This window comes from Equus przewalskii, chromosome 16 (assembly GCF_037783145.1).
Source record: "Equus przewalskii isolate Varuska chromosome 16, EquPr2, whole genome shotgun sequence".
Lineage (NCBI taxonomy): Eukaryota > Metazoa > Chordata > Mammalia > Perissodactyla > Equidae > Equus > Equus przewalskii.
The window spans coordinates 49,139,500-49,283,678 of record NC_091846.1 but is presented as its reverse complement, the minus strand read 5'-3'; the positions used below and the strand labels follow the sequence as shown (position 1 = coordinate 49,283,678).

At 37.6% G+C, this 144,179-nt stretch overlaps 1 long non-coding RNA gene across 3 annotated transcripts; it reads right to left on the bottom strand.

Annotated features, from left to right (window-relative positions):
- Positions 1-59,742: 59,742 nt before the first annotated feature.
- Positions 59,743-113,042, bottom strand: LOC139076482 (uncharacterized). 3 transcript variants are annotated; one of them, XR_011528132.1, is made up of 3 exons: positions 112,874-113,042; positions 112,398-112,477; positions 59,743-62,359 (listed from the first exon to the last, which is right to left on the bottom strand). It is a non-coding gene; the product is annotated as an uncharacterized lncRNA (long non-coding RNA). The 3 variants fall into 3 exon arrangements; XR_011528133.1 differs by having other exon boundaries at positions 112,878-113,041; XR_011528134.1 differs by lacking the exon at positions 112,874-113,042 and adding an exon at positions 112,694-112,824.
- Positions 113,043-144,179: the final 31,137 nt, after the last annotated feature.

Sequence of the window (144,179 nt, the reverse complement as noted above, 5' to 3'; positions counted from 1 at the left end):
CCACATAATCTTTAGAATTTCTAATTTTGTATGTTGTACACATATTACCTGTTAAAAGGAATATTTTAAAAGAACAAATCTGTATCTATAAAATTCCTCTGAAAATTGTATAAGATTTTAAGCCAGCTTACACTCATCTTCTCCATTTCCCACACATCCCAGGGTTTGTTGAAAGTATCTGGAGTTTTAGCTCTAGAATGTTTTGTTGTTGGTGTTGGTGCCGTTGGGTCGATTCCAACTCCCAGAGACCCTGGGTACAGCAGATGGATCCTGCCCCATCTTTCCGTGCCCTCCTCTTACCTTCCCGCACTATATCAGACAATGTTCCACTGCTTTGAAACCTTCATAAGGTTTTCATGGCCAATTTTTTTAGAAGTGGGTGACCAGGTCCTTCTTCCTAGTCTGTCTTAGTCTGGAAGCTCCACTGAAACCTGTCCACCATGGGTGACCCTGCTGGTATTTAAAATATTGGTAGCATAGCTTTCAGCATCATAACAACACACAGCCTACACAGTATGACAACCGTCAGATGGGCAGTGTGGTTCCTTGACCAGGAAACAAACCCAGGCCTTGGCAGTGAGAACCAAATCTTAACCTCTAGACCATCACTAGAATATTAACTTTAAATTGAAACATTTAGAACATTATGCTTCATATTAGCAAAGTCTATACATTTAAATTTTGTAAAATGCTAAGTTTATAACCAAGAAGAGCATATCTATGGAACGTATTAATTCTGGTTTTACCCCTGACTGCAGTGGCCACCATCATATGTGAGAGCAGTTCTGTTTGAACATAAGTATATGGGGAGCATATTGATGAAAATAATAATAATAATCATGTTTTCACATATTGAGGTATATGGGGAAGCTATTCTGGTTTAAATTTGATTTGGCCTAAAACTTGTTTTCCCCAGAGTAGCCTGACTTGTGGCCTACCAAACACACATTGTACACCTGCTTCGAACACTTCTCAAAAGAAAAGAATGCATTCTTTAAAGATGGGGATGTAATGTCTCCCTCTGTCTGATGCTGATACCAGTACTTCTTTGAAGATAAGTTTTTCTTCCCAGAGAACTAAGGTCAAGTTGACCTGCTATGTATGTACTAAGCTGCAACGAAACATCTCCTTGAGACTTTGGGGAAAAAAAATTGTATTCCTGTCATGCTTGATGTATGTTCTTTGTTATGAAATGGTATATAACCATGCTGTCAACCAGGCTTCCCTGGAATGCTTTCCTCCCTGTGGAAGAGAGTGCTTCAAGACTAGTCCTTAGCTCAATAAATATCACCCTATTCTTATCTATACATTGGTTATTGATTATTTGCGTTGACAATATGATTTAGAATCATTATAGAGGTAGGTTTGGGGAGGTAAAGTTTAAGGAAATATAGTTTAAAGAAAGCCTTGGTAAACTTGCCAGAGTATTAATCATTACTTCTCAGTCTACAAAGGCTGGATTTGAGAGAAAGCTACAGGATAACCATATCAAGTCCTGCCAGTATATATGACATAATATTACTTTACTACCCTTTCTGCCTGTGCCCCTTCCAGAAGACTCTTGATTTCCTGTTTTCCTCCCCATTTCATGAGGTATCTCCACAATGCAGCCCATATCATCTGCCATGGTAGAATGCAAAAAAGAACACAATAGTTTTTAGCTTCCCCCATCAAGAGATGGAGTCTGCTTCCACTTCCCTTATGTCTGGGCTGCCTTGTGCTTTCTTTGACTGATAGTATTGGGCTGCAGTGATGTTATGCAAATTTGTACCCTACACTTCAAGGGGCCTTCCTCTCCTGCTGGTAATGATACCCTGTGAACTACATGACCAAGCTCAGGCTGGCCTTCTGGATGATGAGAGAGATGTGCCCTATGAGCCTTCACTGTCCCAGAATACAGTCGGTGAAAACTCAGAAGGAGAGCCATCTAGTTGAGCAGCAGCTGAACGCAAACACATGGTGAGTCTAGCCATACGTGTAGAACCACTCAGCTGTACCTGGCCCAAACTCCAGACCCCCAAGAATCATGATCTAATTAAACGGCTGTTGTTTTAAACCACCAGGTTTTAGGTCGGTTTATTATGCAGCAATAGTACATTATTCTCCTGGAATAGCCACCTCGCTGGTTTCTCGCCCCCAATGTCAGTAACTAATATCACCCTGACAAACAATCTTTCTCAATACTTTTCAGAGATACACATATTTTAATTCCTAAACTTGAGTTTTGATACTATTTCTTTTTTCAAAGAATTCTTCCTTTCACTCGAATTTCCAGACCCTACACACAAGTTCATCTCCCCTAATTCTCTGCTCCCTTCTGCTCTGTCATTTCCTTTCTACCAACTCGTCCTTCCTTATCGCCAAGATTCACCTTGTCTAGAGGGTCCCTTTAGACTAACCGCCTTGCTCATCAGTCACTTCTCTTCAGTTAGTGATCTAATATGCAGATTACTAAACTACCTTGGAGCTGTTCACATGTCGTGTTGTAATCGTTTTCCAGACCAGGTTTAATGTAACACTGGGCATGGAGGAACAGTAACTGACCTTTGAGATATTAACAATTCCTCAGAAAAAAATAGTTAATTTGATCAAATACATCTGGGATATATTGGGGTAAGCAATAACAAACTGTTTTGGGTTTTGTTTGTCTATTTTTAACATCTTAAATCCTTTTCTTCATAACATTATATGAATTGTTAACAACCAAGGAGATATAACTGGTCCCAAACTAACCATGGAACTGTTGACACTCTACTGGACAGATTTTAAGAACTGTTATCTTAATATTACCTTAAGCTTAAATACATAAAAAAACAGCTGTTAAACAAAACCTGTAGTCCTTAATGGCCTGTGTAAGAAAAACAAGAAAGAGAATTGATTAGTGATATGGAAATTAAAGAAGCTTTTTAATTTTTCTTAAAATTCAGTACTGTAAATTTCTAAACTATGAGAATTCCTTTAGATGTTAGATTATTCATATTTTATGCTTGTGCATATTTTTATAATATTTGCCTTTGTGACTGAAATAGATATCTTAAATATCAGTTAATCTTTGATTAAGTCATCTCAATAACTCACATATTTATTAGAATAAATGTATAAACGTAAACATAGTTTTGTAAAACCTTAATTATATGTGTGACAGACTGAAACAGAGCTGCCCAGTCGTGTGTCACAGCTTTCTCATTTGACACGAATTGGTTATAGGTATACCACCATATTGATCGCTCAGGCTTTCAGAGGGCCTCACAGCCAGGGTTCCAGGCCAGTGCCCTCTGCTCACGTCAGCACTTTATCTATTTACTCAATGTGCTGTACAAAAGTATCATCTTCTACATGTGCTATGAGAAAAACTTTTTGGAAGCACTATTTCTCAAACTTCTGTGTGCACAAGACTCATCTGGGAAACTTAATAAAACACAGACTCTGAGGCCCCATTCGCTGAGTTTCTGATTCAGTCAGTGTGCGGTGGGACCAAGCATCTATATTAGTAATAAGCACCTCAGATATTTCTGAGGCAGATGGCACGAGAACCTCCTTTTGAAAAAACACTGGTAGATCAGTAGTCAGTATCTTAACAGGAGAAAGGGAAACATTTTTTTTTTCCTTAGCAACTTCTTTGCTCTCATCCTATAAATATGGGAGCATCCTAGGGGTTCCTTTTTGGACTTCTCTCTTACTCTCCTGGTGATCTCTTCTAGTGTCAGGGTTTTAAACACCACCCACATGCGGATGACCCTAAAGTTTCTATCTCTAGTCTGGACCTCTGCAGTGAACTCTGAACTTGGTTATTTTATTTACTGCTTGTCATTTCCATTTGAATTTATAACAAGGAGCTCAAATTTGACATGTCCAAAGCTGAATTCTTTTATCCTTACATCTTCTCCTCCTCCAGTAGTTCCTTCTTTACTTAACAGCATCTCCATTCTACATTCTCAGTTGTTCTGGCCAAAAGTCTTAGTGTCATTCTCAGCATTATTCTTCTGTCTTCCCACCCACCTCCAAACCAACAGTATATCCCCCCAGCTCTACTTTCTAAATATTTCCAAAATCATTTCCAGTAATCATTTCGTCTTCTCTATTGCTACTCTCTAATCTAACCCACCATGCTTTCTCACCTAGACAATTGCAATCGCCTCTTATCGATTCTCCCTCCTTCCACACCTGCTGTACTTGCAATCTATTCTCTACATGGCACCCAAGGTGAGACCTACAGACTGAATGTTTGTATCCCCCCAAATTCGCATGTTGAAGCCTAATGCTTAGTGTAATGGTATTTGGTGATGGGGCCTTTGGGAGGTGACTAGGTCTTTGCATGAGATTAGTATGTTTGTAAAAGAGCCCCCAGAGAGCTCCCTTTCCCCTGTCAGTCATGTGAGGACACAGCGAAAAGAGCTGTCTGTGAGTCAGGACACTGAATCTGCTAGCACCTTGATCCTGGATTTCTCAGCCTCCAGAATCGTGAGAAACAAATTTCTGTTTGTTCAGAAACCACCCAGTCTACGGTATCTTTGCTATAGCAGCCGAATGGACTGAGACAGTGAGTCTCCTACAGTGTAAGTTAGATCATATTAGTCCTCCACTCAAACCTTCCAAGGCTGCCATCTCACTCAGAGTGTAACCCACTGATGGGTCCTCTTCATCAGCCTACCGGGCCTTCTATATTTCTCTCTATCCTTGTCTCCACCATTCTCCCCCTCACTCGCCTCTCTCCAGCCACTTTGTCTCCTTTATTGTCTATTTAATAGGCCAAGCAGGAACCCACCTGAGAAACTTCGCACTTGCTCTTTCCTCTGCATGACTTCATCCTCATTTCCTTCAAATCTCTGGCCAACTGCCACCTTCTCAGAAGGAGCCTTCTCTGACCACACCCCTAACACTCTTTAGGCCCCTAATCTATTTTTGGTCACAGCTATTCATCACTTGACATATTAATTTTTTTCTTGTCTGTCTCTCTTCAAAGTAACTCCATGATATTTAGGAAATCCATCCATATTATTCATTGCCACATTCCCCAGGATATAGAACTGTGCTTAGTTCAGAGTATAAACTCAGTGTTTCAATTAATAAGTGCATATACGATAATATGTAAAATATATGGTCAGTGAATATTATAGTGTCATTAATTCACTTATTGAAATATACTATTAGAAAGAACCCCTCTCACACACATATCAAGGGTGACGGATGTAGATTGAACAAATACTAAGGTAAATGAATAGCTGTTAACACTTGATTTCTGGGCATTTAATTAGCAATAAGAAGAACTACTAAATATTGGCCATGGTTTACACAGAGCTTTCCACTGTACCATCAGATCCTCACAACCATACAGACGGCTATGATTAATACCCTTTTTTATAGATGAGAAAATGTTGCCAGAGGGTTAACATTACTCACCTTTGCTCAAACAGAAATTATGGGGCAGAGGAATAGCAGCAGAGATTTATTGTGCTTTCAGGATGTGTCTGGCTCTGCATAAGTGCTTTTCAGGCATCGGGTCAAGAATCCCATAAGAACCCTCTGAGGAAACTTGCGTTCCGAGTTGTGGATGGAAACAAACATAGATTAAGTTACAGAGTGAGCTAAGTTAGGATTCAAAAGTCGGCTGTCTAACCCTCGAACACAGACTCATCACCTGTTACTCTACAGCTTCCCCCAGGCCTGGGGCACCCTCTGCTCTGCTCTCTGGTGTTTTTGCTATCACCGTTACTGATAACTTCTGGGAGACTAGACTGCGTTCTGTCGGACACGTTCAAAATGCTCATTGAGTAGGATATGGAGATATTCTACTCCACATTAGGCAGGCAAAAGATGATACAGCATTGTCAGATGTTCTTAAGTAAAATATTAAAAATATTAAATCATTCAACATTTAAGGTTATTGCCCTAAAATAGAGTTTTCAAATAGGTATAAAGGTCAAGACTCCATGAAACTGTTATATATTTAAACATTAGATGTGACAATTATTGTTGCTGTGAATACGTTATAAAAAAACTTACCTTTGGCACTCATACTTTCTTTTCTTTGTATTTGACAACAGCACTGAGCAGTTTAGTCTTATTCTGAACGATCCCATCAGATATTGAATAATTTGCTTAGATCTGTAAACTGAACTATTCCAAAGCCACGTGGTAATAAATCGTGCATGATTATAGTCTGATCATATAAATACTATCACTTCTTGAACGTGGGCATGTATTTGTTCTTTTGCACTGTTGAAAAGTTGGTGGGAGGATTGGACTTGCTGTACTATACTAATGAGATTTTCTGGACTGCAATTACTCCCTAGCTGAGTTTTGCTTTTTTAAAGGTGATAAATTACTAACCATATGCTGTGTGACTCAAGTTGTTAGGTGAAGAGGGTGAGATTGATGAGCCCAGATGGGCCTTTGCAATGAAGACAGAAACCCGAGATGGTTCAAATTTGAATTAGGTCTGCTAATAAGATGTGTGTAAGGAAGAGGTAGATAGAAGAAATATCTAAATTTCTCATAAGTCGCCATTTATTCACCAGTATCTGCTGTGCACCTCTGTGTGCTAGGCCATGTGATGTATTAGAAATGAGGAGTCCAATGATGTTTACCACTTCTGGTCCTCAAGGAACTTACAGTCTAACTGTACTCAAGGCTTTCTAAACATTGGTGCTTGCCTCAGTGAAGTTTTAATCAACTCTATGATGGTGAACACAATGTTGTCCCTGGCCCTTTTTATCTTGGACTAGGCATCCATAGTTGCATGGGTGGGAAGGGGGCAGGGATCAAAACATTCTTAGAACAGACTCTCCGTCAGTTCTCGAATCTGTTTGCTCAATGACATAGCTGAAATAGTTAAAGGTTCAGCTAAATTACCAGTTAAAGTGGTTTTTCCTGCCGTTCACAGGTCATTTTCTAACTATCTCATCTTAACCAATTATGAAAACCATTGACAAAGACCAGAAGGAAAAAACATACGGAGATCCAAAATCCTTGAAGAAACGCTATGGCAGAAGCCCGGGAAGCAGGTGTGGAGAGGGCATGATTAAACTGTAGTAACATTAACTTTGCATTAAACAGAAGCTTGGTTTGTTATTCTGATTCTTAAAACCTGTCTCTCTGAAAACATAGTTTAGCGTTAGTTTGGAAGTCTCATCAAAATAAAGAGTCATTTTAAAAAAAAGTCTAAACCGCTAAAGAAGGATGGTATGTGAAGTACAGAGATTTAAAAACGGGAACGTTTGAGAATTTAGACATTGCCTGTGAATAAAAAATATTTTTAGTAATGGCAATTGTGGAGTTTTTCTATATTTCAGGATGAATGCTAATACTAATTCATAAATTTTTTTTTCTATGTATGAGCAAACTGCAGTAGTAAAAGAAACGGCTGCTTCTGTCAAATAGGTCAATTTTTAAAAAGTAGCTCAACAGTTACAAAACATTCATCATCCATTATTTGGCGGACAGGGGATTGGTAAATAAAATGAAAAATCTCTCGTATTGTTTTTGTCTTTGTAAATGATTTTCAATCTCCCTGATTCATAAGGGTCAACTCTTCTGCCTTTTCCTCTGGTCTCCCTCCAAAGCGGAGTAGCAGGCATTATCTCCTGCCTCAAGGTTAACATAAAAGCCATCAGAAATCAGCACTTTGCATCCAGAAACATCCTTTCCTATTTAAGTTTACGTAGAAGAAAATAATTAAATAATTAAAATGATAATAACGATGATGATGACGATGAAGACGATGACCAATAGGAATTAAGTAAGCGTTAGGTGCCAGATTGTGCTAAGTGCTTTATAAACAAGCAGTTAATTAGTCTCTTATTATCCCAGTTTCTCAAATAATAAAATCAACACTACAAGAAGTAAAGGAACTTTCCCAGGGCCCCATAGCTAATAAATGACGGAGCAAGTAGGTCAATCAAGATGACTGTGGCCCCAGTGTTGAAACCTGTCCTGCTCCTGCAGTCTATCTCCCACCCTGTTCTACATCCCATACCACTTTGCCTCTCTAGAGATCTTGAAATAGGGTTATCCCTCTGGTTTCTGAGCACTCAATATTTCCCTCTCTATGGGCTTTCTCCTGTTCACACGCATACATGTGCTTTAGGCAGAAGAGATGGGAGGAATGATGTCGTGGAAATGAATATAGTATGTCTATGACAACCAGTCTTACTGGAATACATACTGTGACAATATGTCTTATTTAATCCTCCTAACAGGCAGTGATGTCAACTTACGATGCTCTTTCCCATGAGACTGAAAAACTGAATATATTCTGTTGGGTCAGAATAGATGGGGGTGTCAGGATTCCAACCCAGTTTTCTCTAATCCTAAACCCATGCTCTTTTCATACAATAAAAATTTACCTAAAATTTGTGGTATTTGAATATTTTTTACTGGGATATTGGAAATTGTTGTTGGAAAATTCCGCGTATGTGTTCATAGGTTCCTGAACAAACTGGGATCTGAAGGGAAAGGATCTCTATCACTTTACAGGCTGTCCTCAATGAAAGTATCCATTATGTTCATATCTTGATAGTCAGTATCTCTCTCTTCCACTCTGCACGTCCCTTGAAGGACCAACATAAGCCGTTGCTCTTTCCCTTGCCTGAAGAGTTTGATATCCTATCGTTTGTTTATGAATAGATTTCTTTTTTGGAGTTCTTGGTGCATTTGGAACTTAATTCTCATCTCATCTTAAATTCTGCCAGCTTGTAAGATACCTTTACAACAACCATGCAAGTAATCAATCTCTTTTGCTTTCAATCAATACAGTATAATTAATTTGGCTGGTCGGCAATGGACAATGTTTCTTCCTAAATTTGCAGTATGTGAAATACCACTCAGAAGCAAAAATGAAGAATTGTCTCTATCAGTGTGATCAGCTCCTTGATTGCCATATTATAAGGTAAATACACTGCAAGAAGCTGGGGAGGGAATATTTGGGTTGCAAACCCTAAATACTGCTTTTAGTTTTAAAGGGCAAAAAAAAATATTTCTCATATATCTACTTCTGGCAAAAAAAAAAAATGAAATGATAACTCCTCTGTTGGTTTGAAGAAAAGCTTGATCCAGTGGTATCTTGGACAAACATCTTGATTTCCCAATGCTTTGAACCTGATAAAAGCAATTATTTGATCTAATCGCTTGTTTGTATGTCTCTAAAATATTCAAACTGAATGCCACCATGATATTGAGCAACAGTCAAGGCCCTTGGAGGTCTTCACTAGTCTTGCATGTGAGATCTTAAAGAGACTACGCATTCAAAAGAGGCCTTTACAACTTTTTCTCAAACATACATACTAGTAAATATTTATTATATTACTGAACCATGGTTACTAAAAGCTGTAAATGCTTGCAGGTGTAACTCAGTAATTAGTGCACCCAACATGCACCAATCTCCAAAGCTGAATCAGGTTTATGATCAGTTCCATCATTTCCCTTCATCAGACATCCCAATAGGAGATTTCCCAAGAAGAGATTTCCAAAGGTTTGGAGTAACACCAAAGTACTTTTTCCAAATGGCAGCTTTTAAAAAAAGAAAGCAAGAGAAAATATCTTCTTGCTGGTATTGGAAACATTTAAGTTTTATTATGGTTTGGATGTCATAATTCAGTTAGAAATATCCAGGGGACATAAATAGGTCAATAGCACTGTGGTGGTATTTATATTCATTTGGAAATTTTAAAAACATCACCAGTTCATTAAAAAGGGGGAAGAAGGAAAAGTAAACAAAGTCACTGCATGCTGTTCTGAGTAACCAGGCAAACATTATTTCAGTCTCCTTTGTCTCATTTTGCTTTTCACTTTCTGGATCTCTTAGCAACCATCATTTTCATGCCCAGAAACAAAGGTAAAATATTTTGTTAAGAAGTATTTGGGGTCGTTGCTAGTTTGTTTTTCTTTAAATAAAGCCATGTTTATTCCAGTTAGAATAATGGGAGGAAAACAAGCTTACGTAGCCTCCTTCCTGGGATGGTAATGAAAACGATCTTCAAAATATAATTGGAAGCATGGCTGTGAAAGCATAATCTTCTAGATATGGTTGGAACACAGGACTCCCTAGACCTAATTACTGCTAAATTGGCAAAAGAAGCTGGAGATGCTTTGGATAGTGCTTCGCCCTGTGCTTCTGAAATGCTACAGATCAATGTAATTTTATTAGTTCTGGGTGTTTAGAGCTACACGTATCCCAAGTTGTTTCTCAGCATCATAAATAAAATCTCTAAAACTGCATTATCGACAACAGACAAGGATAGAAAGTCATAGTGTTAAAGAGAAAAGCAGATTTGCCACTAACTCAAGTGGCCTCTGAAGTCAGATGAACCAGGTTCCTAACTGCAGTTTTGCCACCTATCAGCTGCGTATCCTCGGGCAAGTTATTTAATAGGTCTGTTTGTTATTCAAGAAAATCAAGCTAATAGTGACTACCTCATGGAACTATTATGAAGAATATGTCTTTTTAAATTGCATAGAAGAGTTTACCTTAGTTCTTGATACTTAGCAGATGCTTAATAATTTTTTATTGTTTTATATTTTCTGTAACCATCACTGAATATTCCTAAGCTCCAGCCTTACGTGAACAGGAGTTAGTCACGTCCTTATCGACCCACCATAACGAACTCCCAGAGTTTTTCCTTGTTCTTCATGACTCATGCAGCCCCATAAGTTGTAAGTTCAAAATCAAATTTATCATATTTCCTCCTAAACTTGTTCCTCCTTCCCTATTCCTCTTAACTCCTAACGGTGTGTTTCTGCCATGGTCTCCAGCCCCTAGAATCTTCCTCTAGCCCACCGTTCTCTGCCTAATTCCTCACAGTCACCCAGCCACCCAATGTAGTTAAGCATATTTCTAAAATATATTTCCCATTCATCCTCTCCTAACTGTCACTGCTACTCGCCACTTTTTGCGTTTTGTCACCTTGTGCCAGGAATAACCACCTGCCTGGTTTTACAGTCAGCAGGCATTTTCTTCTTTAAATCTTCCACTGTTACTAGATCATCCTTCCTAGACAAACGTTTGGATTGTATCACTCATCTTCTCTAAATCTTTCCACATCTTCCCACTGCCTGTCTACTGAATCAGATACAACCCACACCCCCCCCCCCCCCAGTCTGGCATATCACACAGCAACAAGCACATTTTCTTTCCTGGCTTATATTCCATCACTCCCCTACAGAATACTTAGAATACTCTTGCTTTACATCAAACTATTTCATTGGGAATCAAGTCTGCAAGTCTGTCTTTAACCCCCTGCTTTCGTGTCTTTCCTTAAGCTGTTCCTCTACCTAGGACGCTCTCCCTCCCAAGCAAAAATTAAGTCCATGTTTCAATATCATCTCATTCATGAGATCTTTTTAATCCTGCCTTAAAATTTATCTTTTAATTTTCAAATATCATAAATGTATCTATCACTATCAGTGATGCGTTATTTAATACATCAGTACAATGCTTTGCCGCTTACAGGTATGCTTGTATATTACTTATAAAATGATACCTACTCTGTTCTGTGTTGTTTATTTCCGTACTAATTGGTATTCCTACTGATAATGGCATTGCCCTACAAAGAATTTTTTCTCTCTTTACATTATTGAAGTTCTATGAGAAGAAAAGAGTTTATCTCCTTACTCAGAGAGCTAGTTACAAATTAGAGAAAATTATAAAAGCAAAAGACACAGATTGTCAGCATTCGTTCAACAAGTTTTAAACATATACACACACATACTTATTCTAGGATCTGTTCTGTGCTGGATGCTAGTTGTATGAGAAAGGTACAAAAGAAATAGTTATACAAATAATAACTTATTTTAGCTGTGATGAATGCCACTAATGGAAATGAGTGTAATGACACCATGGCAACAACAGTGATAGAAGCAAGATTAGACCAGAGAGAAAGTGTTTTAGACGAGAGAAAAAGACAGTGAAGTTTTGTACAGAAAAGGGAAATTGCCAAAGAAAGTAATATTTACACAATAAAATGTTTTGAAATACCTGCAAAAATATAGATGGATATAAGGCATGATACAAAAAGAGGACTTAAGAATAATTCTAAGATTCTATGTCCACAGACAGAGGAATGGATAACAAAATGTGGTACATACATAAAAGAGATCATTCATCCTAAAACAGGAAGGAAATCCTGTCATATGCTACAACATGGGTGAACCTTGAGGATATTGTTACATTAAATGTCAGTCACAAAAAGGCAAATACTGTAAAATTCCACTTATGTGAGGTCCTAAGGTAGTCAAATTCATAGAAATGAAAAGTAGAATGTGGTTACCAGGGCCTGGGGGGAAGCTGAGAAAGGGTTTAACGGGTCTAGAGTTTTGCATTTGCAAGATGAAAAAGTCCTGAAGATATTTTTCACAATGATGCAAATGTACTCCATGCTGCCCAACTGTACTGTAAGCTGTACAGGTGTCCACCTTATGGTTAAGAGGGTAAACTTTGTTATGTTTCTTTACCACACAAAAAAAATTCTTACTTTGGCCCATAAGGTCCAGTGCTACCTATGTGGTATCCCTTCTTACAAGTGGATAACACACTGCCGACGTTATTATTCTCCAAATAACAGTTAGTACACTCCCGCCTCGGAGCCTGTGCCCTGGCTGTTCTGCTCTTCCCAGTTTATTTGAATTCATTGTTCCCTACTTCAAGTCCTAGTCACATGCGATCTCCTCAGAGGGTCCTCTTCTGATCCCCTAGTACGCAATCTAAATCATTTTCTACCCCCTTTCTCAGGTTGATTTTTCTTTGTGGCATTTACCACCACCTGACATGTTGATTTATTTGTGTTTTGTTTTCCCCATTAAAATGTAGATGTCATTACAATAAGGGCTTTGTCTTTTTTATTGATTACTCATTGATTTAGACCCAAGTTTGGTAGCAGTGCCTGGTATATGATAGACATTTATTTAATATTTGCTAAATAAATAAGTAAATGACAGATAAATCATTTCAACACTAAGAACAGAGATGATAATTGAGCCTTATGATTTGAAATGCTGCTCATAATTATTGTGAATGTCCTGCAATCCACTTACACCCCTGTCATAAGCTACTGGTGTTCGCATACTACTGTGAGACTCGTCACCATATCATGTGGTACCCATCTAGCTTTGCCAACAAAAATAACCTTAAAATTGGTTGCCAAAAAAACAAAAATGGCCTGATGTATAGATCATTGATTATGCCCCCTATGAGAAGTGATTTCAAGTAACCCTATCCTCTTCTTCACAACCTCCCTCACCCGTTCCGATCCCTATTAAAACATCCTGCAAAGGGACCGATCCTTTAATTCTAAAATTGAAAACAAGATTTAACCTTGAGAAAGTTATGGACCTTAACTCACATTCACAAGAAGGAGTATAAAACATCGTGTTTGAAGACAGGTTTTGATGGAAATATCAGACTTGACCTTAACGTTTTGTATATGATAAGAAAGACATTATTTATTTGGGGAACAAAAGGCAAGTTGGGATTTTTGATTTGTTTATTTCACAATTTCTAATTATTTCTCTTACATGGAAATCTACCCTAAAAGCTTAACTTGCTCTTAATATTCTTCATGATTTAAAAATTGAAATTAGCAGGGCCAGCCCGGTGGCACAGTGGTTAAGTGCGCATCCTCCACTTTGGTGGCCCAGGGTTCATAGGTTCAGATCCCAGGCATAGACCGGCACACTGCTCATCAAGCCATGCTGTGGCAGCATCCCACATACAAAAAAGAGAAGAAGATTGACATGGATGTTAGCCCAGGAACGATCTTCCTCAAGCAAAAAGAGAAAAGACTGGCAATAGATTTTAGCTCAGGGCCAATCTTCCTCACCCCCCTCAGAGGTTGATATTAGCCTATGCATTATAATAATATTTTAAATGCAAGGGCAGATATAATTCTAAACTGAATGATTCTGGACATATCTTGCAGGAATAAATGTTTGCTTTTGCTTTTGGACTTAAGTAGTTTCAATTTACTTTGCAAACCTCTTTCATGTTTCCAGTTCTTAGCTCTAGACATAATACCCTCCACAGATGGTGGATGTCATTTGATCCTGGCCCTTTCTAGCAAATTCGCATATGTCAGCAAATGAGCCTAAAACAACTCCAGGTTTCAAATGCAAAACATTTGTAAATTGCACTGATTCATAATCAGGACAACATAATAAACTACAATCTAGTCATTCTCAGTGGGCCTTATTCAGCAGAAAAAAGCTGTAGAATGGAAGCCAAGAGAGGATGTTGAGCTTGGCTCTCCCAGTACTAGACTTTTGGAAATTCAATTACTCGCCTGTGGAAAGTACTGGAATGATAGCCCTGGGGAATAAAATCCCTCATCATTTCAGAACACAGAATAAAAGGCCAGACTTGCCTGTTACCACCAAGGCCCACCAAGAAATTTAATTCCCATCAACTTCCATTTTCCAACTTGAATTAAACACTTTCATAGTCAACAGGCTATCAATTACCAGTCCATTGCCCCTACCCCAGCTTAGTTTAGTTATTGATTTAATATCAATTACCATTAATATTTTAGCATCAATCAATGTGAATTATTGTGGTATAGGAGGGTTGCATATAAAGGCAGAACATTTCTATTGTTATGGTTATTTTTAAGTACAAGATTATTTCTTCTTATATCCTGAGAGAAGTGAGGGAGCCCAAAGTCATATAACCCAGAACCAGGATGGCACTTTAAAGGAGTTAATATAACTCAGGTCTCAACAGAGGTCTTGTTAAAAAAAAGTCTCTGATAAGAAAAGAGAAGGAATAATGAAGAAGATTGGTATAAATAATTCTGAGACACATTTACACGGAAACCATGTACATGTAACACATCAAATAAAATAAAGTATTTAGGAAAAGTAAAGTTCCTGAAGCCTTTGTCATTGGCTGTAGCGTTTTTATATTTTCAAAGAATAACTCTCTGCTGTTTTCCTTCTGGAGAAGCAAATGGGTCAACCAGGTCTGACATTTGTGCCCTTTTGAGAATTTAATTAGATAAGAACCAAGCTATAAAAACAAAAAAGAAGAACCAACCACCTATCAAACCTATCTGGCTAATTTGAACCACACAGAGTTAGAAGATCTCAGATTGATGTTTCAAAGCCTGAATAACGCCAAAAATTGTTACCATCATAAATGGTCTTCAAACAAAGGACATAAAGCTGTGAGTGACCATCTTTCCACAAAAGGAGCTTTGCAATTTTATAAACCCCAAATTCCCAAGGCTCAATCTCAGGACTTTACATAATGACTGTAAAAAATCAAAATATCTCTCTATTTTGGTGCCATCCAGCACCCAGCAACTCCGAGTTATCCTCCACACCATGTCTCAGTCGCTGGATGATTTTTATTCTCCTCGAAGTAAGTGCACATGTATTGCCGCTGCAAACATTAAACTCGGAGCATTTCCATCAAAAAACTTTCCTTGAGTTCTAAAAGAGAGTTCCCCCTGAAAATTTTATAAATAAGAGGTTGACATGTAAAAGACTTAGGAAATTAATTTATTCAGTGTAAACATATAAATCTTTATTTTTGTCTTATTTCTTCCTATCCACACCATGGAAAAGTGTTTCTCTTTTTTTACTTGAAATACATTCAAAATTATTCAAATATAACAATAATATGTTTATTATTTAAGGTACAGGTTTTCTAATCACTGCCCAAGACAAAGGGCCACAGGTGAAATAAAGAGTCTAAATAATGTCAGCTTAAATTGATGAAGTTTGGGAATTTGCTTTGTGATATTCTAATCATTTTGTATTTTAGATGATTTATTTATACGCAGTATTATTCTGGAATGATTTGAGGCAGGCTAAAAAGAGGCAGGCAATCCAGAAAGACAAATTTTTATTAAAAAGTAAGAGAAACATGACAAGGGACAAATAAGAGCAGACAAATAAAATGAACTCCAGAGCGATAGCCACAAATAACACAGGCAGTGAAAGCCTAGCCACTCATGGGAGATGGGCCAGGACATTGATCTGCGTCCAGTGCTTTCTAGCAAGTAATAGGAAATGAAAACATAGAATCACAGTACCCATAAGTTAAAAGCAAACCAGCTGATTAAGGCGAGCACAAATATTCCTTATAATGAGACAGGAGAGAAATTACTCTGTGTCCTTATAGAGAAATGCTGTGAGATTTATTTAACAAACACCCTTCTTACCATCCTTCAAATAAACATAGTGATATGTGTAATTGTACTGCCTCTATATAATGCATCTTTATGTAAGCCAATGACGTTACAACAAAGCACAGTTCAGGAAAAACCAGTTCACCCAGGGACCGTATATTGCCATCCACATAGAGTTCTCTCTGAGAGTCTGGCTGAATTCAGGGGTGGACTTTATTGCAAAGGGAATGCACAGGCAATAAGTACAGTTTTCATGGCATTTTTTTCTTCTTAGAACTTAACACATATTACAGTAGTCCCCCCTTATCTACAGTTTTGCTTTCCACAATTTGAGTTACCCACAGTCAACCACGGTCCAAAAGTATTAAATGGAAAATCCCAGAAGTAAACTACTCATAAGTTTTATATTGCATGCCATGCTGAGTAGCACGATGAATTCTTGCGCCATCCTGCTTCCTCCTGCCTAGGACTTGAATCACCCCTTCCTCCAGCATGTCCACTCTGTGCAGCATATCCACCCATTAGTCACTTAGTGGCCATCTCAGTTATCAGACCAACTGTTGTGGTATCACAGTGCTTGTGTTCAAGTAACCCTTATTTTACCTGCTGATGGCCCCAAAGTGCAAGAGTAGTGATGCTGGCAATTCGGATATGCCAAAGAGAAGGCACAGAGCAGCACTTCCTTTAAATGAAAAGGTGTAAGTTCTTGACTTAATAAAGAAAGAAAAAATATATATATGTGGAGGTTGCTACAATCTATGTCAGGGAAATTGTGAAGAAGGAAAACGAAAGTCATGCTAGTTTTGCTGTCACACTTCAAATATCTACGTACAGGAAAAAGCACAGTATAGAGAGGGTTCGGTACTATCTGCAGTTCTGGCATCCAGTGGCAGTCTTGGAGCATATCCCCCCCAGATAAGGGGGGGCTGCTGTATAACTGAGCCTTTCATCTCATTCTAGGCCATAAGCTTCGTGAGAACAATAATAACATTGTATCCCCAGGTCCCAGCAAAGCATCTGACACACAATAGACATATGAACAATGTTCAATATTGAATGAATGCATGATTTTCAGGAATTTCCACAAATATCCTTCCTCTCACTCAAGCATTTTGGGATTTTCTTCCTGACAAGCACCTGGAGGGCAGGCAATGCATATGATAGATCACTGTGGAGGTACATGATTAAAGCAATCAGTTGGACTCACTTGAACTTCTTTCCAGTCATGCTAGTGATGGTAAGTACATTGCCTGAAATTAGATAATGCTAGACTTATATAGTAACAAGTGATTATCTTTCATTAAAACTGTAGACTACTAAACCAGCACAAGTATGGTTATTAAACTTAATCACTGTGGGGAACTTTGGGAGCAGGTATAAGGATGCATTTCAGAGTTATCCAACTCAATGGGAGAGGGAACTGGGATGTTTACACACCAACAGCTTCCATCAGTGACTGGTTGAGAGCTCCTCCCAGAGGGATGTTAGTTCCTTGGCATTTCTGGCCTGGCCTTCTTGAGGGTGGAGCAGAATCTGGGAGCCAGAGAAAGTTCTCTGAATTGGTAAGGCCTATGGGAATAGAGATGAGGTACTCCAGCATCAGCGACAATAACAGATGCTTAGGGAGACACGATGTACACTTAAAGAAGAAAAGTTAGGTAGAATTTGGCAACTTCCTCAAATAATATTCTACCGTTAGACTTTTCCAAGCATCAGGAAGAAACTTGGAAAGGAGGAGAGAAAGAAAGAACTACGCATTTTATTTATTCATTCACTTATGTATTTATACATTCATTCATTCATTCATTCGTCCATTTACTTTTGCCCTCCTCCCTGCCTTTGAGGGATCACACAGCGCAGATTCAATCTTAATAAGCTTGAAGCTCCCAAGCAGAAGACTTTTCTGTCACCTGCTTAACACTTTGATTTTACCCATTTGCCATTTAATTTCCATATTATTATTTGTATTAAAACACCTTCACTCTCTCCTGTGGGAAGTTTTCAGTGCTTTACTCTAGCATCTGTAGCTGAGAACAAGATACACAACTTGCTTTGAAGCACAAATATGTGTTTCTTGCATCTGAAAATAGCCTCAATCAAATAAGGTCACAATCATGGTTACTAAGCAGCCTGCAAAAGCAAGGACATCCAACTTTCCAGCTTATGGTCAGGGAAGTTACATGTGAAAAACAAAATATGTTTCACTGTTAAGCAAACATTCCTCATTGGGAGTGAGTCAACAAAACTGTGGGTGGGTTATCTGCACACACAACTAGCAAAATTTGAGCTACAGAATATTAAAGCTGAAAGCCAAGTCAATAACGTGAAACATAAGAAAAAATAATGGAAATTAAGGTCTTGAAAAGCTGTTTCTAAATTTAGCAAGTCTGATCTAGATACAAATCCTAGTTACAGTGGGTGTGGTGGTGAAAAGCTGGTTAGCTCTCAGAGATTCCAAAATGACACACAGAGAGGCAATTTTATCAGTTAGGATTAGGTTTGGCTGTAACAGAAACAAATATTAAGACTCAAGGGAAATAAGAGATTCTTTTTCTCTCTTATTTCAGCTAGGTCCAGAAATGGGCAGGGTAGGCGAGTATGGCAGCTCCATGCTGTCATCGGGGATCCTGATGTCTATTTTTCTACTTCAGTGTTCTAACATATGTCTATTATCTCCAAGGTGTTCTCATGTTTCAAAATGACTGCGGGAGCTCCATCCATCACTTGGCCATTGCAGGCCACATGCAAGACAAAAGATAGAGAAAAAATACCTCCTTCTCAAATAATTTAAATCCAGCAACAGCCTTCCTAGGGTTTCAGACACTTCTGTGTGTTTCCAATATGGTCAGCATTACTTGTGACATGGCCACAGCTAGCTACAAGGGAATCTGGAGATGTCTCTTTTTCTTTGTTTGTTTAATGCCAGATGGCAATGACCAGGACTGTACTGTAACCAAGATTTATATGTATACCAGATTTGCTTAACTTAGAAACAGCTTTTTAGAACCTTAACTTCCATTAATTTCTTTCTTATTTTCCACTTTATATTTCAAGTTAGTAACTTGGCTTTTGGCTTTAATAGTCTGTTAATATTCAAAGTTCTGTTATTATAGTAGAAGGGGAAAGCAATTATTGCTCTAGGCAGTTAGAAGTTACTGCTTCTGAAGCCAAATGGAAGTAAAATCACCAAAAAGAGAGGGCTTGTGTGTGGCCTTATCTTAGGAATAGGCAGAGAAAAAGAGAATGGGCTGGAGAGTATCATTCCTTAAAAATTTTGACCAACCAACAGACAAAGAGTCATTCTCCTTCACCCATCCTCCTGACAACAGAACATGCACCCAGTTCGGTGCTGTGTTTTGATAGCCAGTGTCTGTGGTGGGTTGACTCTAAGCCAAGATCTTTGCTAACCGGTAAATGTACCCCTTGAACCAACCATGCGACAGGGGTACTACTTTCTCCATTTTACACATGAGGAAGGAAGTAAAGTGCCAAGGATGCAGAACTTGAAAGTGGTAAAACTAGGATTTAAGACAAACATTTAGATCCTAGAGGCTCACTCTTCACCACCATGCTATATATTGTTTCCTTTTTTTATATCTTTAACAGAGCCAGGATTAGGGTGGAGTGAGTGGGACATATGCCCTGGGCACAAAATTCAAGGGGCTGTCAAAAAATTCAATAGTCAAAAGGAACAATATTTTGATGAAATATTTTTTTAAAATAAATATAAATGCAAAAATCCATGATGAATAAGTATCAAATTTTTAAATAAAGATATAAATGTTTGAGGCAGGAAAATGTCCTATGACTTTGACTCTATGACATCTGACAAGAGAAAGATTGATCCCATTTTTTGAAATTTGCACATCACCTAGACTAGGGTTTCTCAATAGTGCCACTATCGACATTTTGGGCTGGAAAATTTTCATAGGGGAGCTGTCCCGTGCATTGTAGGATGTGTAACAACACCCCTGGATTCTATTCATTGGCTGCCAATAGCACTTTCTCCAGTTGTGACACCCAAAAATGTCTCCAGATATTGCCAAATGTCCCATGGGGACAAAATCACCCCAGTTGACAACCACTGACCTAGATGCATCTGATTTATTTTTGAATTGTTAAAAATAATTTCAAGTCTCTAAAACTGCACAATGTTTCCATAACACATTCATCCCAGAAATGTCGTTAATGACTTTATTAGAGATCGATTTGTTTTGTACAAACACACTAAGCCTACGTGATGAATTCATTGCAATTTTAAAACTCCTCTGTAACTTGATTATTTTCTATTTGAAGAAGAGAAGAGAGCTCAGGAGAACTGAATCTGAATTTTTCATAACATTATTATTCCAACATTAGATAGAAATTAACTTTTATATCTCTCTTACCTCAAACATCTTTGTAATTGATAGCTAAGATCCCAAGCCCTCATTAAATAAACAAACAAATCAAACATACAGAAGGAAGGAGGAGGAGGGGGAGGGAGAGAAGGAGGAGGAGAAGGGGGAGGAGGAAGGGCCTGAAGAGCCCACGATAACGCACAGGTGCACGTGATTCTTTCTGCTACTGCAATGGAAAGAATCTGTTTGGAGCCTTACTGACCTTGCTTTGAATCCTGACTCTTCTTCTTAACTACGTGATGTTGGCTAAGTTACTAACTTCTCTGTAAAATGTGCTCAGTAATTCAAACCTATATGGGTTCCACGGAGAATGAGATAAAAGCATCTAGAACATTCTAGATACAGATAGACAATACATAGTAGTTTCCATTATCCTTTCCTGTTTATGTTCTGATGACTTCTTTCCTTATTGGGTTCATAACAAATTTTCATATGTTCCTGAAGTCTAGGAATGTGATGCAGGACAACATACTTTCTATGCAAAATTTCAATGCAACAAAATAATGTAGGTGCCCATGAAGTTGGTCTAATTTCTAGATTGCAAGGTTTTCTATTTAATGATGTTCTTTTTTAAGATAAAATATAATGTACTTAAAATTATGCTGTTTCCATGAATCAAGAAACTTCATAAGGATGGCTAAAACATCAAGCAATTGAAATACTGCTATCTCTCCACAGAATTCAATGTCCTGTTAAATCATCTGTCAAACTCCCTCCAGTGAACTCAAATTATTTACAAACATTGAATTTTTAAAAATACATTTATCCAAGAAAGCCATAAATAACAAGTTCAATTTCCTTGAATAGTCAATGCATTTAATGAATCTGCAAAGTGTAGACAAGCTACTTCACTTAGGTTTATTCTGCACAAGAGAAAGAGTCCATAAAATGCAACAGCAGAAAACTACTCCCCCAGCACAATCAGAGAAATTTTATTATTGCAAATCAGAAAGAACACTGTTCTAGAAACTTAGATAAGTAATGCATGGCCCAATAATAAAGGAGAGGTATCATACACTGTCTGCTACAGGTTGGACAACCACGGAAGCCAACTCTAAGATGGAGGTTAGCACAGAGGAAGATTATCAGGGAATGCCCCTGAGATCAGCATCTGCAGAAGGGAAGAGAAGGGAAGGAAGCAGAATTAGTCAGAGGAAGGTGTTGGGCTATGATGCAGTCACAAGGAAGGCCTTAGCCAACCATATGGGGAGCTTTGAATCAAGGATGACCCTCCATGGTTTTTAAGAATTTGGGTGATGAGGCTGAGCCTTTGCATCTCCTCCTCAAGGGGGCAAGACTTTGGGGAAGGTGGCTCTTCTCAACTGAGGAAATTCTAAAGAAGGCTAATAACCATGAGCTGGGTGCTGGCAGCACACCCAGCAGCTGGAACAATATGTCCTTCATTTCTTAAGGAGGTTCTGGGTGGCACATCACAGCATCTACTACTGCTGTATTATTTTTACCTTATATTTTTGTCTGAGCCACTTTTTAAAAGAAACACCATATGAAAGCCCTTAAAAACCATCATTAATATCCTCATGAAAGAAATTATAAAATAAGCTGTTTGAAAAACAAAGCTACAAGCATAGAATTATATTTTTTGAAGGTGTCAATAACTCTGGCTATTGCCCAGCCAAACATTTAACAGATGGAGAGACTGAGGTATCAGGAGGTAAAGGGTCTTGTCCTGGGTCAAAGTGTGGCTTAGTGTAGACTCAGGTCTCTACGCTCCACCGTTCTTTATCCTATAAAATCCTGTACGTAGTGCTTCCCTCTTGCTCCACAATGAATCTATTTCCTAGCAATCCTAGATTTAAATGATCTATAAAAGGTGGGGGAAAATAACAAACATAGTTACAAAACCTATAAATACTTGAAGTATAGAATGGCCATATTTTCATGATCAAACCCTAACAAATTCCCCACCTTTCCAAGAATACTGTGGTTCCATCCACTCCTTCCTTCATCTTCCTCAATGAAGAAGGATGTGTGGTATGGAGGAAATGGGAAGTTATCACTCTTAATTGCCCTGAGGTGTCAGAGTCAAGAAAACTGCTGGAACCACACTTATAAGTTCTTGTGCATTCCCCCAACCTCAGGAAATCCACTGTGTGGTCATGCTGGAACTGTATCTATCTGGATTGCTAGACATGAAAGAAAAAATGAAGCTGGTCACACTTGTTCCCTGTGGATGTAAACCCCCTATAATTTCTACTGCAGGAGTTATTTCCTGGTATTGCTTAAATGGATTACTCAGGACACCTAAGGCTCTCTGCCAAAGAATACATTATAGGACATCTTATCCCAGCCTAAGTAGTCAATCTAGTTCTACCTTTACATCTCGTTTCAGTCTCTGAAATCAAAACACTCAACAAAACAAAAACACTCAAGAAAAGAAAAAGAACCCAAAAATTGAAATCAGTTACAGATCTCCCTGAAAGTATGAAACGTGATCAATAGCTTATTCACCATTGGATTCCATAAGAGTCTCAGGATGAACGAGGGGAGAAGGTAGAATGTTCATGGACTTGCCTTCTTGCTGTATGGATGGTGTCCTGTCAGCCACATTGAACTCACCAGCCCACATCTCCACTGTTGAATCAAGTAACAATGCATATTGATAACCAGAAGGTAAGTAATACTGCTGACCTTGACAATCCTGGACAACGCAATAGTCCCCAGGCTGTTCCGGAAATATGCATGCTGTCAGTGATGTTGGGCCTGTTGGTGGCCACTACAGATGACACAGACTAGCCAAGTAGGAGACAGTACCCACCCATACCAGAAAGCCTGACTAGTTACAACATAGAGAACAGGTGGGGAAGATAAGTGAAGTGTGAGTCTCTAATTTCCATTTTTTCCCTAGAAACTTGAGTGCCACAGGCCTGTGGCAATGTTTACCCTTTTAAAAATTTGTCATGCATATATTCTGAATCATTTTGCCCAAGAAAACTTAAATGAGGTGTGAAAAATGCGAGTTAAAAGTACTACCCTAGCCAAAACTCATTTAGAAAGGAGACCCGTGGTTAATTGTAAGGCAGGAGTCAGCCTACCTAAATGGATAGGTCAATTGGACTTTTGAAACTGAATGACGAGGAAATTTTTAGGCTGCCATCCTAGGTCAAAGACCAATAGGCAAGATGCCCAAGCAGGGTGCTGAGCTTGGCAGATTGTGCACACAGACATTGCTTAAATTTTAGCTCCACAAATTCAGTCACTTCTACTAATTTAATTACAAGGTCTTCCTTGGCAGGTGGTAGTTTTACACACACTCACCATTATTCAGTACATTTCATAAATTCTATTTCTATTTAGTGGGGCTTGTTTCTGGAGGTAAGAGAGACGTTAGAGTCAATTGCATCTATTTCTGACACTGCTTACCCCCAGAGACTCTTTCCACAAGCCAGACTCAAGTGGGCCCCAAACACTTGAGTTTCATCACATCGGTTCAGCAGATATGCTAGCTAATTAAATTTTAAAACAAGGGTGAAGAAGGTGAGTCTCAAAACTGATCTCTAATATCCCCCAGCCAGCTCTCTGGCAGCTATATTAGGAGAAGATTTAGTCAATTTATCCTCCTACAGGCCTTAAATTCAACCTGTTTGATATAATCGAAGCATGAGTGGAAGGAGATGAGCATTTTAATACTGACATCTAGATTCCCATGAAGCCTAAGATTCACTCTAAGTCCTAACATGTCACCTCTGATTTGAGGCAGCCTGTCACTGTGAAAATACTACCAGAATATTAAAATCCTGACTTCTCTGCAATAGTGCACCAGAAAATACTCATGTCAACTTCACTGCTTCATAAAACTAAAATACGAACATTAGGATGCTTTTAGAATTGTAAAATAAGTACAATCTAGATTCTAGATTCTGGATTTTATTCCCAATTCTGTCCCCAAACTCTCATATGACCTGGAAAACTCGGTTTTTATCTGTAAATGAGGAAGCAGGATCATATGATAACCAGGACTCCTTGCCTTTACCATTCAACAATTCTACATTTATGTCTATAAATGTAACAGCTATAAGACAAGACTAAATCTTGTATCTTGCTGATATCAGCTTTTTAATCTATGTTCTTCCCTCTTACCTGGTTGCCACCGCTGAAGTCCAAGTCTCCATCATCTCTTGGTTGAACTAATGAAAGAAATTTCTAACTGCTCTGAGCATGTTTATGATTCTATCCATACCTTGCCTTCAACTCCCGAATGGTCCTTTTACCTGCAGTGGAATTCCATTGTTCTGAGGTTTGAAGCTCAAAAACCCTCATGTAACCTGAAAGACTCAGTATCATCTGGATTCTATCCGGGATTTATGTCTCATTTTTCACCACATTCGTATCTAGCACTTCATTTAAATATATTCATCATCTTTGTCACTTTTGGGCCTTCCCACATATACCACCAGACCTCCTCGTTAATATACTAAATCTAAGTCCCAACTCTTCCTTCACTTATCACCTTAAACGTGATGCTATATGGGGGGCTTTCCTAATCCACCTCAATCAGTTCTCTCTGATATACTCTGTCTCAGTATCCTATATTTTGCTTTATAGTATTCATCCAAATACTAATGTAGTATATATAAGCAGGATTATTTGTCTCATAAATGTCTCCTTTTAAAGACTGCTTATTTTGATTGCAGAGAGAAAGACTCCAGGAACCCCTGGATTTAGTAAAATTGACCCAGGTTTCATATGGAGAAAATCTGGAAGAAATTTTCAGCAAGACATTAAATCTGCTTTTTCACAGTGAGCAAACTTAGATGTTAAAAGCCTCTGTGGCTTCAAGATTTTATACAGAAGCATTTGGAGACTCTAAATTAATTAAAATTAAAAAGTAAAAATAAAAATAAATTTAAAAAATAGACTGCTTGTTTTGATAACTTCTGTGTACCCTGGGTCTGGCACAATGTCTAGCACAAAGGAAGTGCTTGAAATTGTGAAGGTTGAAATATCTCTAATAAAATGTCTAACTACCTGGTGTAATCCAATCCTGGTAGCCTCTTTCTTATCCCTCTTACTTTTCAATTTTTATATAATGGCCATGGGTTAAATAAAAACACACAAGATGTTACCAACCATGTAATACAATTTCAATTGTAGACTAAGCTAGAGCTGTTTACACTTGAAAAATGCCCTATTCCAAATAGTCTCAATTTATATTACTCAGCTTATCCACAAGAGCGGTGTCTGCTACACAGCCTTTGCTAAGTATCTCTGCTTAATTAGCACCTACACGTGATACGGCTTCTGTCAACTACTACTGAAAAGCAGGAAACAGAAATACAATTTCTGTCAATCAAACTTATTCATATGGATCACTAATAACTAGTCTTGAAAGAGTCCCTATGAAATTATGCCTCAGTATAAGAAAAGGCAAGATATACTTCTGAAATAAAAAATACAGAAATGAAGCAATAGTAGAGGTTTGTATAGAGATCTACAAAAGATCATTATGGATTTACAAAAGCGAATTTCTTTGTGCATATCAAATATTGCAAAGCAAACTGTGTCCTCTTTGAATCTAAAATAAACTTTAAAAATTATGGTATATATTTTAATTTATTTCCAATTCAAATTTATCATAAGATTTTTCAATCTATAGTAAAGAGGCTTCTTCACACCAGGACTTACTCATCTGTAGGATCTGAAAGGATAACTGCAGTTTATCACTATCATTTCAGGATTTGAGGTGGAAGCAAGAAGAAGTAAAAAAAAAAATTCAATTCTAATTCTAGTCCTCCTCTTCCTTCTTTTTCTTCTTCTTCACCTTATCTCCCATAGGAAAGAAAAATAGGATAAATTGGGTTAAGGGGATGAACAGTGGAAAGAGAAAAGGAGGCAGAGAGAGTACAGAATAGCTGTAGAAGAAGATATTTAGAAATCATGCTCATGTTTTCAGCAGGAATGCAATTCAGTTAAATACAAGCCAAAAATTGAGTTAAATACAAGCCAAAAATAACTGGAACACTACTCTTCCTTGTTCCATACTACCTAGACATTTCCATATATGGAAAGCTAAGGCAAGAACAGTAGATACTGAAATCGTGTCAAAGAGGACTAAATATAGTTTCTTTCAAGCACTTCCTTTGTTCTCTCTTCAGGCTCTCTGATATGGTCCTTTGTTCTATATGGCTGCTATTGAAACAAGAGATTCATGAACCGTAAGTAAATATACTTCATTAAAGCAGAGTATCTCCAAAACAAGACAAAGTGCAAAAACAGATCTGTTAAGTTGAATTGAATGAGAGGATAAATGAAGGAAGCATTCTGTGAAAACCTTCCATTCATGCACATCAAGTAAACAAAGTTTGTGGTAAGCAGAGCTTTTCTCTGGTAGTCCCAGATCACATATCCATTTATCATGCTTAAAATTAAAGTCTGTATTTCTGATTTTAAGTGGTACCTCATGATCAGTCCTCAACGCAGACTCTCCCAGTTTTTATTGAAAATACATACTTGCAGACAATGACAACATTAACATCAACACAAACATACATGCACACACACAAAAGCCACCTGTCAGGTAGGATTTTCATGCAAACGATCATCAGAATATGGAAGGAATTTCTACTGACAACAAGATCAATTTAAATCGATTGACATCTTTAAAGAGTGAATTATCTCTTTTACGCTTCCAGAAACATAATTCACTATCCATGTAAAAGTAAATATATCCTGCATTCTTCATTCACTCAAGACCCATGCTAATCAAAACACTGGTCAGCTGTGCTGCTACTATTCTTGCTGTTTTTAAGATTTCAGCATTTTGAATCCCCACATCTATATCTCCTATCAATACTTCCCATCAATAATTGCGTTCAGGTAAGGAATTCTGGCAGATGAACCTCTGTGAAGTCAAGTGCTACAGATGAAAGTAGAGGAAAGGAGACAAGAGAGTTTAAGATTAAGCTTTTCCATGTGCACCATGTACTCGTAGTGACAGAGAATCAGACCTTGAGGATAGGAGAAGCTCTCCTATAGATACAGTGATCTCCACTGTGAGGGAAAACACACATGTCCAAACAAACCACTTCACAGTGGGACCTGGCTTGGAAGCGAGCACACCATTTTATCTGACGGTTTAATGTGACCACCTTCTAAGTAAATAGGGAGTGGAACCAAAAACAATCTATGGTTTCTATTTATAATACCAAATCTGGGTAGAATTATACTTATTTAAGGATATAGCGTGAGACAGAGAGAATAAAATAAAGCCTGTAAAAAGATTCATGCAATAAAAAGGAAAAGAAAACCCATCCTTTAAAATCAGAATCAATGAACTACATTATTGAGGAAAAACAGGTTCAAATTAATAATGACATTATTTAGAAGAAAAAAGCTGTAGAGTTAGACATCTACATCAGAAAGCAAGAAGACATGAGGACTTCAATGCAATATGAATAGCAAGTTATATGGAGATAACAAGCTGAAATGAAAATATGTGATTTAAAAGGAGAACAGTAAGATAGGGAAGAGGCAAAAAGGAAACTAATAATACAATATTAAATTTAAATTTGCAATGGCATCAAGGAAAATTAAATACATAAAAGAGAGGAATAACTTGGAAAGCTATTACTAAAAGCAAATAAAAAGGGCAGACAAAGAAAAAGCTGAAAAAGATCATGGTTCTAAGGAGGGTTGAGAAGAGTGAGGAACATGGACATTTGGAGTAGGAGAAATATTAGAAGACATGGCTGAAGAAAAAATACGTAAACTGGAAAAATTTAAGGAGATCTAAAACACAACCATAATGTTCCAGATGAAATAAGTAAAAAGAAATTATGCCTTACCAGGGTAAAAAAATTCATTAACAAAAAAAGCCTACAAACTCCAGGCAGACAGTTTCCTTACAAAAACAAAACCTCAGACTTCTCCTCTGTCATAAAGAGGAAAGTGGAGACACAGCTATAATCCTTCAAGAAAATCAGTTGGGATAGAATAAATACTTGTGCGTTCAAATAATCTCCTATTAGTAAAAGCAACTGAAATGAATTCTTAAGTCCATAAAAACTCAGAAAATATCATCATAAACTTTTGTTTGAAACCAAAGATTTAATACCTACTCCAGACGACTTAGAGGTGAGACAAAAGTAAAAACTCAAAGATACAAGTAGTTTTAGAATTAAGAATTATTATTGTTATTACATTAAGAATAATAGCAGTTAACATTTATTGGGTGACCATTTTGTGCTCAATATTTGATGTGAATTATCTCATCTTTACAACTACTTCTGACATAAACACCATAATCTCTCCCTATTTATAGTGAGTACACTGAGGTTTAGAGGCATTAAACATTTTCCCCAAGATTGCTACAGCTTATAAATGTCCTGCTTGAATTTAAGCTCACAATGGAATCTTTCCTTAACTATGTTTGAACTGCAAGATCAAGCTTAGATTAATTAATTGTAGCCCGATGTCAAAACTTGGTTCATCTGTTTCTTTTCTATTTTTACTCCTTTGCTAGTCCCCAACAAAGTGTTTTCCTTGGTATGCAGTATATGTATAATTCAGGCAATGTCTATTGTCACATACAACCTCTTTAAACAGTAAAGAAGATACTGGTTTTTTTCCAGAATACTGGTCATGACTAACCTGTATATAGCACTTACCAAGTGATAGGCACTCTTCTAAGCAGTTCACACACATCAACTCATCTCTCTGCATTACACCAATGTGAACACGAAGCATAGAGAGAATAAATAACTTGCTCAAGGTCACTCAGCTTCCAAGTGGCAGGGCCTGGATTTGATTGTAAGCTCTATGTAATATTGTTTTCATTAAAAAGGATGGGGCAATAAGGGAATTTTTCTTCACAAAATCAGAATTGTGTAGAGAATTATTATTTTCATTTATTTCCCAGGAACTTGAGAAATTATTTTTCATATTTTTAAATCTCATGTTGAATAATTTGATTCCTTGTTTTTGTTAATCAAGGAAAACTAATAAATCAACCTAATCACAGAAATATCCTCTCTCAACAAGTCCCAATGTATATCTTCTTCCATCAAAAACATTTTCTGATAACTATTCTTCACAATCAGAATATAAAAGTTGACATCAATATGTACAGAAAAAAAGAAAATTAGAAAAAACATTAAAATGTTAAGAGGCTACATCTGTTCATAGAATTCTGAATATTTTCCTCTTTATCCTGCCCATGTTTTCCAAGTTTTATAGCTCCCCCCTTAAATTACTGTAAACATATGCATGTAATACATAAACACAGTTAAGTAAAAAATGATGCATGCAAATACTGAAAAGAAAGGTAGCAATGTTGAGTGTTTATTCCCGGAAGGCGAGATTATAGATGAACTTTCCTTTCACTATATTTTTTCTGAATTGTTCAAATTATTCATAACCAGAATGCCTTATTTTTGTGGTGGGCAATCATTTTTAATAAAAATAATTACAACATATGATCACAAAAATTTATGCACGGGGGGTCATTTTCAGTAGAACAGACTTCACACATGCTCACATTCAGAAACTGCTAAAGCTCTGGCGTGTGTCAAGGGCAGCCTGTGGGTTTGGTTCCACTTTGCTGTGGTTTACCCAGGCTATAAACGTTACTTAACTGTGTCAAACCTTCTAGTACACTAAACCACATTAGAAAATTCTCAAGGGTTTTCAAATCTCGAATGTGCCATATTTTAACTGAGGCCTATTTAAATAATCGTTCTTACAAATACTCTTAACTTTTTTTACAAAAGAAATAATTTATCACAGCATATACTGAATATTACCTATTTATTTATGCATTTAAACAGTAAAATTACCTAGAGTAAAGCAGTTGATGTAAAGTCTAAATTATTTACTCTGAGTAATTTACTCAATCTACAGTGACAGACAAATTTAGCTTTGTTTGAATTTTTTTTTTATTAATATTATGGTAGATTACAACCTTGTGAGATTTCAGTTGTACATTATTGTTAGTCATGATATGGGTACACCACTTCCCCCTTTGTGCCCTCCCCCCACCCCCCCTTTTTCCTGGTAACCACCGATCTGATCTCCTTGTCAATATGTTAACTTCCACCTATGAGTGGAGTCATATAGAGTTCGTCTTTCTCTGTCTGGCTTATTTCGCTTAACATAATACCCTCGAGGTCTATCCATGTTGCTGCGAGTGGGCCAATTTTGTCCTTTTTTATGGCTGAGTAGTATTCCATTGTGTATATATACCATATCTTCTTTATCCAATTATCAGTTTCTGGGCATTTAGGTTGGTTCCACGTCTTGGCTATTGTAAATAATGCTGCGATGAACATAGGGGTGCAAGGGACTCTTGGGATTTCTGATTTCAGGTTCTTAGGATAGATACCCAGTAATGGGACAGCTGGGTCATAGGGTATTTCTATTTTTAACTTTTTGAGAACTCTCCATACTGTTTTCCATAGTGGCTGTACCAGTTTGCATTCCCACCAACAGTGTATGAGGGTTCCTTTTTCCCCACAACCTCTCCAACATTTGTCGCTCTTGGTTTTGGATGTTTTTGCCAATCTAACGGGTGTAAGGTGATATCTTAGTGTAGTTTTGATTTGCATTTCCCTGATGATTAGCGATGATGAACATCTTTTCATGTGTGTATTGGTCATACTTATATCTTCTTTTGAGAAATGTCTGTTCATGTCCTCTGCCCATTTTTTGATCGGGTTGTTTGTTTTTTTGTTGTTAAGCTGTGGAAGTTCTTTGTATATTATGGAGATTAACCCTTTGTCGGATAGGTGGCTTGTAAATATTTTTTCCCAATTAGTGGGCTGTTTTTTTGTTTCAATCCTGTTTTCCCTTGCCTTAAAGAAGCTCTTTAGTCTGATGTAGTCCCATTTGTTTATTCTTTCTATTGTTTCCCTCAGCTGAGGAGTTATAGTGTCTGAAAAGATTCTTTTGAAACTGATGTCAAAGAGTGTACTGCCTATATTCTCTTCCAAAGGACTTATTGTCTCAGGCCTAATCTTTAGGTCTTTGATCCATTTTGAGTTTATTTTGGTGTGTAGTGAAAAAGAATGGTCAATTTTCAATCTTTTGCATGTGGCTGTCCAGTTTTCCCAGCACCATTTGTTGAAGAGACTTTCTTTTCTCCGATGCAGGCCCTCTGCTCCTTTGTCGAAGATTAGCTGTCCATAGATGTGTGTTTGCTTGAATTTTTAAGATTAAAATCATTTAACAAATATTGATTAGTGATTACCAGATATCAAGCACAGAACTAAGGAAAGAGAGACATCTTATTTGCCAGAATTTCATTGAGTGAAAAAAAAAATAGCCTCATTCTTCTTTCATATTAATGAATATGAATGAAGGAGTGCACATAAATATTCTAAACAATTCTAAATGCTAATATGCTGTTTATCGAGGAAATTCCTGAAAGAATTTTTAAATATTTTTGTTGAATAAAATATCAAACATACCTTTAATCATCCACTAGTAAACACTGGTTTTTCCTTCATTATCTTATCTCATGATCATCACTTATTAGTTCAGAAGTAATATCATTGGGGATGTTCTTCCATAACCCAGAATTTAGTGATCAGTTTGTCTTAAATAGAAATCTTGAGATGAAGAGTCATCTCAATTTGGTTTCAAAGACACTGCAAATCCAAGTATAATCATCATTAGTTCTCAAGAAATTGGCATGAGCTTGCCTTACATATTGAGTGATCTCACACATCACACAGAGTCTGTGGATACGGCAATCTACATAATTTCATTCTAACACAAAACAAGATAAAAGTTAATGCTTTGAGATTTTGAGACTAGAATATGCCCTGAATCTTAATGATGAATTTGGACTTTAGGGAGGAAAAGAAAGGCAGAGGAGAGAGAATAGGGAAAGAGGTAGTTGACTGGTGGCTGGAATAATAATATTTATTTGATGTGACTATTTATTTATTCATTTGTCCATTTAAAATAAATTAAGCATCTAGTATGTGTTAGGGACTGGGGATGCAAAGATAAGCAGGGCAGCCAGGCTTCCAGTCCCAATATATTTCAAAATCTCCTACCTAGCTGATATACAGATTACAAGCCCTAGTTCCTTATGCTGATTCTTTTTACCCAAAACTGGAAATTTCCAATTAAAAGTAGGGCACCTAGTTCTTTTGAGATGTCCTTAAAACCATGGCCCTTCAAAAGAATCCTTGCAAGCAAATTAAGGAAAGTTTGATTCCAGTTACTAACTAGGATGAAACTCTTTTTAAATAAGATTCTTCAAAAGAAGGAGAGATGGTGGGAGAAACTTTTGAAGGTAAGGGATAAATTTATGGCATTGATAGTGATAATGGTTTCATGGGTATATACTTTTCTCCAAACCTATCAAGTTTATGCATTAAATATCTATAGTTTTTTGTATGTCAATCATACCTCAATAAAGAAGTTAAAAAAGAAAGGAAGAAAGAAATAAAATTGTCTGGTGCTTGTTGTACAGTTCAAAGATTTCATAATGTATTAAAAATGTTTTTAAAAATTCACTGAAAGTAGTGGTTTCCTTACTTGTTCCGAGTTCTTCATCCAATTCATTCTCCCTATTGTCAGCACTAGACTTATCCTCAAAATTAGCATGTCTGATAAAATAGATCCCTTTTAGGACTGCTCAAAATCACCCACTACATTCAAATCCATCCGGTTTCTGTTTACCTTTGAACTTGTGCATCCTAAACATTCCATACATGTGTGCTACTTGCTTTCCCCCAATCAGACTCTGCTCTTGTCCACCTGCGGTCCTTGCTCAGCTGTTACCTTCTTCTGATGTCATCTCTTTCTGTATTTATCCATCAGTCTGTTGTTACCTTAGGGCCACCTTCTCCAAGAAATCTTCTCTGAGCCACTAAACAGAGCATTTTGTCATAATTCCCTGGGACATGACCAGGTCCTTCCTTCCCTTCCACAAAATCCTATTTTACTTAGAATAAACCCAAATTCCTTACCATGACTTACATGATTGAACTCTGTGGCAGAAACACAGTAAGGCGGTTGCCATGAGCATGCACTTGTCCAATCCTCTCCCTTTGAATGCAGTGGAAACGGTGACTTGCTTCTAACCAATAGAACCTGGCAAAGATAATAGGACGATCACCCCACAATTACATTACATTATGTAAGACTCCATCATAGCAAACTGGAGTGAGAGATGCTCTTGCTGGCCTTGAAGAAGTCAGGTGCCATGTTATAAGAGGGTCTATGTAAAAGCCATATGGCAAGGAACTTTGGGTGACATCTAGGAGCTGAGAGTGGCCCCTGGCAGCAATAAAATGGGGACCTCAGTCCCAGAAGCACAAGGAACTGAAATCTGCCAACACCCACATGAGCTGATCTCCAGAAGGAATACACTAGCCAACGTCATCAGTGCAGCCTTATAAGACTAAGACACTGAGCCAAGAACCCAGTTAACCTAGGGCATGGAGAGTGTGAATTAGATAACAAATGTATGTTGTTTCAAGCCACTAATTATGTGGTAATTTATTAAGCAGCAATAGAAAATGAATACAAGCCCTTATCTACATCTCTACAACTTTCTTGACCCTTTCCTCTTCCATCACCTTGTGTGGACACTTAGGCCCTCTTTCTGGTCCTCACTTCAGGAATTTTCCACATACAGATCCCTTCATTTGAAACACTTTGTCCCCACTCTTCCTGTGGCTGGCTCTAAGTCAATCTATGCCTTTTCATCTTGAATGACCTCTCATCAGCTTATCTGGTTAACCTGTCTCAAATTAAGATTCCCTCATCCCATCATGGTTTAGAATTAAATTTGTTTCTCTAATGACATTCATCACAATGTATTATAATTTAATTATGTATTTACTAACACACTTATTTCTAGATTTTCTAGATCCTCCACTAGAATATAAGATTGTTGAAAGAAAGCATAGTTATCTCATTATTGCATATCCAGCAGCTAGCCTGGCATACAGTGAATTCTCAATAAATATGTGCTAATTGGATGAGTAATGGGAGAGGTAAGATCGTGCAAATTCTTACAGGTAGTGGTGAAAAATTTGCATTTAATCTAGAGGCGGATATGATTTCATACAGTTTTTAGAACACCTGTTCTAGTGTTCTGTAGAGTTGATCATCGCCATAGTGGTGAGACATTTAAGATTGACTGCTTTGGAGATAGAATCAATGAGACATGATAATGGGTTAAATACAGAGAATGAAAGAATAAGAATTTATTTATGTATGAATGCAGGTAGTTAGGGAGATAGAGGATGCTGGAGAACAGCAGGGATGAACAGTGGAAAACACAATTCGCTGCAGTTGTGACTGTTTTTAAGTAGAGAAGTGGAGGAAGCAGATAAAAATAATCTTCCAGGTTTACAACTTGGGTCCCTGGATGGTTAAAAGTGCCATTCACTAAAATTCAGAGTATAGGAAGAGGAGGAGCTGTTGTCCTTCTGTTCTATACAGAGATATTTATGCATAATTCTTCTCAAGTATTTTGTGAGCTGTTGGAGAGTTATAATCATTAGCACCTAGAACAGTGCTTTGTAAACAATAAATATTAAACAAATGTTCTTTAATCTGAATTGTTCCATTAACTTGAGGTCTAATTTACCTTTAAAATTCTTAATATTTTGCATTATTTAAAAAGAAACATTTTATTAGAACTAGAAAAATTGCTTGTCAGGAAAGAAAATTCAGGAAGACAATAAGACAGAATAGTAAGTTTGGTCTAGTGCCAGGGTGCCTTGGATTGCAATGATGATATTTCTATGTCTCTTGCATTCCTCCTGCCCCAATCTTTAACTTGATTCTATTATTTGGTATTGATGTTTCTACATTTTTTCTCATTTTGTTAACGTTGGTGAAACATAAAGGCTATCAGGTAAAACTAGGATTTACAAGGACCATAATAGATGGAGATTGAAAGTAAAATGTTTCATAAATTACCTCGTGGATCTACATCTTCTCACAATGCAATCGAAATCAAGCCAAAATGGATGTGGAACAATTTTGACCTCTTTCTCAGAGACAGGCTGATTTAACTAAAATGGACAGCAGTCAGCTCCATGCTGACCTCTGATGATTACTATTCACAGTCAGTCACTAAAACCAACTGCAATACATTGATAACCTATGACATATGTATATATCCTACAATGTATATGTATGCATGCATTTGTGTATGTGTGTGGCATTTATATATATATATATATATATATATATAAATATCTGTGTGATATAAATATATATATATATCTCACAGGGGATAAATGAATAGACAGATAGCTATCCTACAATATGCAAAGAATGGTGTTGGTGAGATTTGTATGGCTTGTCAAGGAGTTTGGACCTTATCCTACAGACAAGGCAGAACTTGCAAAGTTTGTATAAAAGAGACTGACATGATCAAAATTACTTTTAGTAACTGGAAATAGAATGCAGAATATTTTAGATCACCTTATTTCTCAACCATTCTGCCAAGAACCAATGATGTGCAAAGATCAATTTTAAGACATCTTTTTAGTAAACATTTCATTTTAATTAATTACAGCAGAGTCAATGTTGTTCCCATGCTAATGACAACTTCCTGCTCTTGTGTTATGATGTTCTTTCACGGCATGACAAATGAAGGCCCAGGAATTGCACATGAAATCTGCAGGTGAATATATCTTTAAAACTGAGGGAAGAATGACATTAAGCAATTTGGGAGATATTGCATAGGTAGAATTGACAGAAATTGGTAAGGATAAAGTTTGAGGAAGGAGAAGCTGTCAAGGGTGACAACAAGATTTCCAGCTTGGAGAGACCAGGTAATTGGTGAACTCGTGAATTGAGATAGAGAGTAAATGATATTCTATTTGGGGGGCTGGGGTAAAGAAATGAGTTCAATTTTAGAAATAATGAATTGCCAATGTTTTACTACTAGAATACCAACACTATCTCACCTGGAATGTTTTCACTACTTGGCCCCTAAAAATAGCAGTGCATAAAAGTCCCAACATACTTGTATATTTGAGCAAAGAAGCTCCTCATAAAAAAGAAAAGAGTTAAGAACCATATATATTTCAATCCACTCAATTACTGTTTCTTGCGTAAAGGTCAAAGGATCAAAAATCCTTGACTATACCACTTAAGTTATATGTGTATAATGTGTGGACCTTACACTCAATATAATAACTAGACCCAAAGGGAGATTTCAGCTCAATAAAATCAGTGCACTACAGACATAGTGTAATAATCCATAGCTACCATCAGACTGTGATTAGCCTCAGGCTGAGCCCACAAATGTGAAACAAAGTCAAGAATTGTAAATATAAAAAATAAATCTTAGGTTCACATATGAGGTGATGGACTATAATTAGTTTTTGGGTGGTGAACATGATGTAATCTACACAGAATTCGAAATATATTACAATGTACATCTGAAAGATATATAATGTTCTAATCCAATGTTACTGCAATATAATAAAAAAGAAAACAAAAAAAAAAACAAGTAAATCTAAGAAAAGCAAATCCCAAATATCTCGCCTCAACTGTAAAATATTTCAGATGAAATGAGATATTTTCTTCTAGAGTGTCTCCCACAGTCCATATGCAAATAGATGACATTCTTGAAATACCTATTGAATTTATTTATGCATTATCCAGATAACTGATTATATTCATATTTATGCCGGGCATGTGAAATGGAAGTTATTAAAGCATTTTTCTGAGTATACGTCAAGTATAACACGTGTTGATGTGTCCTCGCTCCTGTCATACACACATCTATGATTCTACAGCTACATATGACAGCTGTAGAAAACTATATCACCTAAATAATAAACGCTAATACAGAAGGATTTCCTTTTCTTGGCCCAAAGTTTATAATAATTCAGTGTAAGGGATCTAATATGTTGAAAGAAACATTTTTTAGAAAGCTTGCTCAACATAATTTGTTACTCTTGGTACAGTCAGGGTTGGTTACTATAAATCAGTTGGCAAATGTTATCTTCTTGGTATTAAAATGTAAAAATTTGAAATGTAATGGCATATTATTTTCAACTGCCTGGTTACTATTTAAATACAGCAGGCAAGGAAACCATGAAAATAGACAAATCAAACTTAAATTAACAAAGTCTGACTAAATATTGCCTTTCTATTAAAATAAATGCTTCATTATTTTCAAATGAAATTTTTTGCCCTTAAATAAAACTATATGAAATTATTTATGATTATTTATCAGTGAGGGGATCTCCATTTTATAGGTCCCACTCTAAGGAACCTATAGTGAATGAAACATCACAGATAAAGTGAAGTTTATCTCAAGGTCACTTTCCCACTGGTAGACTGCTCAGTGCTGACAGCAGATCAGTGACTCATGAAACTGCTGTGCTGGTGTTCACTTGATACTCTAACGGTGATGCATCCACCTTGTTTTCCTGTTCAGTAATGCTGCTAATGTAGAGTGTGAAAATCCACTAATGAGATCCACCTGAAGAAATGATTAGTTCCCATAAAAATGTCTCATCATGCCATTAATGATACTGTGAAAGGTTTAATGGATCTCTGGAATCCTACCCTGTAAATAGCCAAATGCCACTCATTCACTGAGGGAAAGTAGGTGAAAGTCACTCTTTGACAAGGATGTACAAAAAATAGCCAACTCCTCTTAGATGGAAAATTCGTTTGACCTGAACTTCAACCAATACATAAATATTTCCTTTAACAGATATTTTTTTATTCTCATATTTTTCTCTGTTTTTGCCTAATGGTGTAAAACTTTCACTCTTTTAAATGTCAAATTATCATTTCTTATTCATACTTCTTAACAATAGAGCTCTCTAAGTATATTATTTAGAGTTATTTGCAGAGTAGAGCAAAACTGTATAGCTACTATTCTATTAAAAGTTTTATACAATGATATGTTTGCTTAAAACATTTTTGTTCTAAGTAAAGGGTACTGCATTATAACATGCTGCTAGAAGATTATTATGAAATGTCAAACATCTATTGGGGTCCATACTGCTTTTCATAATAGTATATATTTGTTGAACACCTACTGTGAGTATTGCACTGTATTGTATATTATAGCAGTGTCTAGTGTGGAGAGGACGAGTTTCTGACCTTGAGGAGCCTGTCTTCAATCTCCTGGCTGAATAATAGTAAAGACATATTCTTATTTTTATAAAAAAAGAAAATGGATAAATAAGATGCAAATGAATAGAAACAGTGGTTATGACAATGAAACAAATATTATGATGTTATGTATGTTTCCTGATACCTGAATACAAGAAAAAGTCATGTATCTTTATTTTCCTAAAATTAGTCAGAATTTAGTCTTTATTTTTCTAAATTAGAGTAAATCTAGATCAGCCTCTAGTAACCTGATTATTGGGAAATTCAGGAATACCTCTATACAAAGAAATGGATAATTTTAGAGGCAAATTCAGTTTACCAAAATTAACCTTGGTAAAGCTTGGAGGATTAAACAGAAACATTTTCATAGAAGAAATAATGTTGGAAATGAACTACTTCAGAAAAATAGTATCAGAGACAGATGTTTTCATCAAATAATTCTACCAAACACCTAGAGACCAGTTGGAACACAAATGATCAAAAACACTCAAATTCATTTTATGAAGGAAGAATAATATTGATACATAACCTAAAAAAGATAATAGACAACAAAGGAAACCGCAGACTAATATTAGCTATAAGTATTGCAAAAATTCAAAATAAAATATTAGTGAGTAGATTCCAACACCACCAACGCACCATATCTGTTATGAACTGAATGTTGTGTCCCCCTAATGTTCATATGTTAAAACCCTAATCCCCAAGGTGATGGTATTTGGAGATGGGGCCATTATGGATATAATTAAGGTTAAATGAGGTCATAACAATGGGCTGCTGATCCAATAGGATTAGTGTCCTTATAAGAAGAGACACCAGAGAGCTTTTTCACTCTTTTTCTAGATTTAGTAAACTTTCCAACACTTGAAAAGTTTTCTTTCTCTTTTTTTTTAGGTGGCCACGTCAACAAATATTCATGAAGGAGTTGATGTATGAATTAACACTTGAAGAACGTGTAGTGGAGGAGAAAAGCAGATTATTCCTGACGGAAGTAACACTATCAGAGAAGGTATAGGGTAGAGCCACTAACAAGAGGATATCTGTATGGAGCCAAAAATCTAGAGGAGCAGTGAAAGATGTTTGGGGGACAATTGGTAAGCACAGCCAAAGGAGACAAACTCATCTTTGTCAATGAAACTTCAGGTCACAGACCTCTAGTGTTTAGGGATCTCTGAAGTATCCAGAGGGTTCCCTCTAAAGAGAGATCAACTGATCTTAGAGCTAGCTCATGTAAGATAACATGAATTATCGTAGACCTCATAAATATAGCCAATGGTTTTCGCTAGCACTGTTTAACCTTCTGCATTAGCAGGGGCAATCTCATCCTTTGAATCCACTGCATTTGAGCCTGGGAGTCGTTGTTTCTTCCTTCCTTCGCAATATTCCATTAAGTTTGAGAATGCCATCCTTCCACATTCACTGTGACAGGTTCTCATTCCAGCCCTCTGCCCACACTGCACCTCGCTGGGCTGCTCTCTGGGGCAAATGCAGAACTACATGCTCAACAATGTAGATTCTAAAGCTGCCAAATGAAATTCTAAGCTCTGTGAGTATTATCGCGCACTTGAGCTTTTGCTGTTGTAGTAAATAGTTCAAGTATATGTGATAAATTGGACAACTTTGTCCCTGTTTCGTTAATTGATTTAATCCAGGGCCTTGTTTAGCAACTCATCCTGATAAAAGTGTGACCTTTTTTTATTGATGACCAATTCCTTGTAAATATTTGACTCTTTGTAAATAATATGAATATTATTATTTCACAATAATCATAATAGAGAAAAAAATCCTACATAAACTTCATTTATTTAGTCAGTCATTTATTCACTCAACTAATATCTTTTTGAGCACCAACTATGCACCAGGCAGTGTTCTAAATACTGTGGTAGAAAAACGAAGTCAGTGCCTTCATGGAGCTTATATTCCAGCAAAGGGAGAGAGAAAATTAGCAGAAATAATTAAATAAGACAATTTTGACTAGTGATAAATGCAAGGAAGAAAATGACAGAGTAATTCACTGGAGAAGGACTGGGTGAAAGGGGCTAATTTAGATTGAATGGTCCAAAAAGACCTCTCTGAGAGGGCGGTACTGAGCTCAGACTTGACAATTAGGAGTCAAATGTGTGGCTGAGAATTGCAAATGCAAAGGCCCTGAGGTGAGAGAAATTTTTGGTTTAAAATAGAACAGAATAAGGTCAGATACTTACGCAGGATCACATTATAGCGTTCCTTCTGGGTTCTGTGTTCCTGAATTTGGATGGCCAGCAAGGGTGTGGTATGCATATTTGGCTCAGATTATACTAATGTGTCGGGCAAACTTTAGAACTAATAAGCCCTGCAAAAGAATCATGAGGAATTCTCTTCAGGAGGATGTACGGATATTGTGCAAAATGTGTTATAGACATGAACAGACTCCGGGTTTTGCCCCAGTGAGCACTTTTGCATCCAATTAAGCCACCTGACAGCATTTGTCATTATGTAATCAGTCTGCACGCATTTAAAGCAGCAGAAGAAATGGTGCTTTCACTTGAAATTAGTGCTTATTTTAAGCTGAAGCTCAGCGCTAGAAAAGGCTCACTTTCTCTCTGTCACACAAAATTAAGGGAGACAGTGTTTACCAAGGTAAAAGGAAGTGGAGAGCTGGGTTTATCCAGGGAATTCAGTTAATGTAAAAATCCAATCTAGGTAATTTATCTGAATAGGGCAATTTCTCAAATTATATGTTTAATTGTCAATTCTTCACTTGTCTTTGCAGATACAACAAGCAGTTTGCAGTCATTTACAGTGGAAATCTTCTACAGTTCCTTCAGATTTTCAGTTTATGGATTAAAAAACGTTGGGGGAAATCTAAATAGATGTATACACATTTTGTCGAATAATGGACTGTTTAGAAACGTCTAAATGACAAGCTATATTTTTGGATTTGATTTTCACATCTCATAGCCTATACTTATAACTTCAGTGTCTTAATGACATAAAATAATGGTATAATGACTGAAAAGTTAGTTTCAAATGCAAACTGCTAGTTATTCCCATAATGGAGAGAAACTCTTGTTGGCATCGTAAAATGACAACACTATAATCTGAATGAATACTGAGTTTACATAACGTTTTGAAACTTTACTAAAGGAAATTGTTTTCATACCTCTTTAGATGAAATTTATTTCATATCAACTGTTGGATTTTTTTTCTTCCATTGGAACTCTAAGTCCTCAAATTGCTTAATAGTTTTCTCTTTTTTTTGTTTTAGGCATATTATTATTGAAATTTGGGTATAGAATTTAGAAATAGAGAAAATAGTAAAATGAAACTCTTCCTCAGTTCCCACAATAAACTATGCATAGCAAATCTTGTTTCATGTATATCCAAACACACAATCCATCCCACTCTCCCCTGGGTTACTTTGAAACAAATCCGAGGAATTATATAATTGCATCGATAAATTTAACATTTTTCTTAAATTCCTGAAGGTTGCACAGAGGGGCACTCCAGCAAGATGTGGGAATTTTCCCCGCTGAATTCCTTTTGGCTTTTCTCCCTTGGTGAACTAGGCTGGATGAGACTTGGATAAGAATAATTAGACTCTCAAATCCATTCTCCTTTCCCTTAAATATTAGTCCAAAATTTCTCCTGGGTCATCCTGGTCCCTTAGCCCTTCAGGAGTAAAAATACTTGTCAATCATAAGGCTCAGCTAGCCCCAGTTCTTAGCACCCCAAAAGGATGAGAGAAAAGAAAGAGAGAAAAATGGGACCCAATGGTCTCTTCCATACTTCAAAAATCACCAGGAGGGGCCGGCCCGGTGGTGTAGCCGTTAAGTTTGCACACCCAGCCTCAGCAGCCCGGGGTTTGCCAGTTCTGTTCCTGGGTGGGGACTCACGCACCACTTATCAAGCCATGCTGTGGCAGGTGTCCGACATATAAAGTAGAAGAAGATGGGCACAGATGTTAGCTCAGGGCCGATCTTCATCAGCAAAAAGAGGAGGATTGGCAGTAGATGTTAGCACAGGTCTAATCTTCCGCAAAAAACAAAAAATAACCAGGATTTGCTCCTTTTGTGTAGTTTAGCTTTATAATTTCTGTATTTCCCTAATCAAAGCTCCTCTAATCTCATCCAATCCTGTGAAACTAGAATTAGGAGAAGAGAATAGGCTGTCTTCCCCTTTGCGAGTGGTTATTGAGGCATGGGAAGATTATCATTTTACTTCTCAATCTTTTTGTTTCTCTGGGATCATTATTAATTTGTCCCCATTATATTTCTTTGATTCCGGTTAAGAGCATCCTTCTTGCAGACACTTTGATTAGCAAGAGGGGAATTTGGATGTAGGCAAGAAAAGAGAACGGTGAGGAGCCAACACCAGCTCACCAATCAGTAATCACCCGTGCATGTTTGAATTTTTCACCACCACTGAAAAGGTAAGGACAAGAGCTCGAGTTTTGAAATACAGAATGTAGTCATCAGCGTCTTATTTATCACTAATAAAAAGTATTTAAACCAAAACCAGATTTACTGGAATAATACCATCTATCGTTAGATTACCAAGAGGTGTAAGTACATCTATATAAAATCGATCGTCAGTCCTCTTTTCAATCTTGTGTTCTCCAGGAGCCATAAAACATGTCTGCCCAAATGGGACATAACCCTCTCAATGTAGGTTATATTAACCTTCAGGGCCCCTCTTAGCTCCAGCCCCTGGGTCTACCTGGTTCTTTTTTTTTTTTTTTTTTCACTTTGTTGTTGTTCCAGATTAGCTCTTTGACATAAGCAATAGCTATTTGATTTTTGTTCTACCACATAAATTACTCATAATTACTTTCTTGACTCCATCTGCCATTATACAGCAGTTTATAAGCATTTATACAGAGCTTTTCTCACTTTATAGGCTCAATTAGGAAGGCAAAGGAGTTAGTCTTTTCTTGTAAACAATGTGATATATTTATTTATGAAAAAAGAAAAAGTTGTGAGAAGCATATTAGGGTAACAGAGAGGGGTGCCCTCAAGAACTTGGAAACATATGAAATTAAGGTCACTCTAAAAAGTCACCGCAAAATGGGTAAGAACAGAGGAATGCGGTCATTTAAGAGAAATGTCAGCATCCGGGTGTGCCACAGCAGGCTGATCCCCACCTGAAGGCACCAACAGAACAAATAAGAAGTGTCTCTCTCACGCAGCGGGCAGTTGGGCAGCCTGAGACAAGTCAGCGAGGGAAGCATTGCCTGTGTGCCCCCCCACACTGGCCAAGGAGACTGCTCTCTCAGGACAATCTGGTCCACCAGGAGCAGAAATGGCATTCCTAACCCTGATGAGCAAACTGAATCTTTCAGAGGTTATATACACCTCAGGCATACTGCTATGTGTTACCAGAGCATAATTAAGAATCTAGGTCTGAATCCTTTTATCCCCCAGGTCTCTCTATCTAAATAGTTGCTCTCAACTTGTGGTCCCCAGATCTGCAGCGTCAACATCACCTGAGAACTGGTCAGAAATGCAGATTCTTCACCCTTATCCCAAATTACTGAATCAGAAACTCGGAGTGGGGTCCAGCGGGGCGTGTTTTAATAAATCCTCCAGGTGGTTCTGATGCACATCAAATTGGAGAACCCCTGTTCTAGGACCAAAGCATAGTGTCATACAAACAGTCAATATTGAAGATATGATTATTAAATAGTGTTCCAGGTGACGCTGCACTTTTTTGCATAATCTGCAGGAGGTTGAGATGGGGTAAAAACTGAATATGTCTTAACTATCCTTCTCGGGGTTTGATGGAGAAAATCTAATACAGTCTCACCTTGCAAATTCCTCTAGCATTACACATTGTGTTTTAATTAAAATCCTAGGATAAGTAATCAAAGTATATCCTAGCACAATGCTTCTGTGGAGGGGATGAAGTTTCACTGTTGATAAAGTGCTAAGTAGGTAATTTATTGCTAATAATTAAGTTAACTATAGTTAGGAGAACAGTGATGAGAATTGTTAATGCTTATGTATTAAGGGATTTAAATGTTTCTTTAAAAATTTTTTTCTAATTAATTGATGTGTGCTTAAATAACTCTTGATGCCACTCTTTTGAAAATGCAATTGCTCAGTAATGTTACATCTGCGTAGATTTCATCGCTTCCCATGCATTTTTTCCTACAACCTTCAAAATGACTTCTGTAGGTAGCTCGAGGACACAAAATGAGTTTCCCAAAGTCCCAGAGCTGATAGGTGGAAGACGTTGTGCTATACCAACACACACACAAATAATTTAGAGTTTTCCTTCCAAATTCCATATCATGCAGGTGCTCCAGATGCTCTTTTTTTTTTTTTTAAAGAAAACAGCCCAACATTCCTTGAGGTTTAACTGTCATCCAGGGATCTGGCTTTTCTGAGCTGGTCACTATGATTGTGTATGGTAGTGTCTTTGAGTTAAAACAATTCACAAAACCCACTGCTCTGCAAGAAATACGGGATTTGGCTTCAAATTTTGCAAATGGGTTCCTGTTAGCACTTTCTTTTGTGGGATTCCAAAGTCAGAGCTGCCTGCGTGGAAGCTAGTTTTTTATTTATAGTTACTTGAACTAACACAAATTCCAGACACTAAATATAGATGCAATGAGAATATGCAGACACAATTATTAACTTTCCCGTAATAATCTCGGTTATGACTGGTCACTGTGAACTTACCTCTCAACCAAATCTCTATTCCACTTTGCAGACTCAAAAAAATGTCTTCCCACCCGTTATTAATATTTTACTCCCAGTGTTATGTTCCTCTATCATCTCCAATTTCAGCGATATGAGTGTTTTGAAAAATCATTGCTGTGTTAGTTCTCAAGTGTTTTAAATTTTCTTGGATCATATTTCAGAAAACCAATATGATGATATCCAGTTATGGGTTTGCACTTGAATGCTCCAGACCACAGCTTTAGAAGCCTGTATCCACTGCACAATCACTACAAAATAACCCACAGTCACACATGAGGCCATGAAGTTTTGCTTTATTTCTTGTTTTCTTTTAGTGTCAACAATATTCCTCATTTTAATGAACATTTCAGCCTGCTGGAAGCCATGAGAAAAAAATTTATTCCAATGTGTATGTATAAATATACATATTCCTATGGCTTTTTTTCAAATAAATATCCAAAATATCTCCAGAGTTCCCAAAAATACTACTTGGGGCCGGAACATAAATAAAGTGATATTTTTATTTTATATATTGCAAAAGACGTGCAATGATGTGGCCAGCCTACAACTATAGATAAGTAAGAGTTCACTACTCCTTGATTTTGATAAACGTGACATGAATTTCTTTTTTAATTATATCCTTCTTAGGTTAATATTAGAATTAGTTGGCATTCCCTGTCACACACATAAACTGACAGCACAGAAAATATGTGAAGGAGCTTTCAGAGCACCTGGAAGAAGGCAAACTTAGATTCTAAGAATAGTTACGGGTAATCCAGTAAGAGTTGTGAAAATATAATATGGAGCAGTAAGAGGCTGAAGGGACTATGAACACTGCTGTTTCAGTTTATAGATCGCTGGCCTGAGGCTCATTAAACTAGATAACTTGCCCGAGGTGACAGATGACTCTAAAAATTTTTTTGTCATATATCGAAAAACCAGTGACTCCGACCTTGGAGAATTTATCTAGTTTAATATAATAATATAGTATAATATTGTGGGAAAGACTCAAATCTAGCATCCTTCATGCCCAGAAAAAAACAGGGCTCAAAATTTATTCATTATTTATCATATGCCATGAATTGTGTTCTACCATTATCTTATTTATGTTCTCAGTTTTGTCCTTTCAATTAACTTTTCTTTATTAATAAAAAATAACAACAACAATGGGAATGGCCTTTTGCTGAGCATCTGCTATGCACCAGGCTTTCTTTATACATATTGCAAATTTTTACTGATACACTACAAAGAGACGTATATGTTAATGAAATACGGTTAAGTATGACATACATCAAGTTAAAGAAGTCAGAAAGGAAACTGCCATAGTATGAAAAGATTATCAGTATAATAAAATCTATAAAAGAGTAGAACTAATGTAAGTCATTGGGTGAATTATAGTTATAGGACAAAATGTAAATGCTATAAACCTTGACCATTTAAAAATAGTAATATAATTCATATAAAGTATGAGAAAGATGGGAAAAAGCATGGAAGTGAGAGTATTGCTTCATATTTCAGAGAAAATAGAGTAAGTTGGATACTTCATATTTTAGATTTTAGAAGCAATAGATCCTAATTATATTGATAAATCAAGAAATAGAAACGTATGTGTATTATTTAAACTCACCTTTGTTATTCAAAGCTATGCACACTATTTAAAGCAGAGAAGAATACCGAGTGATGGATATGGTGGATAGGCTTGCTCAACATTTATATATTTTTAAAGGCCTCTCTATGATGCAGAGAACAGATAGCTAAAATCTACATTTCCCATTTCCGTGTGTTAGGGTTCCAGATGTGTTTTAGGATCTTCTAGACATGTGTATCACTGAGACTCGAACATGGAAGTGAGAAAGAGAGAGGTGGAGTACAAAGCATTCGTTTCTGATAGAGATCACAGTGGAAGCAGTGCAGCCCAGCAAAAAGCACTAGCCACACAGGAATTGCAGTTTTTCTGACTGTGAGAAACTGAGCGCCATGGCCATATCTTTCTGTTTCAATAGTTTGCCGTAGACATAACCTCAGGTTTCTCAACCACAATCACGGCTGAGCAGTGCAATCTTAGGAGAAAGGAACGCTGCCCAGAGGCTGCTCTTCCAGCCTTTCCAACAATTTCACAAACCATTGAAGTACCTAGTAGTAAATCCTCTTCTGCTTAAACTCCATAGAGTGGTTTCTGTTGCTTGCAATTGGATCCTAACTCTCTCTTCCTCTCTCTGCCACCTCTTTCTCTCTCTCGTACACAGACACACACACACATGCATGCATTCCATAGAGCAAAAGATAGGTGCAAATAAAAATATAAAATAAAATGATGGGTACTAGGATTAAGCACAGTAATTATAACAATATAGGCAAATGGATAAATTTACCTTGTATCACATTAAATTAAAAAATTAAAGAGCCAGCCCCATGGCTGAGTGGTTAAGTTCACATGCTCCACTTTGGTGGCCCAGGGTTTGCAGATTCAGATCCCGGGCATAGACCTAAGCACTGCTCATCAACCATACTGTGGCGGCATCCCACATAGGAGAAACAAAATGACTTATAACTAGGATATACAACCATGTACTGTGGCTTTGGAGAGAAAAAATAAAAAGAGGAAGATTGGCAACAGATAGTAGCTCAGAGCCAATCTTCCTCACCAAAAAAAAGCATGCCTTTAAATTAAAAACAAAAATAGAGAGAGAGAAAGAAATGCAATCACAACAAGGTAGCTCTTAAAAGATAAAGACATAACTTGAGAGATGCAAACAGAGAGGCCAGGAGTTGATAACAAACATATCGGACAAATTTAATTGCAAAACATAAATAAACTAGACAAATAGTGGCACTTGAAAATAAAAATTAAATACCACAATGAATCTTTAAGCATCAGATGACATAGAACCAAAATACAAGTACTAAAGATTGTTCTAAGTATAAGAAGAAATTCAGAAACAAAACTGTAACAAGAAACTTAATTTTGCCTCTCTCTAAATCAGGGGTCAGCAAACTTCTTTTGTAAAGGGCCAGACAGCAAATAGTTTTGGCTTTGAAGGCCACAATTTCTGTTGCACATATGCAATTCTGCCAGAGACATTATATAAATATACAGGTGTAGCTGTGTTCCCATCACACTGTATTTACAATAACAGGCTGCAGGTGGGTTTGCGACTGTCTGTAATTTGCCAGCTCCTGCACTAGGCCACAACTGATCAGCTATGCAAGCATACAGAAGATCTAAAAAATATAATAAAATTGAGCTAATTGATATAATTTGACCACAATTCCATATAAACAGAGAATACCCTTTCTTTCAAGTTCTATGGAACGTTCACAAAAATTTACAATGCAGAAGCAGTTGCTACCATTTCTCAAGTGCTTTCTAGGTGTTTGGCATCCAGAAATTCACATGCATCAATTTATACAATTTCATGAAGTAGGTACAATTATTTTTATGCCCATTTTACAGGTTAAAAAAACCTGTTAGGTTAAAAAAATAATATTCCTACATTATCTCCCACTCCCTCTGCTTGCTCTTTATATTCCACCCAAACAAATTTCAACATGTAGAAAGTTTCCTGTCTCCTGACATTTACCCTTACTGTTCACTCTGCCGAGAGTGACATTTCCACCATCTAATTTCCCACTTAGCCAAGATCCAGCCCAATGGCACCCCTTCTAAGAAACTTGACCTTATCTTTTTCGGACTAAATCAACCTCTGTCCTCCTTCTACACACTCCAAGGGTTTTGCTCTTCTCTGGTTGCAATTTTGTTGCCTACATTGTTAGTTATGTATGTGTGTTCCTTTTCCTTCTTTTTTCAGAAACCTTTAAATATGTGAACTTATTCTAATTTTTAAATCACTCATGTTATAACGGAAATACCACATGCAAAGTAAACATCCAGATATGAATTAAATTTATTGTGTGACTCTTCCCTTTTCATAATGAGTTAAGCGTAGTTTATCAACTTTTCTTTTATCAGATGAGCTTTTGTTTTAAAGATTGGCACCTGAGCTAACATCTGTTGCCAATCCTTTTTCTTCTTCTCCTTTTTCTTCTTCTTCTCCCCAAAGCCCTCCATATGTAGTTGTATATTCTAGTTATGAGTGCCTCTGGTTGTACTATGTGGGACGCTGCCTCAGCGTGGCCTGATGAGCAGTGCCATATCCACGCCCAGGATCCGAACCAGCGAAACCCCGGGCCACCAAAGCAGAGTGCATGAATTTAACCACTGTGCTAGTGGGCTGGCCCCTTCAGAGGATTATTTTAGGGACATTTTTAGGGTTTACTCAAAAGTAGGTAAGATCAATTCACCTGTATATCGATAGATCAATAGATACATACTCACACATATGAATATGATGTAATTATTATACATATAATGGATGATATATATACATGTGTATTATGTACATAGGTAACATAATTAATATTATGGCTAAGGATAATTCTATGGTTAAAGATAGTTTTTCCTCCAGCATGTTTGAACTTCTATTACAAGTATCACAATGCCCTTTGAAAGTCCCATGATTGTGTCTGTCATTTTTCACATTGGGGAGGGGAAATATGGTAGAAGAGGGACCCAGGAGCCACACATGACTCAGCTGAATTAAGTAGTACAGGAAACAGACATTCTTAGGTTGGGTTCCCTCTTGGGCAGAACTTTCTTTGCAAAGTTTTCCCATCGGAGAATCAAGTTGGAAACCTCAGAGCCATGATGATCACACTAATGAGTAAGTGCTGCTGTAGCATCTACAAACCGTAACTAATTCACCACATAGTTTCTCTCTGAGGCGGCCTTTCCCACAGATGTGAAAATCTCTCCAAACCATTTTAGCAGTCCTGTGTAATCAATACGTTATGTAACAGGTGTGCCTGCGAAATTTAATTTGAGGGAAGAGTAAGAATTCACTGAATTCAGTAGAATAGCTTATGACCGATTGAGAGATGTCTACAAAGCTGCCCCAAGTTTCATCAAGAGAAGCTGCCCTCACTGTTTTTTTCAAGATTAATAGGTAAATATAGTTCTTCTGTGATTAAAAAGAGTTAATTAAAATGTGTACTTATTGTTTATTGTTGGTAGTGGCAACTAGTGATTCTTGGCTTGCAGGCTGGCCATGCTGTAGCTCTCAGAACATTCATTTTCTTCTACCATCCCCCATCTGCACTAAACGGTAAGAAATCTTGTAAGAAGCACAAATTTAAAATTAAAAATAAGAACTGGAGAGAAAACTCACTATTCTCTATTCTCAAATTTGAAAATAAAACCTCTGGTAAATTGCAAGTTGTTCATACAGGTGTTCAAGAATCTCAGTGCTGCAAATGAACTCTAATGAGCGGGTCAGAAAAGGTTTACTTAAAATGAAGGGGTTTGGGTGAGTTGTTCTTTTTATCTCCTTTTTTCCTCAAGGCAGAGGGTAGCACTTCATAAACATTAGCTCATTAATCTTCACAACACCTCTATGACACAGGTTTGATGAAAGAAACCAATATCTCCCCTGACTTTATAGAGAAAGATGGAAATGAAGCATTTCTTTTCAACAAGGAAAACTGTCTTGACCACACTACAGCCCCAGAGGGAACTGGTATTTATAAAAACAAGAACAAAGAACTTGTATTTTCCTCTACGGAGTAATATCCCTGAGGTGGAGACAGATACAGCCTTTATCCTTAGTCCTGCAGCATACTGGCTAGAAAATGCCAAATAGGCAGTTTTAGAGAGAGGATTATGTTAAAAAATATTTTAGGAGAATTCAGTGAGAAGTTGTGAGTAGAACCCTGTGGATCCAGTAGGGACAAGGACATGATTCGTTTCTTTGTTCTTCTTCACAGAATAGCGAATGATGAAACAGGAAGGGATTGGGGGTCATCCCAGGATGACCGGAAGGTCACAGATTGCATTCTAACTCTGAGTGGTGGAATTCTGCTGTCCTGGAAGAGTGTGACGAGGACTCTAGGGCCACAACCAGCCTCAACAGGAACAGTAATGCTGCCATTGTAAACGGAGAGTGGAGTCAATACACGTAAGCTTCCCTTGCTTTTCCCAACCACTTCTTTTAAAGAAAGGTGAAGGAGCTCGCCCCAGGTCACACAGCTGGTAAAATCTGGGTCTTCTGGTTCCTAGTCTAGCATTCTTCCAAATCATCCACTTGAAAGTAAGAAATCTATATGTAAAAAATTAATGGCTTAACTATGTTTACAAACATACATCAATTGTGCATCCATAGAAGAGAATTTAATTAAGTACAGTTAGGGTCTGCTCTCTTTTACCATTTAGAATGACAGGAGGTGGGTAATAATAATAAGGATAGTAAATACAAATAACACTACCACCACTAAGAATAGCAGAGCAACTAATCATGGTGTTAATAACTGTCAACAACAATAAGCAACATTTACTAGGCATGTGTTTGCCTAGTAAACACATAGAATTCTATGTATTTTACACATATTACCACAATAAATAAGATGAATAAATAAAATACGTAGTATGTTGCATGGTGATAGAAGCTGAGCAGAAAAGTCAGGCAAGGACAGAGCAGTGCTTGTGTGTGTGTGTGTGTGTATGGTGTGTGTTGGGTGTTTTCAACTTAGAAAGGGTGGCTTGAGCAGGCCTATATTTATTATTCTGAAGTGAGAAAGTTTTGAGAGACTATTAAGGACAAGCTATTAACACTAAAAGGATGATTAAACCATATTCCTCCCCTCAAGGAAGTCACAGTCTTATAGAAAACCAGAGACACAACATCATAATCATAATCTGAGATGGAAAGTGCTAGATGGAACATGTATAATGTGCCGCTGGGAGCACACAGGACAGAGTATTTAACTGAGGGAGTGAAGATGAGAAAGAAAGTTGGAGGAAGGTTTTGAATTAAAAGATAGATTTTATCTCAGAACTGAGATATATACAAGGAAGCAGAAAGTCATTTCAGGCAGAAAGAAGAGCACATGGGCATGAAAAAGCTGGGTTTTCTGGAAACAGCAGGAAAGGCAACATGGCGAAACACTGGGTGATGGAGGGAGCGTGGAAGAGATGAGGCAGGAAAGGTAGGCTGGAGACGAATCATGAACCTTAATATTATCTAGGATTTTCTGAACACAATGATATTTACGTCAAAGTACATATCAATTCATTTAACTTTCTCAATATCCATATGAGTTTAGTATTGTAACTATCCCCCTTTTACAGATGAAGAAACTGAGGCACAGGGAGTTAAGTAACTTTCTCAGGCGTCTCTTTTAGGAAGGGGCAGGGCCTGGATTCAAGCTAAGGCTAGCTGGCTCCAGAACCCTAACTCTTAGCTTCACAGGCCATGCCGAATCCCTGTATGATCCTGCCATCATCCAGCCTCAAAGGAAGTGCAGTGTGGAAGAGAAGCTGGAATCCTAGCTCACACCATCAGCTTTTCCTTACCATATGGGAACCTTTGTGGTACTCAGTTGTACTATCTAAAAAGTAGGAAGATGCTACTAAGGCTCTTTCCATTCTAGCTTATAGGACTCCTATATCAAAAGTCTCACTCATTTTCGGCTTCCAAATAAAGAAATGCCTTTCTTCCATACTTATATTACTATGGCATGAGCTCTAAGTGGTCAAAGGATGAGAATTTGGCACACCCCCACCCCCCACCTGAAAGGTGCCCCACACGCTGCCCCGTGGCTCTCTGGGAGTTCCTGCTCTGCAGCCCTGCCTCAGTCTTCGGTCCCCTCAGGTGATCACAGATTGGCTGACCCTAGTGCTGCACTGTCCTTCACTGGAGACAGGCTCAAAGCCCACTCCTCATGGAGGGAGCCTTGCTTTCCTATTCCCTACAGCAAAGCAGAAGTCAGTCTGTGGCTTTTTAAGACACTTCACTGAAGGTTTGGAGATACGGAGAGTAGAACAGGCGGAGTAGCCTTCATTGGATCGCAGAGCCCATACCCAGTCCCTGAGCAGGCCTCTGGACCTTCAGTCCAGGTCAGAAACTCCCCACCCGACCGCACCACAAGGGCATCCATTCCCTCTCACCCTGCTTCCTGGGGGCATCTTTTCTTTGGAGCTTAAATATGTAATTTTTTATTCCTTTACTCAGGATAGTATTCTTGGAAGGAAGCTTCAGCTCAGCCTGCCATGTTTTGACAATCCCTGAGTACAGTAGTCCCCTCATATCCACAGGGGATATGCTGCAAGACCCCCAGTGGATGCCTGAAACTGCAGATACTACTGAACCCTATATAACATTATGTTTTTTCCTATACATACAAACCTACGAAAGAGTTTAATTTAGGAGCCAGCCTGGTGGCACAAGTGGTTAAGTGCTCTGCTTTGGTGGCCCTGGGGTTCATGGGTTCAGATCCCAGGTGCAGACCTACCTACCACTCATCAAACCTTGCTGTGGTGTCATCCCAGACACAAAATAGAAGATTGGCATAGATATTAGCTCAGTGACAATCTTCCTCACCAAAAAAAACAAAAAAAAGTTTAATTTATAAATTAGGCACAGTAAGGGATTAACAATAACTAATAATAAAATAGAACTATAACAATGTACTGTAATAACAGTTATGTGAATGCGGTCTCTCTCTCAAAATATCTTACTGTACTGTACTCACCCTTCTTTTTGTGATGATGTGAGATGATACAGTGCCTACGTGTTGAGATGCAGTGAGGTGAACGACGTAGGCATTGTGACCTAGCATGAAGCTACTATTGACCCTCTGACGATACATCAGAAGGAGGATCATCTGCTCCCAGGGGAGGTGACCTCAGGTAACTGAAATCATGGAAAGTGAAACTGCAGATAAGGGCAGACTACTGTATAGTTTTAAGTTCAACACCACATTCTAAATAATGTTTATTGCAGCTCAGGTGTTAGCAGCTTTATTTTTATTTCATTTGAAATTCTACTGTTTTCTACTTCATTTTAAATTCCATTGCATTTAATGCAATTCTTTTCACATGGATAAAGTTATTCAAAATCTATTGAAATACTTTTAAATTATGTTTAGCAATATTTTTCTTCCTTCCCTTACCCCCAGCCTTAGTTGCGAAAATGTTCCTGGTTTAAGATAATCAGAAATAATAGCATGAGAACTTAAGTGGTCTCGCCAAGTCAACCAGTCACAGTGACTCCAGCTCTTCTGTCCCACCCAGCCAGCTGTAAATTCATCACTGTGTGTCAGTGACATCTGGACCTTTCCACACAATGTCCAGGGAGCTGGTTTGTGGCACTGTCTTACTGGACCTTGACTGAATTCAAATGATCACCACAAATGGATCAGACAATGACTGTGAGCTTGGAATGTGCTTTTCAGATTGCTGCTTTGAGCTTGCTTGGAAATAAATGAGTCATGGGTTGAGAAAATGAATACGTAAGTGAAATGGGGATATTCTTTGACCTTGGTCTAAAAGCAGAAGTTTGTGAAAATTTGGACAGAGTTTTAGCAGAGGAAGAGTGACATAAAGGAAACAGTTCTGGTGCCAGCTTGTTGAACATTTCTCTGATTCATAACAAGGAAAAGCATCTGCTGTATTGTGCTCTCAGCCCTTTGTCAGTGTTCAGAAGACTCAAGCATCTGAGCTCTGTGCAATGCTGAGGGCAAGCAGACACTCAAAGCTAATATTTATTAAATAATTGCATTCAATGAATTCTCACTGAGGGTCTTTTATGTTCTAGACCCTGGGTGAGTTGCTGAGAAAACTATGGTAAGAGAAAGAGCCATGGTTCCCGCCCTCGTGGAGTTTGAGTCCAGTGTGAGAAACAGACATATACAAAACGACCATACAGATGTGTAACTTACCCAGGAGTAAATTCTCACAATTTGGTGCCTATCAGAGACAGGCATGATCCCATGTTCAGATCCAAAGAAGATTCTACAATTCTCAAGAGAAAATTTAAATTTAATTTTTAAATATTACATTCTGAGTATACAAATACAAATGAAGAAAAAGAGAAAGCCAGAGTCACACAAAGGGCATTCTATCTATTAAGTGGATGGGTTTTCAAAGCACATTTACAAAAGTTGAAAAGAGAAGTCCACACCCAAGAACAAACACACGGGAGTGTTATGATACTCAGAGCTCAGTCTGAGGAATGGTAAAACCCAGAATGAACTAAGTCTTGAAAAGAATGACAGAGAACTAGAAGGGCTTTATTTTAACTATGTTCTGGACAAGAATAAAAAAGGAATAGCTTCAGTGTTTGGAATAGATGGTCTAATGCTAACAGATGCTAAAGAGAAGACAAAACAATTGTTTCTAAGAGAAATATCTTCAAACTGGAAATGATAAACCAAATAAAATAGAGTGGAGAACAGAACAGTTAAATGGCAAGACTATCTAGATATTTTAGATGAATTTACATCAATAGGCCAATTTCATTTCAAACTTTATTTACTGGCAATAGTAAAGTAATCATGTCAAGTGTAAGAACATGAGCAAGTTCTATCCCCATTTTGAAAAGGAGGAAAGGAAATTTAAGGAAAAATAGCTAATTTCAAAATCAAGCAAAAGTCTATAATAGGTTATCAGTCATCAACCAGATGGGTTGTGTTACTAAGCAAAGAATATATTGGTAATTAGGGGTATAAATATACATCGGTTTAGGAGGAACAAATTATGTCAAAATAACCATATTATTTCTTTCACATAATTATGACACTGGTAAATCAAAGAAAGAGATTAGCCATCTTCCTGTTAAATACAGAGAGTAAAGAAAAAATAGGGGCGGGGGAGGAGGAAGAGAAGACGGAAAGGAGAGCGAAAGGAAGGGAGGAATAAAACCTATTATTTGTGGATCCAGAAGACAGAACTAACACTACTTAGTAGAAGTTACCATAAGGGGACACTTTGGATACGTAAATAGAAGGAAATTGCATTTAAGTTTTGACTCTTTACCAGGTGTTACACTAGATAATTATATAACATTTCAAACAGCCCCAGCAACTTTATGAAGTGGGCATTTTATCTCTCTTTTCCAGATGCACGATTTGAAGCCCTAAAAAATTGCCACACACGCCAATTTCACACACGCAGAAAGGGGCACAACCCAGATTAGCCTCTCGAGAAAAGAACCATGTCTCTCCAACTCCCAGGCCCCAGCACTTCACACTTCATTGCTGCGCCTCAGAGCGAGTGAGAGATGGCCCTCAGATCAACAGGATCTGGTCACCCGTTGGGTGTGATAGGCAAAGGAGAGAGAGGAGTCAAAATGACTCCCAGGTTTCTGGATTGATGATAAATCTAGTCATCCTTCACAACTAAAAAAAATATGTCACCATAATCATTTTGCAAAGCATGCATGTATCAAATCATCACATTGTATGCCTTAAACTTACATAGTTATATATTGATTATATCTCCATAAAGTTGAAAAAGCAAATGAGATGGTCATCAGTGGAGTGGTCGGCTCTCTCAGGAAAGGAAGTTAGTGGGAGTACTTTTGCCTGGACAGCCACCAGTCAGAAGAAACAAGGAGGGGCCTTAGGAATTGGGCAAGGAACTGAACTAAATAACATGAAAGAACTCATAATTATAAGATGTTACATTTCTATGATTCTGCTTTTATTAAGGTCTGTTAGCTTCCTTACTGTCATAACCCTTCTAGAATATTTACATTTTCTAAGATTATCTTGTGAACCAAAAGAAGTGATAACATTTCAGTAGAGATATTTTAGGAAAGAAAAATCTCACCATCAAATTACACCATGTAGGCAGCTACCTACATTGCCTTCGTTGAGAAATGCCTGTTTTGATTCCAGCTCTGCTGTGTTTCTCTGTGTGACTGATGGCAAATTGCTATATGTCTATTTACGTACCTTCCTCGTAAAGTTTGTACTGACTTCAGAAGGATAAACTAATAACTTAACTTGCAATTTAAAAAAGAAGACTTAGTGCACCACAGGTTTTTTAAACATTTCTCCCTACATATAGAATATTATTTAACATGTAAACCTATGCTATTTATTGCATGCTTAACTTATAAGTGAAGCTATAAGTTGCTGAGTGCTAGAACACAAAGAAATAAAATATCAGAATTTCCAAAAAGAAAAGAAAGAAAAAAGTCAATACAAGTTAAGCTGCCACTACTGAAGTGTCTTAAGAATCTGAACTTATTTTTTAACTGTGAACTATATTTATCACCTCTTTTTATTAAAGTAATAATTAATCTGCAAATGAAATGAACTCCACATATGTCTACTTTTTCAACTCAACTCATCGGCTTTCCCCTACCATACTAGTCAAGGAAGGGTGTTGATATCAGAGCAAGAAGGTATCAGTTTTATAATGGCACAAGGTGCAATGGGAAGTGAGGTTTTGGGGAATGATCCAGGAATGTGACCCACTTCTAAGGCACATCCATATGAAAATCTGAAGTCAAGATGGTGTGTGTGTCTGGAGGGGGGTGGAGGTTAAGGAGGGAGGCATTGGCCGTAAAATCAGAGCTAAGGCCAAAATAAAATCTATTCCAAATTTATTCCTAGGAAATCCACTAAATCACCCATGATATATAATGACACTTACACACTGTAAGTCTTAGACTCACTAAACTAGATTAGAAGAAGTGAAAGAAACATTCAGTAATTTGAACCAGACAAAAGCATTCTTGCTTGTCTTTACAATTTATTCAATTTGTTTTCATTTTAACCTCCAGTGATTTTAAATATGGTAATAGATTTGCTGGTTGTTGAAGGAATTAAACGTGACTGTAGTGTTACATCTTTCCTTGCATGGAAGTCTTAAGTTACTTGTGGTACTGCATCAATATGTCAAGACTAGCTCAGACACAGATGTATTGGAGAGTTGTGGGAGCTCTCAGGTGTATAGTCTTGAAGGAGCTAGCTAAGGATGGCTAAACCAGGGAAAATGAGAAGGTGTCTGAAAAAGGTGGATGGTAGATAAAATTGGTGGTGACAAAATTTGGTCACGATCTCTTTGAAGCAAGTAGGGAATCTTTTGGCAAAAATGTTTGTGAATCACAAAGCAGTTCCCTCTAGCAATAATCATACGATGCATCACTCTAGATATATTTGTTCTCCAATAATTATGTCACATCTATCAACTTCTCATCATAGACATTTATGAAAATAAGACTATAAAGTAATGGTAGTAGGTGGGTTAATTAAATGCCAAAATATGTGTAGTCCAAAAGAACATAATGATTTGATCAATCATGTACAAGTTTTTTTCTAATGTCACATTTCATTAGAGAACTACTTAGTTTTTAACCAAAAATATTATAATGGCTGATATAATCAATATTTGGTTCAGGTGTATTTTAGTTAAGAAGAAAATCAATCATCTTTCAAAGACTAAAGATATGGTATCAATTAGGATAGTCCAAAAATGTGTGAAGGCATTTGCAAAAGAGGAATCCCAAAAATGATCACTGGAATGGTGCCCCCAAGAATACTTTTACAGAGCCCGGCTTCCTACCTTAAGAAACAAATACATGATTTTATAAAAATTGTTATGATGTCAACTAGCAAACCTTCCAAAAGCTTTCTCAGATCAAACCACCGGTGAAGTACTTTCTCTCTCTAGTCCTGTGGCAGGATTTTGAAGGCTGGAAATGGTAGACTTCCAACTTCTAGCAGTGATTGGACTCAACGGCTGAGTCTGATCACCACCCTTGGCTGACTACAATGGCAGACAGAGAGGAATTCATTCTTTCCCCTTCAGTCCCCTGCTGCTCACGTCTCTACTCTGTTTCCACCATCCTCCAAAAGATCCTGTCCCACGTTCCATTATGTATGGGATTGCCTCCTTTTCAGAATTCCTACACCATTGTTTACACTGATCTGACTTTTACCTTATTCTGCTTTACATTAGAGGCAGATTTTAACTTTCTTTATACTTGATCATATGACCTAGAAAGCAAGATCGATGTCATCTAATAACCATAGCCATCATTTGTTGAGTGCTTGCTGTGTACTAGTTATGGTGCAGAGCAGATTACGTGAATTACCTCCTTTCATCCTCTTAACAAGCTGATAAGATGGTATCACTAGTATCCCCTTTCACATGCAGAAACTGACACTTGGTTAACTATCTTGTCCAAGTTTACATAGATGGTCAAGAGGAGCAGGAGTTGGAACCAGGACTTCTGTCTGGAATAAATGCACAAATGATAGAAAATTCCCCTCTCTCCTGATCTCACCTTAGGAAGAGACTGTGAATGTATAAGGTAATAAAATGTGATTACTGTACAAATCTACCTTTCTCTGCTTTTTATGAAGAATTTTGGCTAGAACAAGCTATACGATAATGGAACATATCCAGAGTCAAGGTTTTGTCTGAGACAAACAGACGCCTTCAATAGTTAAGCTTTGTATTTTAAAACAATATTTTATTTCCAATTTTTAGGTATTTTAAATAAATCTTTTAAGGCATTCAGTCTTTTTCACAGAGTGCTGCCGTGAAATATATAGTTCTTGGTTCATTTCTTTCCTCTCCGAAGATTTTCTAGACTTTTGGCAATTCTGAAATTCCGGCTTAGCTTTGCTCATGCTGGCCTGGTATTATTTTTCTTTCCAATTTGCAAGTGGCAGCTGTGTGATGGTGAGTGTGCATGCTGACATCCTCCATTCCTACTTCATAGCTCTTATTAGCACGCCAAAAGCTATCCATCATTCATACAGAGTGATCTCATTCCTCTGCCCTGCCCCCTCTACACATACTTAAAATTAATTGAGTGAGTTATTTTAAGATAACTGCAATCACGGACTTGGCGTTTATCAAAGTCCTAGATAAATCTTTTAAGATACAAATGACATAATCCTTATTACTGCTTAGACTTATCAAAAATCAAGTAAAAATACATTACAATATGCTGTATTCACTGCTTAGATCATTAGTCCATGTTTCTAATTACACTTTTATTCATATATTTTCTATTTGATGATTTAAAAAAGATTTTAAATTTAGGACTTGGCCATCATGTTAATGACACTTTCCACTGTAATATAGTGGCTATGACTATAGCCTTTTGTACTTTTGAACATAGGAGACCAGATCCTTGTCCTGCTCAACTACGATACTCTCTATTTTCATCTAAAATAGCATTTTGAGGGTTTGCATGACATAATGAAGCCAAAAGACCCAGGGCTTGGATGCTCCAGGACTCTTTCTTCATCCTTCATTTTTCCAGGTCTATACATCTCTCCCAGACTCGTGGCATTAATATCATTTGACTTCTGCTGGCCCTAGAATTTATATCCCTTGCCTGAGTTCAAGATTCACATATCCACCACCTACTGGATGCTCTGGTGTTGAAAGGACATCTCAAATTAAATATCAAAACAGAATTGATTTCCAACCTCTACTCCCCACTGTGAATCCTCTTCCCCCAGTCTGTTCTCTCATTTCAGCAAATAACATCCTTCAACATTGCTCAGGTCCAACCCCTAGAAATTATCCACAATTTCTCTTTTTCCTGCTACCCCTTGTTCAATTCCCCAGTAAATCCTATGGACACTACCTCTAATATATCCCTAACCCTGACCACTTCTTGTTTTTTCTGTTGCCAAACTTTGTTGCCTTGGACAGCTGTGACAGCCACATAACCATTCTTGCCACTCCCCCACAGAAAAAAAATGGAAAAAAGCCACAATGTCGTTAAACTGAAGCAAAGGGAACAACAAGCTCATTGCTATGGCTTAGGCCAGTGATTATCAAAGTGAGAAATGCTGTATTTAAAGGTCTGGACCGACAATGTCAGCATCTCCTGGGCACTGATTAGAAATGCAAGCTCCGGAGCCTACCCCAGATCTACCAAATAAGAAACGCTGAAGGTGGGAACCAGCAGTCTGAGTTTAACAGACATTGCTGGCCATTCTGATGCATGCTCCAGTTTGAGAACAGCCAGCTTAGGCTACAGCAGATGGATCCCACTACCATACCAGAACAATGCCACAGAGGAGGTGAGCACCCCAGAGGCCATGTTAGCCTCCCCACAGTGGCCTATGTACAGTGTAAAGAAGGACCTGACACAGAGCACCTGCCCAGCCCTAAGTCCTATGCAGTGCAGCTTAGATCTAGTACCCAGGCCACAGGGAGAGAGACCACAGAAAGGGGCGGTACCCTGCACTGGGGACAGAGTGAGCATCAGCTACCCACTGTCTGCACCATTAGCAGTTCCAAATGAGAAGGCAAACTGGCAGGTTGGAAGAGAGTCGAGTGGTGGAAACAGAAATGATGTGTAACTATCAGCTCACAGCTGTGAAGGAAATAGTTGGCAGGGTTGACAGCTGCCTCAGGAACAATTCCTGAGCCCCACAGGAACCCCACTAGAGACAAAATTGTGTTGGGCAGGGCAAGAATTTTACCAATTACTCTGGTTGAGGAGTAAAATTGTTTACCTAAGGAAATAGCTTTCAAATGTTTCCCAAATACCCCTGTGTATTCTAGCTCAAGCATCTGCAACCTTCTTCTCATTCTTCCTTTCCTATTTCTCTTTCCCCTCCACCCTCCTCTCTGTTTCTTTGCTCTTTTTCCTTCTCTCCTGACATTATAAAGTTGAATGTCAGGCAAAGAAATTAAATGTTTGGTATTAAATGATTCCATTTGGTGTTGCTAGGAGATGGTCCCAAAGCTTTCTTTCCTTGAAGGGTCTCAGGAGGTCTGACAACAGCATGACCAGCAGTTATCAGTGCTGTTTATAAAGCTGATCTGACAGCTCTGCTTATAAATCTGATCTGTTATCAGGATGAGATTCTTTCCTCCAAGCCAATGAAACAATTTATTGAAGATTTCTCTTCTATGACATCCTCAGCTGTTTTTATGGATGGAGGACACACCAAGAGTTGAAAGGGAAAGTTATTCTTGATATTTAAGGGATGGGGGAAACCTCATGAAACCACAAGGATCATTTCCTATAGGTTTAATGTGAGATTTAATCTACATTCCTTTTTTTTTTAACATGGTAAGAATATTTCAAGTTGCTTCTTTCAATAGACCTTCTATCCTAATGCTTGGTAGCATGGTCTGTTGCAATGGTCCAGAAGAAGCCTGCAGGTGCTCTCGAGGTTCCTCCACCCGACTCCACATATGAAGTAGTTATGCCCCAATTCTCTCACTTCCCCACTAGAATCTTCCCGGAAATGGGCCGAGTCTTGCTCATCTCTGAATCTTTAGCAGTTCCTGGCAAACAATAAATGGTCAATAAATATTTAAATTTAATTCAACTTAGAGGTAGTTTTTATAAATTTCAAAAGTGGTTGATTGCCTAGAGGCAGACTATTTGACTTTGCCACCATTTTGTAACTTCTACCCCAGACAGGTTGACATCCACCCTATTCAACAAACATGAAGCTCATTTTCACTTCCTGACTTTCCTTCGTATTTTACCCCTGTGAAAAAGATTGTGCAAGGCATTTTATAACTAATTTTCTAGTCAGCTATTTTACTTATAAAGTAGTTTTTCAAAGAATGACTTTATATATGTACTTAAATTTAAGGTAATCTATACAATTTTTTTTACCATTTGAATTTGTTACAACGAAATCAGTAAGATCATAGAAGGAGGTAAGTTTTCACATTGGCTATATTTTATTAAAATTAAACCCCTATGGCAAAAATAAAGTGGTGTATTATTTTCCTATTTTTGTACTATGAATTACCTCAAAACTTAGCCGATTAAGACAAGAACTATTAGTTATCTCATACAGTTTTTGAAAGTAAGGAATTTAGGCGTAGCTTAGATGAGTATTTCTGGCCCAGGGCTTCATGTGAAGTTACAGTTGAGAGGGTGGCCACGACTGCAGTCATCTGAAGGCTTGACTGGGGGTGGAGGATCTGCTCTCCAGAATGCTCCATCACTGTGGCTGGAGGCCTCATTTCTTTGCTGGCTGTTGGCAGGAGGCCTCAGTTCCCTATCAGGTGCACTCTCCATAGGACTGCTTGAGTGTCCTCAAGACATAGCAATTGACTCACCCCAGAGTAAGTGATACAAGACAGAGACAGAGAAAGAGCACAAGGAAAAAGCCATAATACCTTTTATGATCTGGTCTTGAAAACCACATTGTCATTTCTGCCACAGCTTATTCACTAGATGTAAGTCACTAAGTATAGCTCACACTCAGGGGAGGATAATTGGGTTCCACCTATTGAAAGGAGGAGTATCTAAGAATTTGTGGACATATTTTAAATCCTACAATTGGTTTACAACTTGTACTAAACAAACACTTTTTCTAAAAGAAAGATTCTAACAAACGTAGTTTCCTATAATAATTGTTTATAGTCTCAAGGTCACAAGTCAACAGATGGCAGAAAGTAAACCACCCATCTCTGAATAATATAGAACTCTCTTTGTTTTTCTTGGTAATCAGTCTTAGCCAGAAACTTAACTTCATTATGACAAGATTCAGAATAGTATTGATTTAACTTAAATTTATGGTAATTGGTATGTAAACAAGTGAAACCACAAGCAAAAAGTTGATGAGTAGCTTATTTGGTGTGCTCAAGTGATAGAGAGAGAAGGGGGCTGAAGCAGTGAGTGGTAAATAGAAATGAGATCAGAGAACTAGAAGTGAGTCAGATGATATGGATCTTGTCAGCTAAGTGAGGACTTTACATTTTACTTTGCATGCATTAAAGAACCATTGCAAAGTTCGGGGCAGAGGAATAACCTAATCTGATGTATTTTTTAAAATATAATTCTTGATGCCATATGGAAAACTGACTATAATGGTATAAGTGGGGAAACAGAGTCTATTGCAAAAATCAGGCTTGGACCAGGGCAGCTGTGGTGGAGGTGCTGGTGTAGGTAGTTTAAATCTGGCAACACTCTGCAGGTAGAGCTAACAGGATTTGTGGATGGAGTGAATGTGAGTTATGAGAGAAAAAGAGGATGTTTTTGACATAGAGAGTGGAAGTTTGGTGATACCATTTTCTGATATGGGGAGAACTATGGGCAGGGCAGGTCTGGAGAGGAAAGGCAAGAGTTTGCTTAGAATATGTTAAATTTGAGGTGCATAGCAGAAATATTATCAGTCAGGATAGATTAGGTTAAGATGCAGAACCAACAATCACAAATATCTTTGGCTTAATAAAGTGGATTTATTTCTTACTCTTGCTTCAAGGCCAGCAGGGGTCAACAGCCGCCTCTGCCCACTTTAGTCCCTCAGAGAGTCAATCTAATGGAGGCAGTATCTAGACATGTGTTTGCCCTGATAGCTAGCAAGACAGCAAAGGGAATATGGCTACTATGCTCTGGCTCTTAAGCCTTCTCATGCAAATAACCTAAAATGCTTCCTGCTCACATTTCACTGAAAAATATGCATAGGGCTAACTACACTGGGGAGGAGGGTTCAGAAAAATGCAATTTTACCATGTAGCAAAAATAAGAGAGTATTTATAACAACCCTAACAATCTCCACAACGTCTAAGTGGAAATGCTGAGTAGGCTGATGGATACTTGAGTCTGGAATCAAGGAGAGAGGTCAGGCTGGAAACATATATTTGTGATTGTTCAGCACATAGATTGTATTTAAACCTATGAGACTAGGTGACATCACTAAAGCTGTAAGATAGTAGGATTGAGACTCTTCAACATCTAAAAGTAGGAAGAGGCAGTTGGTTGAGGAGAGAGGTGAGAAGAGAATCAAGCAAGATTGAGTATTCAGTTATAAATGCAAGTAACTTTCTAGAGTTGTTTGAAAGAGAGGTAGAAACTTTTGTCCAGTAATGTCTATTTTCTCGGTGAAATAAGAAGCAAAGTTACCAACTAAGAATTAGAAAGAGGAAGATGCGGTAGAGATAGAAAGAGGAGAAGGATGTGTACTGTTGATCTATAAGACCAGGAGAGTGGATATCATGGGGAAATGGACAGGGTTTCACCGATTCAGATCCTAGACATGCACATGGCACCGCTCATCAGGCCACGCTGAGGCGGTGTCCCACATGCCACAGCTAGAGGGACCCACAACTAAAATATACAACTATGTACTAGAGGGGTTTGCAGGGAAAAAAAAAAAGAAGATTGGCAAAAGTTGTTAACTCAGGTGCCAATCTTAAAGAAAGAAAAAAAAAAAAAAAAGAAAAGAAATCACCTAGTCTCAAACAGTCATTAAAAAAAAAAAAAGATCTGTCATAACAATTGTGTGATTTTTCTCTCACCACAGCCACCTGTCCAGGCTCAGGTGCAGAGTAGATGAGAGGCTGTATTTAGCTGGGTTGTGTTTGTCAGTCCACAGTGAGAAGGAGAGAAAAAGAAGTTGGGGGTATATGTGAGATGTAATTGTAATGGCGGACCATGGGATGTAAACTGGATAAGCAGGGAACTGAAAATATGAGAGGGATGAGGAACAGTGAAGAGTCAGGTGGGATCAATGTTTGTGGAAAGGTCTTCAGGGCTTTGAGAAATCATTGGAGCTGGGGCAGTAAAGAAAGAAAGCTAAAAGGATTAGAAGTTTTCGTTAAAGATGGGTAAGATCTAGGTTAATCATGGGAGTGGAGAATGGAGTAGAGTCTCAGAATAGAGGACAAGATCCTTGGAGGAAAGGGGCAAGGATCTGGATCTGAGGAATCATTAGTATGGATGTCCGAAATCCTAAAATCAAATTTTGGCAGTGAGGACATCAACGGTGATAAAGAGGGGAATATTGACCAAAGCACTTAAAATTCAGTGGGTCTCCTCCTTAGTCACACAGCTGGTGGTGTCTAGACAATGGAGGATTTGTTCTCTTTTAGAGGAGAATGGTAATACTCTGATGAGGCACCTGCGAGGGATCCAAATGGAGATGTCTAGTAGGCAGTTGAATAAACAGGACTGGTGTTCAGAATCACGATGGAGTCATATATTTGAATATCCACAGCATACAGACAGCAATTGCTGTTATGAGGATAGGTGAGGTCAACATGGAAAGGTATACAGACTTGGGAGAGAAAAGAACCAAGGGAAGAATGTTGGAAGACAAAACCGTTTAAATGATACACAAAGGAAGAGAAAAAAAAAACAGGAAAAATAATCAGAGGAATGAGAAGTATCAGAAGAGAACGGTTTCATAATAACTAACATTTGGCTATTTAGCAGATGATTCAAAAGTAAAAGGCTCAGGTGAGTTTGAGAGGATAACAAGGAAGCCTTAAAAAAGAGTAATTGAAAATAAACTTGTTCTAGGTACTTGTAGTGACTGAATAATAAATAGATGGATAATTTGAAAGAGTCTCACCATCTTCACTTTTTTCGTGACCTTTCCTTTGCAAATGCTAAATTATAAGCCTGTATTAGACATGTGATAAGGCTGGCTTTGCCACATTGTTTTAGCCATGGATTGTTCCATTTAGAGACCAGGTGGATTTCTGTACTGCTGTCTTGAATGCTGTGCTGAATGTCATCAGACCATGTTTCTTTAGCAAACAGTGATGCCATCATCTTACCAGAGGATTGCACTTCAGTATGCGTTACCTTAAGAATCTTGCTAACGGACTCTGAAATGTCAGCATGAACAGACCATAGAGTGCCATAGGAATCCGTTCCCTGCTCTATTTCTTATTTTATGAAGAAAAGAAATTTCATATGAAGTAATATATTTTGAGTTATGGATTAAAACCTGATAAACTTCAGTTCCAGGTTGCTGTGTATACTGATGTTTAAACGTAGAGGTATAACATTCTAAAAGAGGTGTGAGGATACCGTTAGAAGTTAATAGTCAAAGCCAGGTTGTTTTGCGTCTATAGACATCATCTTTGTCTGATTTCATATTTTACTTCAAACTTTCACTTATTTCAAGTTTACTAAAACTTTTCTCTTGGAACTCGTGTTAAAAGGTACTTTTAGGATATATAAACAAATATGGTTTTAATTTGTAGTCAACCCTAAAATATCTGGAAAAATCCAATGAATTCTCCAGCAAGTCCCCAGACAACCAAACTACTTCAAGTTAGGACAATAATCATATTAAATTTAATCTTAAACCTAAAGTAAATAAGAAAGCATAGTCTGCAAATTTGTTATGTCATTACCGTATTAACCATTGATAATTGTCTTTCAGATAAAAAGTACACCACAGGATAACATACTTAATGAAAGAAATAGCAAATATTAAAGTGTTAGTATTAGTCAACTGGTACACACATAAAAACAATTTAAGGAGTTAGTGGCATTTATAATAGACAAATATAATATGTTTCAATGTAGTAAGCCCATGGAAAATATTTCTATTTTAAACTCATGGAAAACAATGTTTCTAAGTATCAGAGAAAACAATTTCACTTACTCTAAATAACTGAACAACCTATCTTTCCTTTTTTAAAAAAATCACTGTTTTATTTACTCAAGAGAATTATTTGACCCTAAATTTTGCTCAGTTTCTGAGTGGATTCTCAACATATAAGCATTTTCCTTACAATTGCACTGATTTTTCAAGACTAAATTTCTCAAGAGTCTGCAAATTTTCATCTGCACAGCCATAAGACACACAATTCAGATTCCCTTTTTACTGAATTTTGATGAAAAACAAAACTTTTTTATGTGAAGACTTGAAATAAGCTGTCTCTACAATACAGTTTTACTAAAAACAGTGTGTATTCTAGAGAACAGCGTTATTCTTGATTAACATATACAGCTGTCTCATTAGGCTGGTTTCTTAAAGTCAAGCTCATCTATGGGAAGATTTGGCAAGTGAGACATTTTCAGAGCGTATTACACACAAAGTGTAGAAGGACAGACAAGAAGCAGGAAACCCAAACGTTGGATCAATATAATGATACAAAAGTGATTTGATGCACACATTTTCTTTAGTAGCTCCAGGAATGCTCTGCTATTTATAGGATAGAATTCTAATTACTGTCCATTAACTTGAAGAGCCTTACCCTGACCTATCCCCAGTTTAATGGTGCTTGATTGGTCATATCCTCCACTCCATTACAGCTAATCCTCTTTGTCCTTTAAATAGCTGACAGAGCTTGAGAGTGGCATTTCTCACTTTACAGTGTATTTATCTGCTTTTATATCTATCACCCTCACCAGACTGAGACACCCTGTACAGAAAAGATAGTCCTACTCATTTTGTATCCCCAGTGCCTAACAGGGCTTAGATTGAGAAACCCTCTATAAATGCCTATATGATACGGGGACACATTGATAGAAACACAAATTGTGTCTGCATGTGTCTGTGTATGCATGAGAAAAAGAGGACATATACACACACAGACACGCATACACTTACACACACACATATGCACCCACAACATAACAATATATACAAATATATTCATAACAGGATATTAAAGTACAGAACTTCCTGACTCAGTTTTAGCTGAAGGCTTAAGACAATAGCTGGCAACAAACTCCTATGCTACACCACCTTAATAGGACATTCAAAAACAATAATCGAAAACTGTAATTTTCTGATCATGGCCCCTTACAGCCACTTTAAGGCTATTTAAGAACTAAAGCAGAAGAGTATGGGAAGGTGGAAATTAGAGAGAGGTTTACTTTGGACAGAATTGTAAGGGTTTTGCATTCACATCCTAGCAGGGCATGGGGAGCGTGGCTGTTCTCTCCTCTTACATAGTGAGGGAAACTTCAAGGAAATCACTGGAGAAGGGGATATGTGGTGCCTGGGTTTTGAGGATGCAGTAGAGGGATGTCTGACTCATGGCTGAGATGCTAGCTGAAGAAATATGTGGCACCCAAGTGGAGGACTCCATCTGGGGAATAACTGTATCTCTAGGGTGGCAGGTGTGTGTTGACCAGATGTGTAATCTGCAGGAGGAATGTCAGCTCAGGGTTGTTTTAAACAATATTCTCCAGGAGGGCTCCCTGTACAGGGCAAGGTGACCTCAGCAAAAAGAGGCATAATATTAAGAGTGAGAGTCTCCTGATGCCAGCCAAAGGCACAGCTTCCCCCATATCAAGACTACAGTAGTCAGAGACACCAAGAGGGAAATCTGAAGGAGCCACCAACAAAGAGAAGGTTCAGTTTAAATATCAGCTGTAGCCAAAGACATCCAATGCCAGATTCATGGGGTTCAGTCAAGTGAAATCTGTCCTTGCCAGGCTTCCACCAAGAATGAGCCAGAGGCAGCCAAGGCTGGGCAAGCAGAGGCGGAAGCTGTAAGCAGGCATGCAGGCACTTAGAGACGAAGTTCACCAGGCCCTCTTTTTCACTTGCCAGAGTTCAACCTGAAGCAAGCCCAAGCTCAGGGCAGGGAGAAACTTGAACTTGCAATAAAGTTCAGAGTTTCAATTATCACTCTGGACTGCATATTTTAATTACCAAATCGAGACTGGGGTTTTTTTCGTTTGTTTTTGACAACTGACATGACCAGAGCACCTTGATTTTCCAAGAGGCCCCAAAAGTTATGGAACCACTCCAGAATTTTATCTCAGGGGGAAAAAACAGTCCCTCGGGGTGAGTTTTAACAGTCAATGGGGGAAAAATAAATTTGTATTCTGTATGTATCCTATGAGTCCTGATCGTTCACTGTAAACTTTATGCACATACTTCCCACTCAATGTGGAGGGGAAATACATTCCTGTCAGTACTAGAACTTTGGAAACTTGCTCAAGTCATTTCTCTTCCAAGAAGCTATTCATAACTAACTTTAACCCATCCACTAGCTCTCTACAGATACACTACTGTTGTGTTTTTATATGCATATTTATAAACTTCCAGAGCATTACTCTCATCCATAGAATCTACGTGTTTATTTTATTCATAAATCAAATAATTTATTTTAAAATAAAAATTTAATTAAATATTAAGTTCATTAGAAGACCAGGACATTCTCTAACCAAAACCTCGGTCCTCTTGACCCTCAATAAGTTATAGATAATTACAGATAATTACAGATTATTACAGATAATTACACGATAGTCCCTACAGGAAATGCTTTGCAGAAAAAATATTCAAGCTGAAGCATTTGCTAAATAACTGCTTTCCTGGATTCTGAGCTCCAATGTCCTTATCACTGCTTATCGTCCTGTGCTTTTTTTCCCCTTCATTGTTATCATTTAATGAAACAAACATATAACTCCAAAACATTTGAGTTAAGCAAAGTTGGTAATTCCAAAACTTAAAAAAAACTCTTTGAATTTTAACATGTGATTTTAGGATATGAATTTTGATTCCCTTAAATGTATATATCGACCCACACACATACTTTGCCAGAGAATGTAACTACAAACATTTTGTTTTAAAGTATTTCTCAAAGAATTTGCTTCATAAAGAGAGCATCTACTTTGCATATATCTTAGCACTGAGGTTTGCAAGTCTTCCCCGGGGAAATAATTCTAATATACAATTCACTTTCAGACATGTTTCTCATGGTGTGTCTTTTAATTTAATCTTTCTGTTATCTGCCCTCTTGTAACAATACAAATCAAGCTTTCCCTGGTTTTTTATATCACTTAAATTAATCTTACAAACTGCTTCCTAAAATTTGTCATCTCTACAAACTTTCTGAAGCCCATCTATATTTATCAAGGTCATCTACCTCCCATTTCCAACTAAAATACAAACCTAAAAATAAAAATCTACCTGTGAGCAGATAGAAACATAGTTTAGCCACAGAAGAAATCTCTAACCTAAATAAATAGGTTAAATATTCTTGGAGAAGGAGCTTATCGTGATGCTAAAAGACCCACCCTCATTTCCTAGGGGTTCCAGCTCTGTGCAATATGGGACTGTACTAATACATCTGATAGATTTACACCTCTCCAATATTTCTTTGTCAAATGTTCCTAGATTATATTGAATCTCTCTGAATTTAGAAAACTACCATTGATCAATCTTTCCAGCTATATATAACTATGTTGTTATTCTCAGTTACGAAAAATGATATATGTTCATGAGAGAAAAATTAAATCTGCTCTCACTTTATTTTATATATTCAGAGTGTAGCACAATGCCTGGTGTATAGTTTTGCATTTTTTAGATGAATTTTTAAAAACTAAAGAAAAACAAAAAGTATAATAAAGAAAGTAAAAGCTCTTGAATCTCAACACAGAAAATAATCACTTATAATTTGGAGAATTTACTTCTAGGCATCTCTTCATGTATTTATATGATATGTATATTTTATGCTACATGTAAGAATAAAATTTTATAAACTGTGTACATATTTATACTATTTTCACAGTTTCATTTAAATGGGATCACATTATACATGCAAGCCATTTTTCACTCAACAATGGATAAGCCCAAGTCTTTTATATTTATGAAACAGGGTTGGATTTAGGCAAAACTGTAAAGTAGAGAAAGTCCTATTTAGATTTTTCAGCTTCTCTCTTTTCCTTCTTTCTCAACTGCTCCATGTAAACCTACTGTGAGAAAAGGCTCTAACGTAGACACTGTTCCATTGTTGCTGTTGTTTAGAAAAAAGAAGTGATGTCAATAGTCCACAAGACAAACAATAAAATGGCTCTTGACTCTCATTTTCTTGGGCCTTCCATACTTCTCATAGCCTACCATTTTCTGCCTTCAAAGTTACATGCAATTAATGCTCCTTCCCAATTAGTCTTTAGAGAGGAGAATATCAATTTGTTTAAGTAGATGAACTTTATAAGCAGAATGTCATTTTAAAAATGAGGCGTCCACATGCCTCACAGTCATTAAAAGCAAATAGACTGTATCTAGGCCATCTATCCCTTAGTTTGAGTAAAGTTATTGTATCTACGTGACGCTGGACATTCACATTTTCAGTCTTATTTAATGAAAACGTTAACGTCTCCAACCACCACCACCCACCGCATTCAAGAAATGTCAGGGAAGAGCAGCCTCTTCTCTAGTCGTAGGGTACTTCGCACGCACACTGTTACTACAGAACTACTACACTGCCTGGTGCTTCCGTTCAAGTGCGCTTCTCCTTTCACCGCAGCTCCTGACGGCAGAACCAGTGCCTTGGCCATCTTTGCTCCTCGGCACCTAAGACAATGCCAGGTTCATAATACACACCAAAAATGTTTTTGTTAAATAGACGAAATCACCTCCCATAGATGTTTACATTTCATGCATAATGCTAATCATTTTCAATGAAATGCTCACATCCTCTCATCTGAAATCTGAATTTGTGTGCAAAACGTGCTACTGTGGAGCACCTTCCATTGAGAACATAGATATATTCCTTTTGGCAAACAGAAAAAATGACAAGCGAGGCAGAATTTCTGCAATAATTTGAGAGATGATAAATATTCACAGAAAGAGAGAAAACGTAATTCCGTAACAGAGGCAAATGTGCCATGATTAAAGTGAAAGCGAAAGGTGTTTTAAGGTGACCTCCAGGGAAATGTGAGCCCTTACAGAGGGGAAATTGATCTTTTCTGCACTGAAGCTGAAAAATCAAAGGGAACTGCAGAAAGTTAGATCATTCAAACCACAGTGATGCTGAAATAATCATCAAGATAGAAAGTCGGCTATAGAAAAAAAGGTGCAGCATTGATTCTTCTGAACCTTAATTAGGCTGACTCAGAAAAGATATCTGTAGCATTTCTCCCACAGAAATGTATCTATAACTGAGACATTTTCACAAAAATGAAAAGTTGGGGATTAGTCCTAAGAAATGCAAAACAAAAAGCTTGGTCATTTGTACTTCAGAAATCGGTTGACTGAAGAATTAGCCCATACCTGCAAGGAAGGCAAAGCTACTCCCAGTGGAACATTCTTCCACCGGGGACCTTCACTTGGCCATTCTAAATCTGAGATAAAGCAATCAAGGGCTCCAGACAATAATGATTTTTCATGAATGAAAGGAATTGATATCATAGTTGAGAGATTGCCCTCAACACACTGTGGTCTCTAGATTAGTTTCGTATCTTTTGAGATTTGCTTGGAAAGTTTTTTTATTTTAGATGTACTATTAGCTATGCAAATCCACATAAGTCAGCAGACTCCAAACCTGACAGAAATTAGATGAGCCCTAATGAAATCAAACTGTAGGAAAATCACTTTGTTTTAAATGACACCTAAGGCAGTGGGAATGTACTTTTTCAAAATTCTGCTCCCTGCCAAGAAATGCACCATGATATGAATAATGAAAATGAATAATGCAAAGAGAAATGCAGTACAAAATTTGCACATCAGTAACAGTTTTCCTCCTCAGACTGATCAACTTTAGAAATTACAAACAAGGCTGTTTAAAATCCAGACCCACAGTAGCATTAAATTAGAATAGAAACCAACTGGATATGGAGTCCATGAGTAACGGTGATGTGTTTAGTCATCTGAAGAGAAACAATAATGGAGATCCATAATGAATGATGGCAACATACATGGCAAGTGACTGGTTTGGAGGATGCCATGACAGACAGCAAGGAAATTTCTTGGTTCACTCCAGAACAACACATCCTGGAGATGCTATGAGACTAACATTCGAGTTAGCATTTTCAAAGAGTTTGGAACTAAAAAGTTGAAGAGAGTTTTGATTATGAGCAACACTTTTCCTGACCTGTGATCCCCTTCATTATAATTTGGTCAACCACTTCAGCAAGGTCATGCTCTTCACGTTCTTTTTACGCTCAGGTGAGAAAAGGGCTTTGATGGCAGAGCTTATTTTAATCTTAGTGAGAGAACCAAGAAACTCTCACAAGAGCACTGCAAAAGGAGAATGGAGGTTAAGGCCTTCTCTAAAGAAAAAGAAAAATTCAAAACATTTTCCAGTTAATCATTTCATTGCCCTATAGACCTATAAATTGACAGCTGTCCTCAACTGCTTTTCCCTACATGTCCCTTCAAACATATACCATATTCCATAAAGAACATTGCACATCTGCTTTTAAAAGAAATGACTTTAATTGCTGAGCTGCTAATGGGGCATTTTCTCCCATAGAATTTCCACCCATCTGCACATGCTGATTATCACATCCTCTTCAGATCTTGTCTATTTCAACCTTTTCCCCTAAATGATCATCGTTAATCCTATCCATAGTATCACTAAATGTGAGAAATGAGTCTGGAGTAATAATGAGGCCTGATTGTGTTGCCTTCTTCCCTTGGCAAAAAAAAAGATTGGAGTTTCAAATTTCTCACCCAAACAAACAACAAAAACAATAAAACCTCCAAACACTGGAACCTGGTGAAAAAAGTCTACTGATAGCTTAAAATTGTAAAGACAAGTATATACTTAATTCTAGACTCTTATGAGAGGATGTTAAACTATTTTCTAGAATACTAGGAACTTCTCTGCAACTTGTGGCAGAGAATTATATAAACAACACACAAAGGAATCTCCTCACTTCTTTTGGAACAGAACGTGCACAGGTCAAAGTAAAATAAATACTATTTTAAATTCATTATATCCTTATTTGTTCCAGCCTTTAACACTATGGATAAATTTTGAATCAACTGGAGTTTGTAAAAGTCACAAACAGGAGAAAGAGAGAAGGAAAAGAAGGAAAGGAAGGAAGGAAGAAAGAAAGAAAAAGACTTTCATCAGCTTCTCTTTGATGAATAGCTTTGTTTTTCTGGCAATTATTGAAGTGAGAGTATTTCAGGAAAAAATAAATCGCCCTGCTCATGTGCAATTTTCACATAGACTAATAAAATCTTTCTCTGTTGATAATGTAAATAATACATTTACATGGCAAAAAAAAATTCAGACCACACTTATATCAGGATTGGAGAAAGAAATCAGAAGCTGCTCTAATAATTCCACTGAGAAAGTATGCTAATGTAAAAATATGAAGCTTACACACTGTTGGAAGAGCTAAGGGAGCAAAAGTCAGTGAAGTTACTGCCACCAGTGCCAGCTGCCTGCAGCACCAAAGTAGGTGACCCTCACCAGCTCACGTGGAAGTTTCTATGGACTTGACTTCTGCTGTGCACTCTCTAGGCTCTTGGCAACTGCTGCTGGAGAATAATTTCTCCCTCTCTACCACTTTCCAAATCTCATGAGATTCTATCTCATTGGAAGACTCTAAACCAAAGATTTGGGAAGAGATCCTGGTAAATGGAGGTATAGATTCTTTCCCTGCAATCCAGAAAAAGATACAGAAAGATTTGGCAATACATATTTGTTGTGTGAATGTGTAAGTTGATGAGTAATTGAATAAAAGAATTCTTGTTTTGGCAGTTTAGAGTATTTCCAAGCTATATGAAAAATAAAAGTAGAAGTAGAAAGAGAAAGAGAAGACGTAGTTGCATTATTTGAATGCTAAACAGCTGTAAATTAATGTAGCCTCAATGATTGACTTTATGAAAAGGGTTCCAACTACCGAGAGCTGGGACTGGTTGTGTCTTTAGCTAGGTTCCATTTTTATCATCTATATTGGCCACCCCTTTTCTGGTTACACAGTTTTTCTCTGAATTCTGCAATGATATCAACTAGTTTTCCCCTTAACAAATTGAAGTCACAATCTAGTTTTTCTTCCCTAAAATTGTTCCCCCTTATCATCTTCATTGAAATTTTGGGTTCTAAATCTTCTTATAGAGCCTTTGGTCTATTCCTGAGATGGCTACTCACATTCCTGAGAATGGATCTTAGCAATCATTAACTCTCAAAGAGCAGCCTGACTCTCCTTATTTCTTAAATTATTGCTTCATGTGCACCAATATCAGTTGATTGGTTCTACAACATTACTAACATTTCCATATTTTCATGGATTTTCTTAAATCAGCATTTATGCTCTTAAGACATAAGCAACTGATACAGTCCACAGACTAAAAAGAAGCTATTTGCTAGTTTCTAAACAAAAGGTAATAAAATTTCTAGAACTGTGATTAAAATATCCTGCCACCAACGGTGACAGTTCTAAAATATTACTAGAGTCAATTAATTTTTTTAGTGTAAGAAAATGTCATTGTTTTAATACCATAATATTTCCATGGAAACTCCACTGTATATTTTATTGCTGTATAAATTTCAGCTAATATGGTGCTTACAGTGAAATACAAATATACCATAAAAATTAATTTCAAGTACCTCTGATAGATACTGGAAGTTTCTGTTAAAAACTATAACCACTAATTAGATATTCAAATGGCAATACTGTTGGCAGGAAAGCATGTCATGGTAAGAACGTTCAAAGATAGCCTGATATTACTTGGTTTGGAGCTCACAGAGGTCATGATGTCACTCCACATCACTGATTTACCTTTGCCTGGCTAAAAACCATGTCAAAACTCAAGAATATATGGCATTTCAATAGGAATTGTGCTGCTATGCCCTGTACAACAGCCTAAAGTTTCATAAGGAACTGACAAATAAAAATGGCAAGCAATAGGATATATTGGAGAATATGAGGAAGCCATTTGGTATAAACCTAATTCGGCCTGACCTTGTCTTTCCAAAAGGGCCTGACCGTGGCTGTTGAGCATGCATTGTATATCTGCTTTAGATATTCCCCATGGCAAGAACAAAGGCCCTTGAAATAAAGGTGCAACTTCCCTCCCCCTCCCAACGTTGGCGTCTCCTTAAGGATTAAGCATCTTTCCTCAGGCTAGAAACTGATTGCTGCGCTCACCTGTGACCAAGACAATAGACTTGCCTCCTGCTACACCCACCAAGATAGCAGACCCACTACCTGCTCTGTCCATCAAGTGCTGTGCCAACAGGGCAATCTTGTGACTATTGTGGGAGGGACATTTCAATCATACGTGAAACACCCTGTTTGCGGGTATATAACCACTCTGTGCACCCCACTTCTTCGGTGCCCTTTCTTCCTTTGGGAAGAAAGGCCCTGGGCCATGGTCCTCAGATTTCAGCTCAGAATAAACTCACCCAAATTTTCATTTGTAGATTGGTTATGGATTATTTTCATCGACAGTACAAAGTTATGTGGCATTATTTCTCATCAACCACTTAATGTTAACTAGCTGTAGCTGGTATCTGTAACTAGCTCCTTCATTCCTCTTTTCATTCAGCACATGGCAGGTACTGAGGTCCCAGGAGGTTTACAAAATATGGAACTAGACATGGCCTCTATAGCCAATAATGAAAAATTTTTTATTATATTTTTTAAAATCTCATATATATTTTTTTGAATATTCTTTAAACAGGAATAGCCATTTTTGAAAGGATGAGAAGAAAGGGCATCTGGGAGGTACTCATTTGGAAAATGTTGCCAGTTACGTACATTTATAAGACACACAAATTTCTGCCTGCATTTAACTTGTCACCATTTGGTTCACTTCTTTTACTGACAGCATGCTCTTCAGGCTTCTGTTAAAGCCCACAGAAGCACAGATTGCTAGGAACTGGGAATCCCTTTCGGAATAGGATTTAGCATGGGTGACTTTGATGGTCAGTGAGTGTATCGGCCATGGGCCTCTGCTGGAGGATACAAAGCTTAAGTAGATCTGCAGAGTGAAGGCAGCCTGAGAACTAGGGCAACTCAGATGTGCTGATTTAAGGTAAGAATGGAGGAAAATGGGGGCTGAAGGAAAGAGTTCAATTCACATTTCTACCTAGGGCCAACCTGTGCAAAGAAAATACTGAAAAACAAGACAAGCTGAGCAAAAAATGGAAAGGACAAGTGGAATGTGCCAAAGGAAAGGCTGTAAGAACAAGGCTATGCATGAAAATACTGTGCCCCATTTTCTGGAACCTCTAATTTAACCATCTCATGTTTGCAGATGTCGACCTGTGATTCGACGCTTGTGCCTCTAGCAAGATTTCAGAGTATACTGCTTGATAAAGTCTTATTATTCATCAGGTACTCTTATCTAATAATAATTTTAATAAAGTAAATGGTATTATTTATATCCTGAATACATTTTGATGCCTTTTCAGGTACAGAAAATATTTGATTATGAACACATAGCTATGTCATATGGATATATATACACACATATACATATATGCTCATATATATATATATATGTATTCACCTCCAGAGTAAGATACATATGTATATCAAGTGAGCATTGCCATTTATTAACTAGTTAAAATACAATTAAATTTCTATGCTTCTTGACTAATTATTCTGATCAATATCTCATTAGTGGTTCCAAGCACAGCAAACCGGTACTCTTTTAGGGAGTGGAGTTGGGGAAGGGCAGAGAGTGGGCACGACACTGATAAACATCAAAACCTTGCCCGCGTAGAAAAGATAATCAGCATCTCCAATCAGGCAGCTATTGTGACCTTAGAGGAAAGGCTTTTGTAGTAGGGAGAGTCAGCTATAACTGGGCTTGATTGGAACACAGACAATGAATCCTCCTGTTGATAAGTCCAAATTTACAAACATCATTACTTTAAAAATATACCTCACTACTTCTAGAACAAAACCTATTCCCACAGGAGTCGTGCAGCAGGGTCTCACCCTGTCTTCAGCATTGTGAAGATGTGTGTAAGTGTCATTAGAATGAGAAAGAGCGGTGGTCCTGGAAATGGAGTTACTCATCTCTGTCTCATCAGCATGGAGCTCATGAGGCTGTGAACAGGGAATCCGAAATAAGAAAAGTCCCAGGCTCTCGTTGATCTCCAAGCGTCTAGCTATGGTCCTAGCTTCCTGACCACGGGCACCGACTTACACTGTAGTTACCTCTGGATATTATTTTAAGTTAGCTGGAAAAAGCTCAATGTTCTTAGGGGTTAGGATATGAAATACAAACAAATAAATATTACATAATATGGACTGTATTCTTTTACATATGTCTTTATGAAACCTAAGGTGAAAAGAACTCCTTATAGTCTCAGTTAAAGAGACTCATGTTAACTGGGTGACATTAACTGGCCTGGACATTGAGTCATTATCTTGGTATCCTAACTAGATAAGCAAAGTTTTTAAAAATAGCACCCAAATGAGGACAGTTCCCTCCTAAGTGACACAGTACTGTTTGATTTGTGTTAAAAAGATAATGAGAAAAACTAATGGGAGCAGTAATTGTCCTGATTTACAGCTATATTTTAAACAAATGTGTCACAGTTACTGTTGGACATGATCCGTCAGCCTTCTAAAAAGGTCTAGTCTCTAGATTAATAATCTGACCCATACTGGCCCAAGCTCACCTGGTTGGCATCTCATAAACTCCTTCTGGCTTTCCACACGTTCCCCTCCTTTGCCTGAGACCCTCACACTGCCCCTACTTAGTTATGGCTCTCCAGGGTCTAAGCCTGGCCCTGTTCACCCTCACTGGCTGGGCTTGAGTCCTCTCACAATCTGGCAAGCACTCATTGTCCATTTCCAGGGTTTGGCCATGTTATCTCCAGTTCAGTGCTAGCAACACCCTTATCCTAATTCACACTGAGACTAGAAAACAACCTCCATTTTGCCAGTCAGCTTTCATGGACAGCATTGTTTTAGTATCTCATCACAGTGGCATTACCTTTTTAAATATTTAATGTCATCATACTGTTGACTTTTTGAGGACTTGGCAAACACACAGAGATATGCATATAGCTATCAAGACTCACCTGTCCTTAATTCAACTTTATTAACAAGCTTGAGTGATAGAATTATTATGCTTTTGTACCAATAAATCTTACCTGGCAGTAGCAAAGTATGTATTAATTAGACTAAAGCATAATATTGATTTAGATAGTCTGTTCCTAATAACCCTTATTTTCCCTGCTACTTTGTCAGCAGCTCAATTGTTTTGCTAGTCTAGCTTCCAACACAACAGATTGCTTTGTAGTCAGGGAAAAAAGACTTTACAATGCATTTATTGCCATCTAAATAACCCTTTTGTGGGTTTTAAAAATAGGACTCAAACAGCAAGAAAATAATGATGTCTCTTTTCTAATTGGCTTCAGGTGCAGCATTTATTTTAAACTTGAACTTCCTGTTTTGAATACAGTAATCAGTTATTTTAAAAAAAAAGTGTGGAATTATTATCCTGGTGGCTTTTTTTACTTCTATAGCCTTTTTAAGAATGGTTCTTCTTGAAAAATGCAGACACACCCCATGGAGCGTAAGGAGCCAAACTCCTATATCTCAAGGAAATCACAGACTAAAACATTTAATCACAAGACTGGATCCTCAGGGCACTGCCAGAATTCACCTTTCATCCCCTCCCAAGCAGAAGTGTTTAGTTAAAGGACTCATCTATAATTATGAGCCAATTTAATAGACTGATATTCAAAGTGCTTGGGGAATGGTTGACACAACCTAAATGCCTTCCCCTGTGCAGAGAGGAGCACAGTGTTCTTCAGTCATTTTCTTCTCCAGTCTTCCTTCCATGGGGACTAGAGATCACCCATACCCACCCTTTCAGGCTTAGACCACATGTGCCAGGCACAGATGGGGACAGTGACTTTCACTTTCTTATAATAACCTCTCCCTAACCCTTCACTTTCCAAACACAATCCTTTTATTCATTTTCTAGACAATGCAACTGAGAGACTAAGTGACATTCTGTTTTATATGACAATTTGGAAATACCCTCCTCATATGCAATGGATATTATAATAATACCTAAACTTTCCGTACATGCTTCAATGAAAAAATTACATCTATGAAAATATAAAAGGCAAGTTCTCATAGCAACATTAGCATGAATGTTCTCTATCATATTAAAGGCTCTTTTTAGTACACTAATTAGTGTTGAAAATGCTATATATGAGCAATGTGGGCGAGTTCGCATTGCTAAGGGAACTTTAACAACCATGTTTTCTGGACTTGCTCAGTTTGACATTAAGAAAAATTCACATAGAATCATCTGAGTCCATTTGGGTATGTTAGTCTAAGTTGTTTACTTAACCAGTTGATCCTATTAGCTCTCCTAAGCTTCAGGGAGATTCTCCAGGGAGCGCTCGGTTGTCTCTATGGATTGCATAGATATAGTGCTCCATTTGATAAAATGCAGGAGCTAGGTTTGCTTTGAAAGTAATGTAGGGCGTCTAGTGATGGATGAGACACAGTCCCGGCTCTTAAGGACTTTATAGTCAAGAAGGAAAATATGGTATATACCCCAGTGATTTCAGTCTAAGACAGTATAGTCTCTCGGAAAATATAACATCTTACAGCTATATTGTACACGATAAAAATCTAAATTCTTTAGCAAAGAAAACAAGACCCTTTAGGATATTGTTTATTTCTACCTTTCCAGCCTTATTTTCACCCACTTTCTGCTTTATCCCACATCAAGCCCTAAGGATAACAATTCTGAGAGTCCTTCTATTAATTCGTGCTTATCTCTAATACATGTGTGACATATTTAATGAATAAGTGAAGGACCGATGTTGAGAGAAGTGACTGTTTTCATATGGTGTGACCAGAGAAGGGTTAATGGAGGGGTGTGGCATTTGGGCAGTAAAGGGTAGGACTTGATAGAGATGAGGCTAGGGTATTTGAGATATGGCCCAAAAGCCTGGAAATTTCAGTTGCAAAAAGTAGACCAGGTTTGGTTTCTGCAGCAGAAGAATGAAGGCCAGCCTGAGAAGGTAGATTGGAACCAGAAAGAGATCATTTATTTTGAAATGCTGGAAGCATCATTGTTGGTATAGCTGTAATATGATATTACTATTTAAGTGCAACAATTGTAAGCTTAGCTAGAGATTTTGAAAGATTAGACTTTTCTTGTAACCTCAAAAAAAAAAGGATTCACAAAAAGTGCTATTCAGTACAAGGAAATGGTTTTTATAATTGGAAAAGTTGGTCAGGGGATTGGAGCTGCTAAGCTATGCACTGCTTTGTGTGTCTATGAATTTCTCCCTGGCTGTTTCATGCACACATCCAGCTTCCCCTCAACAGAGTTGGTAATTGCTTAAGGGGCAGAGCCTTTAAATTTCCCATGATATCTAGCTCAATTAAAATAAGTGCTTGCTTATAATAATAATTATATATAATGTATAATAATATTATAACAAGTCATAAAACAAGTTCTTGCTTAGTACAGCAAAACATCAACTCTCAGAGAAGGCATAAGTTCTATGACCATTAACACCAGAGAGAAAGGATGAATGAAGCAGGATAAAGATACATCCAACTTCTCATTTTTTAAATTTCTTCTTCATGGTTTCTTCCCAAAAGATGAGGTAGAACTGGAAGCAACAAGATTGTGCTGGAGTACATTTGCCTAGACTGGGGGATTAAGTTGATTTGGAGAAAGTTGAGGTTTCCATTCTTCCAAACTGTCCTGACATCCTCAGGAAGAATATCATCAATTTGGGAATTGGTTTTCACAAATTCTAGAAAACCAGACAAGTATGCAAAATCTAACTTTGTTGTCCAACCACTGACCTTTCTGAATTTTTTTTTATTTCTTCTGTCTTCCTATTGATCTATATGTGCTCATGTTTCTTCTGGTTCTGGAACATTCGCCTGTTCAACCATTCCCACCTTTCCATTCCAAATTATCTATAGGTGTTCCTTACTTCAGTAAAAAAAAAAAAAGTACTACTGTGATTAAAGAGATGGATACTAATATTAAGCAACAATCATTCTTTCCAGAAGACTTTGTATCATAAAAGATCGGCCTTTGGTACATTTCCATGGAGGACATTGAGAAAAACAGACAGAATAGATTTGCAATGACAACTCTGCTACTTACTAGATGTGTAGTTTTTGTTTGTTGTTCAGTTTTACCTTTTTGAGGCTCAGCAGGATATTGTGAGGCTTAGAGATTATATATGTGTATATATAAAATTTGTCACAGGTATATAGTAGGTTCTCAATAAATGAAAACTATCTTTATTGTTATCCTGAGTTTCAATGTTATACTTACCCATTATAAAAGAGGCTATATAGTACAGTGATTAATAAGAGTTGAACTTTGGAAATAAACTAGATGGGCTTACATTGAAGAGTTTGTCGCTTAATGGCCATATGATCTTTAGCAAGCTTCTTAACCACTCTGTTTTCTAACCTATAGGGAGAAAATAATAATATCTACCTTATAGAGGTGTTGGAAGGATTAAATGAGTAAGTGTATGTGAATAACTTAGAATAGTGCCCTGAACAATGTTAATACAAGTATTAGCATTATCTTTTTTTTTTTTTTAGCAACACACTTTCATCATCACTCTTTGGACAAATTTATGCCCCAGAATTTCTCCATCTTTGAACTCTTGAGTTCCAATATCCCATTTTCAAAAGACAAACTTTTATTCTTTCAGCCCCTTATTCTATTCACATCTTACCTTCTTATAGATCTCAGAGTTCTCTTGAACTTCCTTTTTCTTTCAGTCTCTTCATTCCTACCTAAGTTTACTTTCATCTTATCATCGCATGATTCCATTTAATTCTTTTCAGCCCTCCCAACAGGGCAGTATGTAATAAAATTCAAGTTCTTTTGTAATCAGAATGGTTCTATGCACTCTTTGCCTCCCCTTTCCTTTTCTTATTTTTAGTAAAATCATTTTTTACAAGATTCATGGTTGTTTTAGTAATCAACATAATTTATGTAGATGGTACTTTATTTACATGAAAAATTAACGAGCTTTCCCTGAAGTTGGCAAGGGGGTGAGTGCAATAATGTGCTAGATGTTATTTGGTTAAAGACAACTGATATATATTTATCCATATAGACAACCCCCTCCACTTTCCTCTCCTTGCTAATTCCTTGGTGGTACAGCTGGTGAAGGATGGAGCAGCCAGCTCTATTGTGTCTGCCTCTTTGTAGTTGCTTGATTGCTTTCCATTGTCCACCAGCCTGGGGAAAACTGGGGGCCAAGTGATCCTGGACTGAGGAGGACACACTCTAAGCTTTTATGATCCTGACTCTTTTCCTTTCTGCCTTTCTTTATAATAACTAAGGGGTGTTGTTTTAGGGGTTTAGTGAGGGGGTGGAAAAGTTTTTTGAAGGTCTTTTGTGTATTCTGAGGAACACATAACTATTATACATTTTTTAATGTTTAATGTATATGAATTTTTTCTTCTACTAACTATACATAGTTAATATAGTATAATATTATTAAACTCATGCATCTAATACATTAAATGTTGAAAGTTACTTTTTTGAGGATTTAACATTGATTGTGATGAATTAATTTCCATTAATACATTTAAATTCAATAAATTTATTATGACTGATCTTTTTAATCACTTCAATGCCTTAATAGGGATCCAAACTTACAAAAATACAATAAATTCAAAACATATTACCTGAACTTGAACTTATGTTAAAACATCCACATTATGTGTTTATTCTCTTTTTCATTATGTCTATGTTCCAAAATACCTTCATATTTTGGTAGCTATTTTTATTTTATCTTCCCAAGGCTGGGTTTCAACAGTGTTATTTGGATACTATCCTAGGGTGGCCGAGTCTTCCCAGAGGAAGCCAAGTTTGTTTATTCTTCCCTGTTTCTGTAGCTAAAAATAAGTACAAAAATATGAATTTAAATGATAGATATAAAATATAATTCAATAAATCATTATACTATATTAATTATATATAGTTAGTAGAAGAAAAAATACATATACATTAACCAGAGCCTACAAAATAAATTATGAATATATTCTGTTATATTCACCCTTTTTGTCTATTACAACTAACATTTCCTTCAATATCATTTGATTTTTATAAATTTTGCATAGCTAACAGCAAGACTTTTTGGTTCAAAGCTTTGTGTGTTTTGTAATTCAGAAAAGTTATCTTTTTCCTAAAATGTATTTGAACATACTTTCTGTTTCATTTTCTCTGTTTCTAGGTGAAAATATTAGTTATATACCTAAACATCATCTCTCTTTCTTTTTCTTCTGTATTCTGGATGCTTTAAAAAATGCAGTTACTGGGGCTGTTCCCGTGGTCGAGTGGTTAAGTTCACGCGCTCTGCTGCAGGCGGCCCAGTGTTTCGTTGGTTCGAATCCTGGGCGCGGACACGGCACAGCTCATCAAACCACGCTGAGGCAGCGTCCCACATACCACAACTAGAAGGACCCACAACGAAGAATATACAACTATGTACCAGAGGGGCTTTGGGGAGAAAAAGGAAAAAATAAAATCTTTAAAAAAAAAAAAAATGCAGTTACTGAAGTGGTTTATTGACATACAATAAGCTGCACTTACATAAAGTGTACAATCTAATAAACTTTGACATATGTAAACATCCATAAAATATTAATCATAATCAAAATAATGAACACGTCCATTACTTCCCAAAGTTTTCTCACGTCCTTTTGTAATCCTTCTGCTTCCCTTCCTTCCCCTTTTCCTCTCTTCTTCAGTTAGCCAATCCTCAATCTCTTTCTGTAATGAAAGATTATTTTGCATTTCCTATTATTGGAATCACATAATATGTCCTCTTCTTTGTCTGGCTTCTTAAATTCATCAAAATCATTTTGAGATTCATGCACAGTTATGTTTATCAATAGCTCAATTCCTTTTATTTCCTGAGTAAGTTTCATGATATGAAGATGCCCTAATTGGTGTATCTATGTACTTGTCCTCCAGGACTCATTATTGACTCTGTTCTCATTCCACCCACAGTCCTATGGCATACCTGTTGATTACTCCCAAATCTGATGTCATGGCCCAGTCCACTCTTCCCTGTCCCAGGCCCACAACTCCCGTTGCCCATTAGGCATCTCTTCCCGAATGCATAATTGGTTACTCAAACTTAACATGACCAGGACTAGCATTTCATCTTCTCTTCAAAATTGACGTCTCTCCCTCTGTTCCCTTACATTGGATCATGTCACTACCCAGCTTAAAACCCTCCAAAGTTTTCTCATTGTTATGGGGATAAAATCCAAACTCCTTACTTTTGACTACAAGACTGTATAATCTGGACCCTGTATACATCCCTAGATTCATCATGTCCTATCCTCTCTTCTCCTTCTACATTTTAAACATCCTCAAATAAACCCTATCTCTGGACCAAGGCATCTGTCCTACCTCAGGTCTTTTTTCCTTATTGTTTTCTTCGTCTCAATCCCTCTTTCTCCAGCTCTTCACAGGGTTAAGTCCGTCTCATCAGTCAGTTTTAAGCTCAAATATTTCCTCCCCAAATAGATATTCACCCCTTCCCTCCCAACTAAAATAATAGCCTCTTTACTTTCTTATCAGCCTGTTTACTTTTTAATTGCACTGGCCACTATAACCATTGTTGAGTTATTTATTTATTTTATGCTGTTTCCCTTCTCTAGGAGGTAAGATGCTAAAGATAGAGACTATGTCTATTCAGTGCCATATCCCAACACTTTGCACAATGTCTGCCACATGAGAGCTTTTGATAAATATTTGTTGCATAACCATGTATGGAGGGGTACCTATCACCACCACCCACTCAATAATCTTGGACTGCTATCTTGCCCCTACCCTCATATCTGATTCATCATTAGTAGTCTGAGTCAGAAATTGTAATTCTTTAACATATTCTATCCATCTTCTCTTCTTTCTTTCCTTAATTCCTGCCTTAATTCAGTCCCTCTTCTCTGCAGAGTGCCTTATTCAGGAATCTTCTTGTTGATTTCTCTGATGCCCTTTGAACTCCCTTCAGTTCATCACTGCATGTTTCTAAGACACAAAATGGATGAAACGCTGCCCTGTTTAGATTCATTCAAGGTAACTGCATTTCTTATAGATTAAAATTCTGTTTTAGTCTCATTATATACTGTTTTCCATCATGGCTATGTTTTCTTTCCATGCTTTCCCACCCACCTGGAACTCTCCACTTAATTCATATATAAGTGCTTACAGAGTAAAACCCAAAAAGGCTCTTTAATTCTCTTCTGTCTTTCTCATGCAGCTTTCTCATCTTGAATTGCACTTGTCACTAGGTTCCAGGAAAAAGGACTATCTCATCATGAAGATTTGCGCACATACACACCCTCAGGCACTAGATCTTGATAGTATAAACTCAGCCCTGGGGCCCAGTAGCCTTGGTTTATTCATGGTTCTAATAAGCTGTGTGGCACTCATTAAGATCCATATACTCTCTGTACCTCAGTTTCCTCTTCTGGCAAATATGAATAAAAAGGCTGGCTTCAGGACATAATAGCAAGCATTCGATATATGACAGTTATTACTATAAATGTGACCACTTCCTCCTTTGTGTCCCCACCACATGTTCTTTCAAAGGATCGGCAGCTTCTTCCCACATCATTTGCTCAACTTGCAAGACAGCAAATGCTTCAAGAACAAGACTCCTATATTTCTATCTCATCATGAAGGCATGCACAGTTAGTGTTTGTTAAATAAGTGGATACATTAATTAACAATGAAGTTGCTACCTAAATCTAACAGGTTTGACACAGAGGAAAGGATTCTCCCCCTTTCTCCCCGGCAAAATGATTGCCTAAACTCGCTTATTCCAGGTAATCCCAATTACCTTGTCTGTTCAGAAATAAAACCTGAAGAATCCACCTTGTAGGAAAATATTTAGCATGCTCTCATTCTGCAAATAGCCTATGAGACTATTTAATCCATGGGACTCAAATGTATAGGGCCTCACACATATGCTTGATTAATGAATAAATTGGATGAAAGAATTGGGACCAATGGGGGGGGGGGTGGGGTTTCTGCCTTGGTCCCTAGGAGATCTTGCACTTGCCCCTAATCGCGGCAGGGGGGTGTGGAGGAGCACTTTAGGGCCCTTCCTAGCTCCTCCCCTCAGGAGGAGGGGTTCCTAAACTGATTAGCCAGACCCAGACAACAACAGGATCTATTTAAATAGAGATCAGAAACACTGTATCTAAATGGCAGAGTCTGAAGCTGAATTCTCTCCTTGATCTCCAGCACGCAGATGCAATGTGAAATGTACTTGGGCAGTAGCCGCTGAAGTCTTATTCTTGCTTCTAGTTCCTGTTCTACGTAGGTGGCAGGGTAAAGTGAGGTAAAACAGTGATTCTCAACATTTGTTTCTTATTAAATTCTCTTAGGGACCTTTAAGAATTCCAAAGCCCAGGCCACACGCAGTCTAACTAACTCACACTCTCTTCAGGTGGAACAAAGCATCGGTATTTTTGGAAAGCCCCCAGGTGATTCTGATGAGAAGACAAGTTTGAGAAACACTGCCCTAAGAGAAATTTGGAGGTCTAGTCCAAACCAGAAATACCATTCAAATGTGGTAAAATTACTTTGTCATTCAAAGTTCAGGAATTGCTAAACATCCGATGCCTTAGCAGTCTCCTGACTCAGGTGCAAGAAGAGCACCTTCAGTGTCCTCTCCTTTCACCTTACTCCCCCAGGGACCAGAGGAGCCCTAATAACATCGGCCCCGCCTAGACTGGAAAAAGTGATGTCCTCCCTCCAACTTCTTCTAACGCAGTGCAGGTGGCAAACAGTGCAGCAGCACCCAATGTGTGTAGGGGCAGAGAGAAAACAGTATAGAGGTTCCTCAAAAAACTAAAAGTAGAACTACTATATATATGATCCAGCAATTCCACCCCCGGGCATATATCCCAAAGAATTGAAATTGGGATCTCAAAGAGACATCTGCACTGTCATGTTCATTGCAGCGTTATTCACAATAGCCCAGATGTGGAAACAACTTAAGTGTCCCCGATGAATGAATGGATAAAGAAAATGTGATATATACACAATGGAACATTATTCAGCCTTAAAAAAGAGGGAAATCCTGCCGTTTGCGACAATGTGGATGAACCTGGAGGGCATTAGGCTGTGAGAGAAGCCAGTCACAGAAGGAGAAATACTGCATGATTCCACTTGTATGAGGTACCTAAAATAGCCAAACTCACAGGAGCAGAGAGACACATGGCGGTTGGCAGAGCCTGGGGGAAGGGAGGAACAGGGGTTGCTATTCAGAGTATAAAGTTTAAGTTATACAAGATGAATATGTTCTGGAGATCTGCTGTACAACGTAGTGCCTAGAGCCAACAGTACTGTATTGTGCACTTAAAAATTTAAGAGGATAGATTTCAAGTTGTGTTTTCACCACAGTAAAAAAATAATAATAAAAACGTTTAAAAATAAAGTGTGTCCATGTGTACACTGTCTATTTGGATGTCATTAAGTTTGAATGAGGAGTGGATAAAATCTAACAGAGGTTTGTTTTATTTTTCCAAAATACTTAAATAAGATGCTGGCCCATCATTAAAAGGAAAAAAGGTAGTTGCGTTATTTACTCGGAGGGAACAAGCCTGAGAAATAAATGAGGAACAGCTGGGGCAGACATGGTACGTTATCTGCTTCTTCTTTAAGAAGCAGTTAGAACTACCCAGGAGAAGAAGCGGAGAAAATGTCTGGAGAAAGGATTATATTGGGAGAAACGATGAATCACTTGAGGGACTTCTGTGCTCAGAGCAGTAGCTGAAACGTGCTAATGATCAATTTAACACCTGCCATTTTAATTAGCACCTAAGGATAAGCTGAAATTGAAAGAGAGGGCTGGAAACAGTAAAGTGGCCTGCGGGGCAGCCCAAGGTCAGAGGGAAAATAAAGAACCACCGTTTATGGAAGGAGGTGATTATAGGTTGCTGGTCAGAGGGAGCACAATTTGTTTTTAGGAATGTTCGTTTTGCTTATATCTTTACCATGTAAAAATTGGAAAAGAAGTTAATTTGTGAATTCTCTCAAGAAAATTTGGTTCAATATAAACAGTTTTAAAACTTTCCCTTGTAGTCTAGAAATTTTAAAGAATCAATATAGCAAAGAGTGCATGAGACCCAGCCTAGTTTTTCAAGAGTCACACTTCTATTAATTTGAGCCACTATCCAGCTGGTTAGTAGTAGCTAAATACAAACTCCTATCACTTATACACCTGGTGGCCAAAATGTAGGAAAAAATCAAGTTTAAATAAACAACATCTAGTGGCTGGCCCTGTGGCTGAGTGGTTAAGTTCATGTGCTCTACTTCAGTGGCCCAGGGCTTTGCCGGTCCAGATCCTGGGCACAGACCTAGTACTGCTCATCAAGCCATGTGGTGTCCCACATAGCAGAACCAGAAAGACCTACAACTAGAATATACAACTATGTGCTGGAGGGCTTTGGGGAGAAGAAGAAAAAAAAAGGATTGGCAACAGATGTTACGTCTCGTGCCAATCTTTAAGAAAAAATAAAATAACGTAAATAAACAAAATCCGACATAAATAATTACACATTGTGTGGGGGGCAGGGAGGGGCGGGGGTGGTCACAGTAATTCAAAGTCACATCATAAACATTCCCAATGTCACAGACTTTGGGAAATGTTGCCTCATCCTAGAACCCATATATCTACCTAATTTCCAGCTGGTGGGGCTGTTTGATAACTGATTTGCTCCAAGCTTCCAGGGTCCACGGGTGTAGAACTGCTCTGAGCTGCTCCCAAGTCCATTCACATCTCTGTCTGTTATGGCTCTCCATGTGAAACTATGCCTGTCTGAGGACTGGCTATGTGTCACCAACAGTGAGTCCATACTCAGGAAAGATCTTCAAAGCAGTGTCATGGTTCTCAGCCTTTCTAAGATCATGTAAATGGGGTTTAACCCTCAAGTGGGGTCTGGAAAGTCCCTTCTAAGCAGCACATAAAAGATATGCTATTTTCATTGATGAAGTTAGGAGAGAAGGTCATCAGAGGGCCGCATCCCTGGTGGAGCTGTTTTCCACTTACATTCCTAGGAAAAAGAGAACTAATAGATTGATAGATGTTCACATATGCAGATAAGGAAAGTGAGGCATGCAGTCACACGGCCACTAAGGGCAGAGCTAAGCCTGAACACTCACTCCAGGCTCAAGTCATTTCCTAATTGAGAGTCTGTAGAAACACCCCCAGGAGGTTACACGTGGCAAGGTCCCTGAATCTATCACCAATTAAAACACACATTGATCAAAAAATTCCAGAATTACTAGCTATCTCGATAAATCATCCCTGCAATCATTTTCCAGGAACAGTAGTTGAACAAAAAGTAGTTAAAAATCAAGGCTACTCTCACTGAACCCAGTTCTGCAGAAAATATTCTTGAACATGTGATTAAATGTGATGAATATATAATGATTATTTGTGTGTGCTTGATGTCAACCTTAATGTTGCCCTATAGTTGCATTTCATCAGGTTTTCAGTCTGGTAATACATAGTTCGATGATGAGAGACTGGCACATTTACATGATAGCTGTATTTTAAAAGTTTAGTAAACACGATAGAAGATTGTTCCTTGTAAATTACACTGACCTTCCATTTACAGGTGTTGAGGTTTATGTGTTCATTTGTTTGCTTGCTTGCTTGCTTGTTTGTTCTGTGATCAGAATAAGGCAGAAGGCCATGACAGGCAAAATGAATATGTACTAAGGAATGAGAAGAAAGAAAAGGCCTCTGCTTTCTGATCCAGGAGAAACCATGAGACCAAGTATACTAAGGTTAAGTTCTGGTCCCTCAACCAAAGGAAAATAGAACTCTTTCTAAAACCCTAAATTAATCTTAAAGAATATAACTATCTGGGTGAATTGCACCATCTCGTTTTCTCTGGCCTTTTTAAATATGAGGGCATGCTTGCGTCATTGCTCCTATGACGGGAACTAATCACATCCTGATTTGTATTGTAAGGTTTGAGAAAGAGTTATTGAGGAAGATTCAATACTTCTTCTTGTTCTAGTCCCTACGGGCCTCTCAATAATGGCCAGAAGTTTCCTTGTAAGAGTGAAAGCATTAGGACTTCAGAGTTTTCAAAGGCACATCTCAGCATATTCTCTGGGAAATGATGCCGTTGTTTGCTTTGGATCAGATCCAGACACATTGGGAATTTAGGAGAACAATAAAAGTCAACTAGTAGCGTTCCTTGTTTTTAATTTATTTTGGTTTAGTTTTATTTTTCAAAGACACTACTTGAAATGAGCAAAGAAGTTAATATACAGCAACCAAAAAGATTCTGTTAGCACCATTTTATATAAGAAATATTGGTGAAAAATTAATTGGATGTCTATATATATTCATACATGACAGTCCTGGTGGTCTAGTGGTTAAAATTCGGCGGCCTCACCATCACTGCCCAGGTTTGTTTCCCCATAAGGGAACCACACCACCTGTCTGTCGGTTGTCATACTTTGGTGGCTGCATGTTGCTGTGATGCTGAAAGCTATGCCACCCACTACTATTTTAAACACCAGCAGAGTCACCCATGGTGGACAGGTTTCAGTGAAGCTTCCAGACTAGTACAGGCTAGGAAGAAGGACCTGGCCTCCCAATTCTGAAAGAATTAGCCAAGAAAACCCTATGAATAGCAGCAGAGAATTGTTTCATATAGCACTGGAAGGTGAGAGGATGGCGCAAAAAGACAGGGCAGGATGCCACTCTGCCGTACACAGGGTCGCTAGGAATTGGAATCAACTGGACAGCACTCACAACAAATATATACATATATATACAGCTATATGTATACTAAAACCTGTCACAACGCAAAAAGTCCTTCTCCAACCCTGTGATCTTGAGAGATTGTTCCTGTCCTTTGATTCACTTTGGACTGCAAAATTCCTACTTATAACAAATGAGTCTGGTGGGAATAAAAAATTCATTTACTTGAATTATCCCAAAAAGGAATAAAAAAATTATCCTAAAAGAGCAATAACTATACACAACAAAGACTTAAATAGCACATGTTTTTACTTCGGTCAAATTGCAGCTAGTTTTTTACTAAGACTTGAGAAAGAACAAGTTAAAAATAAAAAAAATAAAACTGGAACGAAAAGCCATGGCCTGGCATTTATGTGCTCTGTAAATACAAATATCACCTTTCGTTTTTCAATAATGGAGGTGCCATAGGGATTAATACATCTCAGAAAATTTCGAGTATGCCAAAAATATTCCAAAACTCTTTATTGCTCAAAGATATTAATTAGTAGAGGAAAAACTCATTGAAATAGTATTCTATATCCATGAGTATTACTTAAAATATATTATTTTTTGTTTAAATTTAAAAAGTTCTTACAACAAACATTTTATGATACTAAACTTTTAGTCATGAAAATCTGGTTTAAGTTTTCTCCTATTAAATGTTGTAAAGCTGGCCCAGAGTTGCTGGGGATTTTGGAAGAAAACAGTTAAATTATTCTTTAAAATTTTTATTTAAGTTCAAGAAACTTATTTGAAGCATATAATGCAAGAAATAAAGATCAATAAGGCATGGTCCCTAATCTAAAAGATTTATAGTCTAGTAATTAAATATACGTAACAAAAGGAACCGCAAATATATATTATACATATGTATGTTTGCATATATTTATACATATAAATGATTATATATGAAATACATGGTGTATATAATTATATATAATAATATAATAATGTAACAATTACTGTAATAAATAAAAAGGTAGTAAATATATATGTAATATAACAATATATACATAATAAAAGGAATCAGAAGACTGACACAGAAAAAAAGCAATGGAGTTGGTGGAGAGAGAGTCACATGTGATTGAAAGAAATGAAAGCAGGCCTCACAGAGGCTGTGGGATCTGAGAGTGATCACAAAATCTTCCCAAATAGGTAAGTTATCAACAAATGCTGATGAGTCTATATTTAGGTGTAAAAAAGGAAATTAAAAAGGCACACATTAAAGAGCTAAAATTTGCAAATACAGGAAATGAAAATACACAATAGTCCAGTATGACTATGACAAGAGGGTATAGTATGATATGGACAAGCCTGGACATACAGCTTGGTAGCAGTGCATGGGGGACATTAGAAAGCCAGGCTAAGAGGTTTGGTTTTATCCAATTGGCTGAAAGCACTGAAGGTTTTTGACCAGGGGAGTGACAAAATCAAGGCTAAGATTTTGGAAGTTTCTGTTTACTATATAAAAGTGAAGATAAACAGAAAACAGGATTGCCATTCACAGAACCTTTGTACAATAGTCCAGGAGAGACACAATAAGGAGCTAAACTGAAGTGTTGCAAGTGGGAGAGGGAAGGAAAAGGAGAAAACAAACATAGGAGATGTTTCATGGGGAGCTGGTGACTAAAATATATGTGGAGCCAACAGGTGAGACATGACTGACTTCGTGAGCAAAACTGGCAGTACAACAATCTGAAAAGCATCCTAGTCAGCCGGACAAACATCTCCTGAGCATTTGCCGCACAGAAGACTCCATGAATCGTGCTGGGTTCTGGACCCGCAAAGATAAGTAAGACAATTTAGACAGTGCACGCAGAGATTTGGTAAACTTGTGAAGGAGGAAAGCAAGTAAACAGCTATTCCCTCAACTCAAACTTAATAACTGCTTAACAATCAGGAGGATGATTCTTGTGGTAGGGCCTGTGGTGAAGGGTAGGAGCCAGAGATATTGTGGTGAGGGGATAGAGAACATTCAGGAAGCACTGTACAAAGAAAGAGGATTAGCTCAGCAAGAGGATTGACTGAGCCAGACAGATATGGAAAGCATAGGACGGGAGGGCAAGAAAGAGGTTTGCACTTCAGATAATATGGAAGATGGGATGAGCAAAACAGGATGTGGACAGAAGTAGGCTGGAGGCAAAAGTTGTCCGTATGAGAGTAATGGCAAGTAGAAAGGATTTTTTTATTGAATGAGTATGCAATGGAAACCAGACAAAAACCAGTTTCATTTAGAATGATAATTTAAATGTGGGTCTTTCCCTGCCTGTTGCCCTGCCCAGCTGGTGAGTTGCAGGCTTCGATCTTTCCGGTGGGTGGGGAGGAGGTTGAGTCTGAGCAGTGGAAGGCTCCAGTGCCTCCTTGTAACATGCACAAGGCTAATCAGCTTCTTAGTGTTGATGGTGGAGGTGAAAACATGCTTCTCTAAGTTTATCTTGCTGGCATTTGAAATATAATTATTTTGGTCGAATTTGAAAATTAAAATTATTTTGGAGGCACTTACAAATGTAATTATTTTGGTAGCATCCCCCCAAGAGGAAAGCAAAGTATGGTAACCTTGAATTTTATATCTACACCTTGAAACATAATGCAGTCATAAAAAGATTGGATTGGAAGTAAACCACACAACTTGGAGTAATTTCCACAAAAAAACAATGGGTGGAAAAACAAGATAAAGAAATGTGACTAATATGACGCTGGTTTTCATGCACAGCAAACCTGTGGAAAACTTCCCATAAGAGTATATTTGTATGTATGCAAATTATGACTTCATGAGCTCGCAGAAAATATGGAACACATATTAGGTGTTCACAAGGATTACTCTGAGTAGAGGGTTATGTGGGTAGCAGGAATTCAAACTGTGGTGGTAGAGTCAACATAAAAAGAAAAACAAAGGATTGCACTTGTAAAAGCACATGTGCAATAACTACATTTATGAATGCATGTGAAATTTTACATGTATATGTAAGTGCACTTGGGGTATATTTATAAAGAAGTTAGGTTTAATAAAAGGGGAAAAGCACAAGCAAATTTAGTAAGAGGGTAGATTGAATTTCATACAAGATGAAGGGGGAGCAAAAGTCTGGACTGGCTTTCAATTTATTACCCCATCAGAGACTATTTCTGTTTCTTCTTATGTTTAAAGTAAAGTCTTTGGAAACTGAGCCCCCTGAACATGTCAATTTTGTTTCATGTATGAGCTATTCCTGTGAAATCTCCTTTACATGTCAGCTCCAGTTGAAGAACACTGGTTTTTTTCCAACTATCACAGAGTAATCTTTCAGAGAAGCTGTCGTGTCTATCTGACTAGTTCAATCATTATTTGCTTTCTTCCAGCACCTGAAAAGCAGTACAACTCTACTTGTAGTCAACTTTCCTGCTTAACTGCCGATTTTCAAAGATTTCCTCCAAAACTGGATGTGACATTGATTTGTATTCTTAGCTATGCTTCAGTGATAATGTAGAGCTTTCATTAATCCGTTTTTTCCAGCATTTATTGGCAAAGTAGTTAGAAGCAACAGACTGCATTAATGAGGAATTCCCCTTGGTCTCCGCTACCATTGCCAAGCTGGGGCCAATCCATAGGAGAGATGACAGAAGCAGAGTTAGGACAGCAGAAACAACATGTAGCTTACAGCTAGTAAATGAACATTGTGCTGGAGAGTTCTGGGGATCCTCTGTATTATGCCTTTGCTCGGGTGCTAGGGTAAACTTTTCTCCATTACTGCATATTCACATCTTTCTCATTCTCAAGGCTCAGCTCAATGGCTTCTCTCACATCAAGCTCTCCCTGATTCCTCTCCAGCTAGGAGTAATCTTTCATTCTATTGCCCTTTCTCTGTTGTACAATAGAAATCAACCTGGACCTTTTTCTGGCATGTATCACCTTCTACCTCACATAACAATTAAATGGCTTGTTACCTGCACTTATAGAGTTAACCTCTGAAAGAGCAGGAGTCCTTTCCATCAATTGTGTTATGGACCAGCACTCTGCTAACAGTAGGTACCTGATCGATATTGCCTGACCAAATCATCTCTCTGCCGAGACGAAACGCTGGGCCACCATCTTCCAGAAGATCTTGGGGATCCCACAGGCAGCTGGATGTGCCCTCACAAAAATGCTCCCTATCCAGAGATATTTTGATTGGAACTTTCCTCTTGATCTTCAGTAAATTGCATCCAAGCAGAGACATGATTAGAAAGGGCCCACTCTTCCTTCTCTTGGAGAAGATTCTGTTCGTGCTGTGTCTTTCCCAACCTACCAGCATAATCAGTGTTGTGTTTTTACAATCTGTTGGTATTCTGAAAATGAGATCAATGACCTTTGTGTTAATTAGTTGATACAAGAGCCTGCTGGGACTAGAAAAATAAGACTTAATGGGACTTGAGATTATATATTCCGATCATAATTGTGGAGGTAATAACTAATGTTAATGATATCAAATAAACATGCATCCATACCAATGTGTGCTCTTTAATCTCCTTCCTCTGACTTAGATGTTCTCAGAATTGCCTAGCAGTATAATAAAAATAAAAGACTGCCCAAAAAGTCTAGAAATATAAGGAAAATACTTCATTGTACTTTTTTAGATGAGAAAATTGACCATTGCTTTAAATTTAGAAGCATATCACCTGAAAGGTGTTCAAAATTTAAAGGAAAACATATTGAGCATATTATTGGAAAAATAACTAACATACTTTTAAAAATAAGCATAAGTCATGCTTCTCAACTTTTTGGAGACTCTTTTTATCTGATGATAGTAAGTGTTTTTGAAGAAGAAATAGCAAAAGGATAGAGAATCATAGGGCAAGGTAGAGGTTTTGTTTTAGATAAGGTATCTGGGAAGAGAAAGCAAACAAAGAAAGTTTATGGTATTTATAACTCTTCTGGATGTGCCTGCTCCAACACCATGCACACCTCTATCAGAGATAGCTGATAGCTCTAGCAGTGCCTGTTCTGAGCAAGGATGGCTCACTTCATCAGGGTTCTTGACCTTGGGTCCATTAGACCCATCTTCAGCCCAGCCAGAGATCTCTGGGAATTGTATATGAGATTTTCTACTACTGTAAATGGGCATTTTTCTCAGGAATATAAAAAAGTTTAATAAGCTGTAAACTAGATGATGAATTACTTGTTTTGTGTCTTCTTGTACAAACAAGGGAAAATGACCAGGCAGCACACACACCACCACCACCCCAGAGACAATTATAGAGACAAGAAGATGTAGGTGTCTCCCATGGCCCAATGCATTCTGGAGCACTAGATAGGGGTGTTTGGACTCCGGAGGGGAGATATAGCCGTCTGTTATTGGCTTTCAGGTGCGTGATTAGGGAAGCACCAACACTCCCCAGTGTAATCAAGGTTTGGGGTCCAAGCCTAATGGTCATAGCCAGGTGTCCTGGTAAACCCCTAGACTCCAGCCCTACTCGGCTACTGCATTCTTCATTTGTTGGGAGAGGTCAAGGAGGAATGATCCTCCCTCTAACTTAGTCAGATGTAGCCAGGGAGCTGCGGTCCGTGCCTTATGGCTGCAGCCATAACAGAACCTCTGGCCTGGGCCACACCTACTGAGATGGGTTTGCAAAGAGTAGGGAAGGCTGTAAAATGAAGCAGGAAAACTCTGGTTCCCAGTTTCTCACTCTAAAGTTTAATATCTGGCTGGGAATAAACAGGCTTTTGGGAGAAGACGATGGCCCAAGGAATTACTTGAATTATTTCTCATTTCAGGTAAACATTGGTTGCCCTCCTTTCTCTCATTTTGGTGCTGTGAGGATCCAAGCATTTATCAACTTAACAGAGAAGTCACATGCCCTGCTCTTTCCACTCTCATAGTCACTGTTCCTAATGCCATCACCAAGGAAGCTGTTGGTTATTTATTCATTTGTTTGATTATGTTTATTTATTTATATCCTGATTTAGTTCATGAAGAATTCATGGTGCCCCAAGGGAGCTATTGTGATAAAAGCTGGATTCCTAGAGTCTATGTGTTCAAATGAAAAGGGTGGGAAGAGGCTGAGGAAAGCAGGAGGGGCTTCTGGAGAATGGCTGTGGGGAGCAGAATCCCAGGAGACCTGAATGGCTGTGGTGGTAGCCATGAAACTCTGCTCCCATCCTCTTGGATTTGCCCTGCACTTTGTTCTCTGCCTAACATGATAGTTGCAGGCACCTTCCTTTCAAAATATATAACTGACTATCTGAAAGAGCATTGAAGATTAAATCATCTTCATTTAAGCATTAATTATGTCTCTCCCAACTTGCAGCTGAGTTCAGATGTGTGTGCAGTTGGATTGGGTGAGAAAAGAGACGAGATTTGGGAGTATGGAGCCTTTTAGGGTAGGGAGGGTAGGAAGATCAGAACATCAGCTAGATATTATTCATCCAGATACCTGGAAGGAGAAGCAGAGGAGCTGGGAACTGAATGAATGAAGAATGGTGAGAAGTACAAAGACAAACCATACTTATTTCAGAATTTCACATGGGGCTGGTACTGCACCATGACATCTAAAGGACTTTTCCTTTTCCTTCTCCCTTTTCATTTGTTTCTCTTCCTCTTCTCCCACATCTTCCCCTCCTTCCTCCCTCTCTTCTTCCTTCCCCCCTGCACGCCATGAACCACTTGACCTCTACTAGATCTCAAGGGAGAACCATTGATACTATAATCCTGCTACATTATTGATTAAATAAAATCATTAATGTGTTAACAATGGACGGAGGAACCAGAGAGCATTAGCTCCTTTAAGTGGTAAATAAGGAACATAACGGTCCAAGAAGGGAAGTCATCCAATTAACACAAGGTCATTCTGGGACTGGAATCTCGGTTTCCTGATGCCCAATTAAGTATTCTTTCTGCTCCACAATAGAATTTCCTGGATAAACAAGAATTATATGTCACATGAGTAAAATAATATTATTTTACTCATGAAATAGACCATTTAACTGCCTATCTTGTGCCAACTTTGTGCTAAAAGCTGAAATTAAGATTGGCATGACTTTAATTTTAAAAGAGCTTTGTTCATAACATTATGGAATTGGTTGTAATTTTTCCATTTTATAGCTGTGGAAACAAACAGAGGTCAAAGACATTTCACAGATGACCCAAAATACAATTTCAGTTTGAATGACCTAGATTTACTTTTCTATTTGAGTTTGTCTGTTCATTCTACTTAAATTTCAAGATGAAGCAATCACACTTGTGAAAGTGAAAATGCTAGGAGAGACAAGAATACAAAATAGAAAAGCCTATTGTTAATTCTTGGAAATCATATGGTTTGATTTAATTACCCCATTATTCCATCTTATATGAACTCTACGGCTAAAACAATAGCTGTACCTAAAATGCCTGAGGATAGGCTGAGATGTACAAATATGTAACAGGTGTTTCCTAGGCCACAACAGCCCTGGGAATATAGAGCATAATAGCTAACACTAATAATAGTCAAAACACAGTATTTATTTGGCTTCATCTCAATTTGTATTATATCCTCCCTGCAACTAAAATCCCTCCCACATATTTTCAGGAAGGGGATGTTGGGTTGGTTTATGAGCCCGCAACAAGCCCTTCTGGTTAATAATGTATGCCGACCCCAATTTCCTCTTATCTTCCCAGTTCAGTGTACTAATGGTGCTGGTGGCAGCTACCAGCTATGCAGACAATGCCCTCCTGGCAGGGTGAAGCCGTGGCTTCCAGGCCGGTGTTGAGAGCACTACATATCTATGGTGCCCACCAGAACCTAATAATCTCCATCACCAGTCTATGGGATAAAAATTAGCATCTCTGTTTTCATACTGGCTCAGAGCATTTAAGTAACTTGGCCAAAGTTGCACAGCTAGTACTTGAGAAGGATTTGAAAGCAGCCTGTCTGACTCCATAGCCTGCCCTCCTAACATTACACTAAACATTCTGGGTTTATGAGGCAACTGGACACCAACATCTGTCTGGAACCAGTCTTCCTCTGGCAAACTGGCTCTCTGGAGAAGGGCTGCTGGTGCAGGAAGTTAGAACAGCTTTGGATATCAATAAGCCTGGCCAGCTTAGCATGAAATCTTTTGACTGAGTGAAGCACTAGTGAATAGAATTAGCCTCTGCAGAAGAACAGCTAAGAAAAGAAAATCTGCTTAATACACAAGTTTGGGGCAAGAGGAGATGACTCAGCCTCAGTTACATTGATTTGGCAAGATAACGCCCTTGGTTTCAGTAGAAACACCTTCATTCTAATCAGAAAGAAGGATTTGAAAGATTTCTAACCACACAAGAGACCCCCGTCCAGTTTGGGCCTGGTGCTGGACAAATACAGCACTGGACATAAGTAAGATAGATTCCAGTTCTTTCCCTATCCCAGAGCCTTTCAGTTTAGGCAAGTAGGAAAGTGCCACCAGACTTCCTGTGGGAAGCCCCAAATCCAGCTCCCCAGATGGAGGATCCAGCAACCTGGCAGGCTACTCCTGGCCAGTCTCTGGGGGAAATGTGTCTTTTCCAGGCTTTCCAGGCTCAGTAAGTAAGCTCCAAGTGCTGTGTCAGTAAGGGGATGCAGGAGCTAAACATATTCCTTCATTTCCACCCCACACCCAACACTGGTGAGTCTGTGGGGATCCTGGAATCTGACACATGAAGCTTTGAGCATTCATTTTGGAAAGTGGGAATGATTCTTTAAGACACCCCAGATACACACACGTATGGAATATACCATGGTCCACATCCAAAATCCAGGAAGCAAATGTTCAAAATTTCTAAAGTTTTCACTACTTGGCAGATACATGGCATCTCATCTCTTTATTCTGAAGCAAGACAACCATAAAAATAAATTCTTAGGTTATAAGTTTCATCTTATAAATTACATTTTCCAGGCATGACTTTAGATCCTCTTTAGAACATTAACGACACCTTTCACGTACCAGCTGCTATTCCACTCTGCTTTGGCAGTCATTTTAATTTGTCACCATCACCTCTGTGCCCCAAAATGCTTCTCTCCCAGATGTGCCAGGAATCTCATTCTAACCCAACTGTCACTGCCTGGGCTTTTGGCCAGCAGTGGCAGAAGCAGAGGTGGCATCTGCTTGCGTCCTGACAGCAGGTTTCTCTTTAAGTATGGGTATTAAGTCTCTATAGATAAAAAGAAAAGGGAGATGAAGCAAAGGGCAGAAAGGGACTAGAGTACTGGCTCTCACTGAAAGGAAGAATGTCAATGATTTGCAACAGGAAGGCCAGGTGGGTGGAAATGTGAAACCAGTGATTATCTGATGCTGATGAGAAGGCCAGGACTTAGGATAGAGCTGGCAGGTCCTCCAAGGGTGAACGTGCTAGGCAGCCTGGTAGAAGGCAAAAGAATGCAGACAGAGAATTCTAGACCTCTCTGAAGGACCAATGTTCCTGTTACAAGCTTCTATCATTTTTCAATTCATTTCATTAATGAGTAGTGATCACATTCAAATATCTCAGTGAAAATATTATTTTGACAATGGAGTTTACAACTACAAAATGACTCAACAAAATCTGGTTCTCTTAAGTAAGGAAAATAGAAATAGTCTCAGACATTAATTGTGTATTAAAATAAAGCTTTCAGAGACACTGTACTATGTCACCCTTTTTGGTGTAGCTAAATGAATTTGGATTATAGAGTCAGGATGACCTGTGTTTAAATAGTTGTATGACCTGGGACAAGCAATTGAACCTCTCTTAGCCTCAGTTTCCTCATCCATAAAATAGGACCATAGTCACTACTACATTATGGAATAGTTAAGAAGATTAATTTAGATGAGATTAGTAATGAACTTAGCAATATGCCTGGCTCCTTGTGGAAACTGAATAAATCTCTAATTACCTCCCTGTCTTTTGAAGTCTAAAAGTACCTCTTGGTTCAATGGACATGAAAATTTCCCCAGCTTTCCTACAGAGCTTAACACGTGATCAATAACCTTATAAAATTAGAAACCTGGGAACAGAAAGGGGAAAAGAGTAGAGGAAACCACAGTATCCTGGAAGAGCCATAGACCAGAGTCAGAAGTCCTGGGCCACAATGCTGGCTTTGCTCTTTATCAGCTACAGGATTGTGGGCACATTGCTTAACATCTTAAAACCTCAGTTTTCTTATCTACATCAAGGAAATAATAATATCTCCTTTACGGACATCTATTTATGACATCCTTCCTATGAACAGACATAGGGCTTGGGATTGGATTTCCCACAAAGATGAATAAGACACATTCAGTGCCTTCAAGAGAGCTTGGAGCCTAGTGGGTGAATTAGTCGTGTGTCCACATAACAAAAGCACACTCACTGAATATGAGATCAGCTTTTGAATTTCTTCTCACAAACAGTAAAATATAACAATGATAGGCACAGATTTATGCCAGGTAACTTTCAATCCAGGCTCTTCAACTTCCTAGCTATGTGAACTCAAGCAAGTTACTTAACTTGATTTTGGAAACGAGGAAAATATTGGAATTGTTGTAAAGATTAAATAAAATATTGTATGTAAATGTGAGGAATACAGTAAACATTCAACAAAGTGTTAGCTCTTTTTAGTTTTCTATAGATATCCCCCACACCCGGAATTTCAGGGGCCCCCTTGTGTATCCAATGTTTCTCCTCACACCAATAATCCATGTAGGAATATTTACTGGTCTCTGCTCTGAGAAATGGAATGAGTTGTCTTGATATTGTCAGATATGTCTACAATTTCAAAGCTGAAACTTTAACATCTGAACTTTATTCCTTGAAAGAACATAATAATGGAAGCTATTTCTTTTCCCATCTTTTTATACAAATGCTATCTTGCACACTGTATCTTGCCACTTTCTATTTTTTATAGTCTTCTATTTTCCTTAAGAAAGTTTCTATAAGTTACCAGAAAAGCATAAACTTTACATGCTACAGGGAAATTATGAGATAACAATGAGCTTCAGGGACAATCGCCACATACAGAGAATCAATCAGGAAAGGAAAATGTTCAGCACTTCATTTTCAAAGTCCTTAAAAAAAAAACCCATTCCAAAGTAAGAGGAATTCTTTTCCCAAACGATAGTTTCAGTCCCTGAGTCCTACGCTAACCTAAGCCCCAGCTGTGTTCATTTTCCCCCAAAGATGAGATAAATAAGGATGAAATACCTTGCATATGTAGCACCTTGTTTTCAACAAGTCCAATAGTCTTTAAATATATCACCCCATTAATCTTTCCAGTGGTCTGAGAAAGGGAAGTGACAAATGTAATGTCCCCACTCTTGCAAATGAGGAAGCCAAGGAATGACAAAGAGAACTGAATGGCCAAGAACACAGCAGAGTGGGTGATAAAGCAGGGGAAAAGAAACTGAGTCTTGGAAATTGTGATTATTTCAAGGGCATAAGAATATCTATAAATTATGAATAAGAAGACAAAATCCAGCTGCTGATTGCTTAGAGTGTTTTTAAATTAAAGTAGGGAATATGTGAGCTTTGTTTAAAAATCTAAATTCAACTGAGTAAGTTTGAAGACCTAATTGGCTTTATCAAACAATTGATGAATTTGGGAGCATCTCATCTAGTAAGCGGAGAGATACTCCAAGGAGTTATACAAAATGGAAGGCTTTTATAAAAAAGAGGGTGGGGCAAGAAAATTATTAGCAAAGGAAAAATGAAAGTTTATTGGATGGAAGTATGAGTTCAGGGTGATGGCAGCTTCTCATTGGCTGAGCTGCGGCATTTTCCATTGGGTGGGCTTGTTGCTAGGCAAAAAAAAAATCTTCCTTCCTCCTGTTGGGGTAGTAAAGAGACACCTTCCTGTTGGAGATGCAAGGTATGTCTCTTTGCGCTTGGGGTAATTGACAATGTGTGGTAGGGTGTGAGAGCTCCCTCTATAGGCCTTCCTGACTCCAATTTTAGTTGAGGTTTCCTTTATTTATTTTCATAGCTCCCAAATATGCACAATAGACCTCATGCTCCTCTAGATGCCTGGGATGATGCTAGCAGATGACGTATTGGGTTTCTTCTCCTTTTGGCCCCTAAAATTGTATGTCACCCTTGTACTGTGATGAATTTGGGGGCACCTAGTAATTGGCTACAGATTTCCAACTCTAACTTTAGGGTTTCATTTTTTTCATTTTTGTCTTCTCTTATACTCCACAGTCAAAGAATACACCTATTTTCTTTCCTTTCAAAAGTCTATCTATATAAGGAACTGATTAAATTCCTGACATTTTCCTTTTAAAAAAGAAAGTAAAATGGTCTAGAAGACCACATTGTCTCAATATGGGCATCGGTAAAACTGAATTAAATATAGTATATAGCCTTCTAAATCTATTTTTCAACAAATGAGGGTAGCTGGTTTTTTTTAATGCACTTGGACTCATATTTATAGTGAGAATATTGTTATAACTTGGCTGTTAGGAAAGCAGGAGTTAGAATTTTTATAAATCATCAGCCAGTTAAGAGTGTCAATGTATCTCTACAACAGTTTAAGAGAACGGCTGAGCAAATTCCTTTAATATCAACATCAAGTCCCCAAGAGAAGAGTGGGGGTGATGTAGGGGTGGACACAACAGGCAGCTGCTTACTTAGAGTGCATTCAGAGGTGCTTGGAAGGGAGACTTTGCCCTCAAACTGCCCTCTGTACCTGTTCATTCACCAATGACCAAGAGGCCTAGGCCAAGAAAAAGAAATCTTTAATTTCCACAGTTAGTAAAAAGGCATAAAATGTCGACCATCTTGTAAGACAGCATTAAGTTCATCCTGAAAGTGAGTGTTAAGAGAAGGGAGGAGGGGGAAAGCACATTACCAATAGGTAGATGAAATGGATATCCAAAAATAACTTTCAGAGGCAACAGAGTATAGTTAAAAGCATGCAGAGTAAAGAATAGCACATAACTGAGTTGAATCCTAGATCAGCCACTTTCCAACTGAGTGACCTTTCAGGGTTGTATGAAGGTTAATGATAATGATGTAAGTTCCTGTAAGTTCACAATAAATGGTATCTATTGAAACTATCACAATCTACCGTATGTTATTTTCCCCTTCCCAAAATACATTTATCATCTCTTGTCACCCCAAATTTTACTGTTTTAGAGAGCATACTAATCAATTGCAATTTTATTTTCAGTTAATATGAATCTGATATCTACTGCAGAAAAAGCATATATCTTTATTTAAATAGCTTGAGGTTTAAGCAAGGTAGGAATAGCTTTTATTATAATACAAAATATCTAAGTATTTGTCATTACTTATATCTAATATAACTACGTATTTTACTCATCTCTAACAATATGTCAAACATTGATATAACAATCATAATCTCCTTTATGCTTTCATCTTGCCATTCTTAATTTATGTTTTAATTTTATCAGCCATATTTTGAAGCATCCTGCAAATAATGTGACCAGGCAACAAAACGTGGCAAAATGTAGACCATTATGTCTATAACCTTGCCTGCCTGTGATGGCATTTGATGTGTCCACTTCCCTGAGCTGAACAACAGTCCCCAGATTCCCTTTCTAATATGTTTCTGGTTAGGTTGGGCTGCAAGGGACATTCTCTCAAAAAAACTGGAAGAAAGAAAAGAGTAGCAGCCATTTTGTAGCATGACCGGTTATTCAACCAAACACTAATTTGGATGTTTCTGTGATGAGATTTTGCAGATATGATTAAAGTCCCTGATCAGTTGACTTTAATTTAATTAAGAGAGAAATTATCCCGGATAACCTGGGCCGGCCAGACTTACTTGGAAGATCTTTAAACGTGGGCTTAAGCTACTCCTGAGTTGAGACTACTGCCTGTGGACAGCAAACCTCAAATTGTGCCTATGGGTTTCCAGCCTGCTCATGATCTTCCCTTCCTGACCACCTGCCCTACAGACTTTGGATTTGCTTTGCTAAACCAGCCCCTACAATTGCATAAGTCAATTCCTTATAATAAATTCAGATAGATAGATGGACATATAGATACACAGATAGATACATAGGTAGGTAGGTAGGTAGATAGATAGATAGATAGATAGATGGATGGATAGATAGATATCCTACTAGTTGACCTATTTTGCCTTGGGCAAATGATTTAACCTCGCTGTGCCAATTTCATCAAAATGGAGATAATAATATTTATCTCATTAGGTTGTTGTTGGAATGACATGAATTAACATACATAAAGAATTTAAAAGAGCGCCGTGAATACAGTAAGCCATATATGTTACCTTTTATTATTATTTAATAAAATTATTTTCACAATCTTTACTTAATTTTTCCAAAAATTACTTATAGAGGAAGATGACAATAACAGTGACAATACTTTACACTGATTTTACAATGATTTTCAGAAGACATTTTAAATAACCAGAAATAATTGGCTTGAAAAATAGAAGACTAATGTGTCTTCAAATATTCAAGGATGGTCACTGGAGCAGATTGGTTTAGTTGGGCTCCAGAGTCACTCAGCATGACATAAAGAAAGAAGACAGGTGCTGGTGTCAAGTTCACCCAGTGGAATCCTAATTCCACAACTCCTTGACTATTTCAAAGTTCCAACTCCTTTGGTGTGAACAGGCATTATAGTCCCTACTTGGCACTGTACTCATAAGGACGGGAGGTTAACAACTATGTAATGGTCTGTTATTGCGGCATTTGAGGGAGAACTAGAAGATGGGGATTTTTCGAAAATCTAATACTGGATGGCAGGATAGTACAGATATATATACCAGTTATAATTTTTGGATTCTAAGAGTTTCACTAAGTTCTTTCTTCCAAGGATTTAATTCAGTAGCAAGCATTGAATACCTATTTTTTGCAAGCTCTGCTGGATACTATAAATATATGAAACAGTCCCTGATCTTAGTCCCTTGAAACATTTAAAAATGTTTGACTAGCTTTCCATGAAACTCTCCACATTAGATTTTCTCATATTTGATTCCTCCTCCTAAGAACCTTTTTTGAATTCTTCAGGGTTTTTTTTTCCTATCTTGAAGATGTACGTATTCTTTAGGGTTCTGCCTTTGAAATTCTTTCTCTGCTTTTATTTTAATCATGTGCCTTTTCATTTCCATAGCTTTATCTCTGCATAACTGACTCCCAAATATATATCTAGACTTGGAACATGGACCTGTTGGTTCCTAAAACTCCAAGAGTCAGAACAGAATGTACTGTCTCTTATTCTGCTTCCCAAACCAGATCCTTCTCTTGATATATGTGTACATCTTATTGCCCCAACATATAACTCGGAGCCAATGTTGACTCCTCCTCGCCCTCCGCCTTATGCATCCAATTAACTTAGAGTATTCTGTTTTGTGTTTTTTTACCTTGAAAGACATTATAGTCCATGCTGGGGTTTTTTTTTGCATTTTCCTTAACATTGCTTTTGCCCAAGTACTTTTTACTTCTCTTTCAGATATTTCAATAACCCCCTAATTCATCTGTTGCTTTGAGTTTTTCCTTCTTCTCATCATTTCAATGTCTTGTTTCCTGTTTAATATTTACAAATTTCAATTAATAACTTGATCATAAACCTCTTACAGCATCACAGCGCTGACTGAATGAAGAAAGAACATGCATTAGTGTACAAGAACTTTCCAAGGATATCTCCAGTCTACCATCACAGCATCATCTGGGATGAAGAAGGAATAATTCTTGCTGAGTACTGTTGAAATACATGAATGAGCAGTTATATCTCTATAGGTGTATATAAGTGTATGTGAGTGTAGGTAGGGCAGCGTGAATAGAAAGAATCAGTGAACTGCGCGTATGTTGGATAGTTCCAGTAAAACTAGTTATAGTAGCAGAAACAGGAAGGGAGTGGAAAGAACTACTGTGAGATAGTGTTAGCTATTATTACAGTAAATGGGCATGAACCACAGAGGCTAGAAAACTATTGGAAAGATACCTCGAGTATGAACTGCCAAAACAGAAGTCTTGTGTTAGGTAGTTGTTTGATAGTGGAGCTAAAATAATGTTATACAGGGACCGAACTGGGGAGCAAGGAGCCCGTTCCTGATGCCTTTGAATTTGGACAAATAAGAGAAGCACCAGTCTACTTTCCCTTCTCTATGGAAGGAGCTTCTACAGCTTCCCCCTCTTTATGAAAAGCCACCTTTGATGAAATGTTATCATTTCACTGTCTACGAAATGATCAGCATCTCAGATACCTGTAGCAACGCGAGCAGATTTCAGGTGTCATGGGCCTATAGTTTGAAAAAGTTTCCACCAGGTAGACAACTTACGTTGTTTCAGTGCATAAGATTTGTAAACCAACTTTCCCAGCTGTATAAAACATTAGGAATCACAGTGCCTTAAAAAATGAGCTTTACTGATAATGCATTGTTACGGGTTGAATTATGTCCCCTAAAAAAAGATATGTTGAAATCCTAAGTGCCAGTAACTCAGAATGTGACCTAGTATTTGGAAAGAGCCTCATTACAGAAATAATCAAGTTAAAATGAGGTCATTAGGATGGGCCCTAATTCAATATGACTGGTGTCCTTAACAAGAGGGGAAAATTGGACACAAAAACAAACATGCTCGGAGGGAAGACAATATGAAAAAACAGAGAATACCATGTGAAGACAAAGGAGTGATGCATCTCCCAGCCAAAGATGACAAGCAATCTACAGAAGCTAGGGAGAGTCATGGAAAAGATTCTCCTTTATAGCTCTCAGAAGGAACCAACCTGCTGATTTTGAACTTTTAGCCTCCAGAACTGTAAGGCAATAAATTCCTGTTATTTTAAGCCATCCAGATTTTATTTTATTATGCAACCCTAGGAAACCAATGCACACATTAATATATAATTTAAATTACTAGTTTCTAGTATAAAAGAAACAAGGAAATAGATGTAGAGTACATTTTTCAAATATCAATGTTTTTACTCCAAACAGAAGCAACTGCTTTTAATCTTTCAGAGAAAGTATCTCCACGTTTGAGCAAATACTTTTATGTTTCCACAGGTGATAACCATAATAAGACTTCTCGCCAAAATCTCTCTAGAAATCAAAACCTTAGTCCAACTTCTATCTCAGCTGCAAACCATCCTACGTTAACTCCTTAAGTAGGTCCTTAGCCTATATGTGTGAGTAATCCTTCTTGCAACAGATCCCATTACAGCAATGGTATCAATATCCAACTCAAAATACAATGAATTTGATATCCTTATTTCCAAATTTTCTGTAGAAATGAAGGACAAACCCAAGGAAAGCCCACTTCATTTTAATCTGTGACAATTCCTTTTCAGTGTTACCTATTCCCAGTTAGACCCAGATGGAAAGTCACTGATTGTAACTTCTGTCAAAACTGGAAGCAGTTTTGCCAACTGGTAGCCAAATAGAATATCTACTAAAAAAATGCTTTCATTTATTGCTTAAATGTATACTCTCTTCTGGGCAAAATGTGCAATTATCCACTATATAAGAGTTTAGCCAATATTTTTGCCATGAGAGTAATCAACATATTACCTAGAATACTACCTGAATGTTTCAAATCAGAAGATGAGAAAGCTAATTCTTCTTTCTGAATGGCTCAAATTTTACTATCTCCAAATATGTCTCACTATCATTTCCTTTCCCCAGGACTAGGAAGAGGAAGAAATTTATTTTGATCTTAATTCAATCACAAGAAAATCTTCGTTGAGCCAACCAGAGCCAATTATTGTTGTGTGTGTGACAGTTGAATGAAACTGAAGACATTTGACACGGTTGTGAAGAACTTTAGTCAATCTCTTGTCAACCACCAAGAGTAACTGCTTGCCAGGGATAGTCTTCTTCCTCAAATTTGAGATTGCAGAGCACTCTTTTTGCAAGAAACCTTGGCTTCAGCAAAGGTGCATTTGAGCCCACATTTTTGTTTCATTTTCTATGGATGTTGCCTCTTTCTACATCTCTGCCTTTCATGCATATTTGATCACTCTTTCCATCTGTTAAAAAAAAAAGTCCTATTGTCCTATTTCTTTCTGGGATTTTGAGTGCATCTATAAACACTAGTAGAATCTTTTTCTTATCATCATTTTCTAGACATGTTAACTTGGCTTTAGCAAAAGTGAAGCTCTCCGGAGAGAAAAAAAATTAATGATAAAATATTGAAAAGGGAGGAATCTAAATTTAAACATGTTATTAGATGAAATCTATAATTTATGCAAAATGAACAGTAGTTTATTTGCAAGATGAATTGCTATATCTGCGTAATTTTTAAAATCCCAAAGATTCTGTTCTTGATCTCATAAAGATATATGAAATAACTGAAAACATAACAAATTACTTTTCTACTTTTTCAGGAAAAAAAATGATTTCTCCAAGTCTTTCTAAAGTTTTCTAATCCACAATGCACAGCCACAAGCAATGTAAGTCAGTCTACCTGAGAGCCTGAGGAGGCTGTACAGATTAGTTAAATAGTAAGAGGAGGACACGGCCAAAGTCTGGTCTCAGGTAGCAACACAGGATTGAGGGGATTGCATATTTCAGTCAATCCACTGAAATTAATTAACCAATACATGTTACACACATTTGTGTGTAAGACATATAAAAGATACAGTCACTATCCTGAAGGGTCTCATATCAACTTAAAGTGCTGACCTCTCTCTCCCAAGCTGGTCAAGCTTTTATGACTGTCAGACATTTGGAAGAGGAAAGGTTCTATTGTTTTTCTCCAGAGGAAGAGAAACATTTCATGGTTTCACTAAGATCCTGCCAAGGGGAGTTGTAGTGTAAAAATGAATACCCTGAGGTGCCCTCTACTGACTAAGTACAGTTCCAATTATTTAAGTTCTCATGAGAGAGAACATTTCATATATACTGGTATTCAACTGTGCTGAGTAATGTAGAAATAAGCAAAAGATACGTGAAAAGTATTGCAAAAACTTTTAATCCCTGGTCAGTTTGGGGCTTGGAGAAAAAAGAGATAGATGAAAAATATATCTTAGAAATCAAATGGTCTTGGATTCCAATCCTGGCTCCATCACTTAAAACTGTATGACTTCAGGAAAATTTTTCTTTTCTTTTTTGCACTTCAGTCCCACTGCCTATAAAAAGTGGAAAATATCACACCACCTCATAGATTGTGCTGATTAAATGAGTTAACATGTCTCCAGTACTTAACTTAGAATCTGGCTCATGTTAAGCATTAGATAAATGTTAGCTATTATCTACTAGCTAAACACAACTATCATATGTACTACATATAATGATATGTATTTATAAAATTCAGTTCTATAATTGAACAGGTACAGTCCAGTTAACTTCCAAAAGGGAGTTTGCCTGAATCAGATGATCAGTTACCTTAATTCAGGTAAGTAAATCACTATTGATAAGAATCAATTCTCTCCTTTTCTTTCAAAGGAATAGATTAAATCTGGACTTATTTAAGTCAGACAGATCTCAGAATCTTGACTCAACCGCTTAATATATAACCAACTTTGGTTGTAATGCTTATTCTCTCTGTGTCCTTCATCAGTGAAATGAATACAATAAAAGTGTTTGTCTCATAAGATGCACATTTTCAAAAGAGATTACATATATACAGTGCTTAACCCAGAGCTCAGCATATATCTAAGTACTCAATATTAGTTACTATTAATTGTTATTATTATGAAAGGGTCTTTGAGTATTAACTTACTAGGTTTGTGACATAGGTATTTCTTTAGCTGCAGCCTCTCTTAGCTGAGATCAAAAGACTGGGATCACATACATAAATGGAATTGATGGACTATAGCCAACTAAAACACAATATGAATGTCTAGGGACCAATGAGAAGAAAGGATATTTCCAAAGCATTCTGATGAGATGACATGTGTTTTAGAAGGTGAAACAAAAGAAGGCATATTGTTTCACAACTCATATGTCAGCATTCTCACTTCCCTTTGTAGCAGAAGTAGCCAATAAGACATGTGTCTCTTTCAAAAGCAATAATTATCAGGAAGGTGCTTTGTGCTAAGTGTAGTGCTAGGCACCGGAGACAAGAAGATTGAAAAAATAGATACCACCCTCCTTATGAAATTATACTATAATAAGGATGGTAGCCACTTAAAAAACATCACACAACTAAATATACAATTATAAATTATGTGGGCGCTATAAAAAAAGTACATTTTGCAACTGAGGAGGAGATAGTGTGATCAATCTTCCCAGTTTGCCTAGGGCTGTCTTGGTTTTATCACTGAAAGTCTTACTTTCCAAGAAACCCCTCAGTTCTGGGCAAACTAAGATAGTTACTCACCCTCGGATTAGAGCGGAGAGTCCTGGCAGAGGTGGGGGTCAGAGAAAGCCTCTCTGAGGAGGTGACCTCAACACTGGGCCCTGAAGAAAGAACAGGTGTTAGGGAACCTCAGAATCAACAGAAGAGCATTCCTAGGGACTGAGCAGCTATGTAAGGCCCAGATGGGAAAGAGCTCAGAGAAAGAGGACCAGAGAGGAAAGAAGGCCTTGCGAGGAGGCTGGTAAAGCTGGTAGATTATGCTGAGCCTTGTAACCCATGTTGAAGGAGGAAGAGAGAGGAAGGGAAGTGGATTTTACCTCAACAGCAACAGAAAGATTCTGAAGAGTTTTGGTCATAGGGGCAACCAAGCTCAAAAATCTTTTCTGGGATTGTTCCACCACACACCCACCTGGGTGAGCAGTGTGGGACAGGTTCCAAGAGACTGGAGAAACGACCCGGAGACTGCGAATGAGACATAAAAGTTTATTGGGACTTACTTACAGAGAGTCCAGTGGCAGCCGGCTGGACGCAGATTTGCGCACCACTACCACCCCCTGAGGCAAGCTTGCTTAAGTGGGCAGAGGAACAAAGGCTGCATCCTTGCCAAAGGGCTGTCCTCGGTACGACCAGTGTTCCCAGGAACAGTAGCTCACACGGAGTGGCTCTGTGTCCCTGTAAGACGAGATGTTCTTTACGTGAGATAAGGGAGGATCCAGGCTGGCCAGGCCATAGATTGTTACAAATCCCAGCAGCTGGGCGGCCTGCCCAGGTGGAAGCCAGAAGGACAAATGGTTGCAATGAGCCTGGGGACTTTTGCTGAGAAAGCAAGGCCCAGGCCCTGCAGGGATAGTTCATCTTTTAAGAATGTCACTCTGGCTTCTATGGGAAGAAATGATAAGAGGTAGAAAATGGATATAGTGAACAATGGGTGGATTTGTGGGTGATTTTGATGGGCTTTTTTTTATTGCATTCACATTGGTTTACAACATTATGTAACTTTGAGCTGTACATCATATTTTGGCTTCTGTATAGACTACATCGTGTTCACTACCAAAAGTCTAGTTTCCATCCATCACCATACATATGTGCCTTTTTACCCATTTTGCCCTGCCCCCCACCCTCTTCCCCTCTGGTAACCACCAATCTGTTTTCTATATCTATGTGTTTATCTTCCACATATGAGTGAAGTCATATAGCAATCATGTTTCCCTGTCTGACTTATTTTCCTAGCATAATACCCTCAAGGTCCATCCATGTTGTCACAAATGATACAATTTTGTCTTTTTTTATGGCTGAGTAGTATTCCACTGTATATATACACCACATCTTCTTTATCCATTCATCAATTGATGGGCCCTTAGGTTGCTTCCAAGTCTTGGCTATTGTGAATATTGCTGCAATGAACATAGGAGTGCATATATCTTCTTGAATCACTGTTTTCATGTTCTTTGGATAAATATCCAGAAGTGGAATAGATGGATCATATAGTGGTTCTATTTTTAATTTTTTGAGAAATCTCCATACTGTTTTCCATAGTGGCTGCACCAGTTTACATTCCCACCAGCAGGGTATGAGTGTTCCCTTTTCTTCACACCCTCTCTGACAGTTGTTATTTAATATCTTTTAAATAATAGCCATTCTGATGGGTATAAGGTGATATCTCATTGTAGTTTTGATTTGAATTTCCCTAATAATTAGTGATGTTGAAGATCTTTTCATGTGCCTGATGGCCATCTGTATATCCTCTTTGGAAAAATGTCTGTTCAGATACTTTACCCGTTTTTAGATCATGTTGTTTGTCTTTTTGCTTCTATATGAACTCTTTACGTATTTTGGATATTAACCCCTTATTGGATATATGATTTGCCGATATTTTCTCCCTGTTGGTGGGGTGTCTTTTTGTTTTGTTGAGGGTTTCCTTTGCTGTGCAGAAGCTTTTTAGTGTGATGTAGTACCATTTGTTGATTTTTTCTTTTGTTTCCTTTGCCTGAGGAGACGTGGTATTCAAAAAAGATATTAGTAAGATAAGTGTCAAAGAGCGTATTGCCTGTGTTGTCTTCTAGGAGTTTTATGGTTTCAGGTCTTACATTCAAGTCTTTAATCCATTTTGAGTTAATTCTTGTGTATGGTGTAAGACAATGGCCTACTTTCATTCTTTTGCGTGTGGCTGTCTAGTTTTCCCAACACTGTTTATTGAAGAGACTTTCCTTTCTCCATTGTATGTTCTTTGCTCCTTTGTTGAAAATTACCTGGCCATAGATATGTGGGTTTATTCATGAGTTCTCCATTCTGTTGCATTGATCTTTATGTCTGTTCTTGTACCAGGACCATGCTGGTTTGATTAATATAGCCTTGTAGTATACTTTGAAATCAGGGAGTATGATACCTCTAGCTTTATTCATTTTTCTCAGGATTGCATTGGCTATTTGTTGCTATTCGTCTTTTATTGTTCCATATAAATTTTAGGATTCTTTGTTCTATTTCTGCGAAAAATCTCATTAGGATTCTGAGTGGGATTGCATTGAGTTTCTAGATTGCTTTAAGTAATATGGACATTTTAACTATGTTTGTTCTTCCAATCCATGAGCACAAAATATCCTTACATTTCTTTATGCCTTCTTCAATTTCTTTCAATAATGTCTTACAGTTTTCAGTGTATAGGTCTTTCACCTCCTTTGTTAAATTTCTTGCTAAGTAGAGGCTGGCCCAGTGTTGCTGTGGTTAAGCGCGCACGTTCTTCTTCAGTGGCCTGGGGTTCGCTGGTTCAGATCCCAAGTGCGGACATAGCACTGCTCAGAAGGTCATGCTGCGGTAGGCATCCCACATATAGAGTGGAGGAAGATTGGCACAGATGTTAGCTCAGGGCCAGTCTTCCTCAGCAAAAAGAGGATTGGCAGCAAATGTCAGCTCAGGGCTAATCTTCCTCAAAAAATAAATTAAAAAAAAATTATTGTCAAGTATTTTATTCTCTTTGTTGCAATTGTAAATGGGATTGTATTCTTTTTTTTTTCATTAATGTTATGATAGATTACAACCTTGTGAGATTTCAGTTGTACATTTTTGTTAGTCATGTTGTGGGTACACCACTTCCCCCTTTGTGCCCTCCCCCCACCCCCCCTTTTCCCTGGTAACCACCAATCAGATCTCCTTATCAATATACTAACTTCCACCTATGAGTGGAGTCATATAGAGTTCGTCTTTCTCTGACTGGCTTATTTCGCTTAACATAATACCCTCAAGGTCCATCCACGTTGTTGTGAATGGGCCAATTTTGTCTTTTTTTATGGCTGAGTAGTATTCCATTGTGTATATATACCACATCTTCTTTATCCAGTCATCAGTTTCTGGGCATGTAGGTTGGTTCCACATCTTGGCTATTGTAAATAATGCTGCAATGAACATAGGGGTGCAAGGGACTCTTGGGATTTCTGATTTCAGGTTCTTAGGATAGATACCCAGTAATGGGATGGCTGGGTCATAGGGCATTTCTATTTTTAACTTTTTGAGAACTCTCCATACTGTTTTCCATAGTGGCTGTACCAGTTTGCATTCCCACCAACAGTGTATGAGGGTTCCTTTTTCCCCACAACCTCTCCAACATTTGTCGCTCTTGGTTTTGGATGTTTTTGCCAATCTAACGGGTGTAAGGTGATATCTTAGTGTAGTTTTGATTTGCATTTCCCTGATGATTAGCGATGATGAACATCTTTTCATGTGGGGATTGTATTCTTGATTTCTCTTTCTGCCAGTTCATTGTTGGTGTATAGAAATGCAACTGATTCTTGTATGTTGATTTTGTACCCTGCAACTTTACTGTACTTGTTAATTATCTCTAATAGTTTTTTGGTGGATTCTTCAAGGTTTTTATAAATAGAATCATGTAATACACAAATAGTGACAATTTTACTTATTCCTTTACAATTTGGATTCTTTTTATTTCTTTTTCTTACCTAATTGCTCTGGCTAAGATTTTCAATACTATGTCGAATAAGAGTGGGCATCCTTGTCTTGTTCCAATTCTTAGAGGAACACTTTTCAGTTTTTCACTTTTAGTATGATGTTGAGTGTGTTTGTCACGTCTGGCCTTTATTATGTTGAGGTATTTTCCTTCTATACCCATTTTATTGAGATATTTTATCATAAATGGATGCTAAATCTTGTCAAACACTTTCTTTGCATCTATTCAGATGACATGTGATTTTTATTCTTCATTTTGTTAATGTGGTGTATCACATTGCTTGATTTGAGGATGTAGAACCATCTTTGCTCCCCTGGAATAAATCCCACTTGATCATGGTCTATGATCCTTTTAATGTATTGTTGTATTTGATTTGCTCTTATTTTGTTGAGGATTTTTGCATCTATGTTTGTCAACAATATTGGTTTGTAATTTTCCTATGATGCGTGTCCTTGTCTGGTTTGGGTATCAGTTTAATGTTGGGTTTGTAAAATGAGTTAGGAATTGTCCCATCCTCTTCAGTTTTTTGGAAGAACTTGAGAAGGATCTGTATTAAAACTTCTTTGAACGTTTGGTGGAATTCACCAGAGAAGCCAGCTCATCCTGGACTTTTGTTTTTCTGGAGGTTTCTGATTACTATTACAAACTCTTTACTTGTGTTTGGTCTACTCGGGTTCTCTATTTCTTCTTGATTCAGTTTTGGAGGTTGTATGATTCTAAGAACTTATACATTTCTTCCAGGTTATCCAACTTGTTGGTGTATAGCTTTTCACAGTGTTCTCATAATCCTTTGTATTTCTGTAGCATCTGTTGGAATTTCTCCTCTTTCATTTCTGATTTTATTTATTTGAGTATTCTCTCTTTGTTTCCTCAGTGAGTCTAGCTAAGGGTTTGTCAACTTTGCTTATCTTTTCAAAGAATCAGCTCCTAGTTTCATTGATCCTATCTTTTGTCTTTTTAGTCTCTACTTCCTTTATTTCTGCTCTGGTTTTTATTATTTCCTTCCTTCTGCGGACTTTGGACTTCATTTGTTCTTCTTTTTCTAGTTCTTTTAGGTATAGTGTTAAGTTGTCTATTTGACATTTTTCTTGTTTCTTGAGGTAGGCCTATATTACTATATATGTCCTTCTTGGTACTGCTTTTGCTGCAACCCAATAGTTTTGGTATGTTGTGTTTTCATTTCCATTTGTCTCCAGGTATTTTTTTATGTCTCCTTTGATTTCTTCATTGATCCAATAGTTATTCAGTAGCACATTGTTTTGTCTCCACATCTTTGCTACTTTTCCAGCTTTATTCTTGCAGTTGATGTCTAGTTTAATACCATTGTGGTCAGAAAAGATGCTTGACATAATTTCAATGTTCTTAAATTTATTGAGGGCTGTTTTGTTTCCCAACATATGGTCTATCTTTGAGAATGTCTCATGTCCACTTGAGAAGAATATGTATTCTATTGCTTTTGGATGGAATGTCTTTATATATCTAAAATCCATCTTGTCTAGTGTTTCATTTAAGGCCAATGTTTCCTTGTTGACTTTCTGTCTGGATGATCTATCCATTGATGTAAGTGGGATGTTAAACTCCTCTTCTGTTATTAGTTGCTGTCCATTTCTTCTTTCAGTCTGTTAATAGTTGCTTTATATACTTTGGTGTTCCTATGTTAGGTGCATGTATATTAATAAGTCTTCTTGGTAGAATGCCCATTTTATTATTATATAATGTCCATCTTTGTCTTTTGTTATCCCTATGTCTTGAAGTCTATTTTGTCTGGTATAGGCGTAGCTACATCTGCTTTCTTTTGGTTGCCATTTGCTTAGAGTATCATCTTCCATCCCTTTACTGTGAGCCTATGTTTGTCTTTCGAGATGAGATGGGTCGCCTGGAGGCAGCATATTGTTGGGTCTTGGTTTTAGTTCAACCAGCCATTCTGTGTCCTTTGATTGGTTATTTCAATTCATTTACATTTAGAGTGATTATTGATATACAAGGGCTAACACTGCCATTTTATCATTTGTTTTCTGGTTGTTCTATATTTCCATTGTTTCTTTTTCCTTCTATTTCTGTCTGTCATTTCAGTTTGGTGGTTTTCTGTGTTGTTTTTCTCACTTTCCTCTTCATTTATGTTTTGTGACTCTGCACAGATTTTTTACTTTGTGGTTACCAAGAGGTTTGTATAAAAGATCTCATAGATGCGATAGTCCTTTTTCTCATGATAATGTCTTATCTCCATTAGCCTGTGCAGGTTCCTCCCTTTTCTTCCTCCCCTTCTAGGTTTTTGTTGTCACAAATTATTCTTTTTTGTGTTATGAGTTTTTTACCAAATTGAAGTGGCTATAGTTAGTTTCCATGCTTTCTTTCCCTTTAGCCTTTATGTTTTTATTAAGTGTGTACTAACCTATTCTGATATAGAGTTGCAGTTTTCTGATTCTGTCTATTTATCACCTTGCTCAAAGCTTTGTAAACCTTCACCTTTTTGTTTCAGGTAGGTAGGCTCCTTTCAACATTTCTTGAAGGCAGGTTTAGTGACAATGAACCCCCTCAGCTTTTGTTTGTCTGGGAAAGCCTTTATTTCTCCTTCCTATCTGAAGGGTAACTTTTCTGGATAGAGTATGCTTTGCTGATAGTTTCTGTTTTTCAGTATTTTGAATATATCATTCCACTCTCTCCCAGCCTATAGAGCTTTCACTGAGAAATCCACTTATAGCCTAATGGGGGTTCCTTTGTAAGTTATTTTCTTCTCTCTGGTCACCTTTAATATTCTTCCTTTGTCATGGCTTTTTACAGTTTTAATATAATGTGCCTTGGAGAAGGTCTTTTTGCACTGAGATTCTTAAGAGTGCTGTTAGCTTCATGTAGTCATATATCCCATTCATTTCCCAGGGTTGGGAAGTTCCCAGCTATTCTTTCTTTGAATAAGCTCTCTGCTCCTTTTTCCCTCTCTTCTTCTCAGATACCCATTATCATTATCTTGCTTTTCGTAGTTGCATTGGATATTTCTCTTAGGATTTCCTCATTTTTCAAAAAGTCTTAGTTCTCTCTCCTCTTCCACCTGAATCATTTCTAGATTTCTACATTTGAGTGTGCTAATTCTCTCTTCCACATGGTCTGCTCTATTTCCAATGCTTTCTATTTTATTTTTCATCTCACTAATGTTCTTCATCTTCAGAATTTCTGTTAGGTTTATTTTTAGAGTTTCAATCTCTTTGGTGAAGTATTCCTTCTGTTCACTAATTTTATTCCTAAGCTCATTGAACTGTCTTTCTGAGTTTTCTTGTAACTCATTAAGTTTCTTCATGACAGCTATTTTGAATTCTCTGTCAATATGATTGTAATCTGCTGTGACTTCAACTTTGGTTTCTGGAGAGTTGTCATTTTCTTTCTGTTCTACACATTACTGTAGTTCTTCATGGTAGTTGATGAGTTGATCCTCTGCCAGTGCATTTATCGTAGTAATACATTTCTTATCTGGGTAAGGCTTTGATTACATTGATTCTGAGTTGCTTCTGGTTGTATTTGAGAGCCTGACTTTTCACCCTCCACTGCCTCTGCCAGAGGCATCATCAGTGCCCTCCTTGAGTTGCTTGTGACTCTGAGGTTACTGGTGCCTTGCTGTTTACAATGTTGCTTCAGTCACAGGTGTCACCACTATGGCTCCAGGCTGCGAGCACTTCTGTTGCTTCCAGGGTCGCCCAGGTCTCATGTTCCCCCACTGGCTGTCCATGGGCTTGGGTGCTGCTGCCCTGTGCACCATCTGTGCTATTGCTCCTTGGTTATCTGGGGGAACTCTCAGCACTGTTGCTGAGGTGTTTGGTTCACAGGTGTTGCTGCTGCTGCCAGGGGCCTGGGGTTTTTAATTCAGCCCCTGCTGCAGGTAGAGCTGGTGTCAAGAGAGCTGCCAATGGATGCTGGGCCATGAATTCAGCTGTGGCTCCTGAAGCCTTAGACTGCAGATGCCATCTGACACTGGTTGGGGAGGGCTACAGGCTGAGCCATGAGCACCACTGCTGCTCCTGCAGTCTGGTCTCTGGCTCCAGTGCAAGTTTTTAAATCTCAGGTCGGGGCCTGGGATGGGGAGGGGACCACTTGCTTAGTTCCACTGTCTCCTGGAGGTCCAGTCCAAGTACCTTCAGATGTACAGATGTGTGGATTTCTCGGGCATTCTGGAGTGCTATGCAGTGAGTCCTTTTTGGTCAATGGATGTCCTATTCATTGTAACTTAGAGGAGAGAGACAAAGGGAACAACTCACTCTACCATGATGCTGACATCACTCAATTTTGATCTTTTAAGGCCTTTAGTTTTTCATCTCATGAAGGCAGAACACTTTATTGGTGGTACTTAAAATATGGTCACAGCACTAGCAACTTGAGGGAAAGGTATTTAAACTGTAGTTTGAAAGGCAAAGACAAAAATAACACGTTTAAAATTTCTCAGTAATTACTAGCTAAAACAATAATTGTTACAAGAAGAGAAAAGCCATGAAACAGATAGTTTCCAGAATTACCCAAAAGCTAAATTCCTTCTAGTCCTCTATGATTCCATAGACAGAAAGAGAATTTTAACTCTGGTATTTAATTCTCAAGAATATTTAGATCCACATGACTGTACCTGAATATTCAAAATCCTGGGCTAAAATTTCTATCTCAATTTTAATTCAAAGAAGTGCACATGAACAGAGAGATATTATTGAAATTTGATGGGATGAGACTTACAATATGCAACAGTGAAAGGGCATAGCTTATCAAAAAGAAACAGAGGCAATAGAAAAAGGAAGGATTTATACACTATATAGGAATTTAAAGTTGAGCAAAAATGTGATAGAAAAAAATTTGCATGTCAAAAAGAAGACCAAATGTGTGAGTAACAGTGAAAGAATACAACAAAGTTTCAGACCAGAGAGAGAATATGGATGATGCTTTCCTTTAACACATAAAATACTCAGAGAGAGTCAAGATAAAATAGTGATGAGGATTCCTAATTATCTTTACAGCTCCTGGAAGACTTATTCAATAGCAAAGTATAAAATATATGTTTTCCTATCTTAATATCAATTTTGTCCTTCATGCAGGAAAGGAAACAAGATGGGAATCCATTATTCTGAGTCTAATTTTGACTTACAGAGAAGTGGTTTGTTATGTAAATCTATTCAAAATTTTGGTAGAAGCCATTTTGCTTCACAGATTATAATAATAGAAGAATAGAAATATCCACAAAATATTCTTTGGAAGAGCATTTACTTTTAGATGTGGATATTTATGCCATGTCATTCATTACTCTTGGAAGGCTCAGAAAAATAAAACATCGTTTAAGTCAACTACTTTATTCTGGCAATGAAAACAGAAGTCTCGAGAAGATATATGTCTGATTCCTTGATCAGGTGCCTTCTATTTAACTGAACTCTAGGTAATGAATGAGGAGAGCTTTAACATTATCTTCACATATCTATGTTAGCAGAGGCTATACCTAAAATGATGGTTCTCAAACTTTAGGGTACATTAGAATCACCAGGAAGGCTTTGTAAAAGCATTCTGGACTCCATCTCCAGAGTTTCTGTTTTAGTAGGTCCAGTGTAGGGACTGAAAATTTGCATTTCTAACTAGTTCCCAGCTGCTGATGCTGCTGGTCCTCCAACCACTTTGAGAACCTTGGATCTAGTGAAAGAAACAATATCAAGTTGAATCCCCTATAATTAAAACCTCCCATAGAGCAGGCGAAATAAGTGGCTCAATTCTCCTGTTTCTGCCTAAAAGGGAGTCACTACCTAGTTTCTCAACCCTCTCTAAGAGTTAGGAAGTCCCCTTGGAAGTTTTAAAAACACCTGTGTCCAGCCTCGCTCTGCTTCAGATTGTGATTGAATTAATCTGTGCTTCCAACCTCATCAGTAGTTGTTAAAAGTTCCCAGGTGATTATATTCTGCAGCCAGTGTTGAGAACCACTGACCTTAATGCTGACAGGTCTTGAGACTCCAGCGTTTCAACCTGATCCTGTCAGCATCATCCGCTGACAGTTGTCAACCAGACAATTTACCCTCAAATGTTGGGTTCATTATGTGGCATGCACTAGTGAGGGCCTAAGCACACTAACAGGGTTCCTTTGTTGTAATAAGAACTAAGTAACCAGATCACAGTTACCATTATCTCAAAACTGTGATTTTGAGTTGAAAGAGCAAACACTAAACATTTTTACTGCCATTCTCATCCTCATTAACCAACAAACATGTCTTGAACACTTACAGCATACTAGGGAAAAACAACCCTTCAGATGCATTCTGCAGGTAGAGGGGGCCATGGTGCTCATCACATGAACTCTAGTTGTGGGCTTCTTGTCAGCATTTTAAGAAGTAATAATATATATATTTCTCTGGCAAATCTCCTTTAAAAAGTCGGTGGGGGGAGGGTAGAATTGTTGCATCTACTGTAAAGGACAGTACAAAATAGGTGCTCAAATATGACTAGCTTAACAAAGTCGGATAATCTTAAGCAGGTGAACTTAAATAAATGTAAGCCTTTCTTTTAAATACAAATACTCTCCTTTGTTTTGAAATCAATGAAACTGTCTACATATATTCTTTAGTACCCAGTACTTAATATTTTTTATCTGTGAAACCAAGGACTGAATACAGAAAAAATGGAGAGAAATTTTTAATTCTATATTGTTCATTTGATTATGTTTCTTTATTTATATGTCCTAAGGGAACCACTTCTCAAACCAATGGGTTAGCATACTAAAAATACATGTTTATTATCTTTTTTCTCAGAAACAAACTGATAGACACTGATAATATATGTCTTCTCAACAATAAAAATTATCTTCATGATAGCTGTATACATTATCAGTGATTAATTCACCTACAAGAAAGTGACATTTAACCATTGTCGTTAGTATAATAGTAGATAGTTTTATTAAAACAATTGATCATATTTGCATCTAGATTAAGGAAAATATATTAATTTATATTTGTGATGGGAAATAGACATTTTTATAACTACTATTACACATATTTAAATATGTGACTAAATTTTAAACATAAGTTTTCAGTGTTTATTGATTTAATCTGAACCTATTTTCCTGAATTCCATACAAAACTTTTATAAGAACAAATAATAGTATGGAAGAAATATAGTGTGCTTAGTGAATAATAAATTTCAGTACTTGCAACAGAGAAAACCTAGAAATGTTAAGGATTACTACAAAGAACTAACAAAAATATGTAATTGGAACAACGAAAATGAATCACATTGCATCCTATACTTGAAACCTTAAAGCCAGTGAAAGTAAAATATTTTATTCACTTAAATTTTTTTACTTTATTGTGGTAAGAACAGTTAACATGAGATTTACCCTCATAACACATTTTTAAGTGTATAACACAATTGTTGACTATACGTACAATGTTGTACAGCAGATCTCTAGAGCTTATTCATTTTCCTTAACTGAAACTTTATGCCTACTGATCAGTAACTCCCTATTTCTCCCTCCCCTCAACCCCCATCGACAACCATTCCACTCTTTGACTCTATGAATTTGACTACTATTTTAGATACCTCACACAAGTGGAATCATGCAGTGTTTGTATTTCTGTGGCTGGCTTATTTCACTTAGTGTGATGTGCTCAAGGTTCATCCATGTTGTTGCATACTGCAGAATTTCCCTCTTTTTTTAAGGCTGAATGATATTCCACTGTATTATATACCATCTTTTCTTTATCCATCCATCTGTTGCTGGACATTCAGGTTGTTTCCACATCTTGGATATTGTGAATAATGCTAAAATGAACATAAGAGTGCCAATCTTTCTTCAGGATCCTTATTTCAATTATTTTGGACAAATACCCAGAAGTAGTATTGCTGGATCTTATGGTAGTTCTATTTTTAATCTTTTGAGGGACCTCCATAGTGTTTTCCTTAGTGACTTCACCTTTTACATTCCCACCAGCAGTGTGCAAGCATTTCAATTTCTCCCCATCTCAATCAACACTTGTCGTCTTTTGTTTTTTAAACTCGTTTTTAAAATTTGAGTTTTTAAAACCTCCATAAATATTTATTAAATTCAATTGTGAATAAGGCAAATCAAGTTATCCATCTTTTTAAGGTATTTTTTTAGAAAATAAATGAAATCTTATATTCAGCCTCCTACTCCAAGGCAACAGGTACAGTGATAATGATTTGATGAAGAGTGAAGTGATAGTTGACACTTTCAAAAAGCCAGTGTTGCATGATGAAGAAAAAATAATTCAAATAGTTGCTCAGAACACAGTCACAATTCTCATTTTACATTTGCAATGCAAAAGAAAAAAATGTTGTGCAGGATTTTCATTTCCAAAGACTACTGTTTAAGGAGGAAAGGAAAATAGCAACTTAAAACTGTTTAACAAATATGGGAAAATGACAATGTAAAATGCTAATAACCAGAAGCACTGAACCATGTGGATTTGGGCTCATAAAGTGCTCTTTAAATGATTGGAAAATACAAGTGCTCTTGTCTGCTATTCTGAAGTACATTTGTGTAAGTCAGGAATTGCAACAAGAGAATTGCTCTTGCCTTCATAAATGCTTCCTATGAACTTTTGAAATCCAATCTGTAACTTTATGTACACAATTATCACAAGGGTAATAACTGCAGATGGCATGTGAACTCTAAATCTCTAGCAACCTGGGATTTTTCATTCCCACTTTTTGTTATCATAAGCTTTTCATCAATATACTATGTAAACAGATTCTATTTATAGATATTTTGAGAGCAAAGCAAAAGCTCCTATATAATCTCTACTGTCATAATCTTTTTGGTTTACTTATCTAATAGAGAAATATAGTGGTATGCTCAGGTATCTAAAAATTTATTCTGGTGAGTTGATAAATGATATGACTCTTCTGAAAGTCTCCATTTTCCTGTTTTGGGGCAGTGTCACAATAACCATAATATACAAAGGGATTGATATTCTCATCTTAAACTTCATTCATGCCATTCTTAGAATTTCCCAATGACTCCCAAACCAGGGGCTTTCCCAGGAGACAAATGATGTAGGATCTGTAATGCTAATTAATCCAAGTAGTTTTAGAATAAAAGGAGTTTCAGATAAAGCCTGAATATGTATTGGAAACTAAACTAGTCCCAAACCTACTGAGAGAAGGAGATGGAAATGGAGCTGGAAAGAGAAACATTCTCATGAACATTGGTGAAAGCATAGACCAAGTATAATTGCACTTGTCAGATGTTTTAAAGTGTTTAGGCTATTAAGTTGCATAAATATCTTCCTTAATTTTCTCACTGAGATGATGAGTACTTTGCTGGATTGAAATAAGTGCTTGCAAGAGACATGACCAAAATGTAACAATACATAAAAAAAATAACAATCAATCAATAACAATTAATAGATTACACAGTACTCTTAAATTTTTTGTGAAGTTGGAGGATTTGGAAAGCCAAAAATTACATACAGAAGAAATACTTAAAATTAAGTCTTCTATTTATTGTTATTTATTTGTACACCTCTGTAGGTCACAGACTTATGTTTTGGCAAACTAACATTTTATGTGCTTTCAATGAGAACATCATTATTTCCCAGCAAAAAATTCAATATTGATACTAATTTCCGAAACAAGATGGAAGAATGTAATCCTGATTTCTGTGTCTGCTTCACTTCTTTTTTCTTTTGACTCATATAAGCATCCTCTCTCTATTTAAGATTAATACTTCCATGTATGATCTTTGTATGATTCTTTCCCAAACCCCTGAGGATAATAACCCACCACTGATCCCTTCTGTTTCCCTCTCCATTGTTGCCTCAAAGATGCTCAAATTCCCCCCAATCTTTGAGCAATAATTTTCCTCTCTTCTTTATTTTGCTAAGAAATTTTACTGGATGTATCCCTCCTGCTTCTAGTTCCATCCCAGCCACTCACTTTCCCTGAGAATTGTTTTATGCCTTATCCCCACCTGAGGCTAATTTCCATAAATCATAGAAGGCTACTCGCCCTCTAATCATAAAATCTAGCTGTTTTCTAAATCCTCATTCTCATCCTGAACATCACTGGAAAACATTTTTTGATGAAAGAAAAACTCTCCTTTTTTGACGTCATGAAAACTTGCTTTCCACTGGTTCTTTCTACATTATGTTTGCTTGCCTTCTCCAATTTTTCTTCCCATTCCTTTTCCTGCTCTTGTCCCTGAATTGTCAGCGTCCTTCGTCTTTATCTATTTACTTCCTTTCAACACTCTCTTCATCTATTTCTATAAGCTTCCTTTATTGACTTTATGACAAGTATGTCCAACTATGTATCTCCAGTAACTCCTGAATCCTTCTAGGATGTTGCACTGATATACTGAACTCAGTGTTCTTAAACAAGATGTTATCTCCAAACTATATCTTCTCCCAGGAACCCTCAAAATTTTTCAGTTATCTTTGACTTTTCCTCTTCCATAAATCCTTTTCGTTATGTCTAATCAGCACTCAAATACAGTGGGTTTGTTTTTCACAGTGTTATTCATGTCCAGCTCTTCCTATTTCCTTCTGCTGCCACTACTCAATTTTAGACCCTTATTAACATAGTCTCTTCTACTCCCTTACCCTTCAATGCATTTGTCATGAGATTAGACATTTCTAAATATAGCTCTCATAGTGTGTTTCCTTTACCAAAAAATTTCTATAATTAAAATAAATTTCAAGCTCTATCTGTCATTCATAGGCCTAGTTTGTGTGCACAACAGATTACCCTAAAACTTAGTGTCAGTTACTAACTTGGGTCAGAAATTTGGACAGGGCATAACAAGCATGGCTTGTCTCTGTTCTACAATGTTGAGAGCCTCAACTGGAAGACTTGAAAGCTGGGAGCTGGATTCATCTAAAAGTTCAATTACTCACAGATGTAGCAATTGGTGCTGGTTAGTCCTGTTAGGTTGACCTTTTCCTGTTGTCGCTCTGTATGGGATAGTTTGGGCTTCATCACACCTTAGTGGCTGAATTCTAGGCAAACAAGAACCAAGCAGAAGCTCTATCCTTTTTATGACCTAGCCTCAGAAATCACACACCACCACTCACACAGTACTCCATTAGCTGAAGCAGTTTCAAGCCCACCCAAATTTAAGAGGAAAAAGAATCCATCTCCTGGTGGGTAATGGCAAAGTTCTGGAAGCATGAGCAGCACAACTATGGTTGTGGTCATTCTAGGAAAATACAGTCTGTCGCAGATCTCCAACAGCTGACCTTAACCTCCATTCTCAGCTGTACAGTTGGACATCAGTACAGTTGGACATTGTACTAATTCCATTCAGGGCTTTTCCTTCCCCAAACCCTTAACCCCTCCATATACATACATCTTGAGGTGGAGCACACCACCACTTCTTTCTGGAATTCTGGCCCACACTCAACTTAGATAATCAAAGTGGAGGCGGAAAAGCAAAGAGACTCATTTTTCCTTATAAGAATGACCTGGAGCTATAGACTTAAAACGATAAGAGATTGCTGATCTTAGCAGCTGAAAGGATTTTAGGCTATAAATTCTCAATTACGAGGCTGGAATTACAAAGCGCTTCTTTTCTTCAACCCAGTCTCCTACTTGCCTGAGCTCAAATGACCCTGCCACCTCCCTTCCCCATCCCAAATCCCTCTACTCCAGTAAAGACAAACCTGGGTTGAATCATCACAAGCCTGGAAGAGATTGAGAGGAAAAAGAACCATCAACCTTGTGGAAGAAACCAGTCAAAAACCAAGAGGATCATGATAGGAGACACAGAATGGAGAAGAAAACAGAAATGCAGTGACCCTCTGAGGTAAGCTCAATTGCACCTTGAGGGGAAAAGCAAAGACAGGTTTCAAATCCTCCTTAGGACTCAGTCCATACGGCTGATGGACTAATAGAAGATACTTTTAGTGGTTTAATATAACATCGCAGCTTTTTATAGTTAAGAAACATAACTAAGAGGTTAAATGAATTTCTTTTTCTACTTGCAAACTCAGTAAATATCAAACACATTCCTCATTTTCCTTCCTTTACACCTCAGCTTTAAACACTTGTTTCATCTGGAACAAGTGTCTTCTACAAATATGTTGATCTTTTCCGGTCCCATTCAAATGTCATCTTCTCCAATAAATTATCTCAAAAGGACACGATCTCTCCCTCAGGCAAATATACGCAGTGCTTCCTTCCTCTTTTATTATGCTTACTACATGAATACTACAGGACATTTTCCATACCCCCTGCCAAATTGAAAGATCCTAGGGAGTATCAGAGTCTCTCTTCTTTCTTCTCATGGCACTTTAGACAATGTCTCAAATATATTCACTTCTCGGAGTTGTTGTATTAATGCATAATGAATTATTCAAATCCATGAGTAAAGTTTTGCTGCAACCATACTTAGGATTTGGAGTATCATTCTGGCTCCTGCTCCTCATAAAAAAGGACACCAAGGCTGAAGAAGTTACAGTTAAAAGCAACTATAACGATCAAGTTTTTGCCTTCTCAAGGTAGATGAAATTCTTTAAAAAAAAAAGAAAATGAAAACACTAAATAAAAATAAAATGAAGGTTATAAAGACAAAACTTAATCTGTAAAAGTTCAAGAGACTACATATTAAGTGAACTCAAGTACACACAACAAATTTCAGTGTGCCATTATTTTTGAAAATCCTTTTAAACCTAAAAAATAATAAAATCAAGATAAATAAAATACAGCTTTCAAAATGTGGTTAAAATTTCTCCACTAATTTATAACTTACATTGTGACTAGATGCCCTAAATTGTCCACTCAGCTTGACTGAACTTATAGTTTTCTTCCTGATGATAAGCTCCTGACCTCCCTTTTCTCAGACATTAACTGTAAAACATGCAATTGGAAATTCTTTCTTTGCCCCTTTAAGATATGTCTTCTCCAGCCTCTTCCAGTTTTACAACCCAGGAATGCCTTTCTCAAGGACTTGGGAGCTACCCCTTTGAAATGTAATCATCAAGAAAGATAAAGCCCCTGTCTCCCAGTCTCTGGGAGGGTAGGAGCCCAACTTCAAGAAATGCCAATTAGCAAACACTGACGGCCTCATCACATAGACCAACCAGCCCCCTAACATTCTCCAGTGCTTTCCACTAGCTAACCCAGTGCTTAACAACTCCTCAGTCTTTTGTTTCAAGGAAGTCGAGGTCAATCTCTCTCCCATATTACAATAGTCTTGAATACAGTGTTCCTTGCCTGTTTAACTCCATCAGGAGCAATTTTTCTTTGATAACTGTGACCTTAAAGAATTATTAGCTTAATTTATGCATGTCAGATTCAGAAAAAAGTGTTAAGAAGAACAAAGTTTTTTTATAAGCCATTCTGAACTACTTAGTCTCATTAAAGATAAATCTGTATCCTTTAATAACTTGTCCTTGGGTGTCATTATCAAAGACAGAAGACCGGGCACAAGTGGACAGAATGCTGAATCCAGGATAGAATTTCTTTATTCAGCCGCTTTTCATCCATTCTATACGATATTTTTGGCAACTTCTAAATACTAGGTCATGTGGATTAGGCATTTACTACTAAAAAGATGATAATATCTGGTCTTCTCCCACATGGACCTCACAATCTAGACTGGGGTGACAAAATGTAAAGAGCCATTACAGTACAATGCGATAAGTGCTCCTCAGAGCTCTGATGCCAGCAGTTGTTCCACCCTCACCCCTGTCACACAGCTCAAGTCTGCAAGGGCACCGCCACTTCCCCGTGGGCCTTGTGAGGCAGCGCAGTCCCAACATCAACCAGCAGGAGGCTTCCCAATGAAGAGAGAGGCAAGAATTCACAGCTCCTCATCTAGTCGCTCTGCTTCTAGATTCCAGGAGGTAAAAGTTCTCTCCATCCAGGTGACCAGACTTCCAAGCCTTGTTCACTAACTACTCAAATGCAGAAGGCTGTGTGAGATACTCTTCTGACCTCTAATGTTCCTTGCTTGTTCATTTAAATGTATCTTCTATTTCTTATGCTTCAACCCACATATATGAATAGTAGTTAACCTTTACTTTTACCTAGTCTGACTTTGAGTAATTTGTATACTAAGGTTAGAAGCTGATATTAATAGGTGGCATTGCAATTGAGAGCAGTTAAGTAACGGTTTTCCTCTAGACTGATATTCTATCAGAGAACTATCTCAGTTTTTAGGTCAGGGGAATAACATGCCAGAAATTACGAGACTCACGACTGATATTAGTAACCTTTACAAATAGAATTATATATCCGCTTTGAAAGAGTTGAGTTTGTTGAGATCTTTCTTGCTTGTGGAACAATAAGAGACAATCTTTTCTCTTGCGCTTGCTCACTGATTTATTGTGCTTGTTGCCATGGTGACAAATCCATAGCTCCCAGGAGATCACTGTTTTGAACTCTGAATCTTTTGACCCTTTGAATCCAGCAATATAGAGAAGGTAGAAAAGCAAGCTCTAAAATCCCTCAAGTGGACCAATTTATGGAAATGCACGTTCTGCTGCTCTGCCCCGAACTATATCCAGTGTAAATCTCCAGTATTTTAGAAGAGAAAAGTACAAATAGGCTCTGTGCCTTGAATTATCAAACTATTCTGAGATTAGTTTTATGAAAAATTCTGTTAGAATCTATCCCCAGGTCTCCATGCATAATAACTTTGACCTTAGAAAATGCATCATCATTAACTTTTCAGATATTTGGTAATTGAGTTTAAAAACATGCAGAAGTATGTGCAAAATAGGTATTTTCCTAGAGTAATCTTACAATTAATTTACATATTAAAATAAACTTCTAAATAGGCAATATAGAAAGAAAAAATAAATACTATCTGTAAATAATAACGTTGGTTTTCTTTACTTAAAAAAAGAGGGGCTGGCCCCTTGGCCTAGTGGTTAAGTTCAGCACACTCTGCTTTGGTGGCCCAGGTTCATGGGTTCAGACCCCAGGTATGGACCTACACCACTTGTCAGCTATGCTGTGGTGGCATCCCACATATAAAATACAGGAAGACTGGCACAGATGTTAGCTCATGGCTAATCTTCCTCAAGCAAGAAAATTAAAAAAAATTTAAATTTAAAAAAAAGAGGGAATATCTTTGAAGGGTAAGATATAGATTAGGGTACAAATGTCCTGGCCAGATCTCAGCATATTTCATTCACTTATGCATTTATTTATTAATTCATAAAATATTTCCTGAGTTCCTACAATGTGCTAATGTTCTCAGCACTGAAGACATAAAAGTTATGAATTATGTCAATGGTCTTGGGTCTTATAAAGCTACCATTCTATAAGGCAGAGGAAAAGCAACAGTAAACAAGCAAACGTATAAAAATACATATAAATGTTACCATATATACATATGCATGGATATATATTTACTATTTTTAAACACACACACAACTTTGGATAGTCATAAGTGCCAGCTAAGAAATAAAACAGTGACATGATAGAGATGATGCTAGGCATGCTCAAGAACAAACAAAAGGCAAGTATATCTGGTAGAGCGAATGTGGCGAGAGGAGGAAAGGGAAGGAAGTGAGGCCAGAGAGAAAGGCAGGAGCCAAATCTTGTAGAGCCTTTAAGATCATTTTAAAGTGCCTGAATTTATTTAAAATACAGTGAGAAGTCATTAAGGGCTTTAAGTAGGATAGCAAACACAATTAGATTTGCACTTCTAAAAGTAGCTGCAGGATATTTCATTATTTTCAGCTATAATTTGTTGATATTTTTAGAAGTTATCAGGCAATTTCACTTTGCACAATCTTGCATGATTTTGGACACTAAAATGGACAGACCTTCCATGCATAATCCCAATTGATTATGGGATTGAGTTACTAGAACCAATTGTATGTCTAGACTGAACATAAGTACGAGTTACCTTAATTTTTGTCTGTACTAAGATTTTACTATTGTAATGCTGCTGATGACAACAATAGTGATTGTAATGATACCACTGCTGATAGTAGATATCATTTATTAAGAATTTACCATGTTTCAGACACCATACTGAATGCTTTGTGTAATATATTACACTTAGTCCTTATACGAACCCCATACCATGTCCATTTTAAATATGAGTAAACATCTTGGAATGATTAAGTGGCCTTCCTGACTTCAAGCAGAGCAGATAATGAATCAGAAGTTGATCCAAGATCTAACTCCATAAAGCAAACTCTTAGCCATTGTACTTTTCTGCCTTGAAATGTAATCTGGTGATTAAAATTTCTTTTAGAAAATCTGAACCTAAAATATTTTTTTTATTGAAAGGTTAAATTTTCTCCATGAAGTAGATATGACAGGAATATTTGATTCTGGGTAGAAAACATATCTAGAAATCCATTAGTATTCATTATTTTTTCTTTCTCAAAGATGTTTGATTAGAACAAATTACAGCAGTGGAAACTGCCTTTTAATCTACTAAGTTTTGGTCAAGAAAGTACTTGAAAGTTATACTGATTCACTGAAATATGTTAATTTTTTTTAAAGTGGCCATCCACAAAACAAATCCTTTACTAAATCAATAGTATTTCAACCAATAAGAAAAAAGGAAAACACAAAGAAACTAAACCTTCTGAGTGTTTTCTGTCTTGATTTGCATTATGCCAACCTCTTAAAAATCAGGGAGTGAGTGATTCACATTTTACTCATTTTCCAAATTCTAACGAGTTACAATTCTTAAATTGCTAAATGTATCTCTCCTTAATAACTAATTCGTCTGGTGCCTTTTCCCCGTAAAGACCAGGGCCTGGAATACAGCTGAAAATAATTCAGTTTTCCCCTTAAAAAAAAAAGGGCTAGTTGTTGTTGTTCCAGTACCAGCCATAAGCATTCTGCTGGACCTCCAGACAGTACATCATGGAGACCTCATCTCCATTTTTCTGCAGTTTGATTTTTGCTTAGATTTTTATAAATGTCTTTTAACTATTTTTCTGTTTGGCAATAATCTTCTAATATTTACTGCCATACAGTGCCCATTTTTAAAAACAAACCTAATAATCATATATTATTTCCACATTCATTTCTCTCTCTTGGTTCTCTGTCAACTTTCTTTTTTTTTTTTTTTTTTAAAGATTTTATTATTTTCCTTTTTCTCCCCAAAGCCCCCCGGTACATAGTTGTATATTCTTCGTTGTGTGTTCTTCTAGTTGTGGCATGTGGGACGCTGCCTCAGCGTGGTCTGATGAGCAGTGCCATGTCCGCGCCCAGGATTCGAACCAACGAAACACTGGGCCGCCTGCAGCGGAGCGCGCAAACTTAACCACTCGGCCACGGGGCCAGCCCCTCTGTCAACTTTCTACCAATACTCTATCTCTACCAACACTCACATCAACACACCTTGACATCACCTATCCTCAAACGTCGCTTTGGGGGGAAAAGTAAGAAAATAAGAAAAAGATGAAATATCAAATGACTCTTCAGCCCTCTGTTTGATTCTCATTGGATTCTTTCTGATGATTCCTCTAATAGCAGTGTGAGTAGTTTAACCTTTGGAAAAAAATGACAATGAGCTGTTGTCACTTTCATTTTATGATAATGCAAGGTTAATTGTCAAATAACAGAAATGGAAATTCGTGCAAACTTTCAAGATGTTTAGTTTGGGCTAAAGAAAAAAGACAAACTCTTCCAGGGCCTCTCTCTTTCACCCCAGCACACATACAATGCGGAAAGACAGGCTGTCAATCATTCTTTGTGAATCATCATTCAGTCACTTCTGTGCCTTTGCTCAAATGTTATTTGAGTGATTTCAATGTGCTAAGCACCCAAAGGATGACACAGGCTCCTTCTTGCAAAACACATAGATTTTAGGAAGAAGAAGATAATATGATACAAATGCCACAGTATAGGACTGAATAAAGTTCATGAAAAGAGGTGCAGAGCTATAATGCGTCTCTAGTAAATTAGAGAATGAAGAGTTCACTTTGACTAAGAGGATTAGAGAAAGCTTTGATGGAAAGTAACACCCAATCCCTTCAGGAAGGGCAGGATTTTGACAGGCAGATTGCGGGGGGGGGGGGGGGGGGGGGGGCGAGGTGGGGGCGGGTGTTGGGGAAAGCATTCAAGGCAGAAGAAAGGGCAGGAAGAAAGTAAATTTAGTGTAGTAGAAATAACATGGGCCTGTGAGTCTGAGATGCAAGTGTGAGTGCAATTCCTTTTACTTACTAACAATCAAGGTCCTCAATCTCCACATCTGTATAATGAGGGTTGAGCTAGATCATTTCCAAGTTGGCTTTAAGTTCTAAAATTCTATGATTTTTAAACCCCAGAGGTGGGAATTCACAGAACGTACTTGGAGAACAGCAAGGAGTAGAGTTTATGTGAAGACTATTTGATGCTTTGATACACTGGTAGCGAGCAATGAGCTTGGAAGAATTGATTAGGGCCATGGAGTATGTTGAATGCTGGCCTAGGAATATGGGCTGTACATAGTAGTCCATGGAGATACAGTGAAGATCTCCCCTACCATCCAAGATTTGTTTCAGATCAATTCAATAACAGCAAGGGTGGAATATAGCTAAGAAGTGTGATTAGATAAAAATTTAAGTGGCTATTATAAGATCAAGTTGTGGGTAATGGAGGTGAGAACTAGTGCTATAGTGATAGGAATGAAAATAATGTTATACACCTGAGACACATTATGAGAAAGCTGTATTTATCCAAGAAGAGCTTAATTTACTGTTTCATTTGGAGATACACCTCAAGAAAAGTATCCTTTTGTCATCGAAAGAAAGTCAACACTATTTATGAGTCTCAAGGCTGGAATGTTTTAAGTCACTAGGAATTGTCATTCTCTCCTCATATTACCTGTTATTTTTTGCTTTTCTCTTGCCTATAGTGTCTGTCTAGGGCCTTAAAGAGATTTTTAAAAAAGGAGCGCCACGTGTTCCCGACAAGGTGGCAAACAAGCATTGGCTGTTGGCTCCAGTCCACTCATGAGCATCAGAACCATAGCATTTTTCATAAGTGTGTTTCTGCCACAACAATAGACAAATTGGAAAGAAAAAAAAAGGAACAGAATATGAAGTCCAGAAGTAGGCCCAGAAAGACTTGAAAATAGTAAGGATGATGCCTCAAAACAATGAGGAATGATGGATAATTTGGTAGATTGTGTTAGGAAAACTTGCTCAGATATGGAGAAAACCAAAATTGTGTACCTATCATATACACCATACAAAGATGGAGTACAGATGGAATAAAGACCTAATGTGGAAGGCATAAATACAAACCTAATTGAAGGAAAATGTAACAGAATATCTTTGTGAACTAAATATTGGAAAGATTTCTTAAAAACAAAGATTCCAAAAGCAAAATATAGAAAGCCAAAAATTATATATAATGCATAAACCAAAATTAAGTTTTTCTGTTTAATGAAGGATCCCAAGGACAGAGTTAACAGAAAAATAGCAGCCAGAAAAAAGATATGGTAAAGGTCCAACATCAACCATGAATTAATCTCTAAGTTACACAAAGAATTCTAATAAAACAAGAAAAAGACAGTGAACTCATTTTTAAAAGTGAGCAAAGACTAAAAATAATCAATTCATCCAAAGATGTCTAAATATCTAATAATGCTCAAATTCATTACTAATCCAGGATGTGCATTATAAGCACAAAGAAATATCTCTTTATAACTATAAACATAGACAAAATTAGAACGCTAGATAACAGTAAATTTTTGGTGAAGATTTTGGAGGAGAGAAATACACTGCTGGTAGAAAGGAAATCTGGGTAGAGTCATTCTGGAGATCAATCTGATTAAATTAAGTACCAAATGTCCTAAGCGTGATCACATTCCTGGGCACCCACAGCAGGATGTGTATGAGGATGTTCATCAGGTCATTGCTGGGGTAACAGAGAGTTTGAAACAACCTAGGTAGCCCTCACAGCAGGAAGAAGTTAATTGGATGCAACTCTGAAATACTAGGTATACTATGAAATAAGAAATGCAACTATTAGAAGCAATGACTTAGATACACAGTGATTTGGCTAGATATTATCAATAGTGTTGAACAAATAAAGGAATAGAGTAAGCTTTATGGTGAAATATAATTTATGTTAATTCAAAACACATATACAGTATCTAAAGTAGTCAAACATAGAAACAGGAAGTGGAATGGTGGTTATCAGGGGCTGGGAGAAAAAAGGAGTTGTTATTAAGGAGTATAGAGTTTCAGATTTGCAAGATGAAAAGTTCCACACATCTGTGTCACAACAATGTGAATATACTTAGTACTACTGAAATATATACTTAAAAATGGTTGGGGCTGGCCTGGTGTGTAGTGATTAAGTTCTCACACTTCGCTTTGGTGGCCCAGGGTTCACGGGTACAGATCCCAGGCACAGACCAACACACCACTCGTCAAGCCATGTGGTGGAGGTATCCCACATACAAAATAGAGGAAGATCGGCACAAATGTTAACTCAGGGCCACTCTTCCTCAAGCAAAAAAGAAGAAGGTTGGTAACCAACAGATATTAGCACAGGGCCAATCTTCCTCACCAAAAAAAAAAGAAAGAAAGAAAGAAGATGGTAAATGTTATGTTATGTGTTTTATTATCACAATAAAAAGAAGAAAAGAAATATAAAAAATACATATACAATCAAAACTTCTACTCTTGAGTTTATAAGGTAACGGCATATTTAAGACCCTACATCAAAGACATTAACATGTGTACCCATAGTGGAGATTAGATTGAAATGAGAACCAGAGATGGAGAAAATTAAAACAACAAACAAAAAGGACAAATGATAATGTACTACGAACTAAAGTGTAAAAATAGCTTAAGGAAAGAAAAAGAGAAAGAAACAGAGTTAAGGGAGAGAGAAGGGAGGTGTATTATTCAGGGTTCTCCAGAGAAACAGAACCAATAAGACAGACACACACACACACACACACACACACACACACACACATATATATATATATATGTAAAGAGATTTATTGTAAGGAATTGGCTCACATAGTTATGGAGGCTGACAAGTCCCAGGATCTATAGTTGATAAGTTGGAGACCCAGGAGAGCCAATGGTATAGCCCCAGTCTGAGTCAGAGTTTGAAGGCCAAAGACCAATGTCTCAGCTTGAAGACAGGCACAAAGAGAGCTAATTCTCCTTTACTCAGCCTTTTTGTGCTATTCAGCCTTTCAGTGGATTGGATGAGGTCCACCCACATCGGGAAGGGAATATGCTTTACTCAGTTTACCTATTCAAATATTAATCTCTTCCAGAAACCCCCATAGACACATCCAGAATAATGTTTAACCAAATATCTGGCACCCCATGGCCAGTCAAGTTGACACATAAAAATTAACCATCACAAGTCCATCCCTTGTCAACTTGTCACCCATCACATCTCCTTAAACCATACTTAATCTTCAAATAAAGACAATAACAAGGTCATAATTCTACTCAACATGACAACTATGCTGCATACAACCAAAAATGTACTAACACTTTCCCCAGAAGCAGAGGCAAAGTTCTTGAGATATAAAAGCAACAATGCTAAATACTGTGATATAAAGTCAATACATCTTGTATTACATGATAAAGAATAAAAGAGGAAAGACAATGAAGGACTCATGAATCCTGGCTATGGGGGAAATAGCACCATATATTGGACACTGATTCAGAGCACATACAGCCTTCTGGAGAACCTTGACATCTGGAGGTATTGCCTTCTAGCTGGCACTATAAATGAAACTTCAAAAGGCCATTCCACCATTCTATGAAGCAAACGGTTTCAGCCTGGTGAGTAATATGGTAAGACCAATGATTTCCATAAGCATAGGCCCATTTCTGCACTTCTTTTGCTGTGAAGTGAGTTCCTTAATCAAGAGCAATGTTGTTTGGAATACCATGATGGTGGGTAAGGCATTCTGTATGTCCACAGATGGTAGTTTGGGCAGTAGCACTGTGTCCAGGGAAGACAAATCCATATCCAGGATAAATGTCTATTCCAGTAAGAACAAAATGCTCCCCCTTCCAGATGGAAGCGATCCAATGTAATCAACCTGTCACCAAGTAGCTGGCTGTTTACTCCAGGGGATGGTGCCATATCAGGGACTCAGTGTTGGTCTCTATTCCTGGCAGATTGTTCACTCAGCATTCGCCATAGTCTCATAGTCAGGTTGGCCTTGGTGAGTGGAAGTTCATATTGCTGAGCTCATGCATAACCTCCCTCCTTGACACCATGGTCACTTTGTTCATGAGTCCATTGGGCAATATTAGGGGTGGCTGGGGAGAGATGTTGACTGGTATCCACAGAATGAATCATCTTGTCCACTTGATTATTAAAATAATCCTCTGCTTAGGTCACCCTTTGATGTACATTCACACGGAACACAAATATCTTTACTGTTTTTTACCCATTCAGAGAAGTGTATCCACATACCTCTTCCCCAAATTTCCTTGTCACCAGTTTCCCAATCACATTACTTACAAGTCCCTGACCATCAGCCAAACCATTGGCCACAGCTCGTGAATCAGTACATAATCACACATCTGACCATTTCTTCTTCGAAGCAAAGTGAACAACCAAATGTACTGCTCAAAGTTCTGTCCACTGGAAGGATTTTCCTTCACCACTGTTCACAGTGATGTCCCAGAAACAGGATAAAGTGCTAGAGTTGTCCATTTTCAAGTGACACCTGAATATCATGCAGAACCATGTATAAACCAGGCGTGAGTCTTCTCTTTCTGTGACTGATCATATGGCAATGAGGACACAGATGCAGGTCGGGAAAAAGAAAGCATTTGAGCCACTTCTTCATGTAACTCACTTGTGCCTTCAGGGCCTCCTCAGGCCCAATCCCATATATACCACTTCCATTTGATAATAGAGTGCCGCAGTGCATGCCCAACTTTATGGATTGGTGGGCCAGACAACACCCAGTTCATGGTGGGCAGCTCACATTGCATGGTAACTTGGCGGCCCATGGTAAGCATTCTGTCTCTGTTAAGGGTCAAGTAGCAGGACAAGACCTGTTTCTCCAAAGAGTAGTCATCTGCAAAGGATGACAGGGCTTTGCTCCAAAATCATAATAGCTTGTGCTGTGACTAATCTATAAGGGCCTGCCAAAGGCTCCAAACAGCATCCTTATATGACCACAGACACTTCAAACACCAATGGATCTGCTGGGTCACACGGACCAATTGCCAGAGCAGCTTGCACAGCAGCCTGGACCTATTGCAGAGCCTTCTGGGTTCTCGGTCGCATTCAAAACTAGCAGTATTTCAGGTCACTTGGTAAATGAGACTATAGTAAAACATCCAAATAAAGGATATGCTACCTCTAAAATCCAGAGGCCCACTAGGCATTGTGCCTCTTTCTTAGTGGCAGGAGGGGCCAGATGCAACAATTTGTCCTTCATCTTAGAAGGGATATCTTGATATGCCCACACCACTGGCCTAGAAATTTCACCGAGGCAGAAGATCCCTGAGTTTCTATTGAATTATATACTTAAAACCACTACTACTGAGTTTATAAGGTAAAGGTCTGTTTAAGTTTCTACAGCAAAGACATTCGTATGTAACGCATGGTGGGGTTTGAATTGGAATGACAATTGGGATGAAGAAGATTAAAACAAACAAGCAAAAAGGAGAAACGATAATGTATTATGAACTAAAGTGTACAAATAGCTCAAGGAAAGAAAAAGAGAAAGAAATGGAGTGAAGGAGAGAGGAGGGAAGGAAAGGAAAAAAAGAAGGGAAGAGCAAGACTGTCATGAAGCAACCCAAGACTTCCCATGGAATGGTTTTCCTTTCAATCATACCATGTCTTCCCCAAACACCCAGTCTCCTCGACACTCCCTTCAATTTGGGCTTCAGTTGTAGCATCTCTGGAGACAGATGGGTGTGTTCACAAGCAGCTCATTCTAAAAATATTAGAATCAGTTAAGCAGGTAGACTGTGACCTGAAGGAAAGACAAAGAAAACGATGTCGGCGCCTCAGATGACTCATGTTTTCTAGGACAATATAACGATGGGAAATCATGTTCCTCCATGGGCTTTTGTGGAAGGCAAAAGGGTTCTGCATCTGAACTCTCGGACAAGGACTTGTCAGTCATCCTTTAAATACAGACCTCAAAGCACTATATTTGCCCTGACACGATCTCATTAGAAACTTCTCTGGCTTATAGTTTGTAATTACTTTATATTCAAAGCACATTTAATTTCAGTTGGTTTCTGTCTATGTCCCCAAATCATCTCTGAGTTTTCATTGCTAACAACCCTGTAACATCTGACAGCAATTCAGTTTCCCTGCCAATCTTCCCGTTTGGTTTATTTCATAAATGTAGTGATTCAAAGTTAGATCTTCGTGAAAACTTCTACCTTTATCCTCAGATTCATTTGTTTCATTTCTCTGCCCATCCTGCAGATGTTTTGTTAGCTCTAAAGCAAGAATTCTCATCTCAGTACTCATGATGGTGGGGGCCGGATACTTTGTTGGAGGGAGTAGTCCTGTGCATTGTAGGATGTTTAGCAGCATCCCACTACCCACTAGATGCCAGTAGCACTTCCCTCATTTGCGACAACCAAAAATGCCTCCAGACATTGCCAAATGTCCTGTGGGAGGCGAAATTGTCCCTAACTTAAACTAGGTTCACGCAGATATCAATAATATCTTGGAAATTAATCCTACAGATCATTAACCAAACTAACGGGAAATATTTAAGAAATTTCTCTTATCACCCCACTAATTATCATTCAACAGGATGAGTTGTCATTAATCATTAATCACTACATTCCGTCCATGGTCCTTCTGTAATTTCTCACTCTACTAGGCATAGCCAGGCAAAGCTCTCCTAAGACCATAGAGAAATGTCTCAAGTTTACTCACCTAAAGTGTTCTCACCTTATCTCATAGAATTTATTAAAGCTCCTGCTTAATCATTTATCATTAAGCTGATTATCTGTCCTTGAGTCATCTTAAATCAATCCTTTATGTTGATGAAATTGGTACATACACTATATCATTCTTTCTTTTATTGAGGACCCCCTTTTCTGAGGGAATTTTTATCAAAAGTTCTAGTGAAATCTTATATACTCAAGAATTCAGAAATAATTTCCACTTAAAGATATATTTATGGGCCTGGCCTGGGGGGAAGATGGGCATAGATGTTAGCGCAGGGCCAATCTTCCTCAGCAAAAAGAGGAGGATTGGTAGGGTATGTTAGTTCAGGGCTAAACTTCCTCCAAAGAAAAAAAAGATATTTGTGTTTCATATAGGAAATATGTATCACCATTAGAAAAATTTTCAAAGCATGCCTCTTATGAATTTATAGTAATAACATCAAAGATTTTTCTCTAGCTTTATTGATGCATAATTGACAAATAAAAATTGTATACATTTAAGGTGCACAACTTGATGATTTGATGTACAGATACATTGTGAAATGATGACCACAATCAAAGTAACTAACACATCTATCACTTCACATAGTTACCATTTTTGTATGTGGTAAGAACACCTAAGATCACTCTCTTTGCAAATTTCAAGTATGCATTATAGTATTATCAACTATAGTCACCAACTGTACATTATATCCCTGAAACTTATTCATCTTATATGCGAAAGTATGTTCCCTTTGACAAACTTCTCCCTATTTTCTGCACTCTCCAGCCCCTGACAGCCTCCATTCTACTCTGCTTCTATGAGAGAACATCAAAGATCTCTAATATTGTAACCCATATTCATTCTAGAGAGCCCTCATAAATGTTTTTTTGAAAATAATGGTGATTTATGACAGATCACACACATGGCCTAAGATTGTTGAATATCACTCAATCTGAGTCAAATGCAAATAAAGGTATTATTTCTTCTTAATTTTCTTTTGTTAATTAATCTTCATAAAGTCTCATTTCTAAGTGGTAAGTTTAGTGTAACAAAAGTCGAACAGATTAAATTTGCATAATTAAGTAACTCAGCATAAATTGTGATGACTGATTGATTTTAATCTACTTCACTACAGCTGAATGTACTCAGTTATATAGCAAGAAACTTGTTAAACCATGACGGCTTATTAATTTGTCTTAGCTAATTAGATAACTACAAAAGTATGTAAAAAATTTCCTTGTTGAAATAGGATTGAGCAATAGCCACCATTTGGCCTCTCATTCTGTTTGATGCTGAGACTAAGTACTTAGCAAAGTGGGTGGGGAACAAATATTCCAAAATTAAAAAATAAAATTGTAGCACATTTCCTTGTAAGATCAGGTATGTTTAGGGAAAGAATACGTGTAGCTAGAGTTTCTTCAGACAATCTAGGCCTGTTGTATAGGCTACATGCCATCTTCTCAGTGGTTAGATGCTGTGCTTAGAACCTGTACCTTCTGGGGCAATGTTGCTTATAAGGTGTTCTCTGGATATTTCATCTTCCTACAAAATAGATGAGACCACTGCTTTCATGGGACTATTTTAGAGAGTACAAAAGACTCCTCCCACTCCTGCTTTACCCACCAGTTTTAATTTCATTTGTTTAACTTAAGGTTTTCCTTCCAATTAAAATCAGAGGCCACCTAAGTTTGTGAGTTATGGAAAAGCATGTTTCGATATAGCAAAGAGAATTTCAGGGGGTTAGAAGAGGTATGAGGATACCATTGAGGACTGAAAAATAACAGAAACTGGGGAAACCAGAGTGCTTAAGACACAACTGGCCCATTTCACAAACCAGCTAAGGGTCAGCCAGACGTATCCACGCAAGTATTGAGGACAGGGCACGCATTCGGTACTAGACTTTTTTTTGATGGGTTCATTGACCGCAAATAATTTTCTCTAGCATTTACATTTACAAGCAACTTTCAAGTCATTCTTATTAGCAGAGATTTACAACAAATGTTGAGGGTGTTGAACATCATACTTGCAGCTTACACTTGAAGAAACAAATTCAAGTGGCCTTCCCAGTACATTGTAAAATTCAAAGTTGATGAACTAGTATTGAAATCATCAAGGAAATTTTTAATGCTTGCTTACTCTTGACTTGCCAATCTCTCTCCTTATCTGAGTCAGTGGTTTAGCAGGTAGAATAGATGCGGAAGAAGACTGTTACATTCTCTGCCTTCTCATAGACTTCTCTGTAAATTTCATCCTGAAATGTTGTACAGTATCACAATTTTTCCTTTCATTTTATTTACAATTTTGTATCAGCCTCCTGCATAAAAAATTTCATGTTCTCTTTAAAAACTGAAAATCAATTATGCACTTAACATATGAATTTCTTGAACTCATATAAATCTTTTGTTTAATAAATAAGCCAAAGCTATATTGCCTAATGGAAAATAATGTAATTCTTCCACCTTGCCTGATGGAAGTTTAGGAGGTGGAGGGAAAACCATACTTAAATTTCAACTGCTTTAATGATTCCCTATGTAAGGGAAGTCACTATGATTATAGTGACATAATGGTTCATACATCTCAAGGGATTTGATTTGTCAAATTAGAAAGGTGTTAGGTATTAAGTTATCATGATGATCTACAGTTCCTAAGTGGATTCATCAGGAAAAACATCTGCAAAATTCAAACCTTTTAAGACCCTTGGTTTCATTTTCAGCAATCTAAAAATCTCCAAGCTTGGGGAAAACATTTTAGCTGGATAGTCAATAAGGAGCCAATCTGCTTGGTAAATATTATAGAGATAACCTACTTACCTAATCTTTGGATCTGACTCTTTATCCCATCATCATCTAAGTAGATAGTTGTTATTGACATTACATTAATGACAAGAAAATTGAGTCTATAAACACATCAAAATAAAAAGTTAAAACTTTGTGATTTGCTTGGTTTTTTTAAAGAATAAGAAACATAAAGAATGGAGAATTAGAATACCGCATAGGTTATTTTAAACCTAGTATCTTATATACACCCTTAAAATTCGTCTAGAAACTACTCAATCACTATAGCAAGATGGA